This window comes from Canis lupus, chromosome 4, assembly GCF_048164855.1.
Source record: "Canis lupus baileyi chromosome 4, mCanLup2.hap1, whole genome shotgun sequence".
NCBI classification, from domain to species: domain Eukaryota; kingdom Metazoa; phylum Chordata; class Mammalia; order Carnivora; family Canidae; genus Canis; species Canis lupus.
The window spans coordinates 15,590,564-15,712,459 of NC_132841.1; the positions used below are offsets into that span (position 1 = coordinate 15,590,564).

General features: G+C 39.8%; 1 protein-coding gene and 1 long non-coding RNA gene across 11 annotated transcripts; one reads left to right on the forward strand and one right to left on the reverse strand.

Moving 5' to 3' along the window:
• Nucleotides 1-7,654: 7,654 nt before the first annotated feature.
• On the reverse strand, nt 7,655-87,555 carry LOC140631908 (uncharacterized). 9 transcript variants are annotated; one of them, XR_012029454.1, is made up of 5 exons: nt 87,119-87,550; nt 86,933-87,037; nt 84,744-85,149; nt 74,573-74,732; nt 7,655-7,758 (listed from the first exon to the last, which is right to left on the reverse strand). It is a non-coding gene; the product is annotated as an uncharacterized lncRNA (long non-coding RNA). The 9 variants fall into 9 exon arrangements; XR_012029453.1 differs by lacking the exon at nt 7,655-7,758 and adding an exon at nt 41,176-42,545; XR_012029452.1 differs by lacking the exon at nt 7,655-7,758 and adding an exon at nt 66,628-67,883 and having other exon boundaries at nt 87,119-87,549.
• A 77-nt stretch (nt 87,556-87,632) lies between these two features.
• On the forward strand, nt 87,633-120,606 carry NRBF2 (nuclear receptor binding factor 2). Of its 2 annotated transcripts, XM_072823252.1 has the most exons (4): nt 87,639-87,841; nt 104,011-104,095; nt 110,214-110,254; nt 119,080-120,606. In XM_072823252.1, the coding sequence occupies exons 1-4, from the start codon at nt 87,812-87,814 to the stop codon at nt 119,788-119,790; spliced, it is 867 nt and encodes a 288-aa protein (XP_072679353.1). In that variant the 5' UTR covers nt 87,639-87,811; the 3' UTR covers nt 119,791-120,606. The 2 variants fall into 2 exon arrangements, with proteins under 2 accessions (XP_072679354.1, XP_072679353.1); XM_072823253.1 differs by lacking the exon at nt 104,011-104,095 and having other exon boundaries at nt 87,633-87,841.
• The last annotated feature ends 1,290 nt before the right edge of the window (nt 120,607-121,896 follow it).

Consider the following 121,896-nt stretch of genomic DNA (forward strand, 5'->3'; position numbering starts at 1 on the left):
TAAAAAAAAAATTCTCTGTTTTTTTGAGGAGTCACCTCTATGGACACCAGATGAAGTAGCACCAGTTAGCCTGCAGTAAGTTGAACCCCAGTTGAACAAATCAACTAAAAAATGAGAGCAAAGAGGGACACCTGCATAGCTCAGCGGTTGAATGTCTGCCTTCGGCTCAAGTCGTGATCCTGGGGTTCAGGATTGAGTCCCACATGGGGCTCCCTGCAAGGACCCTGCTTCTCCCTCTGCCTATGTCTTTGCCTCTCTGTGTTTGTGTGTCTCTCATGAATAAATAAAATCTTTTAAAAAAATTTTTCAAGTGCAAGTAAAGAATATTTCATAGCAGTAATACTGAAACTGTTAAAATCAGAGAATCATTCAATGTTAGACGTCAACATGCCCTTAGACATAAGCTCACTTTAATCCATTCATTTTTACATCTGACGGAACGGAGGCTCAAAGACATTCAGTGTTTGCAGACGATCTAGAAACCTACACCCAGGATTCCAATTTTGCCATTCAGTGTGTTATTAGCAATTGTTATTAACTATTAGCAATTCTATGACACTACCATGGGACTGGAAGATTTATTGACCACGTTAAATACAAGCCATAAGAAGCCTATCCTTTGTCAGTCACACTCATAGATTTGGGGGTCTGCCCTCAGACGGCATACCACATAGCTCCATAGCTCCGAAGACAACAGCAGAACATTATTGTCATTATTTTATTGTTATTATTAGTGTTCGCTCATAAACCAGGGCCTCCTCTTGAGCCACACTGTTTATTCTGTGATCAGCAGGGTCCACTGTGCTACGCAGAAAGAGCAGTCTACAAATTAACACAGCACGTCATGATTCACCTCTGAATACATTTTTTCCATGAAGTTACTCAATCAGAAGATGACAGTACCTCACTCTCCGAAATACACAAGGAAATATTTTCTATCGGTAGACAAAGTGGAAAGCTGGAGTAGTCCCTTGTAGTCACAGTTTCCAGCCTTCAGGGTTCTGAGGCAGATTTGACCCCCAGGATCTCCACATCTGAAAAGAACCCCTACCCCCAAATTCCCATCAAATGACAGGCAGCAGGGTGTCATAGAAAAAGCAGTGGGCCCCCAGCAGGAAAGAGCAGTGGCAGTGGGTCTGTCCATGCCACCAACATTCTCATGGAAAGGTCACCTATGGTTTTCTCACCTGTGAAGTGAGCAAATTGAACAAGATGGCCTTGCAAGTCTCCTGGTTTCAACAACATCTGCTTCTGCTGCCACAGCGAGTAGAGGCTGGCAAGGTTTGCTGATGAAAACACATCCACACATGGAATTGACATCTTAAAGACTGATATACTGTATAGGGTTAATGGTTTAAGTGGTCAGGATTATATCCCAACCCGATATACAATATTTGGCTTTTGGTTGTCATTGCTGCTCCTGCTGCTGCATGTTTAAGTATTTGTTGATATTACCTTTACGTTCCAGATATTTGTTTACATTCTTTTTGGAGTATCTGCCTTTATATTTTGACAAGTTGTTTAAAAACACACACACAACTCTAAGATTTCTTTTTAACCTTAATCTTTTAGGACGTACAGAAGCAAGAGAGAGAGGGGAACACTCACAATTTCTTGGCTTTTGTCTCAACTGGCAAACTTTTTTCTTCATTTTTTTAAGTCTTTGACTTTTTTCAAAACCAATATTACAGGAAAGAGAGGAAATGGCCGCAGAGACACTAAAAAGTCCATACACTGCATTTCCACCCATCCTCTCAACACTTCCACATCTTGTGATGCTTCCTTAACAATGAGTTGAAGATTGATGCTTTTCAGGATAATGAAGCATGGGACTACCTTAAAGACATCCAGTTCCTTTTCAACTCCTTCTCTGCATGGGCCAGGATATTGGAGAAAATCAGCAGATTTCCGAGTGTTAATGTTCAACCAGGTACAGTCATGGATATAAAGAGAGAGGGCAAGACAGATTCGTTTGACAGATCCACCACTCCAGCCTATTGAAGTTGGCATGTACCAGCCTTGTATGTTGCCTTGTCTAATTAGCTGCTGAGCAGTGCCCTGGCTCCTTGCTCCTGATGGAAACTTAGCAGGGAAACTCCTGTCACCAGGCATGATGAAGTGGTGCTTGATTGTGCTACAAGATGTCCTGTGGCTGCAGTCCAGACTGTTTCGGCTAATCATCAACTTTGCAGATTCCAACACTAGGGCTTGTCTACTAGGGCAGGAGCTTTGCAAAAGTCAGTGTGAATGATCTATAGCCACAGAGAGAACATTAAGGAATTGCTTTGTTTATATATTTTTTAAAGAACCCACGACAATAGACAGCACCATGAGTGTGCCTGAGAAACAGGCGACCACTTTCAAGTCAACAGTCTTTACAGTGTCGTCACAAGAAGGGAGAAGCACCAGCACTCACCATCTGCGCGTGGCCAGATCTGTCACCACCTTCAGTTTAATTTTTTAATCAGTTTAGAACTATGTAATTAGTCAGTTAAATCCTGAATTTCTTCCCTTGAGAAGAAATTTGCATCCTAGTTGTATCATGCACAAAGTTGCAACTTTCTGCCTTTGGATAGGTGACTTATCCTTTCTGAGTCTCTATTTCCCCATCTGTAAACTATTTGAGAGGGTTGCAGTGGGTGACTTTCAAAGTACTTTGAACACTTACTACCACATAGTAAGTGCTCATTAATGTTAGCTGCTGTTGTTAATATTTTTACGGTGTTTGAACACATCTTTCTAAAAGTAAATGTGGTCCAGCAACACCTGTTGATAAGCATCATCTGCACAGTGTAAATTCTAAAGTCAACTAACAGGTTTCTAATGATAGTGGAGGGATATCAAGAATCATCTTTAACAGGCTGTAATTACAAGTTATAATAACAAGTAAGTCTCTCAGTACAGCTTTCTTAGGTGGTCACAGGAGGGGCAGGCAGTTTCTTTCTCTTCCTGTTGGTTAGCATTATCACACCTTGGTGATGACAAAGGCCATCCCAAGCAGTGTTTTCAAGGACAAAGGTATATATGTCCATTATTGGTCAAAATAGTCCTGAGTGCCCATATTTAAAACTTTGGATGTCTGTCATGAGCACACAAATATAACTAATCCCAGAAGAATTACCCTTTGCAAAAATGCAGCATTTAGCTCAGAAAACGGAAACAGAGGACGTAATATTTGGAGAGGAACAGGACAAACCTGGCCCAGTCCACCCCTGCTCCCATATTCCAATGGAAAAAACTGAAGCCTAGAGAGATGACTTGTTCAAGTGTCAGAGCCACATTTCCCAACTGCACTTGCACCGAATCAGGGACTCACATCTTCTCTAATCATGGGATGAGGTCCTTCTTTGGATATGGTTAGAAGGGCTTAACCCAAGTCAGCCATTTAACAAGCGAGACTCCTGCTGAAGTTTTCCTCCAGTTTATTTGCATCTGAATGAGACTTCCTAAGACAGAGGATAACATGAAACAGCAAACATTATTTCATGAGATAAAATAATAGTTAAAAATGGGTATGACCAGTTTTTTAAGAATTATATATACATATGTGAAAAGATATACAAAATATATTTTTAGGTGAAAAATACAATGTTAAGAGCAGTCTAAAAAATATCCATAGCACAATCCTAAAGGGGTGTGTATGTGTGCATATGCTTGTACATACGTGCTTGCAAAAAGCCTAGAACGATATGTGTGAAATTATTCAGCAACCCTCTGAGGAAGAGAAAGGAATTGAAGAAACCAGAAAGAGTAGAAGGTAAAAGGATGCTTTTATTTCTATTCCACCTACTCTATCGTTGTTCATATGTTTTTACAGCAATAAATTTTTACAATCAGTGTTACTTGTGTAAACTTATATGATACATTTCAATACATTAGCCATGGTTTATGTCATCATCTCAATCATTCCCAAGGCTTAAAGCTTTTACAACAAAGGGAAACATTTACTCGATTTGCTTCTGTTCTCAAACCATGGCACACTGTAGTAAAAGTGCATTTCTGCACTACAGGCCTGTAATAATATACAAATCTCGATTTGGATATTAGTGGTACTGGTAATACAAATACTGTCATAGAGTATTGATTATGTTTCAAAAGCATTTTAAGGAACAATATATAAACACAGCAATATGCCAATATACTGTGGTTTTTCAGTTTACACATAAATACGCAGAAAATAAAACTTCCTATCTGTGCAGATAAATTATATTATTTTAAGAATTAATCACAGAACCATGCTTTTCACTTAGGAAATTCCATCAGAAGTGAATTCTAACTCTATCTTCCAAACCCCATGATTTGTTCCATCACCAGCAACAAAATAAAAATCAAGCTATAAAAAAAATAAATCAAGCTATATTAACCCCTCCTGGAAAAATTATCTGCTAATTGTACTTTTACTTTTCTCGAGGAAACAATAAATTATTTCACAATAAGAAATATTATTGGATAGTCCTTATATTTGAATGTAAGTTGAAATTTTAAATTTCTTAAATTTTAGTTCAATTTTTCCCATAAAGCGGTAATAAAAGATCCAAACTGTTGTGTTGCTTAAGTAGGGAAATCATCAGACACCACCACTGAACGTCTGCTTACACTAATAATGACGAGGTAGCCGTCATTTTTAAAAACAATGCCACAAAAGCTATTTCGATGCTGTCATGCTTAAGAATAATTAGTTTTCATCAAAGCAACAGATTATCTGTTCATGTTGTCCACTGGGTCATTACAATGAACAACCAATACAGATAAATGATATCTAATCTTTTCTGCTCTTCTATTGGGCTGATGGATGGTTATGACATCTCCAATATTATAAGGCAGAAAAATTATGCTGACATTTAGAAGCAAAAGCACAGAAAGATAAAACTAAGTACAAAGCATGCCCAACACTACTGGGGAGAAAAGAAATATCTAAAGACAAATAGAACTGAAAACAGAATGGCAATTAGGCCAACGGAGAATTATGGGAGGGAATGACTATACCTTGTGGGTGGCAGGCAGCTCAATTAATTATATAACAAGAAGAGGGAACCCGGGCATTTCCGTAAGACACATTATTAAAAGGAATATTGACTTAAACATCTTTTAAATTTTATGCCCTAAAAGAAGACAAAAGGGTTTCCCTAGTATTGATCTGCTCCTGAATCAGGTTGACTTGAAGGGATCATATAATGAGAAATGGTTGAGCAGCAAATGGGACTAAGAAGGAAACGCAATTACTTACAACTCACACTTACCAGGCTCAATAGATTACAGCTTTTCCATGTCACTTTGTGTTCGTGTCGTATTTGTCAGGAAGAATTGGAAAAGAACCATTCAGTGTGCCCTAAATATGAAACAGCAATTTGGGACTATACTTTTGGTTCACTCCATTAGCATTTGTCATTTAGAAAAAAAAAGATGAAATGAGGGTGGTGTAGACCGAGAGTCAAGACAAAAGCCATCTTTAGGCTACTTTTTTTCGAAATTTAGAAAATATGAACTGTCATAGCTGTTTTTGCCTTGGCAAGTGTTGATTCCACTTTCTACTTTAAGCAGAAATAAGGGAATATTTTAGTTCAGTGGGTGCTAATGCAGAGAGGTCCTTGCTTAGAAAATTCTGCTCTCTGTCATCATCTGAGAATCGGCAATTTTCTAGGAATATGTGATATTCTTTCCATTAAAAAAAGAGTTATGCTCTTTCTAAATGCCACAAGCAATCTGTGTTGGACCCTGGAAAAGAAAAAGGTTTGTAGGAAAACTGAGCAAATCCAAATAAAGTCTGTAGTTTAGATAATAATATTGCATCAATTGTTGCTAAGATCTTAGTCTTGATAAATGTATCACAGCTATGTAAGATGTCAACATTAGAGGAAGTTGGGAGGCAGATATACAAGAACATAAAATTATTTCAAAAGTAAAATTTTTTAAAATGTGCTCCCCAGGCACAAGTCCCCCACCCCTTCAAACTTCAGAATTGTTAGCAAAGCGGCAAGTGAGCAGCTGCTTGTTAAACTTACACACAATGGCATCAATTGTGGTCTACTAGCTAGACTTCACAGCAAGATAGAAGAGTTGTTAAAAAAATTATAAAGTTTGTGAATGTTGTTCCTTACACACACACACGCGCACACACACACACACACACACATAGGAAAAGAGAAGAAAGGCAGATATGCGCCTTTCGTTCAGCCGGTGGTTCTTAACTAGGGGTAATTTTGCCCCCCACGCTCCAAGGGACACTTGGCAATGTCTGGAGACAATTTTTTTGTCACAACGGGGAGGTGTTACCAGCATCTGGTGGGTAGAGGCCCAGAATGATGCTAAAGATCCCACAATGCACAGCAAAGCCACCCACAACAAAGAATTATCTTGCCCAAAATGTCAATAGTGCCAAGATTGAGAAATTCTGCTTTAAGCAATTAAAATTCAAAAGCAAAATGGATGAGAAGAAATCGCACTAAAGAAAATCTCTGGCAGGTCCTCCCTTTGAAGGAATACAGTCAAGATGGGAGAGGTTCCTAATAAAGTATAAATAACCAGAGTGGTCATGCAGGTAATGACCACAGCTTTTCCAAGCAGGTTATCACATGGGCAGCATCTCTCTTCCTGGAATCCCCATCCGCCTTTCCAGGGCTTATTTAAACAGACTCTTCTCATTTAGCAATTTAGCTCAAGTCAGGCCTTGGGAGTCCTTTATAACTTCACCTTCTTAAGATTCATTGATTTCTCCAGTGATTTTCCCATTTTCCAAAGCCACAGAGCTTCTCCTAAGGATTGTGTTTGATGATGTTTACAACCCATTCCATTCTTTTTTTTTTTTTTTTTCTAAAAACAATTTCAGGGCACTTGGGTGGCTCAGTTGGTCAAGCATCTGACTCTTGGTTCCAGCTCAGATCTTGATCTCAGGATTGTGAGATGGAGCCCTACTTTGGGCTTCCATCATCAGCAGGGAGTCTATGGGAGATTCTCTTCTCCACACTGTCACTCTCCTTCTCTCTCTAAAATAAATAAATAAATCTTTTTTTAAACTAAAAATAAATAAAAACAATTTATTGAAGCACTATAGATGCAACTATACATAAAGCATACCGTGTGACGTTTTACTTAATCTGTACACCTGTGAAGTCATCACCATAGTCAAGATAAGGAAATTTTTTATCACCCCCAAAAGTGTCATCATGCCTCTCCTTGTCTCTACCTAGGCCACTAATGATCTGCTTTCTGTTTCTATAGACTAGTTTGCATTTTCTAGAACGTTATAGAAATAAACAAAGGAGTCACATGCTACACATATGTTTAACTTTTTAAGAATTAACTGTTTTCCAAAGTGGTTGTACAATTTTGCATTCCACACACAGGAATGCCAAATTCCATTCTTTATCTAGACTGTGGCAAATGTCTTAAAATGTTACATATTACTACTGGCTACCATAGGTCATTGAATCCAAGACACCATCAGTTTACAAAATGCACCATTATTTTATACACAACTAAAAAATGAAATGATGCTACCAATTATTAAATAAGTCATTATCAATTATTAGATGCATCCCAGGAACATGGACATGAAGCATGATAAATTCTGTCTTAGGAGCAATGATGTATACTTTTATCACCCCTTTAGCTTTTACTTACTATGTATTTTCCCAATTATTGCATGGAAACATGGCTTGCCTCTTAAGCAGGTGGAAATCTCTCTAAAGGCCAATTTTTCTTGCATTTCTTTCTTCATCCTTAGCACCAAGATCAATACCTATAGCACCCAAATCAGTCCTGGAAAATAGTAATGATAATAGCACTTTACACACCATACACTTGTGCTACATGACACATTATTATGAGTATTTCATAATCCAAAGAACATTATGCGTAGTATTCTTTTTATTTTTTTTAAGATTTTATTTTTCACTTGAGAGAGAGAACATGAGTGGATGGAGGGGTGGGGGCAGAGGTAGAAGGAGAAGCAGACTCCTCGGTTGAGCAGGGAGCTGGACGAGGGGCTCGATCCCAGGACCCTGAGAAGATGAACTGAGCCCAAGGCAAATGCTTAACCGATTGAGCCACCCAGGCGCCCCTGAAGTAGTGTTATTATCCCCACTTAGTAGATGAAGAAAACAAGGGAATGAACGTGCCCAAGCTGGTGTGTGGAAGAACCTCAAATTATCTAGTTCTTTCCATTGCAAAGTCCAGGCTTGCAACTCCTACGCCACTCTGCCCTCCAGAACCTAATGAATAGCTGTAAGCTGCAAAGGTAAGTTTAGGAAGAGTTGACCACATTATGCATTTTGGTCACACTCCACACTGTAATTGTATAAGTGTTTTACCTTGGGTATTTTACATATTACTATCTTCAAAAAGAGGGACATTAGCAATAGCAACAAAAACTAAACCAAAATTGTCTTTTTCCAACTTTAAGCCATTAGAGGGCAAGTATTTAATTACCCTTAGCCACAAATCAAGAATATCCAATAAATATGCTTTGAATGTGATGATGCCCTCAGTGGCCCTATGAGAAATAGTTTCTTTTCAGGTTTGCCCTAAAATGAAATTTTCTGAAACTCTTTGGTTGTTGTTGTTGTTAAGATTGTATTTATTTACTCACGAGAGACACACACAGAGAGGCAGAGACATAGGCAGTGGGAGAAGCAGGCTCCCCTAGAGGAGCTGGATGTGGGACTCAATCCTGGGACCCTGGGATCACTACTTGAGCCAAAGGCAGACGCTCCACCACTGAGCTGCTCAGGTGCCCCTTTGACACTCTTTGTATTGAAGGACTAAAGGACTTTAATTTTAAAATCATTGATAAGATAGCACATTAATATTAAGAAACATTTCAGTAAAAAAAGAATAGCACAGTAAATTCCGTCTCCCTAGCCCTCTCCAAATTTTTTTTTTTATGATAGTCACACAGAGAGAGAGAGAGAGAGAGAGAGAGAGGGAGGCAGAGACACAGGCAGAGGGAGAAGCAGGCTCCATGCACCGGGAGCCCGATGTGGGATTCGATCCCGGGTCTCCAGGATCGCGCCCTGGGCCAAAGGCAGGCGCCAAACCGCTGCGCCACCCAGGGATCCCCCCTCTCCAAATTTTAATGTCATAGTTTTCTTTCTGCAAACTTGTTCATTTTTCATGTTTGAGTACATGGGTCAGTCTGCATTCTGCTCTTTCACATGATCTGTTGTAAGCAAGCATCTTTCCACCTTTCTATACCAACCTTCCCAACTACCATATTAATGCTAGCATAATATTTCCTCAAATATTTGGTTACTAAAGTATTTCTATAATGTTAAATATTTAGATATATTTTCTAATGCACTTCTGTATATGGCTAATTATGAATGCCAATAAGATTTTCTTAATATGAACTTCCATAATGTTATATATTTAGATTTCCACACTGATTGCTTATTTTAGTTGAGTTTCCTCTCCTATTGAAAATAACACCACAATGACCAAGCAGTGAAGCAGGGACACTTTAATCCTGCAGAATTACTTATTTAAAATTCATCCCTGGGGTGCCTGGGTGGCTCAGTCAATTGAGCATCTGCCTTTGGCTCAGGTCATGATCCCAGGGTCCTGGGACCGAGCCCCACATCAGGCTCCCTGCTCGTCGGGGAGTCTGCTTCTCCCTCTCCCTCTCCCTCTCCCTCTGCTTACGTGTGCTTGCTCTCTGTCTCCCTGTCTCTCTCTCTCTCTCTCTCTGTGTCAAATAAATAAATTAAGTCTTTAAAAATAATAAAATAATAAAATTCATCCCTTAGTTTGGGATTATTGAGCCATAGGTTTGAGTATCTTTACAACAGGATTTCTTAATAGTTCCATAGTAGAAGACAGAAATCTCTACATCAAGCTGCTTTGTTGTCCTAAAAAGGGGGGAGTAGATAAAAAGTAGAATAATGATATCTAGCATTAATGTAACACCTTATAGTTTTTGAAGTGCTTTCACAAATGAAATAAAACGCCACGTCTCCAAGCTACAAAGACTTGAGTTTCTTAGGGACAGATGCTGATGGAGTTTATCAGTAATTGAAGTGTGTTCAAGAGAGAATATTAAAGATCAACCAATGTTTGTTATATTAAGAGATAAAATAAAGTCTGTCAGAGGGAAAAAGAGGTGCCTTTCGATTCTTCAAGTGAAATATTGATCCGATTGATCACAGACATGCTAAAGGCATAATTACATCTATCATGTCAACCACACTTAGTTCATAAAGTATTGAACAGGAACAGTAATTGTTTTGCTGTTAATGAGTCTGCAGACTATGCTTTCAGAGTGACTCCTTTATTATTTCGTTTATTTCTAAATGAAGAGTGGCTCATCGGCATCAGGTGAATTGGATTGCCACCAGTACCACCACCAACAACCTCCCAAGTCAGGCTCCTGTCCAAAATATGCAATGGGGCTCTCACCAAAAGCCAAAACCACGCAATCCCCTGAGTCATAAGAAGGCCAAACTGTACTCAAACCCACAAGTTACTCTATCCCTTGACTTGATTTTCATAACATAGCCCACAACTTAAGATCTTCCTAATAGAAGCTTTTTGGTTTTTAGGTAAGATTATAAAATTAACCAAATAAACTTGTGAATCATATGTAAATAGGACATCCCTGTTTCTGTTTCCAGGCAAGATATACAAGGAGACACATTATAATGGTGGAAATGTCACCAGAGTAATAGGATCCACACTGTGGTTTTGGAATGATGCTCCAAATAAAGGATGAGCTTTCTCGGTTACTGCTTATGCAACATCTCCCCACACTCTATATGTCACTTGCAGGTTTCCAAAGGACTTTGCACTCATCCCTTCGTGCCTTTACAATTCTACTCTATCTACTTAAAATGCCTATCCCTGCCAAAACTTGGAAGCAACCAATATGTCCTTCGGTCAGTGAATGAATACTAAATTGTGGTCTATCCAGACAGTGAAATGCTATTCAGTGCTAAAAGGAAATGAATTATCAAGCTGTGAAAAGACATGAAGGAACCTTAAATGCACACTATTAGGTGAAAGAAGCCAATATGAAAAAGCTGTATACTGTATGATTCCAACTGTATATGACATTCCGGAAAACACAGACTTTGGAGACAGTAGAGAGATCACTGGTTGCCAGGGGCAGGGATGTAGGCAAGGGAGAGGAGAGAGCACAGAGGATTTTTCCAGCAGTGAGACTACTACTCTATGATACCATAAACGATGGGCACGTTGCATTACACATTTGTCCAACCTATACAATGTACAACATCTAATGTAAACTATGGACTCTGGATGACAATGATGCATCAGTGTAGGTTGAGTCATCAGTTGTAACAAATTGCCACTCTGGTGGGAGATGTTGATGATAGGAGAGGTTCTTGTGGGGGGGATCAGGGGCATACAGGGAAATCTCTCTAGCTTACACTCAATTTGCTGTGAACCTAAAACTGCTCTAAAAAACATCTGTTTTAAGGGGAGGTGCGCAGGGGGGAATGGGTTACATAGGTGGTGGGGATTAAGGAGGGCACTTGTGATGAGCACTGGGTGTTGTATGGAAGTGACGAATCACTAATTTATATACCTGAAACTAATATTATATTGCATGTTAGCTAACCGGAATTTAAATAAAAGCTTGAAACTAAATAGATAAAATAAAATAATTTTAAAAATAGAGTCTATTTTTAAAAATCCTACCTGCTTGCCCTCATCATCTGGCCAAGAGCTACCTGTCCTTCAAGACGCAGCTGAGGGCCACCTGAAGGCGGTGTTGCATCTGTCTTCTTTGTCATGTCCCCCCACCTCAATTGCAAGCCACTTAAGAGCAATGACAGTTTTGTATGCACATAAGCACACAGTAGGAGCTCAGTTAAATGTTGGTGGAATAAATGTGTAAGAGGGGAAGGCTTTTCCAATCAAACCTGCCATGGCACCATGGTGATAGGCCCTGTTTTCCATCTTTCTCACACATCTGCTACTTGATCTTTCTAGACACCAGGGTCTCTGTCACATACTTCCCAATATTACTTTGAAGCCTTGCAAAACCTGCAACAAACGTGCCTTGTTAGAAAGTGAAAGGATGGGCAGTCCCAGTGGCGCAGCGGTTTAGTGCCGCCTGCAGCCTGGGGCGTGATCCTGGAGACCCAGGACCGAGTCCCACGTCGGGCTCCCTGCATGGAGCCTGCTTCTCCCTCTGCCTGTGTCTCTGCCTCTCTCTTTCTCTCTGTGTGTCTCTCATGAATAAATAAATAAAATCTTTAAAGAAAAAAAAAGTGAAAGGACTATACTAATTCCACCCCAAACTCCTCTTAGCGTTGATATCCTTTGGCCTAATGCATTAGATCTGGTTTTGTGAAGAAAATACCTCATTGGCTTTTATAATGAGCCACCAGACAGAGATGTGTTAAGCAAAGGACAGAAAACCTGCCCGAACCAAAAGACCATCCAGCATTTCATCATATTCCAGGAGTCCTGGGTGATCATTTCAGCCATAATCTGAAATGTTAAAATGCAAACATCTTCTAACAGTTGTGTTTTTGTTTGTGTTTTTGTTTTTTAACAACTCTTGTGAATCCTGCTTTCACTTCAGCCCAATGGTGATGAAGAGGAGGGAGGAATCAAAGCTCTGGTTTAAACCAGGTGTAAAGTGCATTCAAGAGCTCCCTCTGCCTTGTTTTCTGCCCACGCAGAGCAGAGGCATAGAAAGTGCTGGAATGCCTCACCATGGTTCCAGTCACAGAGAAAAAAGAAAACTCCCTTGGCTTCAATTTACATAGTCACAAAACAAAACCCGACTTTACAGGCATAAAGGGCGTATACACAGAGTAGAATAAAAACCCAAGAGCAGAGCGGCACCCGCCTAATGCAGGGTTTAAAGTGAGCAATTTGTGGCTAGGAGGGGTGCTCCAGCAGAAGGTACCAACTAGAGCTTTCCTCCCGCTCCTCCAGATAATAGATTTTAAATGCCTCCAATTTGGAGCAGTCTAGCATCCATAGAAGCTAACAATCAGGAAAAAGAGCTTTCTGGGTGAGTCTGGATGTCGCCAGGTGAGAAGGACAGTTGAACTGTGTGTAGACAGGCAATGGGGGTTTCATTTCTTGTCATTCCCTTCCTCTGCTATTTATTTTCTTTTCTGCCCCAAACTTGCATCACCCCACCCCCTCAAAGGATAACACTGCTGAGAGGAGTTTGGGGTGGAATTAGTATAGTCCTTTCACTTTCTAACAAGGCACCTTTGTTGCAGGTTTTGCGAGGCTTCAGAGTAATATTGGGAAGTAAGTGACAGAGACCCTGGTGTCTAGAAAGATCAAGTAGCAGATGTGTGAGAAAGATGGAAGACAGGGCCTATCACAGTCACAATTTTGCCTTCTGAAGTCACCTCCAAAAAAGATTGTATATGCAATTTACAGAAATAAATCAAGAGGTGGAAAGTCAGTGCCATGCCATGAAAATCTAATACAAGCCACAAATATGAGCTGCATGTGTGGTTTTCAATTTCCTTGTAGTCACACTTTAAAAAGCGAAAAGGACACCGGGAAAATTATTACAATAATATTTTGTTAACCCAATAGATTTAAGATATCATTTCAAAATTCCATCAATATAGAAATTACTAACAAGGTGTTTCTATATTCTTTTTTTACAAAGTCTACCAAATCAGTGTGTACTTTATAGCCACAGCACATCTTAATTTGGACTAGCTACTTTTCAAGTGCTCAATAGCCATGTGCAGCCAGTGACTGCCACTTGGAACAGCACAGGTCTGGAAGCCACATCTTGCAGAAGCTTGCCTTCATGTTTGTTTGGTGGAGTGATTCATGGACATTTGCCATTCTAATGGTTAGTGGCGGCATTTATAAGAAGCAGGTTAAAAAAGATGGAAGAGGGGATCTCTGGGTGGCGCAGCGGTTTGGCGCCTGCCTTTGGCCCAGGGCGTGATCCTGGAGACCTGGGATCGAATCCCATGTCGGGCTCCTGGTGCATGGAGCCTGCTTCTCCCTCTGCCTGTGTCTCTGCCTCTCTCTCTCTGTGTGTGACTATCATAAATAAATAAAAATTAAAAAAAGAGGAGATGGCAACTGACACCTAGTGGACCTGAACTGAATATTTTTAGCAAGAAAACTAAGTAAGAATCCATGCTTTAACAAAAAATGTAAGGACTGGAAATTTGGGAGCATTACTGATAGTTTTCCCAGGCCACGTTTTCCTCCATGGAAATTGCTCTGTGAACATTTCTGCAACTGGAAACCTACTTTTAAAAAGCACAGAGATTCTGAACTGATTGTCTTTGGAATGCACAGGAAAAATAAAATTCTGTGAGCAAATAACAATGCCCTTGCTTCATCACAAGCCACCTTGGGTTTGGGCTCCTCCCTGTGACTCATGAAAGCAACCTGCTTTTTGCTGTCTCAAAGATAAAATTTCTGCATGAAAGTTTATTTAGGGAAAAGAAAATGTTCCTAGAAGAGGGGGAAAGAGATTACAAACCATTGAACAATTTGGTCTCTCATTAAGTGAAAGAAGTCAGACTCAACAGCTACAAACTATATATTTCCATTTATAGGATATTTTGGAAAAGGCAAAACCAAAGGTACAGAAATCAAATCAGTGGCTGCCAGGAGTTGGGGCTGGGACTAGAGATGAGGAAGAGAATTGATCACAAAGGGACATGATGGAAATTGGGGCAGTGGGGGGGGTGAGGAAATAATTCCATATCTTGATTGTGGTGCTCTACATCTAAAAAAGGTAGGCTTAGGGATCCCTGGGTGGCTCAGTGGTTTAGTGCCTGCCTTTGGCCCAGGGCGCGATCCTGGAGTCCCGGGATCGAGTCCCGCGTCAAGCTCCCAGCATGGAGCCTGCTTCTCCCTCCTCCTGTGTCTCTGCCTCTCTCTCTCTCTCTCTCTCTCTCTCTCTATGTCTATCATAAATAAATAAATAAATAAATAAATAAATAAATAAATAAATAAATCTTTAAAAATAAATAAATCTTTAAGAATAAAAAAATAAAAAGGTAAGTTTAGAGTATGTAAATACTATAATATACCTGACCCCATACAATGCCCTCTCTTTCTTTTTTCTTCCAAATTTTTATTTAAAATCTAGTTAGTTAACATACAGTGCAATACTGGTTTTAGGAGTATATTAGTGATTCATCACTTACATATAACACCCAGTGCTCATCATAACAAATGCCCTCCTTAATACCCATTACCCATCTAGCCCATCGCTCACCTCCCTCTAACAGCCCCGAGTTCTCTCTCATTAAGAGTCTCTCACAGTTTGCTCCCCTCCCTCTTTTTTCTCCCTTCCCATATGTTCACCTGTTTTGTTTCCTAAATTCCATATGGAGTGAAATCATATGGATTTCTCTGACTGACTTATTTCTCTTAACATAATATTCTCTAGGGGCGCCTGGGTGGCTCAGTCAGTTAAGCGTCTGCCTTTGGCTAAGGTCATGATTTCAGGATCCTAGGATTAAGCCCCCACAGTGGGCTCCCTGCTCAGTGGGGGACCTGTTTCTTCCTCTCCCTCTGCCTACCACCACTTGTGCTCTTTCACTTTCTCTCAAATAAATAAATAAAATATTTAAAAATAATAATAATACACTCTAGCTCCATCCATTTCAATGGCCTTTCTATATCCTGTTTGTCTCTAACTACTATAATTCATGGGGACGTTGGTTCTCAGGCAGAATGCATGAAATGTAATTTGACATTCAAACTATCATTCCTAGGGGCAGCCCGGTGGCTCAGCGGCTTGATCCTGGAGACCCGGGATCGAGTCCCAGGTCAGGCTCCCTGCATGGAGCCTGCTTGTCCCTCTGCCTGTGTCTCTGCCTCTCTCTTTCTTTCTCTCATGAATAAACAAATAAAATCATTAAAAAAGAAAAAGACAAACTATCATTCCTTATTCTTTTTTTTTATTCTTTTTAACCCTGTCGTGAGAATTCGTGGGGGTTTTGCCCAAAGTACATTTCCCTTCATCTTGGCTAGAGCATCCCATTTCTTTGAGAACTACTCCTTTATTGAATGCCATTCTGGTGGGACTATAAGTCTAGTCCTCTCCTACCCAAGAAATGGGTGTGCAACTGGATCTTCACGGACACTCCCTTCCAAGATTTTTAATCTTTATTATCAAGGAAAGAATGCTATCTGTAAAAGAAAGGTAAGTTGGTTTCTGTCATCCAGGTCTCCAAAAAAGCCCTGGCTTCTGTCTTTTTCATTTTGTTTTCCAGCCCACCCTTTAATATCAGTATCAGAATCTGCATAATGGCTCATCCCATTTCATCTCTAAGTCCTCTGGCACACTTCCTGGGCTAAGGAGGCTGGAAGTTGAAACTATACTTCCCAGAAGCCCTTGCACCTCGAGTTCATACATGACTTGGGTCCAACAAACAGATGTACCTGCAAGAGATTTGGAAGACAGTTGTGAGTACTGCGAAGTGATGGCTTTACACAGGAGTTAAAGTAATCTGGGACAACATAGGTGGAAGTTCCACTGTGTACAACCAAAGAATCCTACTGCTACATCTCAGCATCTAGTGATTCACTACATGTTTGCTGGACACCTACTACATGCCAAATATTGTATTAGGTCCTGAAGAAATAAAGATGACAAAAACTGTCATAGGCTTTACAAAATCCTATTACAAACACTTTGGAAAATTATTTGCCAGTATTCACTAAACTCCTAAAGCCAAACAAATGCCTATGCTATGACCCAATACATCCACTTCTGTCTATGTCCCTAAGAGAAATGAGAGCATCCATCCTGAGAAATGTGCAAAAATGTCTGTGGCAGCTTTTTCATAATAGCAAAAAATTAGAAAGAGCCAAAATATCCATTAACAGTAGAATAGGTAAAAAAAAAAAAAAAAAAAAAAAACAGTAGAATAGGTAAATAAATTGCAGTATGTTTGGAATATTATATAATAGAATACAACAATTGCAAGAATAAATTATCACCACATTCAACCACATGGATGTATAATGGTATAATGTTGAGAGACAGAAGTCAGACATGAAAGAATACACTCAATACGATTCCATTTGTATGGAGTTTAAGAACAAGCCAAAAAAATCTATTGTGATGGAAGTCATAAGAGTGAGGGTGGGCTGTTGACTAAGACGGAGCCCAAAGGTGCAAACTGGAATGCTAGAAATGCTCTGTATCTTGACCTGGGTGGAAATGTAAGAAATCATCAGGCTGTGCACTAAATATTAGTGCATTTCATGTATATAGCAATTTAAAAAGGAAAAAATAATTTTAAGAAGCTTACAGCCTAGCTGGACAATCAAGTGGCATTTAGAAAACTCTAACTGAGGTGATGAGTGCTCTGAGAAGCAGGTGGGTAGATCTCATGTAGCCACAGAGAAGAAAGCAGTGACTTCCCCCAAGAACAGGTGTGCTGACAGCAAGGAAGGTTACTTAGGTCTACACTGTGAAGGACCTTGAATGCCAAGATCATAAAAATATTTTTAACAAAATCATCATCCATCTTCCTTTTGAAACAGAGAGCTAGGGATCCCTGGGTGGTGCAGCGGTTTGGCGCCTGCCTTTGGCCCAGGGCGCGATTCTGGAGACCCGGGATCAAATCCCACATCAGGCTCCCGGTGCATGGAGCCTGCTTCTCCCTCTGCCTGTGTCTCTGCCTCTCTCTCTCTCTCTCTCTCTCTCTCTGTGACTATCATAAATAAATTTAAAAAAAAAAAAAAGAAAAAAAGAAACAGAGAGCTGAATTTTTTAAAAGGAAGAAAAATTAACCTGGAAAATGCTATCATATAACTATAAATAAAATTAATGTGCTTCTTGATGAGGGGCAAGTAGTTTTTAGGCTTTTTTCCTGTTTGTCTTATATTTTAAATGCCCTCCTAAATTCAGGGCATTTTCTGCTTTACTTCAGTAAGAGTGTATACAGTAAGAAACACTAGCAACTGTTTTAAGTCTGGTTTTTTTTAAAGATGTATTTATTTATTTGAGAGAGCGAGAGAGAGACAGAGTAGGGGAGAGGGGAAGAGGGAGAGAGAGAATCCCAAACAGACTCCACTCTAAGCTTGGAGCCTGACCTGGGGCTCAATGGGGGCTCAATCTCATGATCCTGAGACCATGACCCCAGCCAAAACCAAGAGTCATGCGCTCAACCAACTGAGCCACCCAGGCACCCCTGTTTAAGTCTGTTTTAAACAAGATGGGATATAAGCAAATAAGCAGATTTTAGTGGTGCTGTCTTTCCATTCACAAAAATACCTACAGCCTTTTGATTGTGTGTTGTTTATTCAAGTTGCCTCACATCCTGGGCGTAATGGAAGGGATGCTTACCTGATTCTGCAGAAGGGAAGGGTTATTGCAAAACCCCATATGGTAGTTAACAATACCATATTGTATACTTAAAATTTGCTAAGAGAGTACATCTTAAATGTTCTCACCACACACACACACATACACACACACACAAAGGTAACTATGTGAGATGATGGATGTATTAACTAATCTTATTGTGATAAGCATTTCATAATATATATGTATATCGCTCATCACATTGTACACCTCAAATTTGCATAGTATTATTTGTCAATTATATCTCAATAAAGTTGGGGGGGGGAAACCAGTACAGAAGGCTTCTCTACAACATAAACAAACACACATGTATATGGTGTTTACAAAAGAAGGTGGAGCAGAGAAGGGAAAGAAAACATAGTTTTGCAATAAGATCTTTAAAAATGTATTAAAATTGTAAACAGCCTATGTTTATACTACAACTATAGGTTTCTTAATTCCCATCTTGGGCATTTTTTTTCTACTACGGACTTGTGACATTCAGATCAAATGCCATTTCAACAAATATAAGTATAATAAACAGCAAATTTTAGTTATGCTTCGCAGAGACAAAAGTAAGACATACAGCCAAAGAAAATAATTTAAACAGCCCTTCAGAGCTTATTCAGTCATTCAACTCTTCATTCAGTGAATATCCATTATGTAATGATCATGCCAAATACTGCACTGGGAACTGAGAAAACAATGAGTGGAATACAGTACTTTCTCTTGAGGGTCTTACAGTCTGGTGTGAGAGAGAGAGACATGAAAGATTACAGCGCTGAGTAAATAGAATCTTAGAGGCAAGCAGGGGACATAGAAGTACAGAGGGAACCAAGGCCGCCTATGCCAGGTCATCATCAAAGGAGGGGATGTTTGAGTTTACTCTCTAAAGATGAAGAGGAGGAGCACCTGGGTGGCTTGGTCAGTTACCCATCTGACTCTTGGTTTCTGCTCAGGTCATGATCTCAGGATCATGAGATCAAGCCCCACATAGGGCTCCATGCTCAACGTAGAGTCTGCTTGAGATTCTCTCTCTCCCTCTCCCTCTGCCCTTCCTTCCACTTGCTTGCTCTTTCTCTAAAATAAATAAATAAATAAATAAATAAATAAATAAATAAATAAATAAATAAACCTTTAAAATATATACATAAAGATGGAGAGGAGTTTGAGGTAGGAGAGCAGATCTAGAGAAAGAGTGACAAGAGATAAAGCTGGAGAACTAGGTTGGAACCAAGTCCTGAAGGGCTTCATATGGCTAGCTGAGGACGATGGAGTCAATCCTGAGGCACTAAGGAGCCAATGAAGAGTATTCAAATAGAGGGTTAGATCAGATTGGCATTCCCCTCAGGATCAGGCTTGCTCTAGCACAGACGATGGGTGGTGTGGGATGAGACTGGAGGCAAGGAAACCAGGTAAGAGGTTTCACTGAGTGTCCAAATAAGAATCATGAGGACAACAGCAAAAGGAATGGAGAAGTGGGGACAGTTCTCAGAATGATTTGGAATTTATAAAAGTCAAGACATTGTGCCAGATGACTATTTTGTAGAGTGGGAGGTCTCCAAAATGTCTTAGAAAATTTCAACTTGACTGACTGAATGGATAGTGTTATTTTTCATGTAAATGTAATGTAAATGCAAATTTAGGAGAAGCAATTTTTGGGAAGAGAAGGTAAGTTTGGCTTTATGACCAAATGTTGAATGTGAATTGGCTGTGGATACTCAGAGCTCAAATAGGTAGCTGGAAATATAGAAAAGGAGTCAGACTGGCCGAATTATTTTGGTTCCCATTCTTGCAAGGAAAGCAAGAGCCCCTGAAAGTACAATTCCAGCATCTTTTAGAATAAGTTCTTGATAAACTAATGTTCCCTTCTTCTTGGGACTTTGTTATCAAACTATGTAATTTGTTTTAAGGGTGGAGATATTCAGTGCTTCCCAGAGCTGTCAGCTCAAGGCCAAGTCTTCATAATTCCATACAAAATTATTCATATTTTTTCTAAAGGAAAGGCGATGAGAAATGAGATAATATATTAAAGGAAATCAAATAAATTTACAATAAAAGATCATTAGGAAATGAAATCTTGTCAGCCTAGATAAATGGGCTCGATTATTACATTTAAGTCAAACTAAATTACTGTCCATGTATCTATTAAAGCATTTATAAGTGTCGAAAATCGAGATGTTAGGATCCCAATTGTAGGTGTAAAATCAAAGTGATTTTGATAAGTTTAAATAATCTTTTATTGTGAAGGAAAAGGAATTCTTAAATTGGAAAATAATATAAATATCACAGGAAGGTTTATAGAATTCCTTTTCTTAAATGTTACCAATAATTTAGGAGGTTAAAAAAAAGACACATTATTTACACAATTAAGCATGACAACCATATGACTTTAGTTCCAAATAAGTAATTATGATTTCTTAAGTTGGCAAAATCTTATATTTCCTTCTTAAAGAACTAAGGGGAAGCTGCTGAGATAAATTCGATTTGTATGGATAAAAGCAGTTTGTTCATTCTCTTTCTTTCTCTAGCAGAAAACTTAAATCATTATTGCTCTGATTTAAATGAAATCTTTTAACTGGGCTCTAACCAGACCCCTTAATTGAATAATTAAGCTGATATTGTTTACTCTCTTCTTTGTAAGGGAAAGAAGCAAAAGATAAGAAAAATGTGTGTGTGTGTGTGTGTGTGTGTGTGTGCGCGCCCATGTGCTTTTCTTGATCAAATTGAATCCATTAGTGAGACTTTCCAAGGATGGCTCTCAGACACCAGAGGAAGTTTTAATTCCAGCAGCAGGATGATATGTGCACTGGTACCTGCTTATCAAACCTGGAAAAGTGGAAAAAGCACCCATATCACTTGAACTTCTCACATTTTCAGTTTTCCTAATGTGCAAAAGCAATGATTGGACTAGATAATCTTCAAAGGAGTAATTGCCAAAGCCTGAGAAGTGCTTTGTAAACACAGATTCCTAGACCCTCTACCAAATCTATAAATGAGAATCTTTTGGGAGGAAGGGAGTTTGCCCAGTTGTTTTTTGTTTGGTTAGTGAGGTACTTCGGGTGATTTCAATGAATAAACTGCCATGTTGGGGAAAGACAGCACTATGCTACCAGCTTTAAAGGCTATGATATTATGAATCAGACATTTTAAGAGTCTTAAAAGCAACAATTCAACAAAACAATACCTATCACTAAATATTCAATGAAATAAAAATGTGGGCATTATTGTTGACTCCCCAGCACCACAGCAATCATGATCATCTTGTTCCTCACACCCATGACCCAGTCCTGGCCAGTGTGACATGGGGGCTTCCAAGAAAGGTTTCCTTGCTAGAGTTTTTTTTTTTTTTTTTAATTTATTTATGATAGTCACAGAGAGAGAGGCAGAGACACAGGCAGAGGGAGAAGCAGGCTCCATGCACCGGGAGCCTGATGTGGGATTAGATCCCGGGTCTCCAGGATCGCGCCCTGGGCCAAAGGCAGGCGCCAAACCGCTGCGCCACCCAGGGATCCCTCCTTGCTAGAGTTTTCAAACCTTCTGTTCATCTTATTGCCTATGAAAGCCATTAAGAGTACCAGCTGCTCTTAATTCAGGCCAGGAACCTAGAGGTAGGCTCTTACCATGCAGGCTTGGACATCTACCAGCATTAATATGAGATACTATGTTACTTTGGGTGGTTTTATCAACATGTATCAGGAAATTCCAGCTCAATTTGCTAAAGAAAATTGTTATTTTCTATAACAAGAAGTCTAGGTTTGTTGTATGTCTCCAGCTAAACTGACCTGGAGCCCAACGATATCATCAAGCACCCAGGTTATTTTCCATTTTCTACAGCTCCATCACTGGTGTACTGTCTATGTTCTTAACTCTAGATGTGAAAATTGGATGCTAGATGTGGATTGCATTCATGCTATTGGATAACTGAAGGCTTAGTGATAAGGGACACATCAATACAAAATAATATTTAAAAATCATGTCACTAAAGACCTAAATGTGAGACCTGACACCATAAAAATCCTTGAAGAGAACACAGCAAGTAAGTCCTTTGATATTAGCCATAGCAATTTCTTTCTAGATACATCTCCTGAAGGAAGGGAAACAAAAGCAAAAAACAGACTATTGGGACTATATCAAAATAAAAAGCTTTAGTTCAACAAAACTAAAGGGCAACCCACAGAATGGGAGAAGATATTTGCAAATGACATATCTGATAAAGGATTAGTATCCAAAATCTAGAAAGAACATATAAAACCCAACACCCAAAAGGTTAATAATCCAATTTAAAAATGGGTAGAAGACATGAATATACATTTTTCCAAAGAAGACATACAGATGGCCAACTGGCACACAAAAAGATGCTCAACATCACTGATCATCAGGGAACTACAAATCAAAACTACAATGAACTATCACCTCACACCTGTCAGAATGGCTAAAATCAACAACAGAAGAAACAATGGGTGTTGGCAAGGATGTGGAGAAAGGGGAACCCTCTTGCACTGTTGGTAGGAATGCAAATTGATGCAGACACTCTGGAAAACAGCATGGAGGTTCCTCAAAAGTTACAAAGAGAACTATCCTATGATCCAGCAACCGCATTAATAGGTTTTTACTACTAAAAGAATTTTAGAATACAAATATACTAATTAAAAGAGATACATCCGCCCTGAAGTTTATAGCAGCATTATGTACAATAGCCAAATTATGGAAATAGCCAAGTATCCAATCAACTGATGAATGGATAAAGATGACTGGTATGTATACCAAATGGAATATTATTCAGCCATGAAAAAGAATGAACTTTTGCCATTTGCAAGGACATGGATGAAGCTAGAGAGTGTTATGCTAAGGGAAATAAGTCAGTCAGAGAAAGGCAAATACCATATGATTTTACTCTTCTGTGGAATATAAGAAACCAAACAAACTAGCAAAGGGAAAAAAAGGGAGAGTGATACAAACCAAGAAACAGACTCTTGACTATGGAGAACAAACTGATGGTTACCAAAGGGGAGGTGGGTAGGGGGAGGGGTGAAACAGGTGATGGGGATTAAGGAGCACACTTGTAATGAGCACTGGGCATTGTATGTAAGTGTTGAATCACTATATTATATACCTGGAACTAATATTACACTGCATGTCAACTAACTAGAACTTAAAACTTAAAAAAAAGTAAAATAAAAACCAACATGTCAGTAGTAAGGACACAAAAAGACTATAAGAGAATGGGGTAACAAGATGGCAGCCTGAAAGTAAAAGAAGAAAATAAGAGAGCAACTAGAAAAACTACACTAATAATTGTTTAAGCCAAGTTTGCAAACAACTGATTGGTTTAGGCTAGTGGCACCAGAAATGAAAATGGAACAAAGATTTTAGTAATATTCCAGAATGGTTCCCTGAAACATGGAATTTGACTGGAGGTAGATGACAAATATAAAGAGGAGTCAAGGGAGACAGAACATGAAAGACTCCTAACTCTGCGAAACGAACTAGGGGTAGTGGAGTGGGGAGGTGGGCAGGGGGTGGGGGTGACTGGGTGACAGGCACTGAGGTAGGCACTTGACGGGATGAGCGCTGGGTGTTATTCTATATGTTGGCAAATTGAACACCAATAAAAAATAAATTTATATAAAAAAAAGAAAGAGCAGTCAAAGGTGCATGAAACAGTACTGACATTATGAAGAGATATTTAAATATTGAAGAAGCAAAATTTACTCATTGAATATTTGCTTGCTTTAAAAAAACACACACACTAACCATTATGGTAATTTTCATTTAGAAGCTCTTTTAAAGGACAAATGGGTACATTACTCCCTATTCAAACAAAATTTTGATCATTAGTGTAGGAAAATCCCGTATTTGTATTAAGGAATTTTTATTTAACAAATAATTTGACTATCAAAGTGGAATTCATTACAATGCAAGCTGTGTTGGGTTTGTGAACAGGATAGGGAAGATCCATTATTATAAGAATGCTCATTTTCTTCAAATTATGTTATGTAATCAATGTAGTTCTGACCAAAATTCCCGAAGAGCATTTAAACTAATCATATTATTCTAGGTGTGCCTGTGTAATCAGTCAGTTAAACATCTGACTCTTGACTTTGGCTCAGGTCATGATATCAGAAGTTGTTAAGACAATCTCTTGTCTTAACAACTGAAGAAAAGTGATGAGAAGGTGTCATAATGACACTAAGGGAAGAGAGAATTTGTATTAATCATGTAAGGTGGAACAAGTTACATGGCAGGTAGTGGACATGGAAATTGGAATGCGAATTAGGGATTTTATTTGGGAGGGATTAATTTGAGATGGCTGTTAAACATCCAAGTAGACATCCTGAGCAGTAGTTGGATATAAAAATCCAGAACTTAGGGTAGACATCCATCCCAAGGTATTAATATGGCAGTTGTCACTCTATAAGTAGCATTTAAAGTCATAGGATTGTTTGACTTCACCCCGGAAATACATGTGGAGGCATAAGTATTGACAGGTCAGAGACATGAGGGAGATTCAACAAAGGAATGGAAAGTGAACCAAAAGAGACTTGTATCCTAAAAACCAAGCAAAGAAAATGTTTCAAGAGATTCTGTGCCAAATGAGAGCTATAGGTCAAGTAAGATAGAATTAACTAGTGAATTTAGCAACATGTTGGCTGCTGGCAACAATGAAGAAGTATTCATTGTGTGGTAGGAGCAAAAGACCAGTGGGAGAGGTTTAAGAGAAAAATGCGAGAAGAGGAAAAAAGACCTCTGAGGTATTTCTCTCTAAAGTAGATCATGGAAAAAAAATAATAATAAAGTAGATCATAGAAAGAGGGCAGTATCTGCAAACAGATGCAGAATCAGAAGGATTCAGTTGGCCACACTGAGATTCTCTGCCATCCTTTGACCAGAGCTGGGCAGGAAACAGACCTACCAAGATAGCAAGCACTGAAGGAAAAATTGAGATCTTACTAAAATAAAGGGAAATCACTTCAAGACAAACCCAAACATCTCTATTCCACAGATAATTATAGATTAAGAAAATCAAGAGTTTTAAAGATTGGATTACTTGCACTGGTGTCAGGCTGGAAAGGAGCAAAGCCAGATCTAAATACTTAGTCTTCTGACCCCTAGTCCTGGGTTCATTCCTCTACATCTTGACCTTCGCTGGTAGAATCATAAAAACTCTACCGTGCATTCTCTGGGGACTTGCTGCTGTTGCATAGTAGCTGTAAGGACACCATATCAGCATCATGTTGGCATCATTTTGCATAGCATAGGTGCTAAGAATATTAGCATGCAATAGAAATAAATACCAAAAAATAAATAAATAAATACCATTATTTAAACATAGTTACTTCCTAAATAATAGTAACAGACACCAGTGGTTGCCTACTGATGATCATTTCCAACCTACATTTTTCTTAGGCAGAGCCCACTTCCTAAGATAAATTTCAAAACACATCATTCTCAGGCACTGAAGAGGGCACTTGACAGGATGAGCACTGGGTGTTATGCTGGCAAATTGAACTCCAATAAAAAAAATAATTAAAAAATAGAAAAAGAATATTAACCATGGGGAAAAAAAAAAAAAAAAAAGAATGTGAAACTTAGCCAAAGGAGAAAATGTGAAAATCTGAAGAAGTGCTTCTCAACGCTGGCTCCCTATTTGAATCACCCAGAAAGGAAAAAAAAAAAAAAAATCACGTCATTCTTTCCCAGCCTTCATTGTGGCTAGGGCATGAAAACATGACTTAATGTTAGCCAATGTGCTTTGGTCAAAAATTTTCTGGGCATCTCTGAACGGTTGTCTTCTCTAATAGGACACAAGAAAGGAAAAATTCTTCCTCTTTCTTCCTGGGAGTGCTGCCATGTGAGGATGTGATGGCTGGATCTACAGCAATCATCTTGCAAACATGAAGGGTAAAGATAAGGAAAAATCAAAACTAGCCATTGCACACTGAAAAGATGAAAGGAGCCTGGAACCTTGATAATGTTCAGAACCACTGAATTAACCCTGGAACTATTCTGCCCTTGAACTTCCTGGTATGCAAGATAACAAATGAATTTTTTGTTGTTGTTGTTGTTTCAATGAGTTTTAGGATACTGACATCATCCTAACTGGTACAGTGACTTTCCAGGACTCTGTGCACCTGAAAAAAACTGAGCAATTTTCTAAGACTGCTATGTCTTGTAATGCCTTGCCAAATGCATATTTACACATAACTCAAATACATATGACAAAATAAACAAGCACACATCTCCCTCAAATAAATTGTTAAGTACTGGGTAAAATTAAGGGACATTGGAATTACTTCTTCATGGAAGAAATCTTTCGGGTCTAAGAGATCTCCTGTAAGAGAAGTTATTGATATGTGAATGAACTGACTCTACTGCTGTTTCTAGAACATTATAAGAAGCCTCCCAATCACCCATTTTGCAACTATAACCCAGATGAGGCCTCCCTATTTTTGTACCAAGTCCTTTTTTTAAAAAGATGTTATTTATTTATTCATGAGAGACTCAAAGAGAGAGGCAGAGATACAAGCAGAGGGAGAAGCAGGATCCCTGTGTAGCCCGATGCAGAACTCAATCTCAGGAACCCAGGATCACGACCTGAGCCAAAGGCAGACATTCAACTACTGAGCCACCCAGGTGCCCCTGTCCCAAATGCTTCATCTTTAATGAACTAAGTTTTTCCTTAAATATTAAAATTTTTTAAATGCCTCAATGGTTTTTGAAACTGAGTGATGGGTAACCAAGTTCTCAATGCTATTTCTGAGTGTTTTTCAAAATGTCTATGAGGAAAGAAATTTTAAGTGCCCCAATCCTCCCAACCCATACAATGGGAAGATTAGTGCACTCTCCATGATTCACCTCTCATGGTCAACTCTCACTTGATTTCCTGCTCCCACATGGTCTCATTAGAGAGTCTTGTTTCCTGTATTTAACATCATCCCAAACATTACACAAGATCTTTTTTGATTGAACTTCCAAAGCCACCTCCTAACCCAAGGTCACTATCTATAGCCTACTTATAAAAGAGAATTGGCACTAAACACTTCAGCAGTTAATGATAGGCATCCTTGTGTTTAAATTCCCTTGACCATCCCTGTCATCAATCATCCTTTCTCCTTAGGCTAGGATCTCCCAATAGGCTTGTGGGAGCCTCACCAAACCACTTCATGGCTCCCTACAGAGTTCCCCTTCCAAGCCCCTTCTGCCTCTTTCCTGAGAAACTCAAGAATTTCTCTCCCCTATCGAGTACAACACATCAGCACACTGTGTGTTCCCCCTTCTCCTTGCAGAACTGCTATAATCACCTTTTCAAATCAAAGATGTCCATCAGGTTATTTTTTAAAATAAGTAAAAATCTATCTTTCCTGAGATGAACTAAGACATTGCCCTTATAAGATAAAGAAAAGAAGAAGCAGGTGCAGTTAGTTTTTATAACTAGCAATATTTTTTCTTCCCACTGTGTCAGAATACAAATACTTTATAGTTGATGCAACAGGTTGTTAACACAGGACAATTTCTGCCTTAATTTTGGGTAAGGCCTAATGGCCCATAAGTGCCAAATCTCATGATATTCCAAATTGAATGCTGGACCATTTAGGAAGGATTTGCCAAAGGGATAGCAAAAAATAGTTTGCAGACCCCTAACCCATGCCACTGTCTAAGAATATAAAAAGATTGAAGTTATACAGGAAGACAGAGAATTTATTTGGAGATTTATTGGTGTTCTGTGTATTCCCTGCCTCCCCCAAAGAAGGAAAGGATGGAAGAGCTTTGTGCTTTGGTTCAGCCAAGTAAGAAGGGGAGTTGCAAGAGAACCACTCAAAAGACCAAAGTGTCTCCTGGAGATAAGGAAGCAAATGGGTGGTGTGATTGCACTGGAAGAGAACTGTACCTACACCAAAGGCAGAGCAAAAATGCATAAGTACATGGCTGGATTGAATCCTACCTAAGAGGACTACCTCAAGGAATGAAGTGGCCCAATGAGGGGGTGGACCATGGGAAGTCTAGGAATTCTGAGTGACTAGCTAGAAAAGTGAACTTTCTCATGCCATGGGAAGTGTAGACAGGGTTCCAAGCATACATATCTTGCAAGGAACCCCGTGAGAGCATGAAATAAGGGAGAAGAAAGACTACTTTGGGAGTATTTCATACCCAGCAGGCAACATCACTAAATTATGTGTGTGCCAAGTCATGAGAAATGTTTCATCTTTCAGCTCCTAAATCAATCCACAAGGAGCCAGAAACAATCAAGTGAGGGGGGATAGCATAAGGAGAACCCGTAGTGATGAATGGAAGAATAGAAGATACTCTACCTCCCAGCCACAGGCTTGCTAACTTGAGGGAACCTCAGGTCGCAAGGAAGGGAGAAGACTTAACTTTAAATGAGGCTCTAGATGTCCATTGTGACACAGGCTGCACAAGTGAATGACAGAAATGAGTCAAGAATTTATTTCCTGAAACTAATGATAAACGTTATGGGCTCTTCTTAAGACTTCATCCAAGACTGGAAGAAAAGAGTAGTCCACAGTGTTTGACACAGTTGTGCATGGTAATCTATGCATATGTAAGGCTGGGAAGGAGCTTGTAGGATATGACAAACACACAAAGTAAAGCAAAGCTCATCAAATTAGGAAGAATGATAAGGATCATTGAATTTGGCCTTAAGGAAAAGTATTATTTTGCAAAGATTCTTGGGTTTGCTTTGTTCTTTGGTTGTTGATGTTGGGTTTTGTTATAGTTGTTATTCTGTTTTATTCACTGCTGTAGGTCCATTGCTTAGAACACTGCCTGGCATGCAGTAGGTGCTTATTAGTGTTTATTAAGTGTATTGTGGCTTTGATCTCATATTTAATAGCCCTTAAAGCAGATTTTATAGTGTAGTTTTTATTTTTAAATGCATACAATGTAGCTAGTAAATAGGATGATTGGACATTTATAAATAAAATTTCATCTAATGGGGAAACTGTTGTTTTTTTTAACTAGTCAAAATGGATAGACTTAGCCATTATAAAAGCATCTAATATGTATCTCACTTATATACTTATATGGCTGGTGGAAAACTTGGAAATGAGTAAGGACAATCAAGATAACCAAACACATCCTTAAGACAGACAACTAAAATCATCTTCTAATGAATGGTCTTCCAGTAATTATCCTTCTGACATAATTAGTGTTGTCCTGATTACAGCAAATTTAAAAAAAAAACTGGATATTAATAATGTAGCAGGGTTTTTAAATGGAGAAAAATCGTGTATCTAGAAAACACAAATGATCTCAACTTTAAATTCTACTCATGTAATTTGGACCACCTTTTCCTATTAGGACAATTAGAAAAGCTAAGCAAAATAATGAAGAAAGAGTGTTTGAAAGCATTTAAAAGCTAACAAGTGAGTAAAACTATATGCTTTTGTTTAAAAAATGTAAACTGAGGGTCACCCAGCCGACTCAGTTTGTTGAACATCCAACTCTTGAATTTGGCTCAGGACATGATCTTGGGGTCATGAGATTGAGCCCCACATGAGCTCTGCCTTGGGCTTGGAGCCTGCTTAAGATTCTCTCTCTCCATCTCCCTCAGCCACCCTCTCTCATTTGCACATGGCCATGCACACTCTCTTTTTTTTCTCTCTTAAAATAAATAAATGAATAAATAGATTAAATCCCTAGAAGTGAAATAACTGGATCAAAGGTCATGAAAACTATAAACCTGGTATATATTATAAAATTTCTGTCCAGAAGAGTAATACAAATTTAAACTGCTGGCAGCATTTTCTGAGATTGCTTATTTTATTGTAGCTTTATTTTCTGAATTTTTAAGTAAATTTTACCTCCAGTGTGGGGCTCAAACTCACAAACTCTGGAGTCACATACTCTACCAACTGAGCCGGCCAGGCACCCCTTTATTGTAGCTTTGCCAACATGATGTGCTAACTTTGTTTCATCAGTCTCAATTAATTGCAAAATAATAATGATCATTAATTAGACAAAATACCTATCCAGGAATATACTAGCAAACAAAAACAGACCTACCTTCTGATCTCTTGGAGTGTGTAATTTGGTATAGGAGATAGATATTGAAAAAATAATTATGCAAATTGAAATATAATTACAGGGGAACCTGAGTGGCTTGAGTTGAGCATCTGCCTTCAGCTCAGGTCGAGATCCCGGGGTCCTGGGATTGAGCCCCACATCAGGCTCCTCACAGGGAGCCTGCTTCTCCCTCTGCCTTTGTCTCTGCCTCTATCTCTCTCTGTCTCTCATGAATAAATAAATAAAATCTTAAAAAAAAGAAATACGATTACAGATAAATGCACTATAGGAAATGAATAGAATACTGTAAGAATGGTTTGAGATAAGGTCAAGATATAACCGAGGGGTTAGCATGGAGGTGACATGATTGGATTTGAATTTTGAAAAATTCCTTCTTGCTGTGATATGGAGAATAAATTATTGAACAATAGGAACGGGCCAGGGAACACCAGGTAATTGGTTATTACAAAAAAATGATAGTTCCATCTAGAGTATTACAGTAGAAGTTGAGAAGTTGAGGAATAGATCATTGATATTTTAATCTGAGTTTAGTTATTACTAAGATTGAATACTATTCCATGTGTTGATTGGCATTTTATGTTTTGTGTCTGTGTAAGAGCAAGAGCAAGTGAGAGCAAAAAAAAAAAAAAGAGAGAGAGAGAGAGAACTAGAAATTGCTGGAGAGAGATTAATCTATTCTTGGTTTTTTTGCTCATGTTCAATTGAGGTTTCGAGCGTTTTCCTGATTTATTTGTGAGTCTTTTATTGGTGACTGTATTTCCATCATAATATTCTAAACAATCAAAGAAAAGCTAGTGGTTTAAACTGCAAGCCCCCAGGGGCGCCTGGGTGGCTCAGTCAGTTAAGCGTCTGCCTTCAGTTTAGGTCATAATTTCAGGATCTTGGGATTGAGTCCTGCACCCGGCTTCCTGCTTAGAGGAGAGTCTCGTTCTCCCTCTGCCCTCCCCTCTGCCTTCTTCTCATAATCTCTCTCAATCTCTCTCTCTCTGTCTCTATAATAAATAATATCCTTTTAAAAATAATAATAACCTGCAAGCCCCCATTTCTCCTGTGTGTGCCTGCAGATTGGCTGGGGAAACCCTGCTTGAGACTTACCTGGGTACAGTCTGCTGCAAATCTCTCATTCTGGGACCCAATATTGTCTCAGGACATGCTTATTTCCAAGACAGATGGGAGAAGCACGAGAGGCCAAGACAAAGTATGCAAGCATATTTAGATCATCAGATCTGCTAACTTTCCATTGGCCAAATCAAGTCAGGTGGCCAATCCTAATATCAGTAGGGCCAGGATATTTACCCTCCTATTTTCCTTGGAAGCTTTGCCAAGTCTCATGGCAAAGTGGATAGTGCACACTCCTCTCAGAGAGAGGGTGTAAAGACCTAGGAACAATTACCTGATCTACCAAAGGACATTTGTCATTTGTTCTTTATACAAATGATTGCCAACTTAGGATGGTTCGACTTACAGTTTTTGAATGAGAAGGTAGAGGGAACAGGTGCTTAATGTTTTAAACCGTTAACTTGTGAGTGTACATAAATGTGTATTTAAATGTATAAATGTACACAAATGTACTGCATAGATAAACATCCTTTGATAACATTTTATAAAATAATTAATAGTAGTTTTCATTAATAAATATTCTGCGTCCCCATTCAACACTTGTAAACTTCACTGTAAATAATAATAATATTTTCAATAGTAGTGTTACTGTATGGCTTAGGCACCAAGCCTGGATTTCCTTTTAAAATTTTTCCTCTGCCAATTATTAAAATCTTTCAAATAATAACCTTAGGTACAGAAGAAACTTTATTTAATGTTTGTATTACTTTGTCTTAAAGTTATCACTCTATTATTTTAGATGCCTTTCTTAACTATTGTCTCAACCTCAAATTTTCCATTAAATCAAACTTTATGAATAATTCATAGTGGCTAAATCAATGGGATTAGTGCTTCTTGCTTTCAGAATCTATAAATCTTATCATGGGGGAAGATGCAGCTTCTGAAAGCCAATTCCGTAAGAGTTACAATCCAACTTGCAGCCAGCAGGTTTTCAGGCTCCTTGATCCAGTAGCTTTAATATATGTAGGTCATGTCATCAAACAGGATGTCACCTCTCTCAATGCATCGGCTGCCTTCTTTCTCCACGTCCCAGTGTTTGCCTTGTCATCTCCTAACCTATAACTTTATTTTCAACAGCCACAGCCCCAGAGTCTCAGATGCTTTGTAGAAACAGCCTCATTATCTGTAGTGTTGTAACAGCAGTTAGAAACTGAATGACATTCAATTAAAATGATATTAGCAGCTCAGGAGTGATTTTGTTTAATTTACTCCTACTCAGATGTAAAAACATTAGCGACTTTTTTAATTGGACCTCATAATGTCTAACTCCTACTCAAATGCAATGAAATTAAAGACTTTGGTGCCTAAATACCGCTTAATTTACTCCTACCCATCTATAATGACATTAAAGATGCTTTAGGGTAGATATTGTTTCCAATCAATTTTATTCAAAAGAAATCTGAGCTCACAGGTACTATTATTAAGCATATAATAAAATCACACAAGAAATATATCTTTACAATTGGGGATAGGGTGGTTTCTAGTAATATTAAAAAGTAATCATTTTCATTCTAATGCAAAGATATTAAAAAGTAATATCTTAAATACAAGAATTTGTAAAGTTTTCAACTGTTTAAATAAATATGTGATTCACAGCCTGTTAAAGAAATGTATGTTGTTACATATAAATTTGAAGTGAATTTTATCCAGTTATGGCATGTGATTGGCTCATGCCTGATTAGAAATTTTATCTTAAAATATGGCTTAGAGAAAAGCATCTTTTTCATCTAATGTTAATAATTCTTAAAACCCTTTCTTACCGTAAGTTTATAGGATATACTTTTTGAACCTTTGTTTTCCTGAAAAGACTATTTTAAGCACAGCTGGATTTTGAGTCCATATGTGCTTGGACAGAGTAGGTATTCAATAGATAATTGTGGAGAAGGGAAATAAAAACTATTATCAATAATAAGAGTTAAAGTTTATAAAGTTTCTACAATGTGTCAGAAATTATTCTGAGCATTTTAAGTATATTAAATTATTTAGTCCTCTGAATTAAGTAATAGTAAATAATTTTGTCAGTTTACAGATAAAAACAATAAACTGACAGATGTTGCTGTAAAAATTCCTTGGGGTTGCTTTTAGTTTGGGAAGTCTTTTAAGCACTTACAAATTCTTACCCTATAATGTGAAATTTTCCTCCACAAAATAAATTAAGAGAATTTGATGAGAAAATTAGAAAGCAACAAGCACACAAACACATATATACCTGCATAAATGGATATTTCAGTTTTCTTTACTAATATAGTACTAATATTTTAATAAATATCTTTAGTAAATATAGCTTTCTTCACTTTGATATTTAGGAATAATTTCTCAAGTTGTTTTCCTTGAGGGATACCTGGGTGGCTCAGTGGTTGAGCATCTGCCTTTGGCTCAGGTCGTGACCCTGGGGTCCTGGGATCGAGTGAGTCCCTCATCAGGCTCTCCGCAGGGAGCCTGCTTCTCCCTCTGCCTGTGTCTCTGACTCTCTGTGTGTCTCTCACGGATAAATAAATAAAATCTTAAAAAAAAAAAAAAAGATATTTTCCTTGAAAAAAATTGATGATATTCTGAAACACTTAATACTAATAATATTGGTATGTCTTAATATGTCCAACAGCTTCTATAATACTAATAATATTGGTATGTCCTTAATATGTCCAACAGCTTCTAGTTGGGCTCACAGATGCGCTCAGTGTTGGAGGAATAGACATTTTAGTCTCCCCAGTCATCCTGCTTTGGTTGAAATGCCTGCTCCTCCTGAGCAGGTAGGCGGGGCCTAAGATTAAGAAATATTCTAATAATAGATGTCAGGGCAGTTGTGTAACTGCCTAGGCTTGAATCTTTGCTCTGCCACTTGTTGGGTGTTTGGTTGCAGGCACAATATTTAATTCTGTTAAGCTTCAGTTTTCTCATCTGTCAATAGAAATAATAAACCTCATTGTTTTTTCCCCAAAATACTACTCATCTCTTACTTCCTATTTAGATGAATGTCACTCAAAGTGCTTATGATTGTTTAGCTTAGGACTCCAGACACTTAGGAGTCATCCTAGATTGATTGATCTCATTCTCTCTCTCTCTCTTTCTTCCCACATCCGATGAATCACCAAATCTGCCTATTTTATGTCCTAAATATTACTCATTCAGAGCATCTTAATTGCAATGAGACACAACAAAATATATGTGATAATAGAATATTTGGTGAGCATTCATTCACCCAACACTTACAGAACCCAAACTTTTTGCCTGAACGTGTTAGGATACCAGAGATGCAGAGGTGATCATTCCTGGGCAATGGGAAAGAGAAACAGAAAATCCCTGGTCCCAATATAGTAGGATAAGTGCCTTACCAACACTGACACTATGGCCATGTCTTATGGAAGAACAGAGCACCCAGCTGCAGTAATTGCACCAAATATGAAGTTATGGGAACCACAAACATTTAAAATTGAAGGGATAGTTTTGAGAGAATCAGTGTAATCTGGAGCCTAGATAATAAATACTGATTTCAACACACACACACCCTTTTTTTTTCTTAATGCCTGAATTCAGGGCTTCTGTCTATTAATGAAATTTTCTACACTTCCAGAGAGTTACCATTCTCTCACATGGCTTCCCTCCCTCAGTCTGCAGCGGCACGAGTTCTAGTTACTCCTCAAACTGCCACCTGCCAAGAGAATCACAGTCAAATCCTATCCAACTGTTCAAACTGTGTGGAAGTCTAGCCACCGATTTCAGACAATCTGAAAAATAGACCAAAACAATGTTTTCACATAGATGAAAATGTGTGCAGTAAAGACACAATGAAAAGATATTCTTACACCCCCGCAAAAAAAAAAAAAAAAAAAAGATAATCAGGAAAAATCAAGAATTCATTTTGGATCTTTTAAGAGTAATGATTTCTTTTTTTAAAAAAAGAGTAATGATTTATTATTTTTATTTTTAAAGATTTTATGCATTTATTCATGAAAGACCCACAGAAAGAGAGGCAGAGACACAGGCAGAGGGAGAAGCAGGCTCCATGCAGGGAGCCAGACGTGGGACTCGATCCCGGGTCTCCAGAATCAGGCCCTGGGCCAAAGGCAGCACTAAACCGCTGAGCCACCCGGGCTGCCCTGATTTATTTTTTTTAAAGAGGCCATGATTAATGGTGTCGACCATGAAAATACTGACTGAGCTTCACATATTGCTTCCAGTGATAGATCTGTATAATTCTGGAAGGCCAAGTTCTTACACGTTGGTTTGATTTTCGTTTCTCCTATTTTTCACAGCCGTGGTTCAAGTCCAATACAACCACTACTGCTACTGCAGAGAATGATTCCTTGTGCCTAAAGAGACATCATCATCAACATATTGGTAGAAGTAATAGTAGTAGTAGTAGTAGAAGCAGTAGTAGTAGTAGTAGTAGTAGTAGCCGTAGTAACAACAGCAGCAGTGACACTGGCAAGCCACCATAGCATCAGGAACAGTGTTGCTCTAGCCTTTAGCTCATTCATTGTCGTGGCACCATCGCAATATTCCCTGGAAAAGCTCAGCGACCGTGGTTTCTCACAAGAGGATCCCACCCAGGGGATCTCATAAGCTCCTGGCTCTGAGGGTCACCTGCAGTCTCCCGCCTGTCATGGACTTGAATGTTTACAGCCCCCCAGAATTCATATGTGGAAGCCCCACCCCGCAGTGTGATGGGACCTGGAGGGGAGGCCTTTGAGAGGTAACTAGGCTTGCGTGAACTCATGAGGGAGTGGCCCCCACCATGGGACTGGTGTCCTTGTTTACAAGCAGGTCCTTGTCTCTATCTGTCCCCACCGTGTGAGAACACAGTGAGAAAGCCATCTGCCAGGCGGAGAGAGAGGGTCCACACTGGAAACCAAATCTGCCAGCACCCTGGTCTTGGACTTCTGGCTTCCGCAGCATGAGAAATAAATGCATTTCAGCAATTCAGTCTACGTATTTGCTCTAACATCCTGAACTGAGACATCCTTCCCACTCCAGCTGCCTGTGGCTGTGGAGGCTCCCGAAAGTCACAAAAGCCCGAGTGAGAGCGTCCATCTCTGCTATGGGTCGGGGGGTGGGGGGCTGATGTCCCTGAAGCCAGGATCACATCCTGTTCTGTGAATCCTACAGCAGGTCTCCCCCTGGACCACGGGGATCATATTCAGACAATCACAGTTATTTCTGAATCACAGTCCCTCTCCCTAGGAATCAGGCACAAGACCATACCGGTCAGGCATAAGGACACTCTGTCTTGCCTCTGCTTTGCTCAGATAGTTCAATTTATCTTTTTCTTTTTTTAAGATTTTATTTATTTATTCATGAGAGACACACAGAGAGAGGCAGAGGGAGAAGCAGGCTCCCTGTGAAGAGCCTGACACTGGCCTCGATCCCAGGACCACAGGGTCATGACCTGAGCCAAAGACAGATGCTCAACCTCTAAACCATCCAGGTGCCCCCAGTTTATCTTCTCACTGCTGTGTTCCCAGAACTGTCCGCGTACCTGACGTGAAGACCTTCAATACAGTGTATGTGTAATGAATGAACACACAAGCATTCATTTAGGAAGGGCCTTCATTTGTCTACTGGGAGATTCCTTGTTCCCTCATGGAAATAGTCTCCTAACAAGGAATTATTTGTGGGGTAGCAGAACATGTATTATGATCCCCATTTCACAGATGGAAAAACTGAGAGGCAAGAAGGTTTGGTGAGTTGCCTGGAAGCCCCACTGCCCCATTACGTTTACTGAGTGCCTCACATAGTTTTGCTTTGGGGGGTTTTTTGGGGTTTTTTTCCATCTTATCTGAGCAAAACATCTTGCCTTAAACAGCTTTTTAGCTCATAATTTATTCAGGGAAACAGGGGGAGGGGTATATTTACAGACTGGAAGAGGATTAACAAATAAGTTCGTGGTGGAAAAAAAAGGCCAGTTTTTGAAAGTCTGTGACCACACTCCTCCCAAAAATGCCCAAGGGCTCTAAAGCCATTTACTTCTTAGAATAAGAAGAGAGTGTGAGCCCTGTAAAATTTCCCACACTGCCTGACCCAGCAAACTTTTGCAAAGAGAAAGGAGCTCTCTATTAGCTTCCAATCTGATTTCTGTGCTTCTGCTCTGAATGTTCAATTGTCAGGCAGGATTCTAGGGTGTATAAATATATAACTATACTGCATAGCCAAAACCAAATAGGTCAGGTTTTGGGGGGAAATTTGGTTTTATCATGATTCACAATTTCTAGTCAAACAGTTTAGATCTTGGATTTCCAACATTTTGTGGAAATATAAATTTTCCATTCCCAAATCTGTTTTCACTTAAAATGCTTAAAAATGAGATGATGCATTTCATTTTACAGTTTTGCAAATTCACTTTCCTGCCTCATACAAACAACTGCATCTTAAGATTGGCCTCAATAAATATTTCAATGGGTCTATTTTTCTATGAATAATGAAAAACACAAGACTCGTATACACACCAGTCATTCAAGAATTCTGTGATAAGCTGGAAGCAACCTCGCTGGTGACGAGTTCTGCTTCCCTTCTATTTATTACCAGAGTTTCATGCTTCACTATATTGTCCTATGTTGTGTCAGGTTTAAGGAGAATGCTTTGGCCAGAGAATTCAAAAAACTTCTAGATCTTCTAGATCATGTTATCATCAGGAGTTATCACTTGCATGTAAAAGCCATGAACATGAGAGACTGGTGGACAGGGATGTTAAGGTCGGTTAGGCAATGGCTTTTAGTCAACCGGAAGTCAGCTTTCCTGACTCCTTGGTCCAGACTAGGGGGACTAAATTTAGTTACTATTCTGGCCCAGCAAATATATAATGTAGATCTATATGATAAATGGAATATATATCATCGATCTCCAGTAACTGAAAGACTATGAAAAGTCTTATTTTCATAGTTGTCCCATTTGAAGTGGTCTAGGTCAGTGGCCTTTGGCCTGCTGCTGTGAGTCTGCTATGTCCTCCCACGCCCCCACTTCCTTCCTTTTCATCTCCTTCCTTCTTGAAAGTCGAGACTTCCATCTTTGAAGACCAGCACAGGCAATGTCGTACAGGGAACCTCCGACTTCCAGTGCCAGAGGCCAGGAGAAGCAACCAGATAGCAAAGACTGTGTCTACACGGCATACATGGCAGTCCCAGGCCAGTCAGCAAAGCTATGGTGCACACCAGCACTTGGGGGCTTGGGAGTCTCGCAGATAAAGCCACCAGCAAACAGTGTGTTTTCTCTCTCTCTCTCTCCTTCTCTCCCTCTCCTTTTCCATTTGTCATCTTGAAGAGATAAGGCATAAAGTAGAAGACAAAAAAAAAAGAAACAGCAGCAACCATGTAGGCAGGACTAGATTTCCTTATATTTTTATCCATAAAAAAAGTAAGAGTTTGTGTGGTAAAAGTTCATGCTCATGAAAGACTTTCTAGATGTACCCCCTGGCCTCCCCCCACCCCCACAAACCAGATGTGTTCTCTCTTTTCTCCAAAGTCTTCTGGTGGTCTGTTTATGCTTTTATAACAGTTATTATACTCTCTTCGTGACACAGCCATCTCCGTTGCACTGTAGACACAAAGTTCCCCCCAGGAAAGGCACTGGAGATTTTGGGCTTTTATGATCCCACATCACAAAGCCCAAGACCATACCCAAAAATGAAAAATTGAGTTTATTAGTTTGCTTACAAAATATGCCACCTGAGCAGCAACCTATGACTTACCAAAAGGGTCTATAGTAAATGTTGAGAAGAAATGTCTATAAAAATCTAGAGATTTTAAAGCATACTAGTGGTGAGATACATTGATTATTTTAAGATGATTATTTTAAGTTTTTTTTTTTTAATCAAGGGGCTTTGTAAATCTGAGAGTATCAGTTTTCTTAAATAAACAATTACTTTATTGAAATGCAGATTCTTGTTCAGAAAGAGTCGGAGTCTGAGACTCTGCCTTCCTCACAAACTCCCAGGTGAAGCATGTACTGGTCCAGGGACCACACTTTGAGAGGCAAGGCCCTAAGGCACTAAACACTTACTCTGGTGCCCTTTGCACTGATTAATGGTGTTTGGGGACTAGCTGGAGGGCCAGGCAGCTCCCAGTGAAGGTCACTTCCTAGTTCACTACATCAGAATTAGGGCCCCATGATGTCTCCAGTGATACTGTCATCACGAAGCTGTCAATCCAGGCAGACGAATGACATGGGGAAAACAGAATCCAGAGATAAATCTGAAGTTTAGAAATTAAAAACAAACAACAAAAAAACAAAACAAAACACCCAACCTGTATATTGAAACACACAGATAACAGAGAAGCCAAAAGACCAAGGATTTGCAATTAAAAGGCCAATAGAAGTAAACAGATGATGGGGCACCTGGGATGGCTGAGTCAGTTAAGCATCTGGGTCTTGATTTCAACTCAGGTGATGATCTTAGGGTCTTGAGATCAAGCCCTACGTCAGGCTCCCTGAATAATGTGGAGTCTAATTGATATTCTTTCTCCCCTCCTCCCTCTGTTTTCCCCCCCTCCCTCCTCACCCCTCAAAAAAAAAGAATAGATGCAAGTAGGTAAAATGAGGCACTTTGGAAGCTAATCCTATGTTGTTTATAACTCCATGGGTTCATTAATTTTACATACAGTTTGGCTTATTTCTCTTGCTAACAGGCAAGCATTTAAAAGGACTCAGTTGGGTTGGGCAATAACATGGAAGTAATCTGGGCAGTACAAAATATTTGTATAGGTTCAATGAAATCATTGAGGCCCTGTGTTTTGGGGATTGAAACTTTTTTATATTTTGTGCATAAGCTGTACACTCAGCAGGGCCTGGGAAAACCACCCTATAGTCAAACCCATTTATATTCTGCCGCAAAGCATATGAACAACCAATTATACTAAGTGGGAAAAATTAAGAATCTAAACAGTTTCATATCCATTCAGGGCAGGTTTTGTTGCTAAATGAGTTACAAAAAAATCCTGTGGCTTGAAGATTTCAGAATTACAGTTTAAGGGAACATGCACATCTTTTCCAACCCTTCAGCCTCCCATTAGGGGTGTTCAGCCTATCTCCCTTCTTAAAATAAACTTATTAAAAAAAAAAAAAGATTTATCCATTTACTTGAGAGAGAGCTTGAGCAGAGGGAGGGGCAGAGGGAGAAGGAGAGAGAAAATCCTCAAGCAGACTCCCCACTGAGCACAGAGTTGTGCAACTCAGAGTTGAATCCCAGGACCCTGAGATCTAAGATCTAAGGACCTGAGCCTAATATCAAGAGCCACCCACCAAACTAACTGAGTCACCTAGACACCCCCTAAAATAAACTTCTTAATCTCTTCTCAGTTATACTAAGATGTAAATGACTAATAGCCAGCTCATATATGCTTGCATTTGAACAGGGATAACCACATTTTTTTTTTTTATTTATGATAGTCACAGAGAGAAAGAGAGAGAGAGAGAGAGGCAGAGACACAGGCAGAGGGAGAAGCAGGCTCCATGCACCGGGAGCCCGATGTGGGACTCGATCCTGGGTCTCCAGGATCGCGCCCTGGGCCAAAGGCAGGCGCCAAACTGCTGCGCCACCCAGGGATCCCGATAACCACATTTTGAGGTGGGATTCCAGTCATCAATTTCATTTCAGAATTTGGCATCTAGGAGATTCTAATTAAGTGGAAAAGGATTAAGGAGTTCAATACAACAGAATAAATTTTACCTAACCAAAAGTTTTTCCCTGTCTTTGACTTAATTAATTTTAAGCTAAGCTTTTTAAATTCACTGTACTGTGTATTTGGAGTATTTGGATAGGGCTTCACAGGTTTAAAGTGTTTTTTAGGGCAGCCCCAGTGGTGCAGTGGGGTAGCACCGCCTGCAGCCCAGGGTGTGATCCTGGAGACCTGGGATCAAGTCCCACGTCAGGCTCCCTGAATGGAGCCTGCTTCTCTCTCTGCCTCTGTGTGTGTGTGTGTGTGTGTGTGTGTGTGTGTGTGTGTGTCGCTCATGAATAAATAAATAAAATCTTGTAAAATAAAAAATAAAGCGATTTTTATAAACATCATCTCATTCCATGTTTATTAATCTCTATTCTTTTTTTAGTTAAGGAAACCGATATTGGAAGGAGTGACTTATCCAAGGTCACAGAGTTGAGAAACAGCTAGGAGTCAGACTCAGAACTTTGACCAAATTAGACTATTTCTATAAAACACTGGTTAGAAATAAGGTGGCAGTGTTTGTTTCCTCCCGGTTGGTGAAATGCAAATGTGAACTTAGATGATGATGATTCACTGTGGAAACAGTAAAAGACATGAGAGAAACTATATGTGTCCTTTATTAGAATGATCTCATTTTCTCTGATAATAGCTAGCTGACCAACTTTGAGCAAATGTTCAGCCTGATAAAAATATATTCCTTGAGGTGTTGTTACCATCTCCGTGATTTCTAATGGGCTCAGGGTTCTGAACTCTGAATCCCCAGACCAAATTTGCGTGGGTCATATTTCACCATCTGACACAGGAAGTTTGAAGTGTCGTAGAAGTGGCAAGAAATCAATTCCACAAACATTTATTGCACACACCACCTAGCTAACAATAGGCGCTCAATAAATGTTAAATGAATGAATATATCCCCTGTAATTACAAGATCCCTTCCTGTCATTTTGACTGAGTCAGTAACTCCCCTCCCTCTACTGCCTCAGTAGATACAACATTCCCTAAAACAAATGTCTAAATCAAAGCGTAGGAGGAAGGCTAATTTGCTTCAAAGAAATGAATCGGGGAGTTGGCTTAAAAAATAATGTCACTATCTCTGTGGGAAAAGCTTCCAGAGAAATATAGAGTGTGTACACAAGCAAAATGGAAGCTAAAGCAGATTGTCTATTTATTTTCTCCAGGAAATTTCTTATCGCTCATATTTTCCTTTTTTCTGAGAGAGGGGCTCCCCTGACTGCACCAGTGGTGCCCTCTCCTCCCTATGCCTGGTGTGGCATACCGTAGTAAAATTTTGCCGGGCTGCATACCTCACTCTGGGCAACGATACTCCTTTTTATGTCTCACTCAACAAAAGGTGTTCATGAATCAGCTCGAAATCTCAGTTCATATTTAGATGACGCATTTTCCTCAACTGAACAACAGTCCACAGTTACAAATGCCAAACAGGAAGGGCACATCTGTGAAAAACAAGCCTCTTAAGCTGGAAGAATGAATAATGATGATGTGTGGGTTGCACTTTCTATACAGCAAACTCTGGGAAGACCTTTCTCTGAACAGCTATCTGATCACAATTGAAGAGGCTTTGTCCTACTCACCTCCCACACTCTGGATCAGCAGCTCCACAGGGCCTAAGCAGATTGATAGGAAAGATTCCTTGGTTCATCAGAAACCCAGGTATCGATTCAGAATCTCCAAACCTTAGGGTAGAGATTCTTTTTCTGATAGTTCTTGGTACCAAGTAAATCCTAGAAGTGTTTCCTTCAGGGATATGAAAGTTGTTTCCACTTCAAGTTTCAAATCCCCAATAGAAGCTTCCAGATAATGAACTAGATACTTAAAGCATTGGTTCAATGTGGATTTAATTAATTTTTTCTGATTATAAAACAATTCCATTTTCATCATAGAAATCTTATAACAAAAATGGGGTTTTCCATTTTCATTTGTCATAAACTTCAATCATATTGGAAAATATACGTTTGCTTCTCATTTGAATCGTCTCTGCACCTGTGCGTGTGTCCATGTATCCATGTCTGTCTGTGTTTAAATAAGCTCATTATTGAATAAAATAATAAAATTTTAGTTTGCCTAAAGAGTCAGCAAATTAGTATATGCTTTGTTGCAGTTTTTGATTCATGGTAACATTTATAAGTAACTTTCTTTAGTTTATAGATCTTTCTCTGTTACTGTCATAAGATTGCCATAATAAAACCCCTCTTTTCCATATGGAATTCCATTAACAGTTTAGCTGTTTCATCCATCATGAGAAGAGTTTGCTACTGAGGAAGAAGCTAACAGTATTAACCCTGGAACCTCCCACCTCCTCCCCCCATTCCCAAACTCAATTAAACCAGCATCATACCAAGACACACAAAAAAACTGCTGCCTATTTACATAACACAATGATCGAGTAATAAATCAACATTAATCATGAATGTTGCAACAAGTCACTGAAAATGATGTTTGACCTCACCATGGACCAGACTCATCCAACCATGAAAAGCATTCATCTCCAACTGGGAGCCACTTCCCACTCCCAAGGACAGGGTCAAACATTTCGGATACATAGGACAGGCAGGTTTGATCTTTCCTTCCGGATATCACTTTCCTTCTTTCCTAACTCTATTATCTCTTTATTTGGAATCAATCTTATCCTAGAAATGATTCCTGTTCCAACACCCCTAGAGTCCAGTTGTCCTTTTTCTTTAAATCCCTTCGTAACATCTCCTTTCTTAGGATGGATTCCCTACTAGCATAGAAGTTAGCTACAAAGTATATCATAGTCCTAGGTTCCCTGATTCCATCTATAATTACTCTGTTTGAACACTTAAAGGGAAAATTAAAGTTAATTTTCTCGGTAGTATTTTCTGAGCTACAATTCTTTAGGGCTTGGAAAGGAGTCAAAGCTCCACATGAAGCACCCTGAGGCAATCTTGACATCTCTATCACACCACAGTATACGTTAACTAGATGGAGGCAGGTTTGTGAATTTTGCTTCATCCCAAAAATGCTTTCTCATGCCTCTGAGTCTTTGCACATGTTGCTCGTTCTTCCTAGAATCTGCCCATCCTCGCACTTCACCCGCAGGTGCACCCCCATATGTGTGTCTGAGAAACTCTTAATTTACATCTCATGTCTCCACACAAGGTAGATGCGGCCCCTGACAAGCCTTTCCAGACAGCTCCAGGCTCCCTCCAACACCCTTCTGTGTCCCACTGCACTTTGTGCAGACTCCATTTTGGAGCTCGTCCCTGCCCATCACTAGATTGTGAGTTACTGGGAACCAGGGACCAGACTGTATCTCTTCATGTTGTATCCCAGAGCCTGGAACAATGCCTGTCAAGAGAAGTGGTCAACAAAAAATGTGATGAATGAATGAGTGAACAAAGTGCCATCTGACAGAATTTTTAAAAGAGAACAACTAAGAGGAAAACTGTATTTAAATTATCAACATTCCTCCACTGAGTCAAAATAAAACTATTTTGCAATCAATTTTCCATTCTATTCATTATTTCTCCATTTTCTCCAAACCCTCCACCCCTTAACTACTTTGATGAGCAGGGCAGACAGATATTTACATAGCAACTGGTCATTTATTAGTTTATTAAAATGACAGTATTAAAGGAAACAAGTTATGACTAATTTCAATGTCTCAATAGGAAAAAGATAATTTTTGTACACAAAAACTAGTCTGTAGCAGACATAAATTATGCATCGTCATACTGATCACCTGCTACGGTCAATGATATGGAAGTTGAAGATGATAGAAATATATGATATTTAAATTAGTATTTTGCACAGCCATATGCTGAATATGTGCTGTTTCCCCCATGATAAACTGATTGAATAGCTTAAATAATGTTTTAACACATCATTATACAAAAAAATTAGAATAAACAATGAATCATTCTGTCAACTTATGATTCAATGGAACAATGTATATCTTTCATGGTTATTAATATTCAGTGTCTTTAAGTAAATTAAAAATCCAGCTTAACAAAGGTTAAAAATATCTGATGATACATAGACGATTGTAAAAGTAATATATATTAATGAAGTTTTGTATGACTGACTTTTTTCTTTTTTGGTTAATCACTCACAGGATTATGTCAAACATATATCAAGACTTGAGCTCCTTTTTCATCCAACCTTCCGGCATTTCATTACTATAGTTACCTGATTAATGGATGCAATAATATATATGGCATGATATGATATGTTCACATTAAATTTTAATCAAATATTACTAAATTCAGAAAACATTAAGTAAATCATGACTGATGAGGCAATATTGCTGTACTGTCATATTGATGACTCTCAAACTTCACTAGTGAGAGTAACAGATTAAGCACAAGAAGTGAATTTTATGAGGAAATATAAGGATCTCAACTTCCACAGTTGTGTTTTGTTAATTGCTTTACAGCCACCAGAGGAGACATTAGATCCATCAAGTCTACCAGTGTCACAGATCCTGTCATTCCCTTTCTTGATTTCAAAAATTCTATTTGTAGTGAAAGAGGGGCACATTCCTTATCCATGGGGATTTGTTGTTTTCTAATCATGGTTTTTAACTAAAAATTGTTGTTGTTGTTCCTTTTACATGAGGTTTCTAAAGCCATCAAATTTATAGAAATGGAAAGTGGAATGGTGATTTCCAGGGGCCGGGGCAAGGGAGGGATGGGTATCAAGCTTCAGTTTTGTGTACAGAGAAAGTTCTGGAGATCTGATGCGCAGCAATATGAATACACTTAATGCTATTGAACTGTACACTTGAAAACGGATAAGATGGTGAATTTAATGTTACGTATTTTCTTTTTTTTTAAGATTTTATTTATTTATTCATGAGAGACACAGAGAGAGAGGCAGAGACACAGGCAGAGGGAGAAGCAAGCACCACACAGGGAGCCTGACGTGGGACTCGATCCTGGGACTCCAGGATCATGCTCTGGGCCAAAGGCAGGCGCTAAACCACTGAGCCACCCAGGGATCCCTCTGTTAGGTATTTTCTACCACAATGTTTTAAAAAGTTGTTGTTGCTGTTGTAGCATTGTAAAGAGAACTTAAAATCTAACACTGGCTCCTTCAGTCTTGCCAAGAAGGGGAGGAAAGGAGAATTATCATTTGCTGGGGCACAGGTCCACACAGGGGGATGCACTATGTCTAACAATAGCAGCCTCACCCTGGGGTTTGGAATTAAGTCCTAGCTCAGCATCCAACTCCCTAAAGCAATCTTGCTATCTCTATCACACCTCACTTTTTTTTTTTTTTTTGGTCCAGATTAACTAGATAAAGGCAAAACAACCCTGGGCACTCGCTATGTAATATCTCTCCTAACCTTGTGGCAAAGGCACAACGTGGCCAGCCTTATGCTGGTGTTATGTATGAAGAAATACATAACTGTGAGCGGTACAACAGATGGTCACGTTCGAAAAGTTGTATTCTTCTTGCTTGTGGTAGAGATTGTCAGTGCTCATCCATGTCCTGTTCTCGTTTTCCTGGACTCCCAGAGCAAAAAATACGTCCCAGGCCCTCTTGTTGCTAAGCAGGGCCACGTGATCCACACAGGTCATTTTGGGGCTTGGGCAGTGAACCATCCCTATGTGAATCTCCAGGTGCTGTTCCTCTGCTATGGTAACTCTGGCAAACACGTGCTGAGGTAGCAAAGCCATAAGATTGGATCTCTGACTCATCCTTGGAAGGAAGATGCCTCAGAGAACCCACATAACCTACAGCAGGCTTTGTGTGAGGGAGAAGTAAACTAATGTGTGTTGAGCCACCAGGACGTTGAAGTCTTGGGTCACTTCAGGATCACCTAGCTTAGCCGGCCTATACACTGCTGCAGACTTGAGGTATGGTTGGTCAGGGTTAGTGCTACAAGCAAAAGTATTGGTCTGTACGATTATGAAATTGTTTTATCTTAGCCCCACCATCTGAAATCCATGTTTTACAATTACCTAGACACCTAATAGCCAAACATGTACTTCTTCTTTTCTTTCTCTCTTCGCTTCCACCTCTACCTCCTCCAAGTCTACTTCCTCCTCCACCTCCTCTTCCTCCTTCTTTACCAGAAGAATGGAATCTTGAATTTCATGAATTCAAGAATGGAATCTTGAATCTCAGAAGAATGGAATCTTGAATCTCATGAATAAGATGGAATTGGGGTGCCTGGGTGTTGCAGTTGATGAAGCGTCCAACTCTAGATTTCAGCTCAGATCATGATCTTGGAGTCATGAGATTGAGCCCTGCTTCAGGCTCTTTGCGTGGGGAGCCTGCTTGAGATTCTCTCTTTCCTTCTCCCTTTGCCCTTGCCCACACCACTCCCTCTCAAATAAATAGATCTTTTTTTTTTTAAGAAGAATGTGGAATCAACTCACTTTCAACCTTCTCACATTGACACAGGACAACGTTCTTGATTGAGTATATCCTGTCCTCTGAAGCCAACATATCTCCCTTGTTTTCCTAAAACATGGTACTCCTAATAATTTTAGGAGCCTCATGAACTAGTACTTTTGATTTTATTTTTATACACTTTATTTTATTTTTAATTTTGGCAGTTACATATTTACTCAAAAGTATATTAAAAAATATCAAACCAGTGATTTCATGATATCATTGCTTAGGACAAGGCTAACGGAGAATATGTTTCCAAAGTAGATAGATGTTTTTAAAAACTAGTAAGTAAACCACAGGGCAGCTTGCACACTAGGATGACAAAAGTCATGAAGCTGAGGAAATGCTGCCAGATTGTACCCTGGTGGGAACTCTCCAAACAGGGTTAGTGCCAGTCATGCCAGGTGGCCAGCTATTCCTCATCCCTGCCGTCCTTTGGACAGTGTGATAAAAGGAACACACCCTCCTCTGTGTTTCCCCACAGCGCTGTGCCAGGTAGTCATGTCATCCCTGCCTAGAGCTTTCCTCCCAGTGTCAGTGAGCAGTCAATGAACGTGTAGAGGCCACCAGACAGGGCTATGGATAGTGTTTAAGTGCTAATCTCAATTTCCTTCTTTTCTGATTGAAGCCCAAGACCTCATTATCAGAAGTTGACCTGATTGTTCACCTGATCCCATGAGGGGCCTAGCTGCTTCCAGCTGGGAGGGGAAGGAGGTTTAAAGGCAGGACCTGGGCAGGGGTGGAGTCTCACTTGCTCAAACTTTACTGTCATGTTTAGCCTGGGCCCCTGCCAGGTTTTTGGGAAGGGGCAAGTCATCCAACTGGGTGCAGTCTGAGCACCTGGGTTCTCTGGTGAGAGCGGTGTAAAAATTCAGAGATAGGCAGACTGATCCAGGCTCCCACATGTTTAGGTGTTCAGCACAAACAGAAATACATAAATAGCTTGCCCTGATCAGAACACCAAAGTCTGTTTTAATGGTAGTATCACTGCCGCTGTGCCATACTATATTTAGACAAAGGCGCCATCTTACTTTTCACCATTCTCCCCATCTTTCTGCCTTTACTTTGACCCAGGGGAATTCACCACGTGTTCTAGTTCTTATCGCCATAGAAGGAATTGCAGCTTCCTCACCACCCTTGGGCATGTTGCCGCCTCACTCAGCCGGTGGATTGTCACGTAAACACAGGCTGAGTCTTGGCTCCATCTCCTTTCCTCTGGTCTACCAAAAACAATTCCACAAATTATCCTTTCTGTGGACCTAAATCAGCAACCAGGCCCCAAATGAAGATAGAGAAACAGAATTATAGGAGGAAAACATTGATTTCCTCTCATCTTCCACCAGAGCACGGAAGACAGGTCCAATTCCTTGGGCCCTTGGGGTGGGTGTGGAAAAGGAAGTAAAGGTGTCCTGCACAACCTGGATGACATACCCATTGAATATCTGCCATCACGTGTAAAGAGCATCCACAGACCAGAAGAGTCCACCAGGAAGAAGAAGGAAAAAAAAAAAAATCAAGGGATATAGTAGTAAATAGAGAAATGTTTCCCAAGGGATTTTCTGAGAATGGAAAAAAACCCTGCTAATTTGTTAGGCTGCTTGGGAATCTAAAGCTATTGTGAAGGGAGCTTTGTAAGCAAGGACATTTTGAATTTGCAGGTGAGTTGGCCATCAAGGAGAAGAATATGTGCCCCAAAGGGGGAAAAGAACAAACAGGGAAGTAGGATAGAGTTGGAGAGCTGAACCAGTTTAGACAACTAATGGAAAGCCCCCGGAGTGAGTACACCTTCTCCCAAGCTAGTGTCTGGGCCTGCCAGGGCAGCGCCAACTTCCACCCAGGCCCTGAGGGACTCTCATGGAGCACCTTGCGTGGCAGGTGGGGGCTGTTGTGGGCAAGGGTTGGGCCTCCCATTGTCCTGGTGTGTTCAATGAAGCTTCTGTCGGGAGAGGGGAGCCAGCAGAATGTGGGCTGACACACTGAGGAACACCCAGAGAACCCCAACTTCCCCTTGGCAGCACACTCCCTCAACAACTAACTTCGTTCACACCTGGACCTGGGGTTATAGGTCAGATTATAGGACTGCTGAAGGACCAGATTAGTCTCATCTAGAACACGGATGCCTGGGGTGCTGGGCTGGCCATGGGCTATTCCCTTCCCAGGAGGCCTGCAGAGAATGAGTGTATTTTGATACTAATCTGGTAGTTCAAGTCCATTCTTAGCAGAAGACGTCAGTGATGGGGTTCTCCAGCCACACACATTTGCTGAGAGTTACAGAAGATACTTCATATGTAGAAGGCAAACATCACCGCGTCCTAACTGGAATTTCTTGCTTTGACTATCGGCTCTATCATGTTTCAGAGAATACACTTTGACTTGTGGCATATCTGAATTCACTAATATTGGCTCGTGTACTAGCCAGAGCTGTTATATTGGGTCCCCATCTATTTTATTTCTAAAATACATTTAGCTTGTTTATAAATCTGTAATTGCATCTTCGCAACAACTTAAACTTTTAATGAGTTGAAGCCAGAGCCTAGAGGTTTAAAACATTTATTTATTTATTTATTTATTTATTTATTTATTTAGCAACGTATGTCCTAATAAGTACAAATAGACAGCCACCCATCTGTGAGTTCTGCCCAATGTGATGGGAAAGAAAGAACTGTCAGGCACTCCAGCACATAGGGGAATCCCTTTTGTTTAAGAAATGCTTCTTCAAAGGAATTGGCATCCCTGCCTCCCTTTGAGGGTGTCGCTGTGTGGGAGGCTCTGTCGGTCTCCCTACAATGACAAAGCTGAGGAGCCTGTCTTGGGTTGGTGCTTCCCTCAAAATGCACAGTCTGGGCAAAAAATACAGACACAAAGCATGCACAGAGAAGAAATCAGGGCCGAGCAGAGTGTGGGCTGAAGAATCCTGCCTCCTAAGGAGGTGACAGTCAAACGACGCTGGCTCATCATGTGTGTCAAAGGCAGTGCAAGGCAGGTAAATAGCAAGTAAGCATTTCCCACCCACTCACAAATTCCATGCTGGAAACGCTGGTTTTGCAGGAGCCTCTTTCCACTATTGGGTCCATTCACATCCAAGCTCTTTTTAAGAAGGAAACAAACAAGCCGCTAATACGTCAGGCACTAGTTCAGAATGTTTTCAATAGTAACCACAGGAAATCTGCAACTTTCCCCTCTCGTGCTCTAGCATTTAATCCCTTCAACTTGCCTTGTTTTGTTTGCCGTGAAATGAGATGAAGAGTCAATTTTCCGATAGTAAGTACAGAATCAATATATAAGGGCAGTGACTACAAATATCTATTCTCAGAAAGCTTCATTGAGCAGGAACTCACTTGCACAGAACATGAGTTCCCCTTTGACGAGCTCTACTTTTATTGTCCACCATGGCTGGATTCAACATACAGAACTAAAATAGTCTCCTTTAGACAAAGTATGAAGGTATATAAAATCCCACAAATAAATGGATTCGATGAAGCAATATCAAATAAAGACTATAAATATCAAACTGAAGAATTTATATGAAACAGCATAGATTTCAAGTGCTAGAGAATTGAGGAAAGGAACCAAAAACTGGAGAAACCATTTGAATGAGTAAACAATAAGGAAAAGCTGATATGATCTTTGTATATGTATTGCTTTCTAACTTATCTTTATAATGCAAATCATACTTCCACTGAGTAAAGAATGTACCTAGATTTGACAAATGGTTTATCAACCCATGCCACTTAAAATGCTTTCAAATAACTGATGTCTGCGTCAGTCAACAATATCTCTATCCGTATCACCCAGATCTTATGACCAATGGGAAAATCTAACTTTGCCTGTGTAGGCTCCTATTTCAGAGACTGCTACTTCTTATCACAGTAAAACAAAATAGTAAATGGTATTCTCCTTCTCTTCCAACTGCCCAAGGAGCAATAACTGCGTTTTTGTGGAATCCAATTATGCTCTAGAGATTTGGATTGTCTTTGCAGGAGGGAGGGGAAGAGTGAAGACTAGTGATATAATTAAATAAAACAAATTGTGGTTTGTCTGGGGTTTTGGTCTACATCCTGCCAGGAAGTGAGTGAAGAAGTCATTGGCAGGTACTGCACTCTGGAAGAGAGCTTTTTTGCAGCCGGGTAGGTCAGCGCAGTGCCAGCCAGCCTTATGTGTAGGAAGAAGGGCAACCACCTACGTAGCACCATTTGACGTGTACAACAAGGCCCTCCTGGCCATAAAATAGCTCTCACACTAGCATGCACAGCCCAATATTCTCTTCAACCAATCAGTACTGGCTAAGTATAAGACTTGTATGAACACTTTTTGTACACCCAGTGATTGCTGAGCACAAAGCAAATATGAGGCATCATCCCTGACTTCAAGACCTGACAGATCAGAGACACAAAACTAGGGTAGGTGAGAATATCAAATACGTTAAAACAATGTGTAATTAAAATTGTGCGATACACTGTCAAGTGCTACAAAACTAAGAGAAGGGAGAAAAAAAAATAGAGCAGTCATGGAGCTTTTGAATGAGTGAACGAAGAGAGGAGTAAGATCTAGGATAACAGCATGGATCAGAAGAAAAGACGGGAGATCCAAAAAGCATAATGGCACAGGGACAGAGGTGAAGGGGGACCTTCTTAGGAAAATGAGACATGTCTGATTAAAAGTGTGCATCAAAGGCACTGATGGAGAGTAACTGAATAGATGGAGCAGGATCAGATGTCAGGAGGACCCCTATCTGATCTCTAATCTCCATCTTTATGAAGTTTTTTCCCTTTTGTAAAGACTAAGAAATGAAACCTCTACCCCAGTTACACTTTATATCATCATCCTGTTTATTTCCTAAGATTTACCACAGACTTTCATTATCTTGTTTTTAATTCATTTACTTTTGTACTTACTTATTTACTACCCATTGTCCATCTCCTGCCTGGCACTCATATAATGAGTGAATGAATGAATGAATGAATGAATGAATGAAACTGTCCCTACAAGACACTTGGTAGAGCCAGGAAGGTTATCTTTAGCTCTCTTTCATTATCTCAAACTCACTGAGTATTTTGTTTCTCTTGAAGGCAGATGGAACCCTGTCCTGAAGGATCCAAAGCAAAACTTTCTTTGGATCTTCAGTATCGAGTCAAGTCTCTAAATTTTAAGAATGAAGGGATGCCATACTGGGGAATGCTATCCATCAGTCCTGGTTTAGAAGTGAATCGGTACCTGAAGAGTGAAAGGAAGAAGAGACATTGGAAAAACAGGAAAGAGTTAAATTAGGGAAGTAAGGGGAAAGGAGTTGTGTGCACAGAAAGGAAGTGCCCATCCAAAGAAGAGAACATTTCTAGGACCTACCTGATACTGAGTTTGGAACTGGTCAAATCAGAATTGCAGTGACTGATGTCTCCTTGCAACATGGAGAGTAGCTAGAGAACCAGAGGGGTTTTAAGAACAGAAAGGTCCAAAGACTGGAGTAGTTACAGATGAGAGTCTAGAGGAGAATTCCCTGGGAAGGGAATATCACTCCAGGAATGTCTGCATTTTAATTATACAATTGCAAAACCAACTCAGTAATTGGAATGTTTCACTCTTTATTCACAGGACAGCAGAATCTTAGAAGCTGAAAGGGTACTGGGGACACTTTCAATCAGCTATCAGGCTTCAGCGAGGTTGTTCCCACAGTATTCTAAACTGAAAGTAGTCTATTCTCATTTTAAAAATGCAAAGAGGAAGTCATTTTCAATAATGATACAGTCTCTTCTTTTCAAGAAATTGTTCTATGACCCAATCCCAAAAAGGCAGCTAGACTGAGATGCAGGCCTGTCTGAGTACGGTTCTAAAACTGAGACCAGGGGCAGCCTGGGTGGTTCAGCAGTTTAGTGCTGCCTTCAGCCCAGGGTGTGATCCTGGAGATCCAGAATCGAGTCCCACGTCAGGCTCCCTCCATGGAGCCTGCTTCTCCCCCTGCCTGTGTCTCTGCCTCTCTCTCTCTCTCTCTGTCTCTCATGAATGAATGAATAAATAAAATCTTTAAAAAATAATAAAATAAAAAAATAAAACTGAGACCAGAAGCAGTGAGCTTCATTCTTGTAACTGGTACTTCCAAGTATCATCTCTCACCATGATTGCTGGCTTACTTCTTGCCTCAGTCTCCTTTTGTCCTCTTCCTGTCCCACATCATAAAAGAAAACATACTGGAGAATAATGAGTCACATGGGATGGGAAACTTACACTCCATCCCACCCTGTGTAGTACAGGGCAGCAGGCTACTCTGCCTTTCTCTCTAATTCAGAGCATTTGTCTTGCTCAACCCATCTCCAATTTAAGAAATTATATGAGAACTGGTACTACAGATTTAAAAGTCCTGAATGGGGATCCCTGGGTGGTGCAGCAGTTTAGCGCCTGCCTTTGGCCCAGGGCGCGATCCTGGAGACCCAGGATCGAATCCCACATGGGGCCCCCGGTGCATGGAGCCTGCTTCTCCCTCTGCCTATGTCTCTGCCTCTCTCTCTCTCTGTGACTATCATAAATAAATAAAAATTTTTTAAAAAAATAAATAAATAAAAGTCCTGAATGTTGAAAGAAAAAAATAATCAGGCTTTTCCATTTTTTAGCTTTGTTCAATGGTTAGAAATTTGTTTTTGCATTATTCCTTTTAGTCTACATAGCAAGCTTTTCAAAAATAATGTTCTCTTGTGTGTGGAGCTATATATAAAAGATTGAAAAAACTGCTTTCAAAATGAGTAAATGGGTTGATATTATTGAGAGCCATATTCTCATTGTGGAAGAAGGGCCATACAAATATAAGAGAGAAAGCCAAAAAGAATCCTGTAGAAGTATGCTGGAATTGGAGGTACTGGTATGAACTATGATTTCTAAAATATGTATGTTTATGTGCACAACTATTTGCATATCATAAACATGTATATGTGTATACATATGCATATATAAATATATATATTTCTTAGTTCTATACACTAAAAGGGCCAAGAAGCAAAGATGCCGGCAGTAGCAACAAGCATACGTAGATCTTGGTCTCTAATACAGCTCTCCACTAAGAAGATCTAAGGGTTCTCAGAGAAATGTCTGATTCCAGAGACAGGATAAGACCTCGGGATATCTTGCTTGCCAGGAAGCAAGAAGGTACATGAAGCAATGATGAAAGCATGTTATAAGGACACCAAAGCTGGCTTGAGTGAGCTACTCCTGACCAAATCTGGAACATTTGGGCATCAGCGTCCCAGCATCAATCATGAATTTTAAACCACTGAATAAATAATAACTCATCTGTCCATTCCAAAAATACATAGATAATAACGATTATAATAGATGATAAATAATAATGATAGATGATAGATAGATAAAGATCAAAGTCTCTAGCTTACCTAGAATGCAGAGGACCAAATAGTAAATCTAGAGGTGGTACTGGAGTTAGAAAATTATCATTTTGCAACTGTTATGGTTAAAGTCAAACTAAGAATTGTCAATGAATTTTAAATCTTGAAGGAAATTTTGAATGAGATGCAGGACATTTGCATAATCCTATTAGGAGGGAGGGAGAGAGAGAGAGAGAGAGAGAGAGAAAAAATTATATAATGCAAAAATCAGGCAACACCTTGACTAGGTGTTAAATTAGTATCACCAAAAAGAGACAGATGGACATTGTGTGCTTCCAGATGCAACGTCCAGAGAAGACATATCACCTAGGCAGTAAGAGAGTGCACAATCTCAATCTAATCACAAGGAAACATCAGATAAACACAAAATGAGAAATGTTATATTCATTTTTAAAAGGGGGGGAGGCCAACAATATTCTTCAAAAAATGTCAGTATTGTAAAAGACAAGGAAAGGTGACAGAATCAGCTCCAGATGAAAGGAGGCTAGAGAGACTTGACAACTAAATGCAATACCTAAGCCTAGGCTGGATCCACTGATGGGGAAAAAATACTATAAAAAGACATCCCTAGATTACCAATAAAATTGGAACATGGAGAGCTGATGACAGGAAAGCCTCATATCAATGTAAATCTAGGAAGTAAATGAGTGTGTGGTAGTCATTCATAGGAAATATCCGCTGAAGAATATAGGTGCAAAGGGCCACGATATTTGTAATTTACCCTTAAAGAGTTCAGAAAAAAATAGAGAAAGAGGGAGGGAGAGATCAAGGGCACAACTGACAAAGTAAATGGAATCAATGTTAAATATAAGTGAATCTGGAGAAAAGGTCTAAGAGTGTTTGTGCAACTCTCTTTACTTTTGCAAACTTTGTTGTAAGTTTGAAACTATTTCCAGATAAAAGCTTTAAAAAAGAGATGCTTTGATATTCTGTAGTTCTAAGGACAAAGGAACAAAAGGAAATGATTTCATGGGACGCTTACTATTATCTTTTCATTATAATTGCACATTGTCTTGCTTACTTATTTTGAACGTAAAAACGCATTTGAAAACTATTTGAATGAAACTTATTTGAAAAGCGATTGTTAGATGTTGCAAACCCCTGCTGGATCACAATATCTTATACTAAGCATCATGGAGTCAAATAGAGTCAATAGACCAGGCTTGCAGCAGAAACTCCCTAGCTCAATAAACGCCGACCCTACCCACATTTACCTGTCAAATTCCAAATCACATGCCCCTCCTCCGACTTTTTCCCTTAGGTTTAGAGAACAACGTGATCTTCCTATTTGATATTATTTTTAGAATTCTCCCCAAATCCAAACTTATAATAACAAAGGAACAGTTTGGAGCTCATAGGCTGACAACCTAAGCCTACTGCAGAGTTTAACCCAGAGTCTATCTTTTGTGCCAACTAATTTGCATAATGCAGGCTAGATTCACATTTTTCAGTAATTGCACTTTTTATCTCCTAACCTCCCCCCTGCATCCCAAGAAATGTGTTTGCTTTAGCTACTTAGGGTTGTGGTTGCTGTTTTTGTTTTTGTTTTTGTTTCTGTTTTTTAAGGACCTCACCTAAACCACTTACATTAAGGAGAGTTTCCTAAGTAGTCATGTTGTAGAAATAGAAGATCAGTATTTTACCTAAGATGAATGGTTTTTAAATGTTCAGAAGTATTTATTGCACAAAATGCAAACATGAAATCCAAAATACTTCATTCTTGGTAATCCAAATGCTACAAAGAAGCGATTGCAGAACTCTTTCTTGCAAACTGAACTCACCCAGCACCAGCTGGCCCCTGTGCACGAAAATCTCCAAGAATACTGGTCACTGAAGACACCTAGAGGACATATTAAGAAACTACACAGGAGCAGGCCTGCAAACGCTCCATGGTTCCCTCTTGCTGCTGCCTCTGTAATTTAAGAAGTATTTTATGCAGGATGCCTTGTGGGAAGAGGGGCACAGAGGTGAGCATTGGGCTTCGGTACTGAAAATTGAGATATTCAGTCATCAGCACATGCCAGAGCAACTTTTCATGATGCTTTATGGGCTTCGTTAGCTCCACAAGAGCATGTTCAGTGATACTCCTGTTAAAATAGATGATTGTTATTGGCTAAAAAAGAAAAATCATTGAAAACCTACATCGTGGTTGACAGCGATCAAAAAAGGAAGAAAAGCTTTTGCTTGCATTTGTTCTGATGCCTTATTTGCTTTCCCGTTACTTAGTGCTACTTGGATCTATGGACTATGTAAACTTTAAAAAGTTATTTTGGGACCATTGAAAACTTCCCTTTGGTTTACCCAAAGCCCCAGCTTTGCCTGCCCTTTGGTAGAAAGGAGAGACGACCTATCTTATCCCTTTGGTCCATCAACCTCCAGTATTCTTTCCAATTTACTAACTGGTAAGCTGGTGGAGACAGTGCTTTACTGCTTTAGGAGCTGGACTTGTACAGTCTGGGTGGGCAGCAACACGCAGTTACAGCAAATGTACCAGTCTGTTAAAACACAGCTACAACTATAACAAGAACAACTATTTTTAACACAAAATTCCATGGCCCAGAGAGGTTTAAATATTTCAAGCAATATTTATTACAACAAGAATGCAGGCTGTGTCTAGCACTCCTTTATAATGGAATTTAAGTAGGGCCCTCCCACGGAGATACCATCCTATTTTATGAGAAATTTTCCTTTTCCTTTGTCACAAAGGGATTAGACTACCTATTGATAGAAGGTATTACTTCAGGAACGTCTACTTTATTGACCCAATTATTGATAAAAATTTGTAAGCTTTCTACCAAAATTTTTTCTTCTCTTTTTGGGGGTAGGGATCAGGGGACAGGAAGAAGTTGCTTACTGGTGTCTGGAAGTACTTACCAATAACAAACTCGAATGAGGCTGCATTTTTATGTCCAGACAGGGTGTGGTTAGACATAGACTTAGAACTGGGGAAAATGTGCATTTGGCAATTTTCAATTTCTTTTTCAAGGATGAAAACAATGAATAGACTTGTTAGTTTCACCAAGGTCTTTTGTTAATACACGTGGGGATAGCATTATCTTTCGATCTTAATTGAGCATCTACATGAAAGGATAGAAGTAAATGATGTGAATGACTGTGAGGTCCATACACAGTGTATTTCAGTCTGAAGCTTGAGTGATACAATTCATTTGAATCCATGTACAAAATAAGCACAATCAATGTTTTTGGATAGTTAATTAAGTACAGATGATATTAGAGATTTTGAATTAAAAGTGGAACCAAGTGACCATTGCTGGAATATTTAATATGAAAATAGGAATCCAGAAGACTCATAAAAGCAGAATAAACAAAGGTCTGATTTTTTAAAATAAACTAATCAATTTTTTTCTCTTGGGAAGTATCCTGTATGCTTAGAGCATCAAGAATCATGGATGGGGTTTTTTTAAGCAGTCAAAGGGATTCTCTCAATTTCAATTTATTTATTTTTAAGTACATAATGAATCCACATGAGTTCAAATGTTTGGAAGAAGAATAAGATATGCTATAAAAAGTTTTCTTCCCACTCCTGTCCCTTAGCAACCAGTTTCCTGACTCAGAAGCAATCAATGTTAATTTTTTATGAATCTTTTATTTTATACATAAATACACGCACGTATACACCTCCTCTTTCCCTTGCTTTTTTGCACCTGTATGAGCACTTTAAACATTGTATCCTGCATATCTTTGAAAACATGAAATACATAGGACTCTCTTGTTCTTTTTATAACTATAAAAACTAGTATTCTACTGTACCAAATTATGTACCATAATTTATTCAATGAGTCCCCTGTTAGTAGTCACAGTGTTTCCAAATCTTGTTTTCAACCTTTGCTATTACAAAAACGGTACAGTATGTAAGTAACCCTGTACATACCCATATATAAGGTATATACCTATATACATAGAAGAAATTCCTCTGAGTGGAATTCTGGGTTGCAAGACATGTGCATTTGTAATTCTGATAGATTCTGCAAACATTTCCCCATAGAGGTCATCCATTTATACTACATCAGCATCATACAGAAGTGTCTAGGGATCCCTGGGTGGCGCAGCGGTTTGGCGCCTGCCTTTGGCCCAGGGCGCGATCCTGGAGACCCGGGATCGAATCCCACATTGGGCTCCCGGTGCATGGAGCCTGCTTCTCCCTCTGCCTATGTCTCTGCCTCTCTTTCTCTCTCTGTGTGACTATCATGAATAAATAAAAAAATTAAAAAAAAAAAGAAGTGTCTATTTCCTCAAGTCTCCCCAACACAGACTTTTAAAAAATATTCACTTTCTGGTATGCCTGGGCGGCTCAGTGGTTGAGCTTCTACCTTTGGCTCAGGGCGTGAGCCCGGAGTGCTGGGATCGAGTCCCACGTTGGACTCTCTGTGGGGAGCCTGCTTCTCCCTCTGCCTGTGTCTCTGCCTCTCTCTCTCTCTGTCTCTCGACTTAATTAATTAATTAAAAAATATTGACCTCCTTTTTCCCTGAGCCTGAATGTGACCATTTCTAAGATTTCCCTATTTGGGGTCTAACCCGCAAAAATTCCTCTACATTTCAACCTAGATCTCCTGCTGTCATCTGTCCTGTCTTCGGCTCTCCCCAGAGCCCACAGATCTAGCATTCAGTGCCACTGCTCTGCTCTGGTTCATGTCATTTCCTCTGCTGGAATGTCTTTTTCCATCAATACTGCCCCTCCAAATTACCATCTTTCAAAGCCAAGTTCTACTTTCATCTCTTCCATGAAACCCTTCTCAGTTATCTGGACTTTACTAACCTCTCTCCATTAAGAGCTTCCCAACAGGTATGCCACAAAAGGGTTACAGAGAAATGAAACTATTGACCCCCTCAGCTCAGGATAGGCAGGGTCTGGTGCCTGGCGTCTAGATTGGTACTTCTGCCCAGGTCTGCATTATTACTCTAACCAAGAGTTCATACAATATTATCATACCTTTTTTTTTCTTCTTTTTTTAAAGAGAGGGGAGAGGGGCAGAGGGAGAGGGAGAGAGAATCTTAAGATGCTCTATGCCCCGTATGGAGCCTGATGCAGGCTTCCATCTCACAATCCTGAGATCATGACCTGAGCCAAAATCTAGGGTCAGATGCTTAATCTACTGAGCCACCCAGGTGTCCCCAAAATTATCCTATTCTATGCATGCCCTGATGTGAAAAGTGAAGGGAAGGTCTCTAGATTTTCTATTTTCTTATTGTGCTTTTTGTTTGTTTGTTCTGTCCTGGAATTAGAAAATTGTCTCTCTTGATAGCAGTTGGGCTTTGCTCAGTGATGCAATGGGAAAATACTTTTCTTTAAATAGTATTAACCAGGACTTCCAATTCTATGTTAAATAGTAGTTGAGGAGATGTGCAGTTGGGAAAACTAAGACTCAGAGCAACGAATTATTTGCTCAAGGTCACACAGAGGAGCTAGCAGTGAAGCGCCAGCCTGGACCAAAGGTGAAGGTATGGCATTAGAACTACTGTGAATTCCAATTCTGTGCACCCAAGACACACACACACACACACACACACACACACACAATTCCAGTCTGCCTGACTACAAAGCTTACGTGTTTGATCACCATGGATGCCTGTTCCTGTGAAAGCTTGCTAAGTAAGAGATTGACAGGGGTCTGCAGAGCCAAGCAAATACCCTCTTGCTTCGGGAACAAAGTAGAAGCCATCAGACATCAGGTGTTGTTACTGGGCCCTCATCTTCCCAGCACTGAATCTATGAACCTCCCAGTGTCTGTGTTCATCCTTGTCTTGTTCTTTCCTGCTACAATAAGAAGGGTCAAGAGACCTCTTCTCCTCTACTAGACCCAGGGTGGCTAGATTTCAAACCCTCCATTCCCATGCATTATTCTCTTTCTCTTCTCTGTCTTCATCCTCTCCCTCACAACTGAACCATTCGCAGCAGCAAACAGTCCAATAACTCCTATCTTTAAAAAAAAAAATTGTTCTTTGGGGCCCTGGCTGGCTCAGTTAGTAGAGCATGGGACTTTGATCTTGAAGATGTGAGTTCAAGCCCCATTGTGAGTTCAAGCCCCATTTTGGGCATGGAGCGAAGGAAGGAAGGGAGGAAGAGAGGAAGGGAGGGAGGAAGGGAGGAAGGAAGGAAGGAAGGAAGGAAGGAAGGAAGGAAGGAAGGAAAGGGAAGGGAAGGGAAGGGAAGGGAAGGGAAGGGAAGGGAAGGGAAGGGAAGGGAAGGGAAGGGAAGGGAAGGGAAGGGAAGGGAAGGGAAGGGAAGGGAAGGGAAGGGAAGGGAAGGGAAGGGAAAAAAAGGAAAGGAAAAAATTTTGTTCTTTGACCCCCCTCCTACCATCATCCTATCTCCCCTGAGGTGTGTTCATACAGACCCCAGAGTATGGAAATCCTACAGTAACAGAGGTAAAAGATCCTGCCAAAGGTGGCGCCCTTGTCACAGGCCTCAGAGCTTCAGCTGTGGCTGAGCCTTGCCGGGCTGGTGTCGACTGTGTTGATAGTTGAAGCGTTGTTAGGCTAGGGCAGGGTGCATCACAGCCTGGCTATCAGAAGTCAAGGTCAGCTGCTGTGATAGGGATCACGTGGCAGCACCCTTTTTTGATAACTATCTCGAAGGAAAAAGAAGAACAAGGAAAACCTTTTTTTAAAAAAAGTTTCTGATCATCACTTTTAAGCTAGAGAGACTCAAATCCAATCTCAGCAGCTGAACAGCTAACAGGCACTTGTCATCCTCTCTATCCATCCATTCATCCATCCATCCATCCATCCATCCATCCATCCATCCATTCATCCTTTGAATGACATTCATTGAAGGAACTTTGTTCCTGACACTGTTCTAGGCACTGAAAATAAAACATTATATAAGACAGATAAGACTGATACTCTCACAGAGCTTACCTTTCAGAATGGGTATGCATAACAATCAAATCAACCAATTAATTAGCAAGAAACTATTAGCTAGTGATAATTGCTATGATGAAAATAAAACAAGGTAAGTAAAAGGAAGTGATTACTTTAGATTAACTCAACAGTTTTCAATCCTATCAAACCCAACATCCTCTCTCCATAACAAATATAATAGCATTTATGATTCTAAAATATAAACTCTTATATGATATAGTCTACTTCATACATAATTTGCATATACATATATAAATATATATGTCCAACTAATAATGAAGAGAAATAAAAGGACATAATTTTATAAGAAAATATTCATTCCAATATGTAAATGATTGAACATGACTATACTTGAAAACATGATGAGGCAGTCAGATGTTTGCATTCATACATTGACTCACCATGAATGCAATAGCCACAAATGCCCAATGATTACAGGAGTGTTACCAGTGACTCTTATACCACTGGCATTGCCCTTAGTGACATGATTTACCTAAATAAGGAACAACTCTGGGTAATGCCTCAAACAAAATAATGCATTATCTTTCATCAATTCACATGGTAATTGCATCCCTAGAAATTTTAGTGGATGTTAAAACTAGGCAAAAAATATTTAGTCATTAGATATCTCTGGGTCTACAGAGAGGATTCTTGGTACATATAACTAGAAACAGGTTTTTTTCTCATACATGACAAGTAAGATATTCAAAGTCAGGCAGTATGTAGCCCAATCCTTCATTGGGACGACTCTACTATTTATTGCCAGACATCAGGCATCTCTAGCATCCCCTCCCACTCTGTCACTAAATGCCAGAAGTATCCCCAATTATTGTGAATAACAAAGATGTTCCGACACATTTTCTAAACACCTCATTGAGATTGGTGCCACCCTCATGGAGAACCACTAGAATAAGTGGTTAGGGAAGGGCTTGGTAAGAGCCTCTTTAATAGCCATTTGGGAAAAACATTCTGAGCAGAAGGAATGCTGGATCCACTTTCACTGCAGTGATGCAACAAGCCTGAAGGGCTCAAGGAGCAGAAAGACTATAGAGATGGCTTTGGAGAGGTGGACGAAAGTCAAACCACACAGGACCTTCAGCCCAAAGTAAAGACTTAGATGTTGTTATTAGTGTGACAGAGATTTATTAAGGTGGGTTGTTGAGCAAGGGAAGGCCATTATTGAACTTTGGTTAGCCACTATGGCTGTGGAGAATGGACTGTGAAAGGGAGAGACAAGAAGACCATTTGGGAGACTGTTTCAAGTGTACAGGAAGAGGATGATGGCAGGTTGGCCTAGGATGGTAGAGACGGAAATAGAAGTGGATGGCTCAAGGACAGGTTTGGGATAAAAGTCAACAGGATTCAGTAATGGATGAGAAGTAAGGGGAGAAGGAGAAGGAGTAATCAAGGATGATCACTGGTGGTTTTGACATGAATAACTGGGTGGCTTTGATGATATTTCCTGTGTTGGTAAATCTGAAAGAGGAATAGTTCTTGCTTATTAGTTTTTGTGTGTGTCAAGAGTTTTGTTTTGGACATGTTCCATTTGAGATGCCTGTTGGACACCCAGATTGTCAAATAGGCAAATAGGCCTTCGGAGTTCAGGGGATAGACAAGGGGCAGCACTGGGAGAAACTGTGCACGGAGCAGGCAGAAGTCCCATCTCAGAACCCTGGGGCACAATACCTCTTAGAAAATGAGTAGGGGAGATCCCTGGGTGGCTCAGCAGTTTGGTGCCTGCCTTTGGCCCAGGGCGCGATCCTGGAGTCCCGGGATCAAGTCCTGAGTCGGGCTCCCTGCATGGAGCCTGCGTCTCCCTCCTCCTGTGTCTCTGCCTCTCTCTCTCTCTCTCTCTCTCATAAATAAATAAATAAATCTTTAAAAAAAGAAAAGAAAAGAAAATGAGTAGGGGCAATAAGGGGGAGTTAGGAAGAAAACCAGGGCAGTAGCATCACGAAAACCAGAAGTATGGGAGCATATTTACATTTTATGGAGCCTGAGGATTTTAGCACTGGGGAGGAACCTCCTTTAAAGAAGCAAAATTACGAAAACAAAATTAGGTAGAGTGAATACTTATTTGGAATAAGCAAAAAAATAATCTTATAATAGTTTCTTATCCTACATATTTTGGCTTCATACTGATTATTCACATAACTATGGCTTTAGTGTATAATTATCTATGGTTTGAATAGAAAGAATTCAAACTTTCCTCTGGCATTGTAGATTGAATTTGTTTTATTATTATTAATTTTTAAAAGTTGCTTTCAACTGGGGCACCTGGGTGGCTCTTGGGTTGCCTGGGTGGCTCAGCGGTTGAGCTTCTGCCTTCAGCTCAGGGTGTGATCCCAGGATCTGGGATCCAGTCCGGCATCAGGGTCCTTATAGGGAGCCTGCTTCTCCCTCTGCCCACACGTCTCTCTCTCTGTCTCTCAAAAAATAAAATCTTTTTTAAAAAAGCACCCCACTCTTTATTTCAGCTCAGGTCATGATCTCAGGGTCCTGGGATTGAGCCCCACATTGGGCGCCATGCTCAGCAGGGAGTCTGCTTCTCCCTCTGCCCCTCCCCCAGCTTGTACATGAGAGCTTGTGTGTGCTTGTTCTCTCTCTCATATAAATAAATTAAACCTTTTTTAAAAAAAGTTGCTTTGAACCTCATGGGTCATAGTTTGTAATGTCATGTATGTTTTTAAGACTAATGTCAAAATTAGGAAACCTCTATCAGGTTTGTTTCACAAGCTGTGGGATAGTAGGGCATTTCAGGTTTTCTTCCGTAGTTTTCCTTTACCAGTTGTCACCAATGTCCTGATGTCCTTGTAGTGTCATATTGAAGTTTTATGTTAGTTACATCACTATTAGTTTTCCATGTAAATTAGCAAGGAATGTAAGTTTTTTTCTCAACATGTTTACATGACTTACTTCTCTTTATTAGCAGGATTTCCAAACAATTCACAAGTTTATTCATTCCTTCCATTCAAAATATATCTCTTCCTCTCAATGTGTTGCTGCTTTTATCTTAATCTGTTACAATTTGTTTCTCAATATCAGGATAATTAATCTATCAGTTTTTTTAAAAAAAGATTTATTTTAAAAAAAAGATTTATTTATTTGAAAGAGATGGGGAAAGGGGCCAAGAGAGAAGAAGAGAGAGAATTTCAAGCAAGCTCTTTGCTCAGACATGAGTCTTGATCTCAGGACCCTGAGATCATGACCTGAGCTGAAATCAAGAGTCAGACACTGACTGAGTCACCCAGGTACCCCTAACATCACTTTTATTTCACATTCCATCCTCTTTTCTTTTGAATTCTGTTATTTTATATATCAATAAATTTAAAATGACATAAGAAATATCCTTTATATAAGTCCAAATCAGTCTGTAATTTCTTACTTGTTTTTGAAATACTCCAAAACATTTTTCCAAATTGCAATTAAAACAACATAGTCTAATTTAACCAATGCTTTGAATAAACTCATTGCATCTGGTTGTGTTAAGCTTTCTCTTCTGGGTCTTGGAAAAATATGTTTTAGAATCCTTGAAACATTGTTATATCCATATTGCAAGGCTTAAAACAGCTTTATAATGGGAAGATCATCTCATTACACTTAGATTTCTTCTTAAAAAAATCTGAGCTGCACCTGGGTGGCTCAATCGATTAAGCATCTGCCGTCTGCTCAGGTCATGACCTCAGGGGCCTGGGATCCAGGATTGTGATGGGCTCCTTGCTCAGTGAGAAGCCTACTTCTCCCTCTTCCTCTGCCACACTCCCCCACTTGTATGCTCTTTCTCTCTCTCAAATAAAATCTTAAAAAAAAACCTAAATTGGCATGTTTATTTAAAATGCTCTGTATGCTCTGTACATGCACCCCAATGTTTATAGCAGCATTATCTACAATAGCCAAATTAGGGAAAGAGCCCAAATTTCCATCAACTGATAAATGGACCAACAAGATGTGGTACATATAAACAACAGAATATTACTCAGCCATCAAAAAGAATGAAATCCTACCATTTGCAATAACATGAATGGAGCTAGAGAATATTATGCTGAGCAAACTAAGTCAGTCAGAGAAAGACAACCATATGGTTTCACTACATGTGGAATCTAAGAAACAAAACATATGAACATATGGAAAGGAAAAAGGGAGAAGAAAGCAAACCATAAGAGACTCTTAACAATAGAGAACAAACTGAGGGTTGCTGGAGGGGAGGTGGGTGAGGGATGGGCTAAAGGGGTGATGGCCATTAAGGAGGGCACTTGTGATGAGCACTGAGTGTTGTATGTAAGTGATGAATCACTAAATTCTCCTGAAACCTAAATTATACTATATGTTAACTAACTAGAATTTAAATAAAATTTTGAAAAGAAAAAAAATTTTAAGTGAAATAAAATATATGTGAGAGAAAATCAAAACAGTAAAATATAACTGTTGCAAAATACTGACATAGTGAATAACTTCAGATTACTACCAAGGCAGCTTCTTCTTTCCCTCAAATTAAGAAAATTCTGCATAATTACTGGGTTTTTAAAAAAATTTTATTTTCAAGTAATCTCTATGACCAACATGGGGCTCAAACTCACGACCCTGAGATTAGATCGCATGCTCCACCAACTAAGGCAGCCAGGCACTCCATAACTAGTGTTTTAAAAGAATGCTTGTAGCTCTCTGCTTTCGCCATCCCTAGCAGTTACATGATAGCACACCTGACCATGAATACTATTCAATAGAAGAGTGCAAGTGTTGAATAAAATCACAGATAGTTTTTAGTTAGTGATAAGTTAAAAATTGTTCATGGGTGTTTCTATTGTTAATGGAGAATACAACAATCGCCATCTGAAAATCTGGCACTGCCATGTATAGACTTTCACTAATAGAGTAGTATTGGATATCTGGTTTATGTATTTTATTTCACTAGTTAATTTGATACACCAGTTGTCCATAAGTTTTAGATGAGTCACGTTCATTCTTTTATTTTGACATTTTTTCCAAGTTTCTTATGCAAAAGCAAAATTCAACAATTAGTTCAGGGATTACCACGAAATTACCTACTTTCGTTTGAAGAACACAATGTTTTCACTAGGACCTCTGAAGCGATTTTTACTTAAAAATGTAATAGCTGCTGCTACTGTTTATGGCATTCTAAATAATTCAGAATGTTTTTCCTGTTTTTTTTCCTGTTGATTTTTCAAGAAGCTGGTTTAGTGCATTTTAATTAGACATATATATACAGTTGATCCTTGAACAATGTAGGGGTTGGGGGGGCAACAACCCCCTGAAGTAAAAAATTTGAGTATAACTTTTGACTCCCCAGAAACTTAACTACTGATAGCCTAATGTTGACCAGAAACCATAGTCAATTAACACATATTCTGTATGTTATACATACGGTATATTGTATTCCCACAATAAGCTAGAGAAAAGAAAATGTTATTAAGGAACTCATAAGGAAGAGAAAATACATTTAAAGTACTGTATTGAGGGGGGGAATAAAGTACTGCATTTATTTATTTTAAAAATCCATGAATAAGTGGACCCATGTAGTTCAGACCTGTGTTGTTAAAGAGTCAACTGTTATTTCAAGTAAACATTGCAAACCTAGCACTCTGTGGGATATACTTAACTTTTTAAACTTCTTAGCATATTTACCCAGTACTAAAACCCATCTGACATAATCTGTCTTGTTGAAAACAGTCTACAAACAAAAGAAAAAATGCAACTTTTAGTTTTAGTATAGGCCAGCCAGGTTCTCATAGCAGTTTGACCCAAATGTATCTGTTTGAGAAGTATATGCTTTCCTGTGATTTGTTCTGTTGAATTCTCTGTGAATATTATTAGACCAAAATTTGGAAAAAGTGAACTCCATTTGATGTTGAATAAAATTGTTGTTCTTCATAACAGACCACAATGAAAGATCATGGCAATTACCAAATCAATTAGCTCATCAAAGTGAAGCAGATTCTGATGTTTCTGTGTTCCTTTGAGGATACAAAGTTCATTTTTCTTCACTATTACTTTCATCTTCCTTCTTTTTTTTTGTTTCCTGTTTCAAGCGTTTTCATTATCACAAGCATTTTTATCTCTTCTGTTGGCTATCATGAATCTTTCCCTAATCTTCATGATTTTGAATACCAGAGACTTTAGTTTCTGTTGAAATATAATAAAAAAAAATTGTGGGGGGGGGCATTTTAAACCTTCCACCTGTTCTTTCTTATAGTTTATGTTTTGGCTTTCATGAAGATACTGCCTCTTCATCATAGTTGAATAGTGAAATAATCGCTAGCACCAAAAAACAAAGATCTAAAATGAACGTATACAGAAGAGCAATTCAGATACGTTTTAATTGCTGCTCTGTTGCATAGAGCAATGCAATTGTGAAACCAAATTTCTTTTATTCTATATACATTCACTTTCTGATGAAAATGTATAGGAACTCTTCATCTGAAACGCTAGTTTCTTTAGACCACTTCACTCTCTTGGTGCCAATTTTGGTGCCATTTCATCCAGAACCACCAGATTTTGAAGGGGCAAGTACATTAAAATGCAATCCAGTACATCAAGATGCATAAAACACTCAACTGTATATATGTGTATACTCACTGCAGTACTGTGCATGTTCCTGCCCTATAGTTTCCTTCTGATAATTTCTGGTTTGCATGAGTCCCATTTTTAAAAAGCACAGCGCATTTTTAATGCGCGTGCTGCATGATTGAGCATATAAATACCTGATAGGAGAGGACTTTTAATTTGGTAAACTGTCAAAGAGAATCTAATTGCTTACAAATATATGTGTCTGAAGATTAGAAGACTTTTTCACGGATTAGCTTCCAGTTTAATCTGTGTCAAAACTTGTTTCCCCCACAACCTACAGAGCAGGGTGCCATAGGACATGATGATGTCATGATATGACCCCAGGTCTGCATTTTCACGTCACAGCTCTGGGTGAGAGGTGGGGAAAGTGGGCCAAATGAGAATTCCTGGACCTCCTGCCACACAGACCCCACTGCACTGGTGTGATAAATCCCACCTAAATGTGTTTGCAACTCAATTTCCCTGAGCTGAATGCAGGGACGCTAAATGCAGGAAGAAACGTGATGAAGTTGAGCTCAGAATGAAAAAAAGACAATGATCTTGACCGATTCCAGTGAAAGTACTTTACAAATTTTACAAAATTACATGATCTTGTGAACACATGGCTAGAACTCCTGTGGGTCCTTGGGAGGAGCAGGTGCTAGTGGTCCATGTTTCATTTACTTTGCAGCAAATTCTTCTCTGCAAGGCGATGAAGCACAAGAGGGAGAGAGTGCTTGCTGTGTCCGATGCTGCCAAGAAGTGAGATAAGATGAGGACTTGAAAGAGGACTTCAACTATCTCCATTTTGACCTCTGTCTGTATTTCCTAATTGAGTAAGTTCTTCTTTCCAGTTTATCTCTTGACTCAGGAGAAAGACCCTCCCGCACCCCCCCCACCATGGGAACCAATCTACTGTCTCAAGACTAGGGATTGCCCTGATCTGACAAGACCCTGCCCACCTGTGATTGACTCCAAGACAATGATTGACCTGACCTTCACTGCCTACCTAAAGCTACCCACTGACCTTTGTTCTGTGTTTTTCTTATACAAATCTCAGTGTTTTCAGCACCTCGGAGGCAGTCTTTGAGATGCTAGTCCTCTGTCCTAAGGGGGTTTGCTTCACTGAAATAAATCCCTTTCTTGTTTCACTGCCACCCATATCTCTGTTTTTTAATTTTATCAGCCACGAGTGGCCAAACCTGATCTGTGTGGGTCCCTGGCACCAGGTACTCTCTCTCGCACCTGTGCATCTTGGTGATAGACTGACATGCAATGTTTAGATTTAGCAAGTGGAGATTTCTAGTGCTTGGAAAATAGCCATTTCACTGGAAGGGACAGAAGCCACACTAGAATAAATTAAAGAGAGAATAGGAGGTTAGGAAAGTTAGACAAGAACCACCAGAAAAGTTTGGCTATGATCTTTCTGCTCTGATACAGAAAGACTGCCAGGATCTGTTGTCTAGTGAGAGGTAAAGAACAGTGTGTGCATTATAGTATTATTGCTGGATGCTTCCATATGTGTATCTCTCCAAGTACATACAAGATGCCTCTAGCAAGGAGAATTAGCCATTGGAGTTTTTGAAGTATGTGAATATATTATTTAAAACATTGTGTGTGTGTGTGTGTGTGTGTGTGTGTGTGTGTGTGTATGTTTAAAGACACATACCTGTGAGGGAAGCAATAAAGTGCTGGAAGTTGGGAGATACAAGTGTGAACAAATGGGGATTTAAGGATGGGTGGGTTTGTATGCTGACCCAGTAGAAAGAAAGAGAACAATAATGCAAAAAAGAAAGGCTAGCTGTAGAAGCCAAGTGCCCGAGGTGAGATGGCAGCCATTCAGCTCTCCCAAGGAAGAGCTGGCTATTGCTAAGGTAAGTGTTCTCACCAAGATAAGGGAAAGCACTACCTGCACAGGCTAAGTATCCCAGAGCAGGAAGGGCAAAATCAGAACATTTATGAAGTTCTGGAGTCTGGTTTAAGGGAGGTTGCTCCATATGGGCCACAGTGGAGGTTTGATTGGGATTAGATAAGAAACATGATCTGATAGTTAAGGATCTGTGGACACAGAGAAAGAAGCAAGAGAAGGTACAGCTGAAGACAAATTGGCAGATTTGGTTTAGGGTTTAAAGGAATCACTCCCAAATGACTAACTATTTTCTATTTTCTTTTATTTTCCTGGTAAAGTCTGAAGCCAGGTCATCAGTTAAGAGTTAGGGGGTACCAGGGGTGCAGGGAGTCTGAAGAGGAGAGTTACTTTGGAAAGTAATGAGAGAAGGTAGCACAGAAGGATAGTATTAATGTAGGTGGTTGACCCGGTGTGCTTGCCTCTCAGCTAAAAGGTAGTCCCCTTAAAGGTCACCAATCTCCCAGGTGCAATTCACTCTTCCCTACAAAAAAACATTTTAAAACCACTGTCACTCCCAAAGCAGCTGTCAGCGACAAGAAGTGGAGTTTGTCAAAATGTCTCTATGTCAGCAAAGGTTCTTCACTTTTCATTTTAGGACTAACAACCTATTGGAAGAATTGTTCCAATTCAGGAGGAAGATGGCCACAAAAGTGACTTCAGGTCTCTACAACTTCCAACATGGGGAATCACCCAAGAATTTGAAATTACAGTGTTTTCTGGTTTCCTGTCTTCTCAAGGCTTTGAAGATCTTTAAGACCAAGTTTTAATCACATGTCGGTGGGTGATGACTTCCCCTTCCCCTGAGTTTCTACAAAGGACAGGAGAATGTCTCCTGCCATTGCCCAGATTGTCCCTTTCCTTGTGAACACCTTGACACATAGTAGGCATTCAATAAATAATAGCTGCCACATAATCCATATCATCCTTTATGGGCTTTACAGTACCTGAGCCCTACAGTATCTGAGACACATGTGAGGCACTGGGGACTCCTAGAACTATTTGGAAAGAATTTGAGTTTCCTCAGAGATGGGGCTTAGAGAACCACTGCTTTGGAAATTTTTTTTTTTTAAATCCTACTTCTCACTCAAGGTGAAGCTGGTGAGAAATAGGGAACAGAGATGCCAGGTAAGTTTTACAAAGAGTGCTTCATTGGTTGTGTTCATTCAGTATTGAACAAAATGAGACAATCAGTAGTTCTGCAGGGCTCCCTGTGTATGAGAGAGAAAGGGCCAAGTCTCATTATGCTAAACGATGAAGACATGCCAAAAATTGGCTTAAAATTGGGACATAGTTTTTTTTTTTTTTTTTTCAATTTAAGTAATATCTATCTCCAATGTAGGGCTCAAACTCATGACCCCAAGATCAAGAGTTGCACACTCCTCTGACTGAGCTAGCCAGGCACCCCAATTAGGACACAATTTAAATAGTCACATCCAACAAACTGAATCATGTCATTCAAAAGATAATTGGGAGATTCATAAAACAAATGAATTCATAGTGCACTACAAGCATGGTATCCAGGAGGGAATACACGTTTCAAATTGTGTGATAAATGCCGTCTGTTCTCAGTCTTTTCTGTATCTCTGGGGGTGTAAGAGTAATTTCATTTGGAGACAAGTGTAAAAATCTATATTATGTTAAAAAAGAAGCAGCAGGCCCAAGATGGAGTCACTTGTGCTGAGCCTAGGTGTCAGCAAACCAAGACTTAATATCTAACCTAATTGAAGTTTCAGCCTCTCCCAAGAGTGGAATTTTCTATCAATCAGTCTGGAATTTCCCGGTCAACGCTCTTGAGGGAATCTGCATGGTATATCTCTACTTTTCTGCCAAGAAAAGCAACCTTGCCCAAAATAGTCATCTCTTTTGTTTCTGCAGTCCTTGTCCCTGTCCCAAAACCTTCCATTTTGTACAGTTTCTCAGAACTCCTTCTACTTGCTAGATGGAATGCAGCCAGCTTCATGAATCAATGAATAAAGCTAATTAGATCTTCAAATTTACTCAGTTAAGGTTTTTTTTTTTTTTTTTTTTTTTTTTTAACAATTCCAAGCCCTGAATGGTCTGGCTCTGTAGCCCTGTTCTGGGGATGCTTTGGTTATTACTTATTGCAAAGGAGAAGTATCCTGTAACTACTATTAAATGGAAAATAATAAAATAACACACACACACACACACAAAATTACTCATTCTGCCCAAGTTACAAAACCAAATCCATTCAGTTTTTCTGAGTATTAGGAGAACATTTTGGAGTTTGCTAATAACTATTAACTTTATCATAGTTTGTATACAAGAGGTTGTGAGACAGGGACACTGAAGAGACCTCCATAAAAGACTTTTTTGCAGCTTTTATTCTTGCTAGTGATGTGGGAAATAGGTAAAAGAAAAAAAAGTTTCCTTACTACTTATTGTCCATTAACAAGTCCTTGAAACAGACTGTCCTCCAAGGACTCAGCTGCCTCAATGTTAACACTTTGCTAAGGGCAAAAGGCAATTTTAGCCTGACCCCCAGGATCCTGTGAGTCTACTTTAACATACTAAAATTCCTTTGGAAACTTCTTTTATCTCTACCCCCAAGGTATATATTGGTAATCATCCCCCAAGTATATGACCCACTAATACTCATCTGAAGGGGCTCATGACTAAGGTTTTATTAGACAGTAATAAATGACCTTTTCCTAACACTAGCTAGTCCCCTCAAGGTCCTGGAAACCTTGTTTTCAAAACACCTGGGAGTCTGTGCTATCCTTAACACCCTCCCACCTTGAAAGTACATAATTAGCCACTCCTCATGACCCCCGTGCAGCTCTTTCTGCCCAAAGGTCCCATACCCATGCTCTAATAAAACCACCTTTTTAAAAAAAAAATAAAATAAAAATAAAAAAAAAACAAAAAACCACCTTTTTGCACTGAAGACATCTCAAGAATTCTTTCTTAGTCATCAGTTCCAAACCCCAATCAATTCCTACATCACTAGGACCTGCATCCCCACCTTACAGATGCCTTAATGTATGTCCTCCTTGTAATGGTCAAGGAGTTAACGATTTCTTTGGAGTTTTCTAGCACAATAGATTACATCTAAGGAGTGACAGGGCAAGGTCATAATGAACAATTTTCAAGACCACCAACCCCATACACTTTGACACCAAGAACTCTGGCTCCAGGGCAGAAGTGACTTATGGAGGACACCTGAGCACTCATCTTTGATCAGTTCCTGGTCTTTTAGCCAGTTCCTGAATCAGTTTTTTAAAGTCTGAGGTACAAATAAAATAATGTTTTCAATCATTTATTCACAAGTAATATCGACAATGCAAGATGATGAATGAAGTGTTACTCTATTCTGGGGATCTTTGGCACATACCATAAGTCACCTCTGGGAGTGGATCTATTCTGGGTTGAGATGTCTTAACATGAAACTGTTGAAAGATAGTTGGAAGAAAGGCAGGTAGGGACAGGCTCCACTCCAACTCTAAGAGGAAACCACCCTTAAAAGGATTTTATACCCACCCGGGAAAAAGCCCTCCACCCTTTTCCACGTGATAGACAAAAGATAAAAACCTGATTGGAGGGATCCCCAGGTGGCTCAGCAGTTTGGCGCCTGCTTTTGGTCCAGGGCATGATCCTGGAGACCTGGGATCGAGTCCCGCATTGGGCTCCCTGCATGGAGCCTGCTTCTCCCCCTGCCTGTGTCTCTGCCTCTCTCTCTCTCTCTGTGTGTGTGTGTGTGTGTCCCGTGAATAAATAAATAAAATAAAATAAAATATAAAATAAAATAAAATAAAATAAAATAAAATAAAATAAACCTGATAGGATGACAGGCGCATGGAGGGTTAATCAGATGAAAATAGTGTGCTATTAAGCTCATAAAAAACCCTAGACATAGAAATTCCAGTGGTAACCCTCTTGGGTCCCCTCCCTCTTCAGGAGCTCTGTACCATTACTTTACTATTGGTCAATAACTTTGCTGCCTGCCATTCTTTGTCTGGTCTATCTCTTCATTCTTCAAAGTGGTGTGACCAAGAACCATGGGTACCGAAAGAGGAAATCCTCAACAAAACTATAGGTATAGACCACTAAATGCACATTTTAGCTTTTATTTAATTTTCAGCATTCTCCAGTTATATTGGAATTTATCCATTTGTTTAAGAATTTCACCTAAAAAAAAGAATTTCACCTATTCTACTTCACACAAAATATTAAGTGAACCACTGTAGTAGGGGGGCAGGTAATGGAGGTTAAAATTGCCTCTAGGGTCAAAGATTTACACTTGAATCAAGATGATGCTTACCATCCACACAATACTATGTTCAGTCTTAAACAAAATCTATAGTTAATTTCTGTTTAAAGTTAAAGTTAGTCTTACCTTTCATTCTATGAAGTTGAAAATGGGAAAAGATTTGAACTCCCCTTCAGGACAAGGAATGGCACAGCAGGAAGATGAGTCCTCATACCTATTAAAGTCTCTCTATAGCAATACAACTTTATCAGAACTGCCTCCTAGTTGACAGTGATTGTATGGTCACCTAATTTTAGAGATGGGAAAAAGGGAAAATACAACAGTATCACTCTGGCTTAGATACAGATCAGTTCCCCATACTGTTGTGACTCCACATACATATCTCCCCATCATGTCCCTCCTCCTACCTTAGAGACAGCCACTGTCTTAAACTTTTGAGTTTAACATCTTCCTCTCCAGTTTTACCAAATATGTACCCTAAAGTGACATTGTTTGTTGTTTATGGCTTGATAAATAAATGAAACTATATCACCCATGTTCTTTTCTGACTTGTTTTTTTTTTTAATTTTTTTTTTAATTTTTATTTATTTATGATAGTCACACACAGAGAGAGAGAGAGAGAGGCAGAGACACAGGCAGAGGGAGAAGCAGGCTCCATGCACCGGGAGCCTGATGTGGGATTCGATCCCGGGTCTCCAGGATCGTGCCCTGGGCCAAAGGCAGGCGCCAAACCGCTGCGCCACCCAGGGATCCCTTTTCTGACTTGTTTTACTCAACCTTACATGAAATTCATCCATATAGCTGCTAATCATTTTCATTTGTATATAGGAATCTCATTTCCTGCCCATTCCAATACTTACAAATTTTTCTCAGGTCCTGCTGTAAGTCCAGCTAATGAAAGCTATATTTCATTAAAGCTGAGAGGGATGGGGCTAATTGTGGCCAAAGCCAAATCATCATCATCATTTATAAATATATGAGGAATTAGTTGGAATGTGAAGAAAACTTTAGAAGCTTTTTCATAGGACCAGTAAGGAATTCATGAACAAAAGAAAGCACCCTTCAGAAAAATTATAGAGGTAGAATCTTTATGATTGGATTTTGGAAGTGAGAAAAAGAAAAGGTCAAAGATGAAAGGATGTTGGAGTTATGAACTAACACAGGAAAGCTAGAAGCTGGAAATGAAGTACAAGTGGCATATTCAGGCTCGGGAAATAGGTTGAGGATAAAGGAGTAATTTTCATTAGAACCTTTTAAGAGGTAATCATTAAAGTTTGAAATTGTGCATTGTCTAAAGGGGGTTTAGTTTAGTTTTAGTAGAGGGCTCACAGTCTTGGAAAATACCAAAGTAATACCTCATTTCTTTCTTGTTCAAATAGGACCCAGGACTCTCTTCAAAGTTTCCTTCAAATATTTCTGGAAGTTATTGAGAACTTCCATTTCCCCCTTTCTGTCTAGTCCCTCTTTTTTTGTTTTTTAATTTTTATTTATGATAGGCACACAGTGAGAGAGAGAGAGGCAGAGACACAGGCAGAGGCAGAAGCAGGTTCCATGCACCGGGAGCCCGACGTGGGATTCGAGCCCGGGTCTCCAGGATCGCGCCCTGGGCCAAAGGCAGGCGCTAAACTGCTGCGCCACCCAGGGATCCCTGTCTAGTCCCTCTTTGCTGGGCACCACTGCCACTTCCTTCTCACTCAGGTGGTCCTGCCACCTCTGCTGGGCAATATGCTATTTCTCTGGCTCCTGTCCCTGGTGTGATATCCACATTTGATGGCAATGTGGAAATGAACACCTAGTTCCTTATTATGGAGTGAATTGTGTGTGCCTAAAAGTCTTATATTGAAATCCTGACCCTTAGTACTTCAGAAGGTGACTATATTTGGACTTAGGGCCTTTAAAGAAATAATTAAGGTAAAATGAAGTCATATGACTGGACCCTAATCCAACATGACTGGTGTCCTTCCAAGAAGAGGAAATTTGGGCAGAGATATGCACAGAAGAAAGACCATGTGAAGACACAGGGGGAAGCCAGTCATTTATAAGCCAAGGAGAGAGGCCTCAGAAGAAACCAACCCTGCCATTACCTTGATCTTGGACTTCTAGCCTCCAGAATCAATTTCTGTTGTTTAAATCTCTTGGTCTATAGTACATTGTTAGGATAGCCCTAGCAAACTAGTACACTCCCTTTTGGAGCTGGCCTATATTTGAAAGGAATCAACCAAGTTGGTTGGCTCTCCTAGTAATAAATATCATACTACACTTTGGGTCACTTCTCCCCACAGCCCACCAAGGCTTGTTACTCCTAAGTTAAAAGTGTAATGCTAGATTCTCAGGAGATGATACAACTTATATACACAGTCATGGCTGGTGGGTCTGTCCTACAAGATCTTCAGACGTGCTTGGGCATGTCTAAATTTAAATAGCAGACTCAAGCTGCAATTACATTTACTGGATGGGAAAAGGAGCTTATGCTAGGAAGAAGCAATTGGAAACAGGAGAAATGAGAAGATATAATAAACACTTACTGAGTGTTAATATCTATTGTTAATCAGACAAGAATATTCACATATGTTATTCTACTTATTAATTCATTCAAAAATATTTGAGTGTCTATGATACGCAAACTATTCTGTGAGGAGCTCAGGCTGCAATGGTGAACAAAAAAGACAAATCCCCGCCTTGGGAGTAGCTTCCAGTCTAAAAGGAGACATGGAGATGTGGAAAACAGATGATTACAATATCACATGATGAAAATTCTAATGAAGAATCCTAGCATGCCATGAGGAAATAGAGGAAGGATTATGTATTAGTTTGCTAGGGCTGTCATAGCAAAACACCACACACCAAGCGACGTATACAACAGAAATTTATTTTCTTTTTTCTTTTTTTTTTTTAAGATTTTATTTATTTATTCATGAGAGACACAGGGAGGGAGGGAGACAGAGAGGCAGAGACACAGGCAGAGGGAGAATCAGGCTCCATGTAGGGAGCCCGACGTGGGACTCCATCCTGGGTCTCCAGGATCAGGCCCTGGGCTGAAGGTGGCGCTAAACCACTGAGCCACCCGGGCTGCCCAGAAATTTTTTTTCTTCGTTCTAGAGGCTAAAAGATCAAGATCAAGATTGGCAGAACTGGTTTCTCTTAAGGCCTCTCTCTCCTTGGCTACCTTCTCCCTGTGACCTCACATGGGCTTTTCCTTGGTGTGTTTTCTTCTTCTTCTTTTTTTTTTAAGAGTTTATTTATTTATTCATGAAAAACACACGGAGAGAGAGGCAGAGACACAGGCAGAGGGAGAAGTAGTCTCCCTGCAAGGAGCCTGATGTGGGACTTGATCCTGGATCCTGGGATCATGCTCTGAGCCGAAGGCAGATGCTCAACCACTGAGCCACTCAGGCGCCTGGTGTGTTTTCTTCTTATGAGGACCTTGTCTTACTGAGTTAGGACCCCACTTTTATGACCTCATTTAACCTTCATAACCTCTCTGAAGACCCCATCTCCAAATAGAGTCACATTGAGGATTGGGGCTCCAACATATGAATTTTGGAAAAACACAATTCAGCCCAAAACAGATTAGCTTTTCAAAAAGAAGTCTCATTCAGGGATCCCTGGGTGGCGCAGCGGTTTAGCGTCTGCCTTTGGCCCAGGGCGCGATCCTGGATCCAGGATTCCCAGGATCGAATCCCAGGCTCCCGGTGCATGGAGCCTGCTTCTCCCTCTGCCTGTGTCTCTGCCTCTCTCTCTCTCTCTCTCTATGTGTGACTATCATAAATTAAAAAAAAAAAAAAAAAAAAGTCTCATTCAAAGTAAGATCTTAAGTTTTCATGAAAATAGCCAGGTACAGGGTGTGGGGAAAGTGTGCTTCAAACACCAGATAAAGCATAGTCAAAGACCAGGGCACAAGAGAAAAATATGGCAAGTTAAGGAATGAAAGGTAATTTGCCCATGAATCTAGAGAAGTAAGCAGACCATATGAGAAGACCTGGGAAATCATGATAGAACTTTATCTTAGAGCAATAGGAAATGATACCTATAGGGATCCCTGGGTGGCGCAGCGGTTTGGCGCCTGCCTTTGGCCCAGGGCGCGATCCTGGAGACCCCAGATCGAATCCCACGTCAGGCTCCCGGTGCATGGAGCCTGCTTCTCCCTCTGCCTGTGTCTCTGCCTCTCTCTCTCTCTGTGTGTGTGACTATCATAAATAAATAAAATTAAAAAAAAAAAAGGAAATGATACCTATAAGCAGGAGAGTAGCATAATCAAATCTGCATTGATCAAGCAGCCCTGGTGGCGCAGCGGTTTAGCGCCGCCTGCAGCCCTGGTGTGATCCTGGGGACCCGGGATCGAGTTCCACGTCGGGCTCCCTGCATGGAGCCTGCTTCTCCCTCTCCCTGTGTCTCTGCCTCTCTCTATCTCTATGAATGGATAAATAAAATCTTAAAAAAAAAAAAAAAAAAAAAACTTAAAAAAATCTGCATTGATCACTTTGGCTCTAGTGTGGAGAGTGAACTGAAAAGTGGCAACACTGGAGAAAGGAAGACAACTTAGGAGTCTGTCTGAAATAGGCAAGATGGCAGTGGAAATGGAGAAAAATATGCAGAACTGAGAAACCCTCAGGATGTAGACTTGACGGGACTTGCTAATGGACTGGGAAAGGAGGAATAAACTGAGGTGCTTAGGTTTCTGAGTTGGGCAAATGGGTGGGAAGCTGGTGCCATGCCCTAAGACAGGGAACAAAGCAGCAGATGGTCGGGGGCGGGGAGGATGGTGAGCTCAGTTTTCAATATATTGAGTTTTAGTTGTGTGAGTCATACAAGTAAGGATGTTCACAGCCTTATCAGCTAGTTATTTCAATCCCTGCTTTAGAGATGAGATTAAAAACAAAACAAAACTGAAGTTTCAAGAGGTTGAGTGAAGTGGGAACAACACCCAGGTTTTTCTGACTCCAGCGTTAATGCTTTTTCTATGATAGCCTGCAAAATTTTACCCCAAACTCTGAGAGTCAAGTCTATTTAGGAATTCAGAATTTTCTGAATTTTCAAAAGCTAATATGGTGCTTATACTCCATAATATAGAACAGATTGGCACAGTGTCTCATAATAACTGTACACATTGACAAATCGTCAATGAATCAGGTAAACATAACACCAAGTGGGATAAAGAAGGACTAAATAGTCTGATGATAGCTCAGGATAGGTTTTTGCCACCAAATGAGTAGTATAAAAACTTTTTGTTTTCAGGTTGTACTGGATATTGGAATTTATCCACAATTCCAAAATTGTGGATAAAGGTGCACTTTCCAGGGTAATGCAGTCATAGAAGTCAATGAAATAGAGTTTCCAGAAGAAAGTGATGGTTAGTGATGTCAAATGTTATTGAGAGGTGAAGGGCATAAATTGAAGAAAGATGGGACACCTGGGTGGCTCAACAGTTAGGGATCTTCCTTTGGCTCAGGGTGTGATCCTGGGATCCAAGATGGAGCGAGTCCCACACTGGGCTCCCTGTGGGGAGCCTGCTTCTCCCTCTGCCTATGTCTCTGCCTCTCTCTCTCTCTGTGTCTCTCATGAATAAATGAATAAATCTTTTTAAAAAATTGAATAAAGGTCATTAGGCATTTTTTATTAATCAAAAAATTAATAGAGGTATCTTCAGGAGCATATCCTTTACTAGGATAAAGTATTAGGAGCACAAGTCAACTTTTAAAGAGCTAAACGGTAAGATAAACTGCGTATCAACAAAATGGCTAAAATGATAAAGACAAAAAATGCTAAGTATCGACAGCAATTTAAAGCAAATGTCATTTTCATTCACTGCCAGTGTTAGTGTAAATTGGCATAAGCATTTTGGAAAAGTGGCAATATCAACTAAAACTGAAGATGCACATCACACATGACCCAGCCATTCTAGTCCTGGATATATGCTCAGCCGCAATGCATGTATATGTGCTCCAAAATACATAGACAAGAATGTTCATATCTGTTCTGTTTTATAGTAGTGATGGGTGCATGGGTGTGTACTATATTCTAAATACATCAGTTACAAATAAATGAAAAGTGCAACTGATGTTACTTTCATTATATTAAATTATAGTAAACTAGGGAAAATGCTCTCATTTTTTAGAGATGAATACTAAGTAATTAGAAGGAAGTAATATATTATTTAGAATTTCCTTAAAAAATTTTAGTAAACAGGGCAGCCCTGGTGGCTCAGCGGTTTAGCGTCGCCTTCAGCGAGAGTGTAATTCTGGAGTCCCGGGATCGAGTCCCACATCAGGCTCCCTGCATGGAGCCTGTTTCTACCTCTGCCTGTGTCTCTGCCTCTCTCTCTGTATCTCTCATGAATAAATAAATAAAATCTTAAAAAAAAAATTAAAAAAATTTTAGTAAACAAATAGGTGGTGAAGAAATGGTAAAATGTTAACTACTAAATACAAGGTTTTGGGTATATGGGTGTTCATTATACTATTATACTTTTTGATATATTTGAAAATTTTCATATGAGGTATACAAAGTGCATTTACGCAAAAGAAAAAGGCTTTAATGGCTTATACAATTACAAAATATACTTCTTCTAAAACACGGCCAATCGTTACAATTTAATCAAGTAGGATATTTTCTCTGTGATAACTGAAGAATCCAAGAGAGTTCTGTAAATTATTTCAACATCATGAGCCAAAATTCTCCAATTGGTTTATTTCCCCAGTTACTTTTCTCCTTTCCCCCCAAATCTGAAAAAGAAAAGTGTGATGAACATGGCAGTCAAGCCATGTAGGAGTCAAATCAGAGTTGTGCAGGTTTTAGAACTGGTGAGAGAGAATTCAGCACAGAAGAAGCTGTCTGGCCAAGGCTGAGTCTGGCCAGCTTCCATGTATGCTGTGAAAAGTCTCTGGCCACAGTCCCGAGGTCCTCACATCTGAGGTTGCATCATTCTTCCCACAGTTGTTTCTGGACTGAATGTCAACAGCATATGATATAAACAAGTCAGGATAGAAAGTATTATGTATTTGTCATATTTTCTCTTTCTTTCCTTTTTTTCTTTTCTTTCTCTTTCTCCCATCCTTCTCTTCTTCCTCCTCCTCCTCCTCTCTCTTTCTCTCCCCCCTCCTCTTCATCTCTCCTTCCCCATCTCCTTGGCCTTCTTACTTTTTGTTTTGGAACCTTTTGCCTACAAGGTTCTAAGAGAGACACTCCCAGAGGGTTTTCCAGTTCCCTGAAGGGTGGGGAAAATATAAAGACTGGTGAAAGAGATCATTTCAGAAGTAAAGAGTACAGTGAAAGTGAAAGTGAGAGGTAAAATATTAAATTAATGGTAAAATCCTTATTTTGTATGTGCTACTTTGCTATGACCCTTCCCTTCCCTGAAGCCCTCACGTGACTTCCCTGGACCATCACTCAGAGGTCTCCTATACTAGTGTTGCTTAGGTGGAATGGCACCAGGAAGCATGGACACAGGACTAAATAACAATGGACTTGAGAATTTTGATAACTTTGGAAAATATTTTTTTAAAGGAAGCTGCAGGGGAATCTCTCCTAGAAACATAAGAACAATCTCTAAACTACTGCCTTGGGACACCCGGGTGGCTCAGCTAAGTGTCTGCCTTAGGCTCAGGGTGTGATCCTGGAGTCCCAGGATGAAGTCCCACATCCGGCTCCCTGCATGGAGCCTGCTTCTCCCTCTGCCTATGTCTCTGCCTCTTTCTCTGTGTGTGTCTCTCATGAACGAATAAATAAAATCTTTCAAAAATAAATAAAAACAAACTTTTGCCTTATGACTTCAATCATTTCTTCTCTACCATTCAGTTTCTAAGTCTCCTTTCATCTATATTTATTTAAGAGTAACCAAACCCTATCATCTTCCAATATTTCATGATTCCCTTGATCCCTTCCCAATATGTGACCCTTCTCTTTGAAACAAAGTCCAGATGGGTCAGCATTTTGCAGCAAAGGGTCAGAGCAAGAGGTAGAACTGGAAGTTTGAGGTCTGTGTAATTGTGGTAGTGACTATAATGGTTGAAGAGGATTTGATTAGAGATGCCTCAGTATTCTGACGTGCTTATAAAAAAATATATATATAGGTAGGAGCACCTGGCTGGCTCAGCCAGTAGAGCATGTGACTCTAGATCTTGGGGTGGAAAGTTCAAGCTTCACATTGGGTGTAGATGTTACTCTAAAAAGAAAAATCTTAAAATATATATATATAGGGCAGCCCTGGTGGCCCAAGGGTTTAGCGCTGCCTTCAGCCCAGGGTGTGATCCTGGAGTCCCAGGATTGAGTCCCAGGATTGAGTCCCACGTCAGGCTTCTTGCATGGAGCCTGCTTCTCCCTCTGCCTGTGTCTCTGCCTCTCTCTTCCTCTGTGTCTCTCACGAATAAATAAATAAAATTAAAAGAAATATATAAGACATATATATAAATAAATGTATATATAAATAAATATATATATATACAAATTATATGAAAAGAGTTTCTCTCATGCCAGATCCACCACAAATAAACAGGGAAGTTATTTTTTTCTAGATGGAAATGAAGCAGCCCTGCTGATGCAACAACAGATAAATGGTCCAAGAACATTTTGGGATTTTGGAGAGTTCTCTTCTGCTCCCTTGTTTGACAAACACTAACCTAATACAAAGTTGGTTGAATCATTGCCTTTCTGCCTTTATTTGCCTGACTTTTCCCAGGTGTCAGCTTACTGGATAAGAAACCTGCCCTGAAATTCTACTTTCCTTGGCCTCCCCTCTGTTGAACTTTGTTGAATAGAATGCCTGACTCCTGCTAACTTGGCTCTCTTCATCCTGGCTCATGCTGAAGCAACTGGACAGCTTGGCTCAGAGTCCAAGGAGTTAGAGCCTGTGACCTCACGGCTACCTCCCCCCTCCCTCACAAGGCCTGTTCCTGCCCAGTCTGGTTTGTGAATAGTTCTTGGCAAATACCCCAGAGGAGAATAGAGCCACTAACAATAGTAACTCCAGTTTTAGCTTGAATCTCTTGGTACTCAGGACTGTGAATTTAGGAAAACCCAAAATAACCTATGTAATTACAGTGGGTTACCCTAACAGTCTATTTCTGCTATTACCAACATTCGATGTCACTCCAGTAGATATTTAGCTGCGTGTAGTGGAAAGAGTACTGGGCTTACAGCCAGACAGACCTAGATTTCAGGCCTAGTCAGCTATTTACCAATTTTATGACATTGGGCAAGTCACTAATTTGAGAATTAAATGAGCAAGCATATATGTAAGTGCTGGAACCTAGTCTTACACAAAGTTAAACCACTGCTATTGAGAAATGGGGATAAAAAGTTTTAGGAAAAAGAGGAAATTTAAATCTTCAAGAAACACTGGAATCAACTTGAAGCAAGATAACGTTTATCCTCTGTTCAACATCACATTCAGTGTTAAAAACAAACAACCGAAACCACAGTCTTATCTAAAGTTAAAGGCAGTCTTTTCTTTATTTTTTTAAAAGATTTTATTTATTTATTTGAGAGGGAGAGTGAGAAAGAGAGGGAGGGAGGGAGGGAGGGAGAGAAAGAGCATGAATAGGGGGAGAGGGAGAAGGAGAAGGAGACTCCCCTGTTAAGCAGGGAGACTGATGCAGTACTGGATCCCAGGACCCTGAGATCATGACCTGAGCTGAAGGCAGACCCTTAACTGATTGAGCCACCCAGGCACCCCCATGGCAGTCTTTTTCTTTTTTTTAGGATTTATTTATTGGGAGGAGGGCAATCCCTCCCAATAAATAAGGGAGAATCCTGGAGCAGACTCCCTGTAAACTCAATTCCAAGACCCCAAAACCATGACTTGAACCAAAACCTCGAGTTGGCCACTTAACCAACTGAGCCACTGAGGTGCCCCTAAAGCTAAAGACAGTCTTACTTTTTGTTCATGATGAATTTGGAAAAGGGAAGGATTTGGTGGTTCCTTTTAAATCAAGGAATGATGAAGCAGTAAGAGGAGTCTTCATACCAAATCAGTACAGGAAAGAGGAGTATTATCCACTTATGTGCCAACTCTTCCAGGAAACTGGTTTTCACTGAAATGTAGCCATTGTTTTCATCACTCGAGTTTTTATTTTATATATAGTGAAAGAGGTTGGTCCTTCAGACTTAGATGTATTTTTGCCCTATATCACTCTTGTGCATACATAAAAAGGTAAACATAAATGAAAGAAACTTGGTTAAATTTTTTTTCTAAGGCAATGCAACTTCATCACAACTGTCACCTGGCTGTCAAAGACTGTAAGGTCACCTGATCTCAGACACAGTTAAATAGGGGAAATTCCAACAGTAAGCAACCACATACCTGCCACCTTGCTTGGATACAGAACAATTCCTCACCTGGTCGTACTTCTTTGTGCATACCCTGCCATCAGGTCTGGATGTACCTTTTAAGGACCCCTGGACCCTTGCTGGCTGTTCCTGACATTGCTGTGTTGATCAGACTTGGTTGCTACTGCACCCAGCACTGTTGTTGTTACCTCTGTTATTGACCCTTTGGCAGGGCTTGTAGGTTTCGGGACCACAGAAGAGGCTGTGCTTTGGGTGGATTCACTTGGCAGTTGATAAGCACAGCAGGTGTGGGCGGCATTTTGGAGTCCCCTTTCCACAGCATAATCAGCATAATCCACAGCCCCCAGACAAGACACCTCAAGGACCATGTGAAGCGTCCTGACACTGGCTTTATCCTGATCTCCTTCTCTATGGAACTCCTGTAGAGTGGAAAGAAACAACAAAGGTAGAGAAGATGGAGCAGGAGACCAGAAGGGCCTGCTCTCTTCTCTTCCTGTAATTGAGCACACCAAAGGCTTATAACTAGACAAACCTTTGAGGTCATCAATCCAATCTCCCACTTGATGCAGCAACATCCTCTACAACATCTCTGCCAAATGGTCCTTCCAGATTTACTTGAGCCATTCTAGAACTAGGGAAAGTATTATTACAAAGCCCCAGTGAATCTCCTCGCATAACTTAATTTTCTGTACTTCTGCTAGTATTTCTGTAGGAATTGCAAAGGTATGCACATGTTACATTTTGATAGCAGGGAACAGATTGTGCGCCTGTTCACACATAGGTGCTACAATGATTTATACAAACTTAGGGCATGGCAGTCATAGGAAGACAGATTATAGTTCAAACAAAGGAAGAATTCTCTGATCATTAAAAGTAGATCACACCAGATCACTCTTTGATTGGTGTAGCGAGCATTCAAGAAGAGATTGGACTATTATGACACTATAGATGAGTATGAGATTAGAGCAGCTTATATACAAGGAATGTTTGAAATTGAGTCTCATGGTAAATTCTGGAGAAACAAAGGAACCTTTCCGATGTGGCAAGTCCATCATTGGTGGCCCATTCAGGAATGGATCCTTTAACATGAAATGCATTTTCCGAGTGAGACACAGAAAGCACAGAAGCTTTGCAGCTTTTTAATGTTCTCCCAGGGGCACCTGGGTGACTCAGTCAGTTAAATGTCTGCCTTCAGCTCAGGTCATGATCCCAGGGTCCTGGGATGGAGCCCCACGTCAAGCTCCCTGCTCAGTGAGGAGCCTGCTTCTCCCTCTCTCTCTGCCCACCTTCTGCTCATGTTCTCTCTCTCTCAAATAAATACATAAAATCTTAAAAAATAAATGTTCTCCCAAAGGACTCTGGCCCCACCTTGCTGAGTTGCAGCACTCAGGCCTAGTGCTGAGCTCTTCTCATCTCTGACTCACTAGTAGGCATGTCCACTGTGTTCCCATCTATGATGGCCTGAGGATTTCTATAACCTTCCATTGATGGTCTCAGGAGATTAATGGGCTTTTCCTAATAGGTAAAGAAGTTGTGCATGTGTCTGAAAGGATACAAATCTGAAAGTAGTAAAAACAGTCAGTGGCAAGCTTTGGGTGCATCTACTGTTTCCCAACTTTCAAAGGAATCAGCTTGGCAGCTCTAAAGTCTTTGTAGGCCTGCGACCTTTTACTTTGATGACATGTCCATGTCCAGCACACTCTTCATAGCCTGCGGCTGGTCAGGTCAACAGGGTGACAGCAAGTGGCAGAAACTAGGGCTGGTAGATGCAATGTCTCTGTCACCATTTGGATATGGTTGTGTATATCCATCATGTCCTCTCTTTTGCTAATCTGAATGAAGTTTCTCTCACTGTTGAGTGCCTGAATGCATCATACTCTCCTTCCTTGTCCAGCTGCCATCTAAGTTTATTAAACCTGTCCACTGCACAGCCAGCCACTGGTGGACTTACTACTCATGTTTACAGTTTATCAAGAAAGTTGTGCCTCTGGATTCTACTGCCTTGAAGAGGTCTGTAATTGGGGTTTGTTTTTGTTGTTGTTTGTTTGCCTTATAACAAAGTATTGCAAAGTTAGTGGCTTAAAAGAATATGCATTATCTCACAATTTCCATGGGTCAGGAGACTGGGCACAGCTTCCATGGGTCCCCTGTCCAGGATCTCACAAGGACGCAATCAAGGTGTACGCTGGGCTGAGGCCTCACCTGAAGCTTGGGGTCCTCTTTCAAGCTCACACAGCTCTTGAGCAAATTCGTTTCTTTGGAGCCATCCAACTCATGGTGCCTCCATCCCAGCTCCTGATCTGTTCCCTTTACAACATAAATCACAATTATTTTTTGTCAAGTGAATTCCTTGATAAAAAGAACCCAGCAGAGTTGTTTAGCACATACCTGTTAACTTAATGAAGTGTTCTATTTGGCTATTTGTAACCCATATTCCTTTCTTAATTAGTTTGCTAACACCTAGAGGGCAGAGAGCTCTGAATCATTCGTTTGTCTCCCTCCAGGGGGAGATCTAGTCCAGCTCCCGGTATAGCACTGCTCAAGTCTGATTTTTGGAAAAAAAAAAAAATCAATCAGATGCAAGAATAATAAAGATGGGAACAGGAGAGCAAAGAAAGGTGTAGCAAAGCAGAGATTTGGGGGAAAGTCACACTGGAAGAAAACGGGGGAGGCCAAGAGCATAAGACGGCCATTTTACTTAAGTTTCAACAAGGCTGCCCACCCCCACGTGACGTCAGAGACGCCGTCCAGAAGCTGAAGATACGCCTCTCGCGAGAGGAAAGATCGCCCAGAGGCAAGCGCGGGCCGGTCCGTGCCCCGCCTTCCCTGAGCCCCACCCACTCCGGGTCCTCACTCCCAGCTTGAACCAGCCACGTGTGACGCCATGACGCGTGCGTGGCCGCGGCGCAGGGGGCGGGGCCGCGGCGCGCCACCGGAGGAGGAAGTGGTGCGGTTGTTGCTCCCCGAGCGCGGAGAGGGCAGCTGCCGCCGCCGCCGCGTCGCCCTCTCTGCTGCGGTTCCTCTCCATGTGCCCCGGCGCCGTCGCTCCACTTCCTCAGGCCGCCGCTTGCCCCGGGGTCTATGGAAGTAATGGAAGGACCCCTCAACCTGGTGAGTAGCCCGCAGGGGGTCGTGGCCGCCGTCAGGAGCTTTTGCCTCAGGATCCGGTCGCGTCTCCGGCGTGCTGCAGACCCCCGAGGCCGGGAGGCGGGGGAGGCGGGTGCGGCGGGTTCGGCGGGGCCGGTCCCCCAGCGGCGCCGCGCACGCAGCCCCGGGAAGCTGTCGCGTCCCGCCTCCCTCCGGCCCGGGGCCCCTCCTGCCGCCGTGCCGCGAGCGAGGGGCTTCCACCAGCGGAGAGAGCCACCTCCTCTTGAGGCTGGAGGCAATGCCTGCGGGCGCCACGTAGCCACCTCGCTGCAGCTGGAGGGGCACTGAAGCCGGCCGGGGCGGCGGGCTGTGTGGTGCGGGGTCTGACTTCTGACACGCAGGGTCTGGAGTCCGAGAGGTGGGAGTAATACCCCCCCCCCCCCCCCCCACACACACTCTCTCCTATTTTTCCCTCCACCCATTTCTCACCTACGTTTAGATGCGTAAACTGAGAATCTCCCTTCTCAAATTAAGAGACAGCTGGGGAAGGAAAAAAAAAAAAAAAAAAAAAAACAGGGCCGTCCCTGTTTTTAGCTTCGTTTGATCACTTTAGGCACAATAGGGTAGATGTTTGCCTTTCTCAGAAAAAGCGCTCATAGGCCGTTTACTTGTTTTTAGGCATTTCAGAGGTTCCCATTAAAACAACACGAGTTCTTTTCTGACTGACTACTGCATATTTTGGTTTCCTAGAGGGTGCCTGTTTGGGATACAGACGTCAGATCACTTAAGGTTGTAGACAGGCAGGAGGACCTTCTGGAGTCAGGTGTGCAGTTCTTTTGCGATGGCGGGCTCTGGTGGGCGGCGGTGGCGTTGGAGAAAGGGAGGCATGGAGAATTAGTGTCTCATGTTGAAACTCTGAACCCTGGTGTCGTGGAGGAGCCCCAGGCTGCATTTAACAAACGTTCTGCAGACAAGCCGTAGAGCTTGGTGGTTTGAGTATAGATTCTGGAGCCAGACTGCTTGGATTTCAGTTCTGGCTTTGCCATTTAATAGCTGTGTGACCTTGGGCAAATTAGTTGACCTCACCTTGTTTCTGGTTTGTTGTGAGGATTAAAGGGGTAAATAGGTGTAAAGGGTTTAGAACAGTACCTTGTACCTAGTACAGTGTACAGTACAGAGTTAGCTGTTGTAGTGACCAGACCATAAGCTCTTAATTTAAAATCTCATTTGTAAAATGAAGACTTGGACTTGCTGAGCTTGAAAAGCCTAAGATTGATTCTAGGACCTAAAAAGCTGCTCCCAAATGACTGGTGCCAGGTTAGCTTCTGTGAGAAGCACCTCCCAGTTTTAAGTTGAGCCTGCCCCTATTGGTAAGAATTGTTTACACTTAAAAAGAACTGGATGAGATTTATGAATTTTTTAAAAACCAGGGACATATCTTGCACTTTCTTTGTTTTTAAGGCAACGTATAGTTTACAGTGAGATCTAATGGATGGATGACTCAATACTGAAACTTCACACAGAAATAACCAGTTTACAGAGTGCTTCAAAGTTCAAGTGTCCTTGCAAAGTGACCATTGGTTCAGTTCCAGTTAGCGTCACTTTATTTGGCTACAGGTTGCAGCATAACACCAGCCAACTGCCTTACTAGTGTGTGGTAGCTTATGAGAAGACTGGCACTGGGGGACAGCTGTAGATGGAGCAGCAGAATCCCCAGTTTAGGAAAAATTAGTTTAATGGTTACAGTAGTATTATCTTTCTATAGGGCAGAATTTTGGCTAGAGCCTTGTTAAGCAGGCTAGCATAATTCCATAATCCAGCCATAAAATGTATGTGGACAAACATCAGAAATTTGGCATCTTGAATTCTTAAACCATTTGAGATTTGAAAGATCTGAGTCCTAGCCTAGCTGTTTATTGGAAGATAACAGTTGAAGAGATTAACATTTACTTGGATCATTTTAACTGCTCTGTACCTTTGGGAGGCCTGTGAATTTGCCACTCAATTTTAAAAGATTGGGTTTTGTGTGTGTGTGTTTTAAGATCACTTTTTTTTTTTGTCAGCAGTTAACTCAGTATCCAGTTGACTGAACATGAGAAATAGTTCTCATGCTATGAGTTAATGAGTGCCTGTGAAAATCCCAGTATCCTTTTTCTAATGACATTCTAGTGTAGTCCAGATTTGTTGTATAAGGATTTATTACAGTACCTGGTTTATAATTATGTATCCTCAGAGCATCCTTGGAATTTAGGAAGAACTGCTTCCCAGTTTTATGGAAAAATGAGACTAGACTGAGAGAAATTAAGTAATTACTTAGATTGGTGGATCACAACTTCTTTGTTTTGGTATTGATTCTTTTATGTCAGGTTTACAGTAAGGACTGTGTATGCTTATTTCCTGGCAGTAGATTAAGATACAGAAGAGACTGGTTCAAAATAGTCATTTAGGGACACCTCAATTGGTGGCTCAATGGTTTAGCATCTGCCTTTGGCTCAGGGTTATGATCCCGGGTTCCTGGGATCGAGTCCCTCATCAGGCTCCCCACAGGGAGCCTGCTTCTCCCTCTGCCTATGTTTCTGCCTCTCTCTCTCTGTGTCTCTCATGAATAAATAAGTAACTTTAAAAAAAATCATTTAATATATAATACAGATACTGTGTTCTAGTTCTCTGGTTTTTGAAATTGGTTAAATGAAAAACGAAATCATATTTCCATTTTTGGGGGTGGGGGAATAACTAGTCTTTGGACTGAATAAATTTTATTTCATCAGCTTTTTTCTTTTTGTCAATTTTTAATACAGAAAAATTATAAAGTCACTTAGTGTATATTTAGGCATTTCTTTCCATTTAATTTTGGCAAAGTGAGTGCTGGTAGCAAATGTCAAGACTTGTGTGAGATAATTTATAGTTCTTTGATTTGTTTACTGCGTATTTGGGAAGTGATGTCAGACCATAATTTACACATGACTGTTGCTCATACTTTGTTTACCTACTCTGCAGACTCTGAGGACAAGGGTCCATGTGACTGTGTGGCCCAGTTGTGTGTTTGGCTCTATTAAGAGTGCTGAGAACGTTTTGTTGAGTAACTGAGTTTCCCTCTAGTCATTTCTCATCTAAGGAATCAGGTATCATGGTCCAGAGAATGACCTTGTATATACCCAGAATCTTTATAATTATCCCATCTTACTTATGGTGGCAGTGAAATCTTGAAGGTCAAAAAGAGGCTATTTTGAACCACCACTTCTTGTTGCCCTAAAAAAATTCAAGTAGAGTTTATCCTGTCACAGCTACATTGGGCTCAGTGGAAGCTCTCTGGGAAAAGATGATGGCAGAGCACTAAGACTTACCCAACAATAACTAAGTGCTGGGGTTGGCATCAGGCATTTTATACATACAGTTGACCTTTGAACAACGTGGGGATTAGGGGTGTCGGCCCCCCTATGAGGTCAAAAAATGCACATAAAACTTCTGACTACCCAAAGACTTTTTTTTTTTTTTTAAGATTTTATTTATTCATGAGTGACACAGAGGCAGAGACATAGGCAGAAGGAGAAGCAGGCTCTATGCAGGGAGCCCAGTGTGGGACTCGATCCCAGGACTACAGGATCATATCCTTAGATGAAAGCAGATGCCCAACCACTGAGCCCACCCAGGGGTCCCAAGACTTTTTTTTATATGATTATACTGTCAATTTTTATTTATGAAGTTACTACTTTCCTTAAATTTCTGTACATTCCTTTATTATTTTCTATGTTTTCTGGATATTCAACAATAATCATAAAGAATTTTTTAAGGTTTATTTGAAATGGTGTGGGGGGAGGAGCAGATGGGGAGAGAGAAGCTCAAGCAGACTCCCTGCTGAGTGCAGAGACTAATGCAGGGCTCAGTTCCACAATTGTGAGATCATGACCTGAGCTGAAATCAGGAGTTGGTCGTTCAACCAACTGAGGCACCCAGGCACCCCCTCCCCTGTAAAGAATATTGATAATAAATAAGAACATAATTTAAACATGCCTGTTACATTACTAGTATTTACATACACTTAAATATTTCCTTTTTTCATGATCATAATCTTTATTTAATGTTTCAAGTTTTTATTTAAATTCTAGTTAACATATAGTGTAAATTTTTTTTTATACTTTTTTAAAGATTTTATTTATTTATTCATGAGAGAGACACACGGAGAGAGAGGCAGAGACACAGGCAGAGGGAGGAGAAGGAGGCTCCATGCAAGAGCCGGATGCAGGACTTGATCCTGGAACTCCAGGATCACATCCTGAGCTGAAGGCAGACACTCAACCGCTAAGCCACCTAGTCATCCCTATATAGTGTAATACTAGTTTCAGGAGTAGAATTTAGTGATTCATCACTTACATATAACACCTGGTGCTCAATCACAAGTACCCTCCTTAATACCGTCACTCGCTTATTCCATTCCCCCCACCCACCCGCACTTCAGCAAACCTTTTTTTTTTTTTTTTTAAGATTTTATTTATTCATGAATGACACAGAGAGAGAGAGCCAGAAACAGAGAGAGAGCCAGAGACACAGAGGGAAAAGCAGGCTTCTCACAGGGAGCCTGATTTGGGACTCGATCCCTAGACCCAGGATCACACCCTGAGCTGAAGGCAGACACACAACTGCTGAGCCACCCAGGTGTCCCAAACCCTATTTATTTTCTATAGTTAAGAATCTCTTCTGGTTTGCCTGCCCCTTCCTCTCTCTCTCTCTCTTTTAATTTCTTTCCCTCATGTCATCTGTTTTGTTTCTTAAATTCCAGTATGAGTGAAATCATATGGTAGTTGTCTTTCTCTGACTGGCTTATTTCATTTAGCATAATACCCTCTAGTTCCATCCATGTCTTTGCAAATTGCAGTCTTTCTTTCTTTCTTTCTTTCTTTCTTTCTTTCTTTCTTTCTTTCTTTCTTTCTTTCTTTCTTTTTTTCTTTCTTTCTTTCTTTCTTTCTTTCTTTCTTTCTTTCTTTCTTTCTTCTTTCTCTCTCTCTCTCTCTCTCTCTCTCTCTTTCTTTCTTTCTTTCTTGATTTTATTCATTTACTCATGAGAGACACACAGAGAGAGAGAGGCAGAGACACAGGCAGAGGGAGAAGCAGGCTCCATGCAGGGAGCCTGATGTGGGACTCGATCCCGGGACTTCAGGACCACACCCTGGACCGAAGTCAGGCACTAAACCCCTGAGCCACCCAGGGATCTCCCTCTTTTTTTTTTTTTTTTTAATCGATTTTTTTTAAAAGATTTTATTTATTTATTCATGACAGAGAGAGAGGCAGAGACACAGGCAGAGGGAGAAGCAGGCTCTATGCAGGGAGCCCGACGTGGGACTCGATCCTGGGGCTCCAGGATCACACCCTAGGCCAAAGGTGGTGCTAAACCCCTGAGCCACCGGGCTGCCCCTTTCATTCTTTTTGTACACACACACACACACACGTGTATATATATAAAACACTTTTTTTTTTTTAATAAAACACGTCTTTATCCATTCGTCAGTTGATGGACATTTGAGCTCTTTCCATAATTTGATTATTGTTGATAATGGTACCATAAATATTGGGATGCATGTGCCCCTTTGAATCACTATTTTTGTATTCTGTGGATAAATTCCTAGTAGTGCAATTGCTGGGTGGTATGATAGTTTTAATTTTCTGGGGAACCTCCATACTGTTTTCCAGATTGGCTGCACCAGGGTGCATTCCCACCAATAGTGTACCCTTTCTCTGCATTCTACCAACACATTCTGACAGGCATGAGATAACTTATTACAGTTTTGATTTGTATTTCCCTGATGATGAGTGCTGTTGAGCATCTTTGCGTGTGTCTGTTGGCCATCTGGATGTCTTCTTGGAAAAATGTCTATTTGTGTCTTCCGCCCATTTCTTAACTGGATTGTTTTGGGGGATGTTGGTTTTGATGATAAGGTCTTTTTTTTTTTTTTTTAAGATTTTATTTATTCATGAGAGACGGAGAGGCAGAGACACAGGCAGAGGGAGAAGCAGGCTCCATGTAGAGAGCCCATTGTGGGACTCCTGGTACTCCTGGATCACGTCCTGAGCCACCCAGGCATCCCTGATGATAAGTTCTTTAGAGATTTTGGATGCTAACCCTTTCCAAGATATGTTATTTGCAATTATCTTCTCCCATTCTGTGGGTTGCCTTTTAATTTTGTTGATTGTTTGTTTCCTTGAAGTCCCAGTAGTTTATTTTTTATTTTGTTTCCCTTTCCTTTGAAGATGTGTAGTAAGAAGTTGGCTATGGCTAGTGTCAAAGGGGCTGCTGCTCCCTGTTCCTCTAGGAGTTTAATAGTTTCCTATCACATTTAGGACTTTCATTGATTTTGAATTTATTTTTATGTATAGTGTAAGAAAGTGCTCCACTTTCATTCTTCTCCATGCTGCTGTCCCAATTTTCCCAACTCCCCAAAGACCTAACTAATAAATAGCCTACTGTTGACTAGAAGTCTGGCCAATAACATAAATATTGGATTAACACATTTTGTATGATATATGTATTAAGTACAATATTCTCACAGTAAACTAGAGAAAATACTAAAATCATAAGGAAAATACTTTGCAGTACTGCACTGTATTTACTGAAAAATAAATCCACGTATAAATGGACCTGTTCAGTTCAAACCGATGTTGTTCTAAGGTCAACTGTATATTTTGTCTTTTTAGTAGCTGTATATTTCCCCATTTTACTGATGAAGACATTGAAATGCAGAGTAAATGGTGATAGTGGGATTTGAAAGCAAACTTCTCATTAAAATAGTGATCTTACTATTAGATCAGTGTTTGCCCATTTGTTTTGATGGTGATCCACAGTGAGATTTTTACATAATGACCAGTACATGCATACATATGTATATATTACTGCAGAGTTGCCACATTATGCATGTGCCTCTTGGAATTGTGCAAAATGCAGGGGCTCTCATAAATTTCATGCAAAACAAAACTAATATTTACTATGTAATATTTCTGTTAGGGTTTTTTTGTTGTTGTTGTTGTTTTTAGATTTTTTATTCATTTGACAGAGCACACAAGCAAGGGGAGTGGCAGGGAGAGGGAGAAGCGGATTCCCCACTGAGCAGGAAGCCCAGACTCAGGCAGGGCTCTTTCTTTCTCAGGACTCTGGGATCATGACCTGAGCTGAAGGCAGGCGCTTAACCAACTGAGCCACCCAGGCACCCCTTAGTATTAGGTTTTTTAAAATTCTAATATTTACTATTAGAGTTTAAATATTTACTCTAATTACTTACTGTTAGGTTTTTTAAAATCCTGGTTTTGACCCACTAAATTGATTTCACAACTCATTGGTGAATTGTATCCTATGATTTGTCTTCATAGCAGATGGTGGCGGTTCCGAAGAAAAGTAAGCTACACTGAAAATGAGGTGGGGGGTAAAAAGATACTGGAGAGCTGCATGTGGGAGAAATTGATCCTTAGAATCAAAAACAAGTCCTGGACTTTTTTAAACACTTGAGCGGTTATCTTAAGTATAATTGTATTACATTAGTTTGACAGGTCAATTCAGTGCTTACTGTTAGGGGATATTACTTACCCATAGGAGACTTAACAGTGAATTTATTGGGAAAGGGTGAATGTGGCTTCTTCTTTGCTCTCTATTGAAGACTCTATCACAAGGTTCAAGAGTACATTACATTTTCCTCTGTCTTTTTGACATTGTATTCCTTTTTTGGTCATCTTTATGTATAGCTTTCCTCAAGGACCCAGAAATAAATGGAAAATAATAGAAGTTGTTTTTTTTTTGTTTTGTTTTGTTTTGTATTTTAATTTGTTTTTATAGCAGTTAGGAGGCCCCTGGATGGCTGGGTCAGTTGGGTGTCTGCCTTCAGCTCAGGTCATGATTTCCAGGTCCTGGGATCAAGCCCCATGTTGGGCTCCTGCCCCCTCCCCCTGGCCATTTGTGCTTTCTCTCTGTCAGATAAATAAAATCTATTAAAAAAATAAAGCCATTAGTATGTGGAAGTAGAAGGTACTTCTTTGTGGAGGCAGTCCCTTAGTAATCTAGTTGTAGTTAGGATTTTCACTGGTTGCAGGTGATGAAAGGCACTTCAGATTAGTTTATGCCAAAAGGGATAATTTTATTGAGATTACTTACCGGAATCAAAAGAAAAGTGCAAGAAGGGCAGGGCTACAATGTGGGTGGGTCTAGGAATGTAGGGAACCTGAGGCTCAAAGATAATCAAATTCTCCCTCTGCCTCATTAGGCTTGACTGCTTTACTTATATCTGCAGATTTCTATTATTTGGCTAATTCCTGAATGTCAACATTAGTTACAACCACTTAAAACTTTCTTGACATACTCCCTTTTCTTAAGTTTGAGAACCTAGTGGAACAAATACTTTGTTATTTCCAGAATACGGTTTATCTCAGAGTCGATTTCCATTGTCTTTATTAGCGGTCACTTTTTCCTGCTTCACATGCTTACCGTGTTTATTGTATGTCATACATTGTGGACAATATATTGTAGAGACTGAAATAGGCACCTTCTTCTAAAGAGTATTTTGTTCTGGTTGGCAGTTAAAATACTGGCAGATCACTGTGATCTAGTCTAAATTTGGTTTTTGGGCTGTTTTCGTTTTACCCGTAGAGCCGAGAGTGTGATCCCTCTTAGGGATCCTGGGGCCTTAATTGAAGCCCTGGTGTTCACCAAGGTTACTATGCTCAGTCCAGGTCTAAACTGCAACCTGTCTCCCCAGCACTGGCTTCTGAAATGTCTGCACAGTGTCTGCTAGGCCTCCTGGAATTATAGTCTATGCTTGTGCAGCTTAGGCATTGGCTCAGGACCTGAGGATTTTCTTATGCCTATTTTTAGGTTGTCTTTTTTATTACTGCAGTTCCCTCCAGTGCTGGACCCTCCTCAAATTCCAGCCTTTTGACTCCAGTCCCTCTCTCTTCCCAGTTAGATACTGCCTTCTGCTTGGGTTTTATTTTTTTGCACTATATTTTGGAAAGTGCTCTCAGAAAGAAAGCCAGGTGAATGTAAGTCTCACCTTGTGCTTTTTCCCTTTTCTTGAAAATGTAGCTTTCTAGTACTTTTTTGTTCAGTGTCTGTAAACTTGCTTTTATATATTGTATCCAGCTTTGTAATTGTCTATAACTGGAGATAAACCAATGCCAGCTACTCCCTCATAGCTGGATCATAAATTTAAATCTCCATGAGAATTTGAGAGGTTCTCAGCAAAATTACATCAGTTTATTGTAAATCCTAAATCCCAGAAAGTAATTTAATGAGATTGTATTATCATGAAATCTAATACTCCGTACTCAGTGATATAGTATCACATCCTCATGAGGATTGGCCAGTTGTGCTTTCCCTGTTTAAACATTACCTATTTCTAGGAGTGCCTGACTGGCTCAGTCAGTAGAGCATGTGAGTCTTGATCTCAGGGTTGTGAGTTTAAACCTCACTTTGGATGTAGAGGTTACTTTAAAAAAAAAAATTCTGAATACAGTTTGAAGCAACTTATAATAAAAGATGAAGATTAGTATATGAGTTATACACCCAATTATCCCAAAATTTAGGAGCTTAAAATAACACACGTTTGTTTTCTCAATTTCTGTGAGCCAGGAATAAGGGCATGGCTTCACTAGGTGCTTTGTTTCAGGATCTCTTAAGACTTCCATCAAGGTGTCACCTGGGGCTGTGGTCCCATTTGTGAAGGTTCTGTGGGGCAGGAGCTGCTTCCAAACTCACATGACTGATGATAAGATTCAGTTCCTTGCTGGCTGTTGGCAAACTACCCTCAGTTCCTTCATGTGAGCAGTTCACAACATGACTGTTGTCTTCATTAAAGTGAGCAAGGGAGAGAGAGTGCTACCAAGATGGAAATGACAGTCTTTTGTAACCCAATCGTAAAAGCAGCATCCATTACCTTGTGCACTATTGGTGGGAGTGCAGGTTGGTACAACCATTACATACAAAACAGTATGGAGGCTCTCAAATTAAGAATAGAACTACCTTATGATCCAACAGTTCCACTTCTGGGCATTTGAAGAAAATGAAAACACTAACTTGAAAAGATATGTGGACCCCATGTTCATTGAAGCATTATTTACAATAGCCAAGATATGGAAGCAACCTAAGTTTACATTGATGGAAAAACGGATAAAGAAGGTGTGGTACTTATACATAGAATATTATTTAGCCACACACAAAAAATGAAATCTTGGCCATTTATGACAACATGAATGGACATAGAGGGCATTATGCTATGTGAAGTAAGAGAAAGACAGATCTGTGCGATTTCACATATATGTAACTTTAAAAAGCAAAACCAAAACACAAGCTCATAAAAGAACACATTGGTAGTTGCCATAGATGGAAATGAGGGGGTGGTCAGAATGGATGAAGGAGATCAGAAGGTATAAACTTGCAATTATGAATAAGTCCTAGGATATATGTATAGCATGGTGACTATAGTTAATAATACTGTATTGCATATTTGAAAGGTGCTAAAGTAGTAGATCTTAGAAGTCTTCATCCAAAGAAAAAAGTTTTTGGGGTGACTGAGTGGTTCAGTTGGGTAAGTGTCTGATTCTTGATTTTGGCTCAGGTCATGATCCAGAGGGTCCTGAAATAAAGCCCCACACAGGGGCTCTGTGCTGGGCGAGGATCCTGCTTAAGATTATGTCTTTCCCTCTGTTCCCCACCTCTAAAAAAATGTTTTTTGTAGCAGTGTATGGTATGATAAATAGGTTTATTATGGTGATCATGTTGTAGTTTACACAAATACCAAATCATGTACATCTGAAACTAATGTAATGTTAATTGGCAGCTATACCTGAATTAAAAAAGAAAATACCTATGAGAAGCAACTACTAATGATTAGTTAACTGTGACATATTTGAGTGGAAAAGATAATTAGGACAGAAAACATTGATTTTTTTTATTGTGAACTATAGTTGACATAGTATTATGTTAGTTTCAGGTATATAACATAGTGATTTAACAATTTTATACATTATTTAGTGCTTACCGTAAGCAAGCAGTAAGTAGTCACGTCTGTCATCATACAACATTATTACAGTATCATTGACTACATTCCCTGTGCTGCACTTTTCATCTCAGTGACTTATATAACTGGAAGTTTGTATCTCTTAATCCCCTTCACCTATTTCACCCATCAACCCACACCTTTCCCTCTGGCAACCACCAGTTCTCTTTATGAATTTGTTTCTGTTCTGTTGGTTTGGAAAACACGGATGCTTATGAAAGATTTATATACTTTTTTTGGGGATCCCTGGGTGGCGCAGCGGTTTAGCGCCTGCCTTTGGCCCAGGGCGTGATCCTGGAGACCCGGGATCAAATCCCACGTCGGGCTCCTGGTGCATGGAGCCTGCTTCTCCCTCTGCCTGTGTCTCAGCCTCTCTCTCTCTCACTGTGTGCCTATCATAAATAAAAATTAAAAAAAAAAAAAAAACTATATACTTTTTTTATTTTTAAAGATTTTTATTATTTATTTATTTGAGAGACACACAGCAAGTGTTGACTGGAGCAGAGGGAGAAGGTATAGGACAAGCATACTCTCGCAGAGTAGAGAGAGTGGGGAGCCTGACACGGGGGCTCAGTCTCAGGACCCTGAGATCATGGCCTGAGCAAAAGTTAGATGTTTAACCAACTGAGCCATCCTGGCACCCCTCTACACTTTTTTTTTTAAAAAAAAGATTTTATTTATTTGAGGGAGAGATAGAGCATAAGCAGAGGGGAGAGGGAGAGGCAGGATCCTCACTGAGCAGGGAGCCCCACATGGGGCTTGATCCGGGACCCTGGGATCATGACCTAAGCCAAAGGCAGATGCTTAACCAACTGAGCCACCCAGGTGCCCTAAGATTTATACGCTTTTATACAAAATCCAGAGTTAAAGAGACAAAAAATTGAGCTCATTTATTTACTGGTGAGGGACAAGAAAATGGGTTAATAGAGTTGAAGCTCTTGAAGAGTATTGATAGCCTTTCCCGCCTAACAATTTCCTGCCAATAATGATACTTTAAGAAAAAGGTAAATAAAATTTAGGCTTAATTTTTTTCTTTTTTTTTAATTGCGTTGTGCTTTTATTTATTTTAAAAAAAAATTTAAAGACTTTATTTATTTATTCATGAGAGAGACACAGAGAGAGGCAGAGACACAGGCAGAGGGAGAAAAGCAGGTTCCCTGCAGGGAGCCCCAGGGATCAGGCCCTGGGCCGAAGGCAGCTAAACCGCTGAGCCACCTGGGCTGCCCCTTAATTTGTTTTCTTTAGTACCCAAACTATATGCATTCTTGGCTAAAACATTTTTTTAATTGTTTAATGAAGCCATTCATAAAGACCTAGTGTCTTTTATCCTTTTTGAATGAATGTGAAATAATGATAAAGCCTTTTCCATAAATCCTAGTGCATCTTAAAATACTTGGCAAAAGAAAAACATGTTACCAGAATTAAAATATATCAGTGCCCAGATTGCTTTTGGAGTCTGTTTCCATTTCAATTGCTTATTGTTTCTATTTTATTTTAAATTACTAAGGAAACTTATAGACTTAATGTATTTAAAGGTTGTGATTCTACCAAGAACAGTATTTAAAGAAATTGATTTTAAAGGGTTCTTTAAAGATTGTTTTAAAAATAAGTATTGGGGAATCTGGGTGGCTCAGTTGATTAAATGTCCGACTTTTGACCTCAGCTAAGTCTTGATCTCAGCATTGTGAGTTCACGCCCTGAGTTGGGCTTCACATAGAGTGTGGAGCCTACTTTTAAAAAAAGAAATATCAATAATAATAAATAAAAATAAGTATTACCAAAATAAATTTCCGATAATATTTTCAGTTAGGAAAAAAAGCAGTTTAGTTTCCCCAACTACATTGTGAGCTTAATGTCAAGTACTGCCAAAACTTTTATTGTCTGTTAATTAGTTTGATATTCACAATACTCTTATTTTTGAGATGGAAAAAAACTCAGAAAATTAAGGAAGTCAATTTCATGTGTTTAGTAAGTGTTCAAGCTGAGATTTCAACCAGTCGAGCTCTGTAAAGAGTCTGAGCTTGCTACATGTCTAAAAGACCTTAGTAGGAATTGTATTTTTTTTAAAGATTTTATTTATTCATAAAAGACAGAGAGAGAGAGAGAGAGAGGCAGAGACATAGGCAGAGGGAGGAGGAGGCTCACTGTGGGGAGCCCGATGGAGGACTCAATCCCAGGATCCTGGGATCATGACCTGAGCCAAAGGCAGATGCCAAACCACTTAGCCACCCAGGCATCCCGTATTTTATTTTATTTTTTTTAGTAGAGAATTTGATTGCTTGGCGCCACATAATCTAGAGTAGGGGTGTGTTTTTAAATGAGCTGTAACTGGGGATGCCTGGGTGGCTCAGTGGTTGGTTGAGTGTGTCTGCCTTCGGCCTGGGGCATGGTCCTGGAGTACCCGGATGGAGCCCACTTCTCCCTCTGCCTATGTCTCTGCCTCTCTTTCTGTGTCTCTCATGAATAAATAAAATCTTTAAAAAAGAGGAAAAAGAAAAAAAGCTGTAACTCCTGAATTGGCAGTGATCAGAGGAAATTAGACTTTACATGGGGAGTTTTTAATGAAGTCAGGAGAGATAGGAGATCCTGTTCTCACCACTTGAGAACTTATTGTTTCTTTGGTGTTCAAGAAACCATTTTTTCTGTTACTGCGGAGCTTGAAGTTGAAATAGGGAGCTTCATAAGTATAGTACAAGGTAGAAAACAGTTAATGTCATCAGAGACACAGATCATAGAGACATAGCATCAGAGCGAGGTGACCTAAGAGAGCATCTCATCCCTGCTTCTCAAAGTGTCCAGGAGCCAGACACTTCAGCTGCACCTGATCTACACCTACTGAATTAGTTTGCAGTTTAACGAAATTCCCAGGTGATTTGTAGTCCATTAAAGCTTGAAGCACAAAATCTGGTCTGTGTCTATCATTTTACAGAACCTGAAGGATGAAATAATTTAGATGGTTAGTGGGAGAGCCAAGACTTGAGTCCAGAGCCATGGGTTTGCGGTAAGGTTGGATCTGCACTTTGCCATCCACTTGAATTTCAGAGCAGGTTTGTCTCTTATGTAAAGCTTTTTTCAAAGCTCAGAAAGATTACGGCACCTGCAAATTCTACCCTTTCTTTTTCTTGTACTACCTAGACCTAGAACCTTGTTGATCGGCTGCCATTTGGATTAACTGTATTATCAGAACACACTACTTAGAGAAATCGTGTTGATCATAATTTAGCTTCATGTATATTCTCTTCCCAAAAGATCTGTATCATTCCTGGGTACTGTAAAATATACTATGTTCACAACATATTTTTTGCTCAGTTAAAAGTATTTTAAGCCCGTAGCCATTTATTTTGCCCATTATTATTTTCAGGAATAAATTGAGACTTAAGGGAAGAGTTTCATTATTATTTGAGAATAAAAAGCCTCTGAAACAGTTGAAATAGATGATCTTGCTTTTAAAGAGTGTTGCTGTGTCTTCCTTACAAAAATAGAAGGGAAAGTAAACAGCAAGCATTGCTGAGAGTGTGTTTTCTACTTTTGTCTTCACCTCTGTTTTACATTGAGCATGGTTTGCAAACATGCCCAGAATATTTCTAATCTCAGTTACCAAACTGATTCTCTGAAGTGTTTTTATGAGGCATCTGTGGCAGTTTTTGAAAAGCATTCAAGATAAATCACTTTACACCTGACAGAACAGATTATGCTTTTTGCCTTCTTAAAAAACTGAGGTAAAGGGCGCCTGGCTGGCTCAGTTGGAAGAGCATGTGACTTAATCTTGGGGTTGTGGGTTCAAGCCCTACATTGAGTATAGAGATTACTTAAAAAAAATAAACTTAAATTTTTTTTTTTAAATGTGGTGAAGTACACAAAGCATAAAATTTACCCTTTATAATTTTTAAGTACACAGTATAGTTGCAAGTATATTCACTTGTTGTGCAACAGATCTCCAGAACCTTTCACCTTGCAAAACTGAAACTCTACACCTTCAACAACTCCGTTTTCTCTCCTGCCACCCCCTGGCAACCACCATCTCACTTACTGCTTTTATGAGTTTGACTACTTTAGATACCATGTTAGCAGGATCATACAGCATTTGATTTTTGTAACTGGCTTATTTTATATTTTATTATTAGCGTTAATGTCCTTGGAGTTCATCCCTGTTGTGACATGTGTCAGAATTTCCTTCCTTTTCAAGGATGAGTACAGATTCCATTGTGTACGGATACTACATTTTGTTTATCCGTTGATCTGTTGATGCATATTTGCATTGCTTCCACCTTTTGGCCATTGTGATTAATGCTCCTGTGTACATAGGCATACAGTGCTCCCCCCCTTCTTTTTAATAAGCTTTGCTAAATCATCTGTGAGTTTGTGAGGAAGACTACACTAGAATTGAGTTGATCCTTTCTTTCTCCTTGCCTGCGTAACTGTATAATCTTGGGTAAGATATGTGGCCCCTGTATGTCTGCTGGATCTCCTTATTTAAGAAAGGGAGGGATACTCATAAGGTTGTAGGAACTCCTAAAATGTAGCACAGATGTGAAGAGGCTGATAACTACTTATTAATCCATTTATCTTCATATTCTGGAGCACTTCAGTCATTTGCTTTCAGAACTTCTGAGTTTGTTGTTTTGGTCAGTGGTACCTGAAAAAAAAATTGCTGTAATATTAAATATCCATATTATTAATTCCTCAGCTGTACAGTGTTCCAATTTCTATTTTGAATAGTAAATTTAATGTTGAAAGGGATATAAGAGAAGCTTGAGTTTTCTGTAATTTCCTGATTATAGTTTTTAAATGATACAGACTAGTGAAGGGATCTGCAAGATAATTTGTTTTGAAAAGAGATTGTTAAAAATTAAATACACATTTTAAGTAATAATCTGTGATGGTAACAACTCTTGGTTAATCTTTAAAGAGTAAAAGAATGTGGATTACTGAAGGAGTTAAGTGTGTGGTGTGAAACTTGATGGTTTATTGGTAGAGTTGAGAAGTTTTAACTTCTTTCAGATGCTACAGCTCTAGGAGCTACCCATTAGATTCCTTACAGACATAGCTGTGATGGTTTGATGTGTGGCAGAAAAAAGCATTATTTATCTTGTCAAAAGAATTTTTTAAATCTTTTTTTATATATATATAATTGAGAGGAATTTAGGAATGTTTCTCTTCTAGGCTCATCAACAGAGCAGACGAGCAGATCGTTTATTAGCTGCAGGGAAATACGAAGAGGCGATTTCTTGTCATAAAAAGGCTTCAGGTGAGTGTTCTTCTAAAGAAATACTGACTTTAAAACTGGAGGGCAATTTCTTTTCTCCAGCATATCTCAATAATTTATTCAGAACAAAAGTCACAATAATGATGTGCTATTATTATTGTATAATACAATACAAGGTTGTATATACAACTGTGTATACAAGGTTGTATACACAAGGTTGTATACAAGGTTGACACTACTGACCCACCAGATCATCGGTTTGGATTACTTTTCAAGTAAGTATGCTGGATTTCCCGGTTGATCCTTCACATAATCTTCCTAAATTGTGAAGGTTGCATGCCATGCAGTATTGGTAAATGACTCCTGAACACAGCTTTCTGAGTCCAGAGATCCCTAAAGCTAGAAGTGATTGCAAGAAGTCTACCGGTTTATTTTAGTTATTATGGAAAAATGGATTTCAAATAGGTGTTTTGGATTATGAAAGCAAAAACTAAATTCTAACCAATTAGTTTTCACTAAATTTGTTTTCTAAGATGCTGATAGTATTCTTTTTCAGTTTCCTTCTGAATATTTCATCTGTACATTCATGCCTATGGTATGCTGATGATAGCTTTCTTTTAGGTACGGAATTTAGAATTAATGACTTATCAGACACTTAATTCCATCCCAGGCAATTGCACAGTCTAGCACATGTTGAACTCAGAAATAGATCTTTGGGGTCTGTTTTGTACAGACTGGTTTCTGTTGGCTGATAAACAAAACTAAAAGCTGGGGCACCTGGGTGGCTCAGTGGTTGAGCATCTGCCTTTGGGTCAGGTTGTGTTCCCAGGGTCCTGGAATTGAGTACTGCATTGGGCTCCCTGTGGGGAGCCTGCTTCTCCCTCTGCCTGTGTCTCAGCCTCTCTGTGTCTCTCATGAATGAATGAGTGAATGAATGAATGAATTCTTAAAAAAAAAAAAAACCTAAAAGCTTTGATGAGGGAGTGTTTTATTCATGCTGCATTCAAAATAAGTCACTTTCCTTACAGCAAGTCTTACAGTCTTTCTGCTGGAGAAAGACACTTTTTCTCCTTCTAGGCCACTGTGATGATTAAAGCCATGCTGTTTCTTGGCAGTATACCCTTCCAGTGTTGCCTTAGTGCTGAAATACAGACCACACAGTGGATACTGGTTTGAATAAGTTCTTTTATGTCAGTGATTTTTGCCTACGAGCTGGTGATTTTTCAGATAAAATTTCAAGTCTTATTGTTAAAAAATTAGTTTTGCCACTGAAGTATACTCCTTCAGCAGTAGAGCCAAGAGCGTAATAGGTACCCTGTAAGTCTTTTTGAATTTTTATGGTGAATTTTATGGGGAGCTTTTTTATACAACATTAAACTTGGCAACCAGTGCTCTTTAAATCTTTCAGAAACCATATTTTGTTGTGAATCATATTGTTAAATTTATAGTCACTATACAGAAAAGAAAATGTACCATACACTGTTTTTTAAAAAGTGTTGTGGATGAATGCCAGTGAAATAATACCTTTAATTAAATATCCCACAATGGTTGTAGTTACATATGTATAAAATATATTACAATGGGGTGATCAGCATACATTGTGTATTGAACAGCGGAAGATTGAGTATATAAAAGAGAGAAAGGTCTCCTTCATTTCTATCCTACATCCATCTTTGAGGAGTGAAGACTGATGTTGGGCTTTACACCCCTCTCACTTTCTCAGTATCTACATTCTACAAGATTCTCAGCAATACAAAAGATAAAGGCAGCCTTTTGGATCCCATTAGCTCTAATTAGGGAGATAGAATTTAAGTATGATTAGTTAATCCCACTGAGCTGATTTGATTTGGAGTTCAGACTTGGTTAAAAATAGCCTTGTATTTTAGAGTGGAGTTGTGAATGTAATGCTAGCTTGAAAATTGACATGGTTAGGGGCGCCTGGGCGTCTTAGTTGGTTAAGCGCCTGATTAAATTTTGGCTCATGTCATGATCTCACAGTCCTGGGATTGAGCCCTGTGTTGGTCTCCATGCTCAGCAAGGAGTTTGCTTGAAGATTCTCTCCCTCTGGCCCTCTCCCTGCTCACACACACACATACTTTCTCTTCTCAAATAAATAAATGAATCTTTAAAAAAAAATAATGTGGTTAGAGTAAGCTGAATCTTTAAAAAAAAATAATGTGGTTAGAGTAAGCTTAGTATTTTCTGAATTGACTTCTCTATCTAGGGCTTATAGCTGAGGTGTTTGGGAAAATGGATGTAGATATATTCTGAAGTGAAGGAACTTGGTGTTTGGAAATTATTTTAGAACCATGACAGGGAAGGTTCTCATCTGAGAAAGAAAGAAAGGAAAACCTGAAATAAAGAACTTGGGGCAAAAGATGAGTCCTCTTTGACTTTTCGAGACCAGAGGAGATTGAGACTGAACACTGATCCTGAGATTACATAGCTAAATTCATAGCCCCCATACTTAGTGGTGTTCTGATGGATTTTTTTATTTTTAAGTAAGCTTACACCCACTGGGCTTGAACTCAGAACCTCAAGATCAAGAGTCACTTGCTCTACTAACTGAACCAGCCAGGTACCCCAGATGGTAAATGTTTTTGGACAGTGCCTGGATTAGACAAAATCGAGCATCTGAGCACTCATTTGACAGATAAGCTGAGATACCAAATCCAGAAAGAAAAAGCCATCTGTCCAGTAGGAGCAGGGGAGGAGGATGTGTCCACATTTTATCACCCTATATTGAAAGAAAAATTTAAGAAACCACAGACTCCCAAGGCTTCAGGATTGTTAGAAAAATCTATTGCTTTAAATCCTCGATTAGCATCTATAACTAGATTGATAGAATTCTCACTGTAGTCTTACACAGTCCACTTCCCTAAGTGGGTTTCATTTCTTTCACAAATAGCAAAAAGCAAAAACTTGAATGCAAAGTTAATAATAGCCATTTATAATGCTTAGAACTTGAGCACTGCAGAAGATGAGCAGACGTTTGAGTGCGGTGTTTATATGTATTTGGTTGAAAACAGTTCTTGACCTGGACCTTCCCAGGAAGCTATGGCAACAGGAAAATGATTCAGAGCAGATCAGTCTTTGTCATTCAGAGGCAGTGGTTTTCTGTGTGTGTGCAGATAAGCTATACATTTTGTACTTTGGTGCCAATTTAACAGATTCATGATAGAATAGGGAAAGGTGTTTAAAAAGTAATAAATTCTTCACATGATTTTAGTTCCTTTTCCCCATCATTTATTTAATGTCTACCTTAAATATTAGTTTTGTGTTATAATTGAAGGAAGTAGTTTAACCTGAATTGTTAGAATTTTTGGAGATAAAAAGTACTTCTTTCCTAAATTTTCATCTTAGTGGGGCATATGTGACTCTGGAACAAGTTCATGACTGTGTGATCAGATGACAATCTATTTCTCTGGGGTGCTTGGGTGCCTCAGACGGTTGAGAGCCTGCCTTCGGCTCAGATCATGGTCTCCAGGGCCTAGGATCAAGTCCCGAGTTAGGCTCCCTGCTCAGTGGGGAGTCTGCTTCTCCCTCTGCTTGTGTGCTCTCTCTCAAATGAATGAAATTTTTTTTTTTAAAGATTTTATTCATTCAAAAGAGAGGGTACACCAGTGGGGGGAGGGACAGAGGGAGAGAGATGTGCAGAACCCAATGCAGGGCTTGATATCACAACCCTGAGATGACCTGAGCCCAAACTAAGAGTTGGATACTTAACAGATGGTGCCACGAAGGCCCCCCCATTTTTTTCTTTTAAAATAACCTTTTTATTAAGACCCAGATTTTAGGGATCCCTGGGTGGCGCAGCGGTTTGGCGCCTGCCTTTGGCCCGGGGCACGATCCTGGAGACCCGGGATCGAATCCCACGTCGGGCTCCCGGTGCATGGAGCCTGCTTCTCCCTCTGCCTGTGTCTCTGCCTCTCTGTCTCTCTCTGTGTGACTATCATGAATAAATAAATAAAATCTTTAAAAAAAAAAAAAAAGACCCAGATTTTATTTTAGTTATACATCTATATTTTTAAGATTTTGGTTTTAAGTGATCTCTATACTCAGTGTGGGGCTTGAACTTAAAATCCTGAGATCAAGAGTCACATGCTTTACTGACAGAGGTAGGTACCCCTTAAGACCCCAAATTTAAAGTAAAGCGTGGAAAACACTTAAGTGACAGTGTGACTCATGTTGATTTTTTTGCACTTTGGGAACTCCGTGTCCTTGGGTATCCTCTGCTCTCATGGTTTTAGGGTTCTACAAAGGCCTAGGATCAAATCCCGAGTTAGGCTCCCTGCTCAGTGGTATAAGCCTGGTTTTATGAAACTGTTCCATTTGTTTATAAAGTGGATTTAAAGCAAACTGTAGTTCACACAGGGACATGTGTTTGCAGACACAATAGGAAAGATGTTTAGGAAAGTTCATCCACATGTAGAATGTCTCAGCAGGCTTAAACATGAAGAAAAAAGGAAAAATAGTCTGTATGCAGCTCTACAGACTTATTATGAGAATAAAAGGCACAAAAGTTGAGGAAAAATGTAAGTATGGCTAGAGCAAAGGCTGTACAACCAACTCTGTCTTCCATTGGGGAGAAATCACCCAGTTAATCTGTATCTCAAAGACTATGGTACAGGTGCTGAGGGGGGCACTTGACAGGATAAGCACTGGGTGTTGTTATACTGTAATTTGGCAAATCGAACTCCAATTTAAAAAATACATTAAAACAAGACTGTGGTAGAATCTGGTAGACAATAGTTTTAAGTCATAAATTCAGAATCATTAAAATATTTGGATTAAGATGACAGAAACACTACCTTGTAGTATCTGCAAAAGGAAAAAGGAACTTAATGTAGGGATGAGAGATAATGAAAAGTTTATAGTAAGCAAGAAAATAAAAAACAGAGACTGTACATGATCTATTATTATAGTACTTGTTATTTATACCCAGTTCTAGATAGCATATAAAAGGCCTTAGAAAGGAATACAACAAAATATAAAATGTAATTAAAAATACGCAGATGGGGAATCCACAAAGATAAAATGAGGAGTGCCTAGAAGCATTGTTCACAGAATGCACCATGAGTTCTTGCTTATTTGATAGGAGAACTTGGCTTTGAGCTTTCTAGAAGATAGCTCAGAGAGGAAAAATAGGGACTTTTACAGTGATTATTTAAATTCAAGTAAATTATATCATCCAGGAACTGATCCTAAGGGTCAGAGAAGTTCATTGAGTTACTGATCATTTGTGGTCTTTATAAAAAAGATTATAACTATCCTCAACAACTTACAATAAATAATGTCAAGGGATGCCTGGGTGGCTCAGCGGTTTAGTGTCTGCCTTTAGCCCAGGGAGTGTTCCTGGAGTCCTGGGATCGAGTCCTACATCAGGCTCCCTGCATGGAGCCTGATTCTCCCTCTGTGTCTCTGCCTTTCTATGTCTCTCATGAATAAATAAAAGCCTTAAAAATAAATAATGTCAAGAAGTTTTTTTTTTTTTTTAAGAGTTTATTCATTTATTCATGAGAAACAGAGAGGCAGAGACACTGGCAGAGGGAGAAGCAGGCTCCTTAAGGGGAGTCCGATGTGGGACTCGATCCCGGGACCATGCCCTGAATTGAAGGCAGATGCCCAACCAGTGAGGCGTCCCATGTCAACAAGTTCTTATGGCTCTGATTCATGATAGGTTGATGGGATAGCTCAAATAGTTCAATAAAAGTAGTTCTCTAGGAGGCCAAAATGATATAGTACAGGTATTCATGTGGGTAAAAAGATACTAATAATCATTTCTTGATATTTTTCTGATCAAAGTGAGTAATGAGGTTTTGTTAGGTTCTTGTTTAATTTTTATCCTTCCTGATCCTATAATTCTGATTAGGCCATCCTTACTTTCTTAATTATGAAATCTTACAAGGATTTTAAAGAAGACTTTCATTATAGGGTAGAGAATATCTACAGTTGATTACCACTGACTTCTTTCTTGGAGAAGTTAAGAATCCTGTCTTAAAATCCCCACCTTGTTTCTTTTCAGGAACAGGATAACTATGTAGCAGAATTGCTTCTAAACGAATCTTTTTGTCATAGGAGTATTAGAGCTCTTCCTTTGACCTGTTGATTACAAGATTATGACATTCATATTAATGTGCCTTTTTTTTTTCTTAACCAGCATATCTTTCTGAAGCCATGAAGCTCACACAATCTGAGCAGGTGAGACAATTTCTTAATATTTGTGATAAGGGTTAGAAGGATTTTTTTTTGTCAAGAGTTGATTATGCATAAAATAGCGTGCATAAAACATTGTAGTCTAAAATACACAAAATGGACAAGAGTACTTCAAAAATTAAAACTCAATGTCCCAGATGCGGCATGCAGAAACTTCTGTTTTCAGTTATTTACTCCCAGATCTAAGATGTGTGTTTCTTAGAGACTAAGCAGTTCTGGCTAAGGGGAAATGAGCTGCTGGCCTTCCCTTTGCATGCCAAAAATAATTTAAATCTAAATTCGTCTTTTCCTGAATTCCTAAGCAGTTCTGGTACCTTTAAATTTTGTTTCACCAATGGCTTTAAATTTTTTCTGCGTTTGGGAAGGGCCTGCCTAGGTTTTGAAAATATCTTTATCCAAAGATGATTTTTCGATTATAAAAGTGTCAGGGTACATAGAAAATACTCAGTAAATGTTTGTCTAATACAATTAAGGAGATGATCACTTCTGTGAGGGGTTATCAGTGGGCAAGGGAAAAAATACGACTTCCTCAAACTGAGCCAAGAGAATCTGAAAGTTGTTTTCTATTCTGTGCTCTTCCCGTTGTCTAGAACTGCTCATGTTAGCCACAGAATACAAACATGCACTGAGCTTTCTGAACCCCTGTTAGTAAAAAGGGATTTTAGCTGTGGCACCTGGGTGGTGGCTCAGTTGGTTAAGCATCTGACTCTTGATTTCAGCTCGGGTCATGGGATCCAGCCCCAAACTAGGCTCTGCACTCAGCATGGAGTCTGCTTAAGAGTCTCTCCTCCTCCCCCCACTTAAATAAAGTAAATCTTTAAAAAGATTTTACCTAGTTGTAGAATGAATGTTTAAAGGGAAAAGTTTTCTAATTTTGAAGCTGAGTACAAATGGCATTTTGGAGGCGTAGGACCATTCAAAAAAGGTCTTATTCAATGTGTTGATTTGGAAAGGACTTCTGACTTTCTGAATGAATGGGATTTTGTTTATGAATAAAAAAGTTAGCTTATCTAAGGTAGAAGGACCTATTTACTTTGTTTTTGCTTTTTTTGTTTAAAAATTTTAATTTAGAGCAGCCTGGGTGGCTCAGCGGTTTAGCACTGCCTTCAACCCAGGGCCTGATCCTGGAGACCTGGGATCGAGTCCCATGTCAAGCTCCCTGCATGGAACCTGTTTCTCTCTCTGCCTGTGTCTCTGCCCCCCCCCCCCCCATGAATAAATAAATAAAATCTTTAAAAAAAGTTTTTAATTTAATATATATCTGATAGAGTAAAATTCTCATTGAGTCACAGTGTCATTATTTTTTAGACTATTGTTTTTCTCACTTAGAATTTTTTAAAGCACTCAGTTTGGTTAACAATGCCAGGCAGTATCTTTTTTTAATTTTTTTTTTTTAAAGATTTTATTTATTTATTCATAGAGACACAGAGAGAGAGAGAGGCAGAGAGAAAAGCAGTCTCCATGCAGAGAGCCTGACGTGGGACTCGATCCAGGGTCTCCAGGATCACGCCCTGGGCTGCAGGTGGTGCTAAACTGCTGTGCCACCGGGGCTGCCTGCCAGGCAGTATCTTAAACAAAATATTAAAATGTACCCCCCCCACACACATACTCTACTGTGAATACGTTACTTTTAAGTAGAAAATTGTTAACAAAATTTTCATAAACACTCATTGACAAAAAAACACATTCAGCATAGAAAATGTGGAAAATACAGTTGAGTCTTGAACAACTCAGGGCTTAGTGGGTTTCAGCCTCCTAAATAATTGAAAATCTGCCTATATAACTTTTACCACCCCCCCCACCAAACTTAATTACCCGTAGCCTACTGTTGACCAGAAGTCTTAACAATAATATAAATGATTGATTACACATTTTGTATGTAACGTGATTATATATTGTATTCTTCTATGAACGTAAGCTAGAAAAAAATATTAAAATCACAAGGATGAGAAAATATGTTTAGAGTACTGTCCTGTATTTGTCAATACAGTAAGTTTATGTTGTTTATTTATGAGATGAATTGTCTGTTACTATGGACATTAGTGCTGTAGATGTCATATGTATTTGACGTGAGACATCAAAACTGAAAATACAAAAAAACTCATTGACAGATATAGCAATTCATTCACTGATAACAAAGAAGAACTAATATGATTGCTTTATGGTAAACTAGCATCTTCCATACGATTGCTTCTCAGTAGCCTAGCCTGAACACTAATGTATGAATAGGATGTTTATGGTCTACAGCACTTTAGTCATATTTATAATACAGTATTGGAAACATTGTTACATTTTAAAAAAACCACTTACCTGTGATGATAGGCTAATCCGCAGTTTTTCCCAATTAAGAGAGAGGTGTGCCCATTGGTAATGTAATTCTTTGAAACAGTCATTAAATGGTAAGAAAACTTAATAATTATGCCCGTGTAAAGATAGACTGTCCGCTTCCACACAAGCCTTGCACATGGTGTCAGACACAATGAATACTTCAGTGATGATGAGGACACAGAAACATTTCATATGGTTCTTGCAGCACAGTTTTTAGATTATCACATGATTTTTTTGCATATAGCATTCTGTCATCTGCAAATAGTGATAATTTTATTTCTTCCTTACCAGTTTGGATACCTTTTATTTCTTTTTCTTATCTGATTGCTAGGGCTAGGACTTTGGTTTTGTATTGAATAAGTGGCAGGAGTTGATATCCTTTTTTAAAAAAATGTTTTTTAAAGTATTTGTTTTGAATGAGCAAGACAGAGAGCACTCACACGCCGAGGGGCAGAGGGAGAAGCAGACTCCCCACTGAGCTGGGAGCCTGAGGTGGGGCTTGATCCCAAGACTCTGGGATTGTGACCCACGCTGAAGGCAGATCCTTAATAGACTGAGCCACGCAGGTGCCCCAGGGGTTGATATCTTCATCTTGTTCCTGATCTTAGAGGGAAAATGGTCAGCCTCTAATCATTATGATATTAGCTGTGGGTTTTTCATAAATGGCCTTTATTAAGTTGAGGTATGTTCCCTCTAAACCAATTTTGTTGAGAACTAATTTATCATGATTGGATGTTGAATTTCACCAAATTCTTTTTCTGCATCTATTGAGATGATTGTATGATTTTTATCTTTCTTTTTGTTAACGTGGTGTGTCTGGTTGATACACGTTTGTAGCTATCGACCATTCTTGGATCCTGAAATAAGTCCCATGAGATGATGGTATGGTGGACGATCCTTTTAATAATGGTGTTGATTTGGTTTGCTAATACCTTGTTGGGAATTTTTGTATCTGTGTTCATCAGGAATATTGGCCTGTAATTTTTGTAGTGTCTTTGGTTTAGTTATCAAGATAATGCTGGCCTCACTGATAGAATTTGGAAGCTTTCCTAGCTCTTCTGTTTTTTGTAATAGTTTCAGAAGGATAAGTATTAACTCTTAAAATGTTTGGTAGAATTCACCTGTGAAATCATCCAGTCCTGGACCTTTGCTGGTTAAGAATTTTTTATTACAATTCAGTCTCTCTAAATATTTTTATTTCTTCTGATTCGGTTTTGGGAAGTTATGAGTTTCTAGCATTTATCCATCTCTTCTAGGTTGTCCAGTTTGTTAATGTATAAGTTTTCGTAGTAGTCTCTCATAATTCTTTGTATTTCTGTGGTATTGATTGTAACTTCTCATTTCTGATTTTCTATGCGAGTGTTCTCTTTTTTCTTTTTTTAAGATTTTATTTATTCATGAGAGACACAGAAAGAAAGAGAGAGAAAGGCAGAGACACAGGCAGAGGGAGAAGCAGGCTCCATGCAGGAAGCCCGATGTGGGACTCGATCCCAGGATTCTGCAGTCATGCTCCGAGCCAAAGGCAGACACTCAACCACTGAGCCACCCAGGCGTCCCTCTTTTTTCTTATTGAAAGTTTATCAGTTTTGTTTATCTTTATAGAAAACCAGCTTTTAGTTTCTTTTATCTTTTCTGTTTTTTTGAAATCTGTTTCACTTATTTCTTCTCTGGTCTTTATTATCTCCTTCCTTCTATTTTACTTTGGGCTTTGTTTTTCCTTTTCTAGTTCCTTTAGATGAAAGGTTAGATTGAGATTTTTCTTATTTCTTGAGGTGGTATCACCGTTAACTTCCCTCTTAGATCTGCTTTTGCTGTCTTTGACTGTTGTGTTTTCATTGCCTCCCTGTCTTTTTTGAGTCCTCTTTGATTTCTTTTTGTTCACCCATTGGTGGCTTAGTAGCATATTTTAGCCTCCATGTGTTCGTGGGGTTTTTTTCGTTTTCATCTTATAGTTGATTTCTGTTTATATGCTCTGGTGGTTAGAAAAGATGCTTGAAATGATTTCAATCTTAAATTTGTTATGGCCTAATGTGATTTATCCTGGAGACAAATGTACATGCACTTGAGAATAATGTGTATTCTGTTGTTTTTGGATAGATTATTTTATAAGTATTTGTTAAGTCTATCTGGACTAATGTATCTTTCAAGGTCAGTGTTTCTTTATTAATTTTATGTCTGGATAATCTATTGATATAAGTGGGGGGTTAAAGTTCCCTGTTATTATTCTATTATTGTCACTGTCTCCCTTTGCTCCCTTAATATTTACTTTATATATGTAGGTACTCCTATGTCGGCTGCATAAATGTTTCCAGGTGTTCTGGTTGGACTGATTAATTTATCATTGTGTAACACCCTCCTTTGTCCCTTATTATTGCTTTTGTTTTAAAGTGTATTTTTTCCTGGTATTAGTATTGCTACCACAGTTTTATTCTGTTCTGTTTGCCTGGAATATCTTTTTCCATTCTTCCACTTTTCGTCTGTCTATGGCTCAGGTTGTGATCCCAGAATCCTGGGATTGAGTCCCACATCAGGCTTCTCGAGGGGAGCCTGCTTCTCTCTCTTCCTATGTCTCTGCCTTTCTGTGTGTGTGTCTATGAATAAATAAATCTTAAAAAAAAAATACCAGTCACAGGTACTTTTGATATTACTTTCTTTAGTGTTCTGTTTGGATTCCTTTGTATTTGTGTGTTACAAATTTTTGGTTTGTCGTTACCATGAGGTTTATATATAATTACATGTAGATAGCAGTCTGTTTTATTTTAAGTTGGGTCATTTGGGACGCCTAGATGGCTCAGCAGTTGAGTGCCTGCTTTTGGCCCAGGGTGTGACCCTGGAGTCCCAGGATCGAGTCCCACTTCAGGCTCCCCTCAGGGAGCCTGCTTCTCCCTCTGCCTGTGTCTCTGCTTGTGTGTCTCTCATGAATAAATGGATAAAATCTTAAAAAAAAAAAAAAAAAAGTTGGTGGTCGTTTTGAGTGCATCCTAAAAGCACTACATTTTTACTCACTTTATCACCCCACATACACATTTTGTGTTTTTGACATCTATTTTATGCCTTTTTATTAAATGAGTCCCTTAACTAATTATTGTAGATTTTGTCGACTTAGGTCTTTAACCCTCATACTAGCTTAATTAGTGGTTGATCCACTTCTTTTTCTGTTTTTCCTTACTGGTGAGATTTTTTTCTTTCATATGTTTTCTTGTTTCTAGTTTTGGTCTTGTCTTACCACTTAAAGAATTACCTTTAATGCTTCTAGTAAAGCCAGTTTAGTGGTGACAAACTCCTTTAGCTTTTGTTTGTCTGGGACACTCTTTTATCTCTACTTCAGTTCTGAATGATAGCCTTGCTGGGTATTTTTGGTTGTGTTTTCCTTTCAGCACTGTGAATGTATCGTGCCACTCCTGGCCCGGAGACCTTTTGCTCAGAATCCAGCTGATAGTTGGCAGAGGATTCACATCCTGTAACATTATCACCAGAGGTCTCACCTTCCCCTCTTTTACAACTGGCATCTTGCTGTGATGTGGATGGAATTGCATTAAACCCGTATATCGATTTGGGGACAGTTGACACCTTTCGTATTTCGAGTCTCCTAATGCAGGAGTGTGCCAGGCTCCGTCTGCCCCAGCTGAGCCTCCCCTGGGGCAGCTCCACAGAGAACTGGCCCCTGAAGGCTGTGGGGCATCCTTGAAGCTGCTACCCTGCCTACTTTGGGAGGAGTGGGGGAGAGGCAGCCTTCACCCTCTTCTCTCTCCCAGGAATTTCTGCTTTTGGCATTGGTTCGCCAGGATCCCTGAACCCAGGGACTTGTAGGCATGCTTTGTGTGGACTCCGAACCAGCCCAAAGCATTTATCGTAAAAGGCCAGAGCCTCTCAGGCATTAAGGAGAGATCATCTCAATGACCAGGGTCTTAATTGGTCCTAAACAGAATACCAGGAAAATAAAACATGTTCTCCATTTCCTTCCAAAATCTGTAATTGATACACATTATTATTTATGACTCTAGTATTGTTAATGTGAATCATGTTTCTTCCCTTTTTTTTTTTTTTTTTTTTTTTTTTTTTTAATAATGGTTCTGATGTTTGAAGACCTAACAAAACCTTAGGGGGGGAAACAGATCATTACATTTTTGCTATATTTTCATGGTGGTGGTCAGAAAAACATACTTCCAGACAGCAGTTTTGCACTTTCCTAAAATTTGTACCACATGATTTGTGGTCAGCTCCTTTAAGGAGTTTTGTTTTGTTTTTGTTTTTTTTTTTTTTTTTGGTGGTTGTCGTTGGTTTTTTGTTGTTGGGTGTTTTTTTGTTTTGTTTTTTGTGTTTTGTTTTGTTTTTGTTTTGTTTTTGCTTTTTTTGGTGTCCCTCCTCTTTAGTGACACTTCTCCAATCTGTGCTTGTACTCAGGAATCCTGAGAATTAAATGTGTTGAAATTATGAAAACTTGTCAGTAATTACTGTGTTTCCAGCCACCCCCTACACTTAGTTGTCTTCAGTTATTTAATAGTAGGTGATGCTTCTTCTGTTTTATTCTAGTATTTGTACATTTCACAATGGAATTCACATACATTGGAATAGTGTTTTTATTTCTGAAATTGCCAAACTGTGTTTCCCATGTTGCTAACTCTTTTCCAGTTGCTACCTGCAGTTCATATGATGGCTTTATGTGGAACATGATAATTTTGATGGTGAAAATAAAATTGATTTATAGATTAACATCCCAGTGTTATTTATAACCCTCTAAACCAGAGTGCAAAGATCTCTACAGAAATGATATAAAATAAAATGACCCTAAAAAATTAGATGTTGTTACAAAGATGAGGAAAAAGACTTAACCAAAAAAATAAAACACTCAGTTGATAACCTTATGGGGATTCCCTGATATGGAACTAACTGCTTTTCTCTTGCTGCTTTTGAGGTCCACTTTAATTTTTGACAATCTAATTATAATGTCTTGGTGTGGATCTCTTTCAGCTATTACTTACTTTTGTTTTAAAATAAAAATTATTTTTATAAAAGCTCCATTTCTTCCTTTTTAAAAAATTGCAGCGGTAGAAGTTAGTGATTCATCAGTTGATATAATACCCAGTGCTCATTCCACCAAGTGTCTTCCTTAATGCCCATCCCCCAGTTACCCCATCTCCCCAGCCACTGCCTTCCAGCAACCTTCAGTTTGTTTCTTAGAGCTCAGTGCCTCTTACGGTCTGTCTCCCTCAGTTTTCATCTTATTTTATTTTTCCTTTCCTTCCCCTGTGTTCATCTGTTTTGTTTCTTAAATCCCACATATGAATAAGATCATATGGTATTTATGTTTCTCTGACTGACTTACTTTGCTTAGCATAATATACTGTAGTTCTTTCCACGTCATTGTAAATGGCAGGATTTCATTCTTTTGATGCCTGAGTAGTATTCCATTGTATACATACACCACGTCTTTATCCACTCATCTGTTGATGGACATCTGTACCCTTTCCATAGTTCGGCTGTTGTGGACATTGCTAATAGTAGTTCTTCATACAAGTTTTCTTATTACTCTTAATATTGTCCCAGAGATCCCTTAAGTAACTATCTTTATCACAAAAAATGTTTTCTTTTGATGTTGATTTTGGGTGATTTCTACCCTTTCAGATTGCTGATCTGTTCTGTATCATCTAATCTGTTTATTCCCAGGATCCCTGGGTGGTGCAGCGGTTTGGTGCCTGCCTTTGGCCCAGGGCGCGATCCTGGAGACCCGGGATCGAATCCCACGTCGGGCTCCCGGTGCATGGAGCCTGCTTCTCCCTCTGCCTGTGTCTCTGCCTCTCCTTCTGCCTGTGTCTCTGCCTCTCTCTCTCTCTGTGTGACTATCATAAATAAAATAATAATAATAATAATAATCTGTTTATTCCCTATAATGTATTTTTTACTTATTGTATTTTTCTGCTCAGTACTTTCTTATATAATGGAGATATTTTCTATATCTTTGCTGAAGATACATATTCATACATTCTTCTCCCAAGTTAGGTGAGCATCTTTGTGACCATTATTTTGAACTGTTTTTGGGGTACATTTCTTATCTTCATGGCATTTAGTTGTTTTTCTGAGGACCTGTCTTATTCATTCGTCTAGAATGTGTTTTGGTCTCCTTATTTTGACTAGCTCTTTATTTCCATCTGTTAGGGAGTTCACCATCGTCTCCTGGTCTTGAAGGAGTGGCCTTAGGGAGATGTCCTGTGGGGCTCAGAAGTGCAGTCCTCCCTGAGCCCCTTTGTTGCCTGTTTGTCCCCTCTTTTTGTGGTGGGGCCTTGACTATGGTGGATGGGAATGGCCTCTGGCCCAGCTGAGACCTGGTTGTTTTGAGGAAATTTGAGGTTCTTTTGAATTGGAAACATAGTATATAAATCTTAAGTGTTATAAAAGTTATTTAGAAAGGAGGATCTTGGGATTATATTCATTGGCTATTCCTAAAAAGATTTAAATGATACCTTTCCTTCTGTGTGTGCTAGGCTCACCTGTCACTGGAATTGCAAAGGGATAGCCACATGAAACAGCTCCTCCTCATCCAGGAGAGATGGAAAAGGGCAAAGCGGGAGGAAAGATTGAAAGCCCAGCAGAGCACAGACAAAGAGGCAGCTGCTCCGCTGCAGGCATCTCACAGACCCTCCTCCGAGGAGGCCGAGGGCCAGAGTCCCCTCCTCTCCGAGAAATACAGCCCTTCCACTGAGAAACATCTGCCTGAAATTCAGGGGGTCTTTGACAGGGATCCAGACACACTACTGTTTCTACTCCAGCAGAAGAGGGAGCCAGCAGAGCCATGCATTGGAAGCAAAGCCCCCAAAGATGATAAGACCATTATAGAGGAGCAGGCAACCAAGATCGCAGACTTGAAGAGGCACGTGGAATTCCTTGTGGCTGAGAATGAAAGATTAAGGAAAGAAAACAAACAGCTAAAGGCCGAAAAGGCCAGACTTCTGAAAGGCCCAGTAGACAAAGAGCTGGATGTTGATGCTGATTTTGTAGAAAAGTCTGAGCTGTGGAGCTTGCCGCCACATTCCGAGACTGCTGCGGCCTCCTCCACCTGGCAGAAGTTTGCCTCGAGTACTGGGAAAGCCAAGGACATCCCCATACCCAATCTTCCTCCCTTGGATTTTCCCTCTCCGGAACTTCCCCTTATGGAGCTCTCTGAGGATATTCTGAAAGGCTTTATGAGTAATTGAAGTGGAAGGCCATGAAAGAGCTGAGAAGACAAGACAAAAGAATAGAGTAATACAGTTCATCCAGAAAAAAAAAAGGGAAAACCACACAGAGGATAATGGCAGAGATGCTCTGTCCCCTGGCGTGCCGTGGGAGCAGCACGCCGGGACCTGGGAAATGCTCACTGTGAAATGTGTCCCGTCTGACCGAGCACGCAAGCTGATGATTCCAGATTGGGCAGACGCTAGACTCTCGGAGGTTCACTTTCTCCTGATACAAACCAAATGGCTACCTGGAATAATTTTTCAAGCAACAGTTATTTTTCTTATCTTCAGGGTTAAAATGTATAAAAGTATGTTATGTATAATTAATCTATAATGCCATAAATGATAATGCAAAACCTAAATAATACAGTGGCCTGAGGGGCCACCTTGTATTGGAGACATGCTTTCTATCATGCATTGACTGTATGCATTTTGTTATGCACATTTCGTTTGTTTAATAAGGTGTGTGAGATGCACCTTTCCAGATGAAACTCTGTGTGCCACACTTTGCACTACTCATGACATAATGAGAACCTCAAGACTATCAGGAGAAATATTTAAATTTCCATTTTATGAAGAAAGGAACCAAATTATTAGTTACGCTTTTTTTTTTTTAAATTACCAGTTTACATAATTAATCAGGGTGCATTTTAAGTTCTAACTTTTTTGTTTATTGTTTAAATGTATCATTTGAAAATACTAAGGAAATATCCTTTTCTTTACTGATGCATGAGTGGAAGTAATGGTAGTTGGCAGTGTTTGATTGTAAGAAGTCAATAAAATAATTGTGTTTTATACCTTTGTTGAATGTGGTCGGTGGTTTATGAGCAGGTTCAGTGTGACTCCTGTTGTCAGTTCTGAATATGAATTTTTCTTTTTAAGATTTTATTTATTTATTCATGAGAGAGAGAGAGGCAGAGACACAGGCAGAGGGAGAAGCAGGCTCCATGCAGGGAGCCCGACGCGGGACTCGATCCTGGGTCTCCAGGATCATCATACCCTGGGCCGAAGGCAGCGCTAAACCGCTGAGCCATCCGGGCTGCCCCTGAATGTGAATTTGAAGAGATTCAACTAGATGGTTGCTTTGGTTTGTTGAAGACCTGCTTCCTGGTCTTGTAGTCGGTTTCCCCAGAATGGGGGTGAAAGGCAATAAGGAAGTTCCTGAGTCTGCACCTGCCCTGCCACAGGGGCACTGCTCAGGGAGGGGGACTGGGCTGTTCCCCCACCTGCTCTGCAGAGGTTCCCCTCTCCCCCACCCATGTTCCCAGGAGGAGGAGGAGGAGGGTGTCCGCAAACCGCCTGGCTGCAGGCCACTTGGTTGGCTGTGTGGAGTTGTGGGAGTGAGCCAGACGGCCTGACGGCACGCTGCCTCAGGGACTGCTCTCTGGGTGGTGGGCTGAGGGTGGGATGGGGCTCACGCAGAAGTAGGATGAGATGAAGTGGCCTCTGGAGGCCACATCTTTTCACATCTCACCTGCCTGCAGGTGACATCCAAAATAAACTAGTTTCTTAAAACTAAGACTTCCTATTCTGTTAAAAGTTATGTCAGTTTGTCCATCTCAGTGCTGTAATATCCCAGACTCTAAATATTTTGCTTGCTCAACCTTACAAAATTTCAGGTTTTAAAGTTCGTGCCCCAGGGGACCCGGATGGCTCATTCGGTTAAGCGTCTGCCTTCTGCCTTCACTCAGGGTCCTGGGATCGAGCCCGGGGCTCCTTGCTCAGCAGGGAGCCTGCTGTTCCCTCTGCCCTCCCCACTGCCTGTGAGCGCGCGCTCTCTCTCTCTCTCAGCCTGTGAGCTTCTCTCTCAAATAAATAAGATCTTTTAAAAAGTTTGTGCCCCAAAGAAGCTTACCTCACGATTGCTTTCTCAAAACCGAGCTCCGCTGTGTTTTGACATGAACCTTTTCTAAGTCGTCGCCCTGTCCCGCTGCCAGCTTGCACCGGCTCCCCGTCATCCCCGCTCGCTCTCAGCACCCGGTTCTAAGCATCTTCTCGGCAAACGGCAAACGCGTGTTTAATGGACTTCCGCTTTACCGCTGTTGGGAAGCGCTCACCTAGCTAGTACTCTGGCTGACCTGGTTA

Excerpts from the sequence above, each read along its gene's own strand:
- NRBF2 (XM_072823252.1), top strand. The coding sequence starts at position 87,812 with ATGGAAGTAATGGAAGGACCCCTCAACCTG. Across the intron at positions 87,842-104,010 it reads TGGAAGGACCCCTCAACCTG|GCTCATCAACAGAGCAGACG; the intron begins GTGAGTAGCCCG and ends TTTCTCTTCTAG. Across the intron at positions 110,255-119,079 it reads AGCTCACACAATCTGAGCAG|GCTCACCTGTCACTGGAATT; the intron begins GTGAGACAATTT and ends TGTGTGTGCTAG.